The sequence below is a fragment of the Ooceraea biroi genome, chromosome 2 (genome assembly GCF_003672135.1).
Source record: "Ooceraea biroi isolate clonal line C1 chromosome 2, Obir_v5.4, whole genome shotgun sequence".
NCBI classification, from domain to species: Eukaryota; Metazoa; Arthropoda; class Insecta; order Hymenoptera; family Formicidae; genus Ooceraea; species Ooceraea biroi.
The window spans coordinates 7,262,497-7,400,880 of record NC_039507.1 but is presented as its reverse complement, the minus strand read 5'-3'; the positions used below and the strand labels follow the sequence as shown (position 1 = coordinate 7,400,880).

At 39.0% G+C, this 138,384-nt stretch overlaps 7 protein-coding genes and 1 non-coding gene across 30 annotated transcripts; 2 read left to right on the top strand and 6 right to left on the bottom strand.

Moving 5' to 3' along the window:
* Nucleotides 1-48,882: 48,882 nt before the first annotated feature.
* On the bottom strand, nt 48,883-49,713 carry LOC113563663 (proline-rich protein 4-like). The gene has a single exon (XM_026975592.1). It carries the CDS (start codon nt 49,711-49,713, stop codon nt 48,883-48,885), a length of 831 nt encoding a protein of 276 aa, XP_026831393.1.
* A 1,812-nt stretch (nt 49,714-51,525) lies between these two features.
* Nucleotides 51,526-54,842, bottom strand: LOC113561503. The gene has a single exon (XM_026968022.1). It carries the CDS (start codon nt 53,520-53,522, stop codon nt 51,864-51,866), a length of 1,659 nt encoding a protein of 552 aa, XP_026823823.1. The 5' UTR covers nt 53,523-54,842; the 3' UTR covers nt 51,526-51,863.
* Nucleotides 54,843-56,482: 1,640 nt separating this feature from the next.
* LOC105283372 (14 kDa phosphohistidine phosphatase) lies at nt 56,483-120,358 on the bottom strand. 3 transcript variants are annotated; one of them, XM_011346081.2, is made up of 5 exons: nt 120,235-120,358; nt 120,024-120,115; nt 119,625-119,795; nt 60,013-60,140; nt 56,483-56,914 (listed from the first exon to the last, which is right to left on the bottom strand). In XM_011346081.2, exons 2-5 carry the CDS (start codon nt 120,073-120,075, stop codon nt 56,822-56,824), a joined length of 444 nt encoding a protein of 147 aa, XP_011344383.1. In that variant the 5' UTR covers nt 120,076-120,115; nt 120,235-120,358; the 3' UTR covers nt 56,483-56,821. The 3 variants fall into 3 exon arrangements, with proteins under 3 accessions (XP_011344383.1, XP_019888564.1, XP_011344381.1); XM_020033005.2 differs by having other exon boundaries at nt 120,240-120,307; XM_011346079.2 differs by lacking the exons at nt 120,024-120,115; nt 120,235-120,358 and adding an exon at nt 119,868-120,017.
* On the top strand, nt 71,134-118,773 carry LOC105283371 (arrestin homolog). 9 transcript variants are annotated; one of them, XM_011346077.2, is made up of 11 exons: nt 71,134-71,617; nt 78,225-78,538; nt 78,999-79,168; nt 96,006-96,059; nt 99,154-99,289; nt 100,027-100,179; nt 110,294-110,441; nt 110,750-110,950; nt 111,563-111,726; nt 116,302-116,583; nt 116,982-118,773. In XM_011346077.2, exons 2-11 carry the CDS (start codon nt 78,449-78,451, stop codon nt 117,264-117,266), a joined length of 1,683 nt encoding a protein of 560 aa, XP_011344379.1. In that variant the 5' UTR covers nt 71,134-71,617; nt 78,225-78,448; the 3' UTR covers nt 117,267-118,773. The 9 variants fall into 9 exon arrangements, with proteins under 9 accessions (XP_011344379.1, XP_011344378.1, XP_011344377.1 ...); XM_011346076.2 differs by having other exon boundaries at nt 78,134-78,538; XM_011346075.2 differs by having other exon boundaries at nt 71,134-71,849.
* On the top strand, nt 120,065-121,838 carry LOC105283370 (DNA-directed RNA polymerase II subunit GRINL1A). 5 transcript variants are annotated; one of them, XM_011346066.3, is made up of 5 exons: nt 120,065-120,197; nt 120,499-120,673; nt 120,743-120,992; nt 121,071-121,430; nt 121,538-121,838. In XM_011346066.3, the coding sequence occupies exons 2-5, from the start codon at nt 120,531-120,533 to the stop codon at nt 121,745-121,747; spliced, it is 963 nt and encodes a 320-aa protein (XP_011344368.1). In that variant the 5' UTR covers nt 120,065-120,197; nt 120,499-120,530; the 3' UTR covers nt 121,748-121,838. The 5 variants fall into 5 exon arrangements, with proteins under 5 accessions (XP_011344368.1, XP_011344367.1, XP_011344365.1 ...); XM_011346065.3 differs by having other exon boundaries at nt 120,075-120,197; nt 120,486-120,673; XM_011346063.3 differs by lacking the exon at nt 120,065-120,197 and adding an exon at nt 120,242-120,381 and having other exon boundaries at nt 121,538-121,835.
* An 81-nt stretch (nt 121,839-121,919) lies between these two features.
* Nucleotides 121,920-124,015, bottom strand: LOC105283373 (60S ribosomal protein L13a). Its single transcript, XM_011346083.2, has 6 exons — nt 123,904-124,015; nt 123,235-123,365; nt 122,876-122,985; nt 122,514-122,659; nt 122,161-122,283; nt 121,920-122,048 (listed from the first exon to the last, which is right to left on the bottom strand). The coding sequence occupies exons 1-6, from the start codon at nt 123,922-123,924 to the stop codon at nt 121,965-121,967; spliced, it is 615 nt and encodes a 204-aa protein (XP_011344385.1). The 5' UTR covers nt 123,925-124,015; the 3' UTR covers nt 121,920-121,964.
* On the bottom strand, nt 122,739-122,810 carry LOC113561532. Its single transcript, XR_003406248.1, has one exon. It is a non-coding gene; the product is annotated as a small nucleolar RNA SNORD34 (small nucleolar RNA).
* A 2,234-nt stretch (nt 124,016-126,249) lies between the features above and the next one.
* LOC105283374 (poly(A) RNA polymerase gld-2 homolog A) lies at nt 126,250-134,081 on the bottom strand. 9 transcript variants are annotated; one of them, XM_026975436.1, is made up of 12 exons: nt 133,762-134,081; nt 132,981-133,033; nt 132,003-132,523; nt 131,195-131,577; nt 130,690-130,874; nt 130,257-130,543; nt 130,004-130,172; nt 129,691-129,834; nt 129,460-129,588; nt 129,190-129,379; nt 129,001-129,116; nt 126,250-128,919 (listed from the first exon to the last, which is right to left on the bottom strand). In XM_026975436.1, the coding sequence occupies exons 3-12, from the start codon at nt 132,186-132,188 to the stop codon at nt 128,756-128,758; spliced, it is 1,953 nt and encodes a 650-aa protein (XP_026831237.1). In that variant the 5' UTR covers nt 132,189-132,523; nt 132,981-133,033; nt 133,762-134,081; the 3' UTR covers nt 126,250-128,755. The 9 variants fall into 9 exon arrangements, with proteins under 9 accessions (XP_026831237.1, XP_011344389.1, XP_011344391.1 ...); XM_011346087.3 differs by having other exon boundaries at nt 132,003-132,149; XM_011346089.3 differs by lacking the exon at nt 133,762-134,081 and adding an exon at nt 133,578-133,755 and having other exon boundaries at nt 132,003-132,149.
* Nucleotides 134,082-138,384: the final 4,303 nt, after the last annotated feature.

Below are 138,384 nucleotides of genomic sequence, written 5' to 3'. Positions count from 1 at the left end.
TCGAACAACCGGCAATTTGCATGTTATACCATCCGATGGCGCCCGAGACCGCTTTTTAAGGCAGTTACGACCATTACTGTAATGCTCGAGGTCGTGCGAGTCAATGCCAAGGAGTCGGCATACAAATCTGCATCCCGGGGAACTCCGCGATCGATCGTAAAGTCCGATTCGGTTCTGGGATTAGAGTGTGCAAAGCGGAGGTCGATCGTGCCGAGTTAGAGAAAAAACTGGCATCACCCCGATACGAAAAAAAATAAAGAGACAAAAATACGGGATAAAAATAGCAACGGTACGAAATATTTCACTAAATTCCCGCATGTTTTTTATCAACAACATGCAGTTAATGATGCAGCCCGGAGAAAAATGCAAAACATCGATGTGTGACTAATCAACAAAAAAAGAATGCAGGTATTTTGCAATATTATTCATCCCGTCTAATTTGTTATTCTATTGACGCTCCATTTCGAGAGACATTTCATCTACGAAAACGTGAGAAGACGAAAAAGTGGAAGTATCGAACAATATTCTCGTACAATCGCATTTTTCTTTTTTTTTGCGTAGGTACGGAGCGTCTACGTCAGAACAGCTTGATCCCATACTGATCCAAAGTATACGGGCAAAGTATGAGCTTTACGGTATAACGCACCGAACATGACGAGTATTTCCCAAGAGCTTATCTTACTAGGAGTTACCTCACGTAAGCAGCGCTCCGAGTCTCGGTACGGGCTTTAGTTACCCGGCATTGCTCGTGTCTCGCTCTCGTAGGTATTAGATTACTTTATAGGCGTATCACTGCACGCGTCTATGCGGCACATATATCGGTATGCACGAGCAGCGGGCCGGAGATATGTGCAAACCAGTTACGTGCGTGCATTTCCCAAGCGCTCGTTTTGCTACTAGTTACAACGTAACGGTAAGCAGCCCCCTCCCGCTCCTCGTGTCCCTGTATTAGTTTTAGTCATTCGAAATTACCTGTGCCGCCCTTGCGCCGGCGAGTATACATGTGTGCCTTCATCCTCGATGTAGGATACAGATACTTTCTAGTCCTCATCAGACGTTCAGATGCAGCCTCTGATAGCGCAAACTGCTGGAAACTGGAAATAGCGTAATGAATGAGATTAAAGTGGGACTAAATTCAGGCGATATCACTTCATCAAGCCGTGAGGAAGAGAAACGATATAGGAACATAAGTTTTATAATATTTAGCGTTGCTGTGTATTACAGCAATTTTGTGTTATCTATTAGGGGTGTGATTTAGTTTTGAGGGTTTTTTTTGCTCAAAAACGCATGTATTTAAATATGATAATGAATGAATACCTTAATCAAAATATTTTCCTTCCTTTTCTATAACTTTTTCCCATCTTTCTGGCAAGAGATCGATTCCACCACGATAAAATCACTCTTCTTTTCAGTTGATCCATTCGTCGACGAATTTTCGCACTTCTTCCAAATTATCAAAGTGTGTATCCTCTAGAGCGTGTTGCATCCACCGGAACAAATAATAATCGCATGGAGAATACGCGGGGTGCGGTAAGACTTGCCATTCAAGCTCTAATAGTGTTTCTTTCACTGATAACGCAACGTCAGGTCGAGCGTTGTCACGAAGAAGAATCACTTTCCGTCGTTTACTCGCAATTGCTGGTCGTTTTTCGTCCAATGCTTCCTTCAACTTGTACAATTGGTGTCGATAACGATCAGCCGTGACAGTCTCATGCGGATTTAACAGCTCATAGTACACTATCCCACCAAATACGGAGCATTACTTTTGAACCGTGAATATTGCGTCTCGGAGTGGATGTTGATGGTTCGCCTGGATCCACCCATGATTTTCTGCGTTTCGGATTATCAAAATAGATGCACTTTTCATCCCAGTAACAATCCGAGACAAAAGACTCTTTTTTTTGCCTGGCGATCAACGAAATGCAAATGTTCAACCGGTTCGCAATGGCACTTTCCGATAATTCATGACGAACCCATTTCCCTTCTTTCTGAATTTTTCCCATTTCATGTAAATGTTTCGTAACTGTTGTACGATCAACATTTAATGCTCTGGCAAGTTCTGAAGTGGATTGTGTTGGATTTTCGTGCAATAATGCTTGGAAATCTGCATTTTCAAGCTTTCTTGGTTGTCCCGAGCGTTCTTTGTCCTTCACATCAGTATGACCACTTTTAAAGCGTCTAAACCAGTATTCACACGTCTTAATTGATGGGGCAGAATCACCACAAGTTTCCACAAGAATTCTATAACCGTCAGCGGCAGTTTTGTTTTGATTAAAAAACAAAAGCAACGCATGTGGAAAATGCTGTTTCGGAAGTTGCATTTTTACGATGATATAAACACGACTGTTATTGCATCTATTGCTATAATGCTACTAAATGTCATGGATAATGTCAAGACTGTAAGAAACAACATTTATCGGAAACAGCTATTGGAACAAACTGACACTACAGCCATCTGTTGCAAAACCCTCAAAACTAAATCACACTCCTAATATACAAATATCTACCACATTTACATGTATAATCGTGTTCAAGTCCAGTCCTTGGCCGCGTCGCGTGCAAATGTAGTCGTCAACGTGGCCATAAGGAATGAAGTCGAGAGGCAGAACCTAGTGGCTCTCCTCGAAAGGCAAAGAGGGTGGCCGGGGTGCGGCGAGGTGCTAAGCGTACCCACGAAATTCCGACAAACGCCAAACGTACGAGGTGCATGCACTTTCCGAGAGCTCGTTTTGCCCCCGCGTAAACAGGGGCAAGTTTCAGTTATTACGCCGAGGAAGGGCTCATTCTCCTTTCCTCCTCCAAGTCGAGGTCTTCTCGCGTCTCCCGGCGTCGCTTCTTCGTCTTTGCTGGCGTCGCTGGCTGACTCCGGACTCATTAGCATAGAAACAGCGGTAAACTCGTGGCTAGCTTACCGAGCTAACAGCGTGTAAAATAACCGCTAAGTTGTCAAGACAATGCTCCTACCACGCTGGCAAACACCCCAAGTCTAAACAGCGCCACGGGTTAAGTCCTCCGGCGAATTACTTCCTCTGGCGCGGCATTGTCCGCCGAGGAGCGAAACGTCATCGCGCTTCCGGCGCTTCGCTCTCGCTTCGGTCACCTTCTCCTCCGCTGAAGAGGATAAGTTCAGATGATTCGGACGTGCTGAAAAGAGAGAAGGAGAAAGAAAGCGGGCGAGAATTACTCGGGATTATAATGTAGATCGCGATAAAGATTGTGATACAAATGGGACCTCTGCGATATCACGACGCTCGTATCTCCAGATGACGATTTCGGGTGTATTGTCGCTACGACACCGTCCACGCAGGATCAGCTCTGCTGTCGACCAACAGAGTACTCGCTTTTCCTCTCAGGACACCCAGTATAGGTGTACGCACGCACACGTCACTTTGGTCGCCTTGATCGCCGGCGACCCTGGGACACGAGCGTAACACGCGATCTTCTTGTTAAGAGCGTTATACGCCGTTAAAACCGACATAATGCCGGCGTCGCAGGCGCACGTTGGGTGTGCCAAAAATATCAGGGGGCAAGAAAAAGGCCGTGCCGCACCACGCGGCTCGTGATTTATCGCTGGGTGGCGTTAATCGACGGCACGGGACCACGGAAGCTTGAAATTCTGACGGGCGACGCGCGAGGAGCGCTTTATTCCGGACCGAAGATTGAGGCCTCGCGATCAGGACGATCGATCGAATAAATTGCACGGCATGAACAAGCATTTCTGTGAGCGTAATTTCAGGATATGCAAGAGCGTATCCTATATTGCTGTGTTGCTGTACTTAAAGCGCTGTTTAATGTAAGACGAGTATGCAGCGTCCCCTTTTTCTAAATATTTTGACTACAGAAAATCATTAAATACGAGCCTCAATTATATATAATTTTATGATAAAGATTATAATTAATAATAAACTTGTTTTGAAAATGTATTCGCATCCATTTTTATTTTTGGTTGTAAGATTTATTTTATCCAAGTTTTCTTTTTACATCCCATCTACCTTTTTAATTCAAGCACGAAGCAATTGTTTCCCAGATTTTCCGACTATTGCGGCACACTTTTCCTCGGTCGATCGTTAATGCGGAAGCGTTATGGTAATTAATGTTAATCCGAGCCCGTTATGCGTCTTGACGAGAATTTTCACGCGAAACGAGATCGCACGAGGTTGTCAAAAGTTCCGTCGTGCCCGTAAATCGCATCGCCGACATAACGGTGGTTTATAAATACTCGAAATCGGACGATCGCGCGATTGTTGCGTTTTCGCGCTCCCGTTGCAGCGCGATTCAGGATAATACCAGATGAACGGAAACGCGGAATAAAGGATGAGCGGAATTAAATTATACGCGCCAACAAAAAGACCGGGGCGCGCTTTTCTCGTGTATTCTTCTTTGTTATCTTTTCACGCGGCATTTATACAGTATCAGTTCCACCGATTTTATCGCTCGTGGTTCTTAAAACCCACGCTGCATTGTTCGTGTTACTTACGCTAAGTAAATAATTATAACTGAATCTGACGCATACTGCGCTGCCTGAATCTTAGGCACAAGCTTATTGATCAGCTCAAACACGATTAATCAGAAAAAGAAAAAAATTCAAGAAGAAAAGTGAATTCTTGTCGGTCCTACTTTATCTCCAGGATAGAGCATAAAGCGAAAAATTAAGGAAACTTGTAAAGTAATTAAGACTGTCATTTTGATCGCGATTCGTCGACCTCCTTCCTTTTTTCGTATCACGCGATACTTTGTTACGTACCTTAACATTTTTTATTACTTTCGGTCGACGGCGAAACACACTCACGACTTCCTGCGAGATAATATCGCATCGAGTTATCATTAAGGGAGTCCTTGGTCGAAGGAATTTTCTGTGTCCTCCTGTGTTCGTGCGCGACTCGTTTAATCGTGCTAATCAAGAATCTGCGCATGAGGTTTCCATCAGAAACAGAAATGTTTCCCGGTAAAGTGATAAATGTGCAAATCTCGATTGTTCATAATAAGTACATTGCATGCTGGGAAGTACGATGTCAAGATATATTTAATTCTTGCAATTAATAAAATTAACGAATTAGTAGAATATGCTTTCCTCACTCGTGTCACAAAAAAGAAAAGAGGCAGAAACAAATTTACAGAAATTTAGATTCTATCGTTCTTGGTTCTCTGCCTATATATTATACTATAACTTTCATTATAAAGAAGTTTATTTCTGTAACATTGCAGTCTAATTTTTAAACTCGGCATTTTTACAAAATGCTTATAAGAGGACCCTCCCAACTCTTTGGATTAGATTCTTTCTCCTTCTTCTGGTGTCATGCACAATCAAGCGAATTGGGTTAACAGCGATTTTGCAATCTTGCCGGTTTCATGGCACAAGCGACAAAAGAGAGATCTTCCTCCTGTCGCTCTACCCCTCGCGAGAGTCTCCACCTTCCCGTCCCGAGTCCTTCCTCCTTTGCGAAACGCAATTAAACCAATTACCGCGACCGCCGGAGAAATGAACGCGCGGGAGTTACGTAAAGTAATTGGATGCCTCCACTATGCGCGCGCGGATTTCCTAAAACGATAATTAACGAGTTATTAAGCGCCGGCTATCCTACCGTCGACGGTACTCGTCATTACCCGCGTTTCACACGAGCGCCGAGTGAAATCTACAGCGATCAGCCGAAGATAGGAGAGCGCGTGTATGCGGTGCCACAAGCACAGGAACGGATCTGTGTGAGAAGCAACAAAGCTTGAGCTTCAGGTAGTTCAATCGCTTCAGCCAGATCCGAGCTACTTCATCCAGAAATATCCACCGATGTGTCAAGATTACATAATGCGTGCCATCAAAATTAGAAATAATAGTACTCTGCAAATCAAGATTCTTTCAGCATTCCTGCTCGATTACGTTTACATTGCGAGTCTCAGACATTGCTGATTTCGCACTGACACACAGGAATCATCATCCGTTCCTGCGTAAGACGCAGGACTTACACCCAACTGCGTCAGGTAGAGCGCATTAGTGCGTGAGATACCTGGAGGTGCGGGTGCGGAGAGAGACCACGTGTGGACGGGCCTTAAGAACAGGATGCAATTACACACGGTTTTAAGTGTTATCGTTAAAGTAAAAATGCACTTCTCGCAAGTCGTATGCAGCTCTCATTGTCAGTCCGCCGCACGGCGTGTTTTATTGCTTCAATTAAAACACTCTGCACGCGCACACTGATTCGGTCGACTGTATAATCGAAGGAAGACTGTTACTAAATTACATCATTGTTGTGACTTATCAGGATATCTCGAAGCTTAGCAGAGTGCCGTTATTAGAATGTCTTTGCGCGCAGCGGTTGGATTTTTGCTACTGGAAGTGGCACGTTTTAGGTATTAAGGGGGGAGCCTGCCTTAGAACGCTGAAAATAAGGTATATTTTACGAATTGTTTTTGGAGAAACTATACAGCGGATCATTATAAAACTTTGATGCATTTATTAGTACATGTTTAAAGATAAAAAAAATTATTTTTTTATTTGAATATATCGCTTGTAGAGGTCGTCCTGGAGAAGCTTAGTGCAGCCGCGTCGCCGGCATTGCAAATTGGTGAGCATTCTCCTGCCTCCAAATTTCGTCTAAACTGAAAAATTGAAATATCTTCTCGTTATTTATGAATTCCCATCGTCGATGAACCAAAGAGAGAAGAAAAAAGTTGAAAAGTGCCAAAATGGTGGAGCTTAGAACACAAAAGTACGATTTTTAGGCAAAGGTTTTGAACTTTTTCATGCAAAAATAATTGTTTAACTTAATGTTTTTATGAATATTAAAGGTTCATCGACGATGGGAATTCATAAATAACGAGAAAATATTTCAATTTTTCAGTTTGGATGAAATTTGGAGGCAGGAGAATGCTCACCAATTTACAATGCCGGCTGCACTAAGATGCCTCCAGGACGACCTCTACAGGCGATATATTCAAATAAAAAAATAATTTTTTTATCTTTAAACATGTACTAATAAATGCATCAAAGTTTTATAATGATCCGCTGTATAGTTTCTCCAAAAAAATTCGTAAAATTATACCTTATTTTCAACGTTCTAAAGCAGGCTCCTCCCTTAAGGAAGCAGCAATGAGATCTTGCGAGAACAAAAGAGCAATTTCTTAAGACTTAGTAACAAGGTTCGTGTTGCGTTTGGCTCTTCTTAGGTCATTAATTTTCGATTACAGCGTGGTCGATTTTTCCTTTTATTGAGAACAGAAAAATATTAAAAGATAGAACGGGTAGAAAAGGTAGAACGTATGACGTGATATTTGGATTTGGACTACAAAGGAGTAAGAAGGAGTCCCGGCAATTGGCGGGACGAACTAACTAGTTCGAGATGCGAGCTTTCTTCTCACGTTTCCGGCGATTTTACCGGGCTTACGATTACGTTTAACATAATCGCGCGCTCGCGGTGTTCCTCCGTGTAATTACGAAGATGCTGATGATGTAGTTTTGTAACGCATACATCACACCGCGATCGCTCCCTCCTCCCCCGGACCTCCTCGCGAGGCTAGAAACCTCTTAACCGCCTGGAAACGCTCAATCAACGTTGTTCCGAGGTTGAGAACCCCGAAGCTGGTAATTAGCGTTATGAAGCACGCTGCTTACCGGCGATGACTCTCGGATAAGGCGGACTTGTTACATTACGTACGGTTCGGCACGCTACTACGAGGCTACGGCACGTGAAAGCGGCCATTATCTAGTTTTACTTTTGTGCAATCGTGTTACACCTCGCCCAAAACGCCGGCGTTTCCCGTGCCCGAGCTCTCACGTGGCCGTGCCGTTGTGACACACATCTGTCACGTCACAGCGCCACTACCAACATGATCTGGTCTTGAATCTGCGCACTTCGGCGCAGTCCACGTTCTCCATCGTATATCATTGTCGGCGATAATTGATAAGCTGCATGAAATAAATGCGATTTTTGCTTCGGTTACCCCCCCCCCCCGTCCCTCTCATCCTTTAAGTGTCTCGATGAACTCTGCGTCGTAGTACTTAAATAAGTACTCGGATACGGAACGCGAGTACCAATATTCGCGGTGTGTTTCGTCGCGCGAGCGTTCTCGTTGCAATGCGGATTTGTTGTTGCTAGGGGATCATTTGCGATTAACGCCGGTTCATCAAGCACCCCGCCGAGGAGCGCGCGATCCCCAGGTATCTCGGATACCCCGTTCACCATAGACCAATTTCTACGAGCGCGCGGCTACGTGGCCAAGCGTAACTACGTGTTCGTGCGAGAGACGAAACCATAGCGTCTCCGCGAGATGAATCCGAAGAGGATGCTGAAGAGCCGCGTGATTGCACGTCTCCTCGGCGGACCATGATGGCCGCTCTGAGCACGGCTATTGGTCGATGGGTAATCACACGGTCCCCTCTCTACCCTCCCCCGTCGTACCCACGGTGGTACCCCGCAGCCCCCGTTGCGCCCCGGCGCTGTCATTACCCGATCATTTTTTGTTTCGGCAGCATTTAATTTGAGTCGCTCCCCCGATTTCCCTTCCCCGCGACCCCGAGCTGGCTACTCCTCTCTTCATGAACCCCTCGTCGTCCCTCGCCCGCGTCCCTCCCACATCTGCAGTCCTCCTCGCGGTCACTCCGGAAAGACGCGGGCGAACGTGGCTTGCTCGCGTTATAGCCGCCACCGCGGCTTAATTCGGCTGACTCATTGTAATTCGGCGTGTGATCGACGCTTTATCGCCTGGGTACGACGCGTTAAGTGTTTTTCGTGAAATAATGATACTGGGCGCTCGCGTAACGTTGCGTAATAATATCGTTTGAGCATCCTCTCCACGTCGAAAACGAGGTCGGCGAGGTTTGGAGCCTTTGAAATGAAGCTTCCTGGATTCATCGTTACGCGTATCATTCGGTCGAATACTAAAATCATCTATCGTTTATTATACAGGGTGGGGCAATAACTATTACCACCTTAAATATCTTCTAATTTATAAGGTCCAGAGGAAAATTTATGTAATCAAAATTATACGGTACGAAGGGGGCTAACATATGGCGATAATAATTTTTGTCCTGGTGGAGGCGCTTCGAAGATATCAAGGTCACCTTCATTTTTTTTAATAGGTTCGGTATGTTTTTTTCCATAATTTTATAGAGGAGCTTAAAACAAGTACGGAACTCATGACACAAAATTATTGAACAAGATTAAATGTAAATGAAAAGGATAAAAAATACATTTTTATATTAAATGAAATTTACGTTTAAAAGATGTACGAAATGACGCTTTATTAGTATGTTTTGTCGGAATGTTTTGATTTTGACATTCCTCATAAATGAGGATCAACTTGTTCTTCAAACGGATACATCGATGAAAATAAAGTGACGTAAACTTATTTCAATGAAAACAAAGACCCTTTGAAGGCCATCTTAATAAGTTCACAGGATAAGATAAACATAAAAAGTAGTATCGATAGATAAGTCAATCGTGCAAGATGTATTCATTTGAAGAACAAGTCGACATGATGGAGAATGATCTCATTTATGGAGAATGTCAAAAAAATTCAGTGAGAGCGCAAAATTTATACGCTGATCGATATCCTAATCGCACTCAGCCTTCGCGTCGAACATTTAAAATCCTATTTATTTTATTTATTTAAGCTCCTCTATAAAATTATGGAAAAAAACATACCGAACCTATTAAAAAAAATGAAGGTGACCTTGATATCTTCGAAGCGCCTCCACCAGGACAAAAATTATTATCGCCATATGTTAGCCCCCTTCGTACCGTATAATTTTGATTACATAAATTTTCCTCTGGACCTTATAAATTAGAAGATATTTAAGGTGGTAATAGTTATTGCCCCACCCTGTATATGTTTCGCACATATTACACGGGAAAAGTAAAATATTTATAGCGACAGCGAAACGCCGTTTTATGTAATAATTGGTTATGAGCAGCAATGCTTAGTGTCTGGTCGCGCGCGTATGCGAATGCAAATGTTATCGTTATACCTTGCAATTGGACACGAGGCAGAAATGCGGACAGTGTGTGTACTCCTGCGGATACTTTATTAATCATCAACACGTGAACTGGCTCCACCAACGTCGTTTTAATCTAGTTTCGCTAAAATGCATTTCATGTTTTTATTAGACCTTAAATCGAGCGTTATCGTCCATTTTTCTTATCTTAAGAGCTCGACAGGATAGGGAATGGCCGAAGATCGCACCTTGCTCGCTGTTATCTCGGGGGAAGCGTGGGCGCGGGAGACCTCGCGTTTACGTACCAGCTCTTGGGGGACCAATTTGTTAACTCGGCCCTAATTCCTACCCGCCTGGCGTCAGGTACGTGTTTCCCGAACTGCTCGACTGGAAAAGCAGAAAGAAAGAGAGAGAGAGCAGGGTTGCGGGAATTATAAAACGCACACGCGAGTAAGTGCCTCACGCGGAACGAGTTTTATCAGAAATTCATCGTTCGCCACACGTTGCATCGGAACTTCCCGACAGCTCGCTCTCTCAATACAGACTTACGCATGAATATTCATCGGGCAAACATCGAAGAGCGCAACATCCACCATCCGTGATTAAAATAACGCAAAAGAACCGCTGATCCGCTAATATGTGGCGTGTAACGTGCGCATCCATAATGTTGCACTCGTTGCCACGGGTTTATCGTGTACGTTGCAGCTAGCGGATCCGAAACGTTCGCGCGCGCAAATGCGAGCGGACGAGACTGACCGGAAGCTGGATCACGGGTCCAACGATCGTGCGAATCGTCAGCGAGCTCCTCTCGCTCTGATGTAATTGATGCAACCCGTTCCTCTGTCCTATCCTATCGATCCTCACGCTCATTTCATCCTCGCCATTCGTTTTCGTTACGTCACGCGAGCGATCCCTGAATAAAGGGATCCCATCCCAGACGGAAACCCGCTCGGCGCCGGCCGTTTGGGTCCGTCGTCCCACGCAAAGGACGCGGCCGGACACCGAAAACAGATACCACGTCGGGCTAATTTTCTCAGCTGCAGCACCGGACCCATTTCTCCTAGCTCGTCTTGTCTCCATCCAGCCGCCGGCGCACCCCGTTCCCCCGTTCTCCAACATTTGGAACCTCTCTTCAGGTCGACTGAATGAAAGGCTCCCCGCGCGCGAGCCATCGAGACGCTCCGTTCAAGTTGGGAGCAGACGGAGATAGCAGCGAGACGAGATCGTCCTCTTCTCAATGAAGATTCGAAGGGAAAAAAGAAAGGTTGCTGCCGAGAGGACCGGCCGAAATCACTGAATGAGCGTAATGTGGTGCCTCGGGCCGAGAGGAGAAGCAGATACGAGCGAGCAATAAGGACAGAGCGAGCGAGCGAGGGCGAACAGGATCAGTCTGGAAATTGTACGGCGCCTAGGACAAAATTTCAACGGTCTCCCTCCTGCTATAATTAAAAGTTATTAGATTAATATTTTGCTATTCGAAAGAGGAAAGCGAAGAAATATGAAATTTTATATTTTCAACTCTGGTAATTCTCACGCTAGACGTAATCTAGTGTAAATTAAAAAATGTTTTTGTATATATTTTCTTAATATACATATAAATAGTGTTATATATAAATCACTTTATATTAAACATTATTAAATATATCCAGGAAAATGTTAAAAATCATGCATATATTAAATGTTCATCTCTTTCTCTCTCTAATAAATCTATCTCCGTTTCTGTCCTCACTTCTACTGACAAATTTGATATCATTTCTAACCGAACGAGGTAGAAACGCGTGTGTATTTCTTTATGATTTGTAAAACGATCAGCGCAAAACGTCGCCGGCCCTGAAGAAGCAGCACTCTCGTCGACGCGCACCGGTGTACGCGGCACTACTACACGCGCGCAGGTGTGCAGGATGAAATATATGTGGCATTCCGCGGCGCGTCGAGCACGAAATTACAAGAAATGAAATGACACACCCGCCACGGATTATCTCTCGAAAACGACTTATTAAGGTCCACGGCGAGATGCACACGAATAAAACACCGATCCCGCCTTCGCACATCAACGTGCGCACGTCGATCCACACACACGCGATCACATCGCACCAGAGTCAGGATACACGTCCCCTCCGTTTGTGCCCCGTACGTTGCTTTCCAACCCCATCCTTCTCTTCCTTCCAGCCCTGGTCCTCCGCTCTGTCGTCGACTCGAGGGAGATGAGCGTTCCGCGGGAATGATATGTAATTTCAATAATCAATCGCATGAACGTCGTTTAATTTTTATAATCACGCCGCCTCTACATCTCGCATGGGAACACAGCCTCCGATCGGAGAGAGGGAGAAGGGGGACAGGGGGAGAGAGAGGATCCCTCTATAAGACGATCTTTGATGAAACAAAGGAGCTGCATCGCAGACCCGGAGCGAAGGGGACGTTATTGGACGATTGGTCTCGATTGGTCTCGATTGGTCTCGATTGATGTAATTCGCGAATCCTGTAGTGCACGTATCAGTAGATAATTCACCGCGGAGACTCTTCTTGACTGTCAAACTGGCAGGGTTCCAAGCGGAAACCTCGGTACCTTGGTAGTGAACCTAGTGAACTCGCGTACGCTTATCAGGGGTTGTATCATATTCGCCGATACGTACATGCAGCTGTCACGTCAGCGTCGCGGTACATAATTTGTCCCAGAAAATGATATTTGAAGACAACGCTGCCAGCTGGAGCAGTCGTGGGTGTACCACTCTGTCTTCTTGGCGACCATGAGGATCCCACGAGCCCGTGACGGTTATCGCCGGTTATCTGAACACGAAAATAATGACCGCGGCTTTATCGCCAAGACGCGGAAGGTACACGCCCTCATACGAACTGCAATGATCATTTGTGTCGAAAATTTATAACTAAGTTTTTCAAAAAATATATTTAGACATGTATGCTTATTACCTCGCGCAAAATTGAGTAGATTTCAGTGCGAACGTTCTGTAATGTAATAAAATTATATATATTAGGGGTGTGATTTAATTTTGAGGGTTTTTTTTGCTCAAAAACGCATGTATTTAAATATGATAATGAATGAATACCTTAATCAAAATATTTTCCTTCCTTTTCTATAACTTTTTCCCATCTTTCTGGCAAGAGATCGATTCCACCACGATAAAATCACTCTTCTTTTCAGTTGATCCATTCGTCGACGAATTTTCGCACTTCTTCCAAATTATCAAAGTGTGTATCCTCTAGAGCGTGTTGCATCCACCGGAACAAATAATAATCGCATGGAGAATACGCGGGGTGCGGTAAGACTTGCCATTCAAGCTCTAATAGTGTTTCTTTCACTGATAACGCAACGTCAGGTCGAGCGTTGTCACGAAGAAGAATCACTTTCCGTCGTTTACTCGCAATTGCTGGTCGTTTTTCGTCCAATGCTTCCTTCAACTTGTACAATTGGTGTCGATAACGATCAGCCGTGACAGTCTCATGCGGATTTAACAGCTCATAGTACACTATCCCACCAAATACGGAGCATTACTTTTGAACCGTGAATATTGCGTCTCGGAGTGGATGTTGATGGTTCGCCTGGATCCACCCATGATTTTCTGCGTTTCGGATTATCAAAATAGATGCACTTTTCATCCCCAGTAACAATCCGAGACAAAAGACTCTTTTTTTTGCCTGGCGATCAACGAAATGCAAATGTTCAACCGGTTCGCAATGGCACTTTCCGATAATTCATGTCGAACCCATTTCCCTTCTTTCTGAATTTTTCCCATTTCATGTAAATGTTTCGTAACTGTTGTACTATCAACATTTAATGCTCTGGCAAGTTCTGAAGTGGATCGTGTTGGATTTTCGTGCAATAATGCTTGCAAATCTGCATTTTCAAGCTTTCTTGGTTGTCCCGAGCGTTCTTTGTCCTTCACATCAGTATGACCACTTTTAAAGCGTCTAAACCAGTATTCACACGTCTTAATTGATGGGGCAGAATCACCACAAGTTTCCACAAGAATTCTATAACCGTCAGCGGCAGTTTTGTTTTGATTAAAAAACAAAAGCAACGCATGTGGAAAATGCTGTTTCGGAAGTTGCATTTTTACGATGATATAAACACGACTGTTATTGCATCTATTGCTATAATGCTACTAAATGTGATGGATAATGTCAAGACTGTAAGAAACAACATTTATCGGAAACAGCTATTGGAACAAACTGACACTACAGCCATCTGTTGCAAAACCCTCAAAACTAAATCACACTCCTAATATTGTGATCTCTCGCTCTTCCGTTCAGTCTTCTGTCTTTCAATATTAATTTGCATCGTTATGTAATGCGATACACTTTTTATCGTAATTATCATGCACGTCGCTCGCGTTATCGATATCTCAGATCGCGAGATCGTTGGCGCGACACAGTATGAAAGAAATGCCGTGTGTAATCTCGTCTCTTCTCAGCGTGTCCGCTCTGCGTAATGTGGGATAAAATGATTTCAACAAATTATCTTCATTAGGCATGCGTGCGTTCAGCGCACGATAGTGCCATTACACTGTGCTACAGTGTTCTTCGAGAAAAACTTATCTCGCGTTGCGTTACTTGGTTGCAGTAATAATTATACACTCCACGCTCCAAGGAGCAAGCTAATTTGGTACAGTGGCGTAGGCCTGCGGAGGATCCTTCCTCTTATCTCGTGAAATGCATTAATGCGCGTCGTATCTTTCATTGAACGTCTTCGATAATGGGCCTCTTAATTGAGTTGGTCCGGTCATCCGCTCGCTCAAAGCAAATTATCGCGAGTCGCAAACTCTCCCGACAGCCACGAAAGACGTAAAGCCGGCAATCAAAATAAAAAACGACCTAGGTACATGGAGCAATAAAATTATAATTGCTCCTTATCTTATTTGTCAAGTATTTGAATTTTAAATGTAACCCTATATTGTGCAAACAGCATTTACATTGCACGCCCGGCATGCGAATGTTGCTATTCCTGTTACTATAATCTTTATTAAACACAATTATCGCCGTCATTATCATCGCTCCGCATAGCGGTAACTCCTTTCAAGTTTTAATTAGCTTCACATTTCTGCAATGGACAAGTTCCTTCATTCAATAAGATGCGTGTGTGTGAAGTGCAATTGCATTTCGTCATTGAAATATCCATTTTATAAAGTGGGAATTGAACGTGTCTCGTGGCTGTGAAACACCGATTCACGTAACATCACACCGACCGGTCTAAATCGACGGTCTTTTTTCGCTGGAAGACCAACCAACCGTTCCAAACGTGACGCACGCAAAGGCACTCTGCGTGCGGCGAACGCACGCGTGTTGGACATTCACATACGCTTAGCGAAACAATTAGACGATTTTATCGCGGTACGCCACCGGTGCATTCTGTCCCCTTCGCAGCGAGCCCCCAAGCAAACCGGAAGCTGCGGCGGGGGAGAAGGCCGCCCCTGTCTCCCCCTGTACGCGCGGCAACACTTCCGGCGACGCTCATTAACGCCCGCCTGGCACGGATTTGTTGCTCGTAATTGTCCCCGATTAATCGGACTCTCTCTCTCACTCTCTAATAAATAAATATCTATCTATCTCTCTATCTATTTCCCTTCTTCTTTATCTGTCTGTGATTTATTGAATATTTCTTGAAAATTTTCATAAAACAAATATCGACTGGACGGAATTTCCTATTTATTATAATAAAATTTTAGTGATTCGAAAAATGTTGCGAGTCCTAAAATTAAGATTCAACTGAAGCTCAACTGACATCAGAGAGAAATTAAATGAATCGAAGGGATCGAAAACAGGAAAATCTCCGTAATCATTCTTGTCCATTTCTCGAAAATGCTTGAACCTGTCTTTAGCGTCCTGAAAATTCCTGGCAGGTGGATGGCACCTGTGTGTACGAGCGATTGATAGGCGGCGGATTTCTTTTAAGGTGGTTCGCAGGTATTTCGTCACTGTAATTACCGTTGTTTCCGGGATCTCCTCAAGAGAGGCGAGGAAAATCGCTCGACTCGCCGACTGCCCGGCGAGGCAGGATAATTCACCGCCTCCTGCATCGACCCGGAACCCTCCCAGCTTTAGTCTGATAGGCGGTCACTTAAGGGGCTTTTCATGCTGGTAATCGAGAAAATTGGTAAAGTACAGCTCGCACGGAAATCCGCGGTAATCACCAGCCGGGCCTGACAGGGGGCCGTTAATTTATCGACCGAAATCACAGACTCTCGCAGCCGCAAATCGATTTTTAAATGTACCGTTTCGCCACTGAGAGTTTTCCATTCGATACGTTCATTTAACGCGAGTACGTTTCCAGACCGCAAAATAATCAATTTTGCTTCTCGGACCGACAACATGTATTCGTTAATTTGATATCCGTACAATATTTATGTCACGCCTAATTAATAGCTACAACAAAAATCTAATATCGAAACCCCTATAACAATAAAGATTATTCATCTTTACTTAAAATGAAGTTTTTTATATTGGTACCATTATGCATACTTCTGATCAGTTGCACAGAACTATTGGGTTGGCCAAAAAGTAATTGCGTTTTTTTCCAATAGATGGACATACATATCTTGAAATGTAACTAACTTCATTCTAAACCGCAAATTCATTATGTAGGTTAACAACTCACAGTTCAAGCTTGTTTTAGAAAAAAAAAGTACACGATTTCGTTAACAATTGTTTGTTTGCCGTCGATTTCAAAATGGAAATTCAAAAAGAACATTTTCGTCATATTTTGTTTTATTACTTCCGAAAAGGGAAAAACGCTGTGCAAGCTCATAAAAAGTTATGTCATGTATATGGCGAAGATGCTTTAAAACTGCGGCAGTGTCAAAATTGGTTTACTAAATTTCGATCTGCAGATTTTAATGTGAAAGATGCACCACGCTCCGGAAGGCCAATCGAAATTGATGATGACAAAATAAAGGCACTGATTGATTCCAATCGGCGTTTAACGACACGAGAGATTGCTGAGGATCTTAACATATCGAAATCGAGTGTTGAAAACCATTTAAAACGACTTGGATACATTAGTAAGCTCGATATTTGGGTACCACATGAGCTCAAAGAAATTCATCTCACTAAGCGTATTGACATCTGCGATTCTCTTTTGAAACGTGAGGAAAATGATCGATTTTTGAAACGTATGATAACAGGCGACGAAAAATCGATCGTCTACAACAACGTCAAACGAAAAAGATGGTGGAGCAAGCGTGATGAACCTGTTGAAAGCACTTGAAAAGCAGATATTCACCAAAGAAAGATTATGCTGTCAGTCTGGTGGGACTGTGTATTTTGAGCTGCTTGCAAGGAATCAAACCATTAATTCAGACGTATACTGTCGTCAACTGGATAAATTAAATGATGCCATCAAACAGAAACGTCGAGAATTGGTGAATCGCAAAGGTGTTGTGTTTCACCATGATAACGCTAGACCACGTACAAGTTTGGTCACTCGTGAAAAATTGTTGCAGCTTGGATGGGACGTGTTACCACATCCACCATATTCGCCAGACCTGGCACTATCAGATTACCATTTGTTTCGTTCTTTGCAAAACGCCTTGAATGGTAAAACCTTTACTGCTGATGAGGATATCAAATCGTTGTTGGAATTGTTTTTTGCTGAAAAAGATAAGAACTTTTTTAAGCGCGGAATCATGAAGTTGCCTGAAAAATGGCAAAAGATAATCAAACAAAATGGACAATATATTGTTTAATAAAGTTTTTGTTTCCCATGAAAAATTCGCCTTTTATTTATATAAAAAAAAACGCAATTACTTTTTGGCCAACCCAATATGTTCACAATAGTTATAAATCGATTAATTTGATAAAGGAAAGACGACATGAAGAGTTTTATTATACGCATAAGAGTATAACGGCCAACTAATTTTATCTAATAATGAATGAAACGCAGCTACGGTTTCACTCGGAATCGTGCCGGATGTGACGTCGACTTCGAGAAAGAAACACGGAATCGAGGAACGAGACGGTGACCATTAAAAAGAGATTTCGGGACTTTATGCCCAGAGGGGAGGCCCCCGAAAAGGTATACGTGAATGGAACCCCGACGGTAATTGGATCTAAGCCCGGGCAGCTTCTATATAACCATGAGAATTTTCACTAATTTCGTCCAATTTTCGGAGACATTGTTTTTTTCCCCCGTCCCGGCGTGCCCGCGGCGTCTTTGGACTCGATAGACTCGGACTGTGAATTTCGAGATCACGCTGCGGCCACTGACGCACCTACACGCGCGCCTGAATAAAGCCACTTTTCGGTGGCCTCCACGGTAGCGGTCGTTTGTTCGCTATCCGTTTTCATTTCGAGTTGAGGATATAAAAAGGAGACGCGAAGAATGCACCCCTGCGGCGACCGAGAGCGCATAAGCGACTCCGGAATGACGTGAGTTTCAGTGCGGGAAATAACCCCGTATTGTCGACGAAGCGAGACCAACAGAAGCGGCAGATGGCTAAAATGCTCGTCCGACGCATCGATGAAATGCCAGCTTTTATCATCGGCTCGATTAATGACGCTTAGAAAATTATATTAGCCTGTCATATCACGCATGTGTCGAAATCGTACCTACCTGGACGTCTATATATACCTACATAATAATTTTCAATTTTCACGTACTGTGCATCACTAACTGGAGAGCAGAAAACTTTATATTGACAACAAAAAATAAAAGTACCTAATCGACTATTTTATTTATGGCGTTTAAAAAAATAACATAAATGTCCAGGCAATAAATTACACGTTTCCAAATGACTTCAATTTCCAAGATAAAATTCCGCCCAAACGCTCGCACATATAGATTCTTTCCACGTAATTATTTTCGTGTATTACGGGGAGTGTATTATATCAACGAAATGCCGCAAATTGTACATCCGGAACGAATTTCCTCCCGATGATATTCCACGGTTGGCTGACTCGCGCGACAAACGCGAATGATTTCGCGGCGCGATATCATACCGAGAAAGAAAATGTATTTGACCGCCGCGCATTCGGCAGTGCCATAAAGTCGGGCCATTCTCGTCCGGGGGCACGTTAATCGATGTCCAGGAAATTAGATTAACGCATGTCGTCGCCGCGGCGCGTATAGCGCGCGACGCCGAATATAATACCGGCTAACGACTTTCGCCGGTGCGTTAAGCGCTCCCATTGTTCCATCGCGGAAGTGCACCGGTGAGCCGGAAACGCTCCACTCGGCCGCAGTCATTTTCGCCGTCGTGAATGACAGAGCGTGTTCGTTAGCACCAATTACCATGCGCTCGTGCGCGCGCGCCGCTATTATATTGAATTATCGGAAAATTCCTCCCCCGGAAAGCAAATCTGCAAAATTTCATTCGCGTTACACGATTTACACCGGCAATCTACGCTTCGTACATTCGCGTAATGCGCCGCGGGGAGGACGATATTATTCTGACATTTGATGTTCCGGCAAGATAGATAGATAGATAGAAAGAGAGAGAGAGAAACGGATAGTACGAAACGCTAATAACTACCCGCATTTCGAAAAACGGGGATAAGTGTTCAAAATTTTACGTTACTCGAAGAAATAACGTTCATAACCGATTTGTATCATCGCGTAGAATTACTCCGCGCAACGATTGAATTTTTTTAATCGACCATGCATCGGTGAAGCGCCAATGAGCGGCATTAGGCCGCTCGATAGAGAAAGAGACTGAGCAGAGGAAGTTGCGGTTACGGCGTGTGGTGCCGTGTTTTCGCGGCCGAATGCTCACACACGCGAGTAACGAATAGTAATAACAACGATTGAGGAAAAAAGGAAAAAAAATAAGAAGGGAGCAAGGGATGAGGGGCGAGCAGCGGGACAGCTCGCGCAGCCGGAACCTGAGACTCGAAGTGGAACAGGAAGAAGCGGTTGCCAACGGAGTCCAGAATGAATCGTCGGTTTTTGATTAAATGGCAGCGCGTTGGGATTCTTAAACAGTAATGTTTTTACAGTACCGGCCGAAGGAACATTCGCTTGAACGTTACAGCAGTTACATGCAAGTAACGCAAACCTAATACATAATGATTATTTACATTCTTAACCATTCCCTGACGCCGCACAGTGGTCAAGATTATCAAAAACCTGGTCGAAATTCCGTACATACTCAAATTATTCTAAATCATATACAGGGTGTTTCCTAAGTAAGTAGACAAACTTAAGGAGGATATTCCTTGGCTTATTTTAAGAAGAAAAGGTCATATAAACATATGTCCTAAACTGCTTTGTTTTCCAAAAAAAGTACATCACTGTTTTCGTTCACTTTTCGGATAGCGTGCTTTAAATCCAGTAGATTTTTTTCTATGGGGACAGCTTAAATCTTTAGTTTACGCTACACCTATTCAAAATGAAGAAGATCTCAGAAATCGCATAATAGATGGATGTGAAAGAATACGTAACACTCCAGGTATTTTTGAGCGTGTACGTCAATCAATGGAAAGGAGAGTCGAGGCGTGTATCATGGCTGCAGGTGGACATTTTCAGCAGTTACTGTGATGTTATTATTTTTCTTTTTAGTTACTATTTTCTTTTTCGTTATAATTTTTCTTTTTGGTTACTATTGTTTTTCATTTGTTTCATTTGCAATAACACAAACTGTTCTATAATAAACGAAAAGTGAACGGAAACAGTGATGTACTTTGTTTTGGAAAACAAAGCAGTTTAGGACATATGTTTATATGACCTTTTCTTCTTAAAATAAGCCAAGGAATATCCTCCTTAAGTTTGTCTACTTACTTAGGAAACACCCTGTATATAACTGCAATTTAGTGATTTTCCCATAATTCTGATGCAATGTAATTAATATAATATTAATTATATATACAGGGTGTCCCATTTTAAAAGTTGCACCGAAATATGTCTTCAGGGAAGCATTTTGAGAAAACACTTCGGCGCAGTTTGGCGCAGATAAACTTTTTCTTATTTCTTTTGATATACAATTAAATTTTAAATTCTGTTTGATTTATCGCGCCGACTCACGACGGGGACTTTGAATCGCAATATTTCATTAATGTTACATCACAACAGCACTATCTTATTTTATTTCTATTAACTGTAATGAAAATTGAATAAATAACAGCGTTATCAGAAGCACAAAGAATACAATAAAACAAGGATGAAAAGATTTAATAACCCGGTACGTGATAACTTCGTGAATGAAATCACAATTGTGACACCGATTATGGCGAAAATCATATTAGAGACTTACGATAATGAACTTTATACATTTATAGCTCTCATAAATGAAATTTGTTTGGACTATAACGTTAGAGAAATTTAGTACGGACTTAGAACTAACAAACAATAATGTAATGACGATAAAAACATTTTTTTAAATGGATTTTGGCCACGTTTTCAGTCGTTTTGACCACTGTGCGCCGACTATAGTCGTCATTCATGAAACAGCTTTCCTTTTGTGTTTCTATGCCTGGAAGGTTTCATCTTTTAATATAATGAGTTAAAACAGTAGAGTGTGTAATTGTTCTACTTGCTAATACGTAACGCTAGCGGTCTATGTCGTCGTACCCTGTAATCGCTATTCGACATTACCGTAGCGAAAGGGTGAAAACCTTGTTCATTTAAATTTTTTAATCGCGTCACGGATAAAGAAAATAAATTCGTGACGAAAATGTGTCGTGTAATTTGCCCCTAACACTCGCTAAGTCTTGCCGACTGCCGTTTAATCGCGTGTTTGCCTTGCCCGCGCTCTAATTGTAAAAACGGACAAGCGATTAATGAAACGAATGTTGGAGGCGACGTTGATGAAATTGTACATTAAACGCAAGCGTTCGCGACTGTGCCCGAGCATGTGTCCATATGGCAGAGGTACAATGTGCCATGGTGCCCTTGCCCCCTCGGCCGCACTTGGCTACGTTCGCCCACCTGAGGCCTAATTGTTACTTAATTATCCGTCCGGCCGCCATGCTGCGGTTTATACGCATTGCCGAGTCAATTATTGCGAGGCGAGCAAGCGTAGCCATCCGCAGCTTTTTGATTCCGGCCGGTGCTTGTGCGCACATAAATACCTGTTAGCGGCAGTTTTTATCCGCGATTATGATTGCCCGCGACCGCAGCATTGTGGTCACCGGTCATTATTCGTAATCATTGTATATTATTCGTGCGTATGACGCGGTGCTGCTACGCGAAAGCGGTTGCGTGAATTAAGAGAGTCACGTCGACGCGTAAATGATCGCAACGACGATACCTGTGGATATAAATAAAAAAATGTTTTCGAGGTAAGTAGCTCTTACCCAGGCAACGCTAGTCCTATTTACTGGATGAATTGCTGGATAAATTGCTGGATGGATCCAGATGGAGATGCAGTAGTTTGCAAGATAATCGGGTAATTATTTAGTTTAACGGAGCAACCTCGGATGACCTTGACCTTGACATATATTATAGAGGTCACCCTCCTGAGTGACCTTCAAAAGATTTTAGCCGTCGCTCATTGTTTATTAAAAAGTTATTAACAAAAGAGGTTTAATGATTTTGCACGAATTTTCAACTGTCCACACGAAGCAAGGACTTGAGTTTGACATATATTACAAAAGTCACCTTCCCGAATAACCCTCACTAGGATTCACCCGTCGCTCGTTGTTTGTTAAAAAGTTATTAACAAAAAAGTTTAATGAATAGAGCATAATTTTACGATATCATATACGTTTACGAAAGAGTATATTTTATGGAATTTTACCTTTAAATCAGAAATAGGTTTGGGTTAGGTTATATTTTCCGAAACTGGAGCCCCGGACACATACGCTCGTTTTCAACCCGCTTCGCGGGAGGGCGGGGGGGAGGGGCTTTGCCCCTTCCCCCGCCGGAGCCGGTGTTACAGATTTTGATCACCTGGTACACGGCCCGGATTCTGGCGGGGGGGAGGGGCGAAGCCCCTTCCCCCCGCCCTCCCGCGAAGCGGGCTAAAAAACGAGCGTATATGTGTCCGGGCTCCAGTTTCGGAAAATATAACCTAGCCTAACCTAACCAGGCTAGATTAGATTAGGTTAGGTTAAATCACTTTCCTTCCTTCGTTCATATTCGTCGTTTATGTCTTTCAATATTCAAAATAACTACTACATTTTCGAAACTTCTTTTGTTAATAACTTTTTAATAAAACAATGAGCGACGGCTAAAACCTTTTGAAGGTCACTCAGGAGGGTGACCGTGACAACATATGTCAAGGTCAAGGTCATTCGAGGTTGCTCCGTTAATCTAAATAATTACCGATAATCGTAACAGTAAACAGAACTAAATGTTAATTAGAAAACGATAATGGCGAGATAATTAGCAAGACGCGACGTCTCGAAAAATCGGTAGATCTCAAGCTCCCGTGGAATCCCGCGCCCGCTGTGCAACATTTATCCACAAAGCGCGACTAAATTATGCTTAATATATTCGCATCGGATAAGATTAGCAGCCGAGCAGCGCGATATTATATTTCCGGCAGGGGCTTTATCGCCTGTTGCAATAATGATCCACCACGCGCGACACGCGAGGCAAGACAGCGCAGCAAACGTCGCCAATAACTCTGTGGCAGCGTCTTCGCTACCTTCGTGCTACCGGTTCGCGTAGGCCGTGTTCAAATTTGCATCCGCAAAAATCCGACGGCGATAATCCGTCATTCGGCGGACTCGACTCGTTCGAACTTCTTTCTCGGCCGCAGGACAGCTCTCGCAACGGAGACTCCATAAAGTTTCGTCTTTATTACCGAGCACGCGGGCGACGAGGGGACAAGCGAAAGGATGAGAAGCTAGAGGGAGAAGGGGATGATTGATGCAGCACAGTTATCGGGGACACGGGCTGTAGCAGATAGTCGATCCACGGGTCTCATTACCACGACACGAAATGCTCATATTATCGTTATTTTTATTAAACACCGCGCGTACGCGCCTCGTTTCGTACGCTGCCTCGGGGAAGGAAACGCTACCTCGCGATGCCCGATCTCCGATGAAACATTAGTCATCGTGAGTAATCGTAATAGGGATTAATCCTAGCGAAGTTCCAGCGATAAAGGTGTGCACGACGCTTCTTTTCCCAGGGACTCGAGAGGCGTGCGCTCGCGCGCGAATGCGACACGTAAGGACGCAAACTCGCGGATAATACGGACAATTAAAGCGAGATACTCGTGTCATTATTTTATTAAAGATCGCTTGCATACGCGCGCGTTTCAATTCTTTCGCGCGGATGGGACTCCTCTTGTCCTCGAGATAATTGTCGCGATCGCGATGAGCCTTCGACGACAATTGCTAAAGCGTGCGAAGGTAATCCACGGCGATTACGTTGCGTTGATACGCGCAAACGCGCCGTGATGTAATGAACGATAATGAGAGAAAGAGACGCAGGACAGTTACGTTCGATTGTTGGACCTCGGGAGGCAGGAGAACGCATTTTCTCGCGGCTCGTTTATATACTTGCGTAATGCCTCGTGCGCACACCCGGACTTGTTATAACTCCACGGAATCGCGAACAAGTCAATTCTCTGGCATGACTTTGCAGAGTTTAGGATGCGAAGCAGTTCGGCTTATTTGAAACGACGTCGGTTTTGGAAGAAAAATTGATTGACGCAACGAGGCCAATCGATCGGCGATTCTTTGATGGTTGCTATCTCGGAATTTTCGTAACGCCTGTGTAATGGAATACCATTTTTGTGAGACATGCCTGATGATGGAATTGATGATTATAACGTTAATACGATTATTATATTAAGAGTGTGATTTAGTTTTGAGGGTTTTGCAACAGATGGCTGTAGTGTCAGTTTGTTCCAATAGCTGTTTCCGATAACTGTTGTTTCTTACAGTCTTGACATTATCCATGACATTTAGTAGCATTATAGCAATAGATGCAATAACAGTCGTGTTTATATCATCGTAAAAATGCAACTTCCGAAACAGCATTTTCCACATGCGTTGCTTTTGTTTTTTAATCAAAACAAAACTGCGGCTGACGGTTATAGAATTCTTGTGGAAACTTGTGGTGATTCTGCCCCATCAATTAAGACGTGTCAATACTGGTTTAGACGCTTTAAAAGTGGTCATACTGATGTGAAGGACAAAGAACGCTCGGGACAACCAAGAAAGCTTGAAAATGCAGATTTGCAAGCATTATTGCACGAAAATCCAACAGAATCCACTTCAGAACTTGCCAGAGCATTAAATGTTGATCGTACAACAATTACCAAACATTTACATGAAATGGGAAAAATTCAGAAAGAAGGGAAATGGGTTCGACATGAATTATCGGAAAGTGCCATTGCGAACCGGTTGAACATTTGCATTTCGTTGATCGCCAGGCAAAAAAAGAAGAGTCTTTTGTCTCGGATTGTTACTGGGGATGAAAAGTGCATCTATTTTGATAATCCGAAACGCAGAAAATCATGGGTGGATCCAGGCGAACCATCAACATCCACTCCGAGACGCAATATTCACGGTTCAAAAGTAATGCTCCGTATTTGGTGGGATAGTGCACTATGAGCTGTTAAATCCGCATGAGACTGTCACGGCTGATCGTTATCGACACCAATTGTACAAGTTGAAGGAAGCATTGGACGAAAAACGACCAGCAATTGCGAGTAAACGACGGAAAGTGATTCTTCTTCGTGACAACGCTCGACCTGACGTTGCGTTATCAGTGAAAGAAACACTATTAGAGCTTGAATGGCAAGTCTTACCGCACCCCGCGTATTCTCCATGCGATTATTATTTGTTCCGGTGGATGCAACACGCTTTAGAGGATACACACTTTGATAATTTGGAAGAAGTGCGAAAATTCGTCGACGAATGGATCAACTGAAAAGAAGAGTGATTTTATCGTGGTGGAATCCATCTCTTGCCAGAAAGATGGGAAAAAGTTACAGAAAACGAAGGAAAATATTTGGATTAAGATATTCATTCATTATCATATTTAAATACATGCGTTTTTGAGCAAAAAAACCCTCAAAACTAAATCACACCCCTAATAATATTTTTTAGAATACAGTCTATTCATTTTTGTACACACTGTCACACGAGTATATAGCGGTGATCTCTAGTTGTATGAAATGCATCGGCATAAATCGCTGACAGATCTCGCGATCGAGAGCAGCTCCTAATACGAATGAGAACGATTTAGTCTAGTGCCCCACGGCCACGGATATCTTAATTTCCTGAACGTTCACCAATTCGAAGAAAGGGCGAAGTCCGTGGCGGGAAGCAGGTCGGACCGCCGCTTTATCTCGCTGCGTGGTCTTGTAGCTAATTTATAAGTCAAGCGGTTCGATACAGGGACCTGTTCACAAATTAAACGTATCCATCCGCCGATATCCGAGTGGAAGACACGAAAATTTAGGAAATCAGGGTCGATACTCTCACTCGCTGTCGCTGCGCTTGTTCCCTATTAACTCTCCTCTTTTTTTCAGACATCTTCTTAGTGTCTTTTCGCGTTTCTGCAACGTGCGAGTATCGTTTGTGACTCGATTTGTAAAACGAAATGAAATTATTACAAAATATTATTTTTCGATTAATATATTTTTTATTGCTGTTAAATGCTGCTGTCTCGTGTCGTCGCGCGAAATTGCACATCGCGAAATGTTGTTGCGACGTGCTTTCGTGATCCTTGTGCTCAGCATTTAAACCGTGTAACGGGTTCATCCATCGTGTCGTTTACTGGCATGACAAATGGTAATCATGCTTCGTACGCGCCTCCGTTGGTTTATCTCGTCCTCTTTCGCTTCGTTCGCGTACAAAAGTAATTATCGGTACGTTTTCGCGATATATTACTTTTCCATCTTCCTACATTCCTATGTATTTTTTTTATTTAACGGCGAAATTTGCGTATATTGAGATTTAGTTGCTGAGGATACATTTACTATTGTTTGTTGTGTTAAATTATACGTCTGCTATTTACCCATAAAGCTCGTTGTTACGAGCTTAAATAAACAGGTTGGTTTTACATGATAATAGAAAAATTGCATGCACTGTGTTTTTTGAATATAATGCCAACGGGTGGATGCACAATATATATCTTTTTAAACACGTCGCGCGCTGTATTTTTTCCATTCATTTTTCGTTAGCTCTCGTGATAACTGCAGTCGTGCACGCGGTAGCATTCGGGGACCAGGAAATCGCATAAGCGACGACCGACGTTCCGTTTTCACGGAACATGGCGCTATTCAGGACGTACGCCCGCAATTTGTGTCGACCAAGTCGTAAATCGGCAAATAAGAAGATAAGACGTAGTGTCTGTAAATCAGCGGATGAAACGGTGAAACACACAGAGTTACGAGTTGTATGGGTTTTACGGTGCTGCACGTAACAGCTCGTCCGTGGATCCGCTTGAGAAAGTTATTATTCGGATGGATATTGTACTCCAAAATTAACGGAACATTTGAATATTCATCATTTCAGGTTTGTTAAACAAAATGTAAATCTTGTGCTCCTCGAATATAAAAATTTCATGTTGCGATTTTAAATATATGCGTCAATAAACTTGACTTAATAATTTCAATAAAATAAATTGATACTTTCGATATCTTAATTACGAAGAATTTAAAATAATATAACAGAAAACCTACCTATCAGGTTTTATGTCTGATTTTATGTCTGATTTAATAGAATAAAAAGATTTATCTCCAAAGACACAAACGTTTATCGAATTCTCATATCGGTTTACACGTACACGCTTTTTACTATGAACGAAACCGAAAATGGAATCCCTCGATGCAATAATCGCAAAGGCGTTTCTGATTCTGTATAATCAACAACGTATTACAGCGTAGCGATCCTTAATGATCGCACATCTTAACTCGATCTTTCGGTACTTCGTAAACGCATTCCTTTTTTTACGATGAGCAAACGACCGAAGGCAGAAGGCCTAAACACGTACTCTGTCTTCCCGAAGGATGGGACGTGGTTAATACGTGGCACTCGCCTTATCTTAACAGGGTACGGGTATTCGTTCGTACGAAAGCCCCTCACCTTAATCTCGGCTAATCATGGCTCTATTTAGATCCACGCGAGACCGGGGAATTTCTTTAAGAGGATATCCGTGTTGAACTCGGTCGCGTTTGGTTTACGGCTCTTTAATCGACCGAAATTTGTAGCCGGACGGTAAAAACGTCATCCTGACACCTTTAGGCATTTCCTCCACGGCATGCTTGTAAGAGGCAGTGGTTCTCCAGGGAATAACATAATCACAGCCTGTTAGATGTATTCAAAGCCTGAAAGAATCGTCTCGTTATTTATCGCGTAATGAATCAATTTTCACACAGTCGTGCTATTAAACCCAGAAACATTTGTTATTATTGTTCTCAATAACAGAAGTGCAACTTGACGTAAAGCAGTAAAATGTTATAATAATTGTTTAGATCATTAATATTCAGAGGCATTCGCCAAATTTTATTCTACGTGTAATGCGATAGCGCTGATAATTTTGATTGATTAGCGTTCCGATCATCCTCGTTGTCGTTGATCCAACTCTGATCTCTCCATCGCGTTCCGTCCGATACGTCCACACGTAGCAGCAATTCAACGGACCCTGAGCCATTGAACAGCTGATTACGATCATTTTGTAGTTGACGCAGTTGGAAAAATGATGCTCTCGTTGACTATCAATCCCGCGGAAATTGCAACGCTGCCGCCGTCTCTCCCGGGTCTTATATAGTCCCATCATTAACGTCACCACTGATACTTCATGATCGTTACGAAGAGACCAATTACTCATACCATCCTTCGTCATTCCTCGTACATATCTCCTCGACTATCATCCACCAGGCCAGGCCGCGCACAATTCCTGATTCCCGCGCCGTAAAAATACGTGACTATTACTCCATCTATAATAAATGCCCAACTTCTCCATCCAACTAGCCGTGATGCGACATTAAATAATATCTCTGATAGCAAGAATTAATGATGCCTAGTTCCTCTCCGTCGATCTCTCTTATCGATCCGTTTTTCGTATGCACATTAATCTCTCGCCAGGAAAGGGAAAGTGGCATGATGATTTTTCGCATATTTAAACACGCGTGCTGACGAGCTGAAATATAATACATGGATAAAATGAATAGATCATTTAGACGATGAGGCACAAAGGATCAAGACATTAATGTAATACGTTTATCGTATCTATTTTTTCTTACAAGTGAACTTCGATCTCGCGCGCGTTTGGATTCATTCGCGATGATTCATCCTCTCGCGCGATCATTCTCTCCGATTTCACGGAACCTCGCAAATCAAATGACGCGCGGGAAGCTGAGAAAAATTCCGCGCGATCGATGGTCAAGTTCCATTATGCTCGCGCAACTCCGATTTGTTTGCTATAAATATTAACGGTACCCCGAGACAACGCGGCCGACATGTATCAAAAGATCGATTGCGATTCCGTCATCATTTCATCCACAGTTACGCCCGATAAGACTTAATGCCTGCTTTTCGAGGCCTGGGCTTCATCTTCATATCCATCTTCCTACATCGCCGTGCCACGGTATAAGCGAGTCCGTTCCTTAACCGCATCGGCCGATTGCCCTATCATTTCGATCGAGGCACACTCACGCCGATGAACGAGGCGAACGGGCAAGGGGCACTAGCAAGTTGCAGCCGATGAACAAAATCATGATTGCACCGATCGCGCCGATTGCACCGGCGAGTCGTCATTAGCGCAGCGATGCGTCGATCGGGAGGAAGGAAAAAGAAGGAGCGGACAAAACGACGGAGGAAGATGAAAAGACACACACGTATATATTTAAGCAGGGCAAAGAGAGCGGAGCAAGAGGAAACGGAGCGATAGCGTTAACATGGATGAAAAAAAAACAAGCGAAAGGGAGAGACCGGGGGAAGGAAGAAAGAAAGGAAGACCTGCCGAAATCTCGTCGATGACGGTTCCGCGCGGTTCTCTGGATCGATCATTCGAGCGTAACATTAAAATTAATAACATTTCGGTCGTTATCGTCATTATTACTGAGCAGGTGCCGTTGCGTGGCGCGCTTTTGTAGTCATGGCGGTCGGATTTCGCGTGACCGGTCCGATATGGGGCGGAAAACGCACGTTCATACGCGTACAAGTTGATTCCGATGGCCCGAATGTGGTTTACGCTCCTTTATTAACCCTTCCGCTTGTAACGCCGACTATAATCGTCGTCCGTGAAATGGTCTGTGAGTATTACTGCCGACTATAGTCGTCATTCGCGAAAAGACCTGTGGACTAACCATAGGTCTGAATAAACATTGCTTTCGTGCAAATTTACATTTGAACAGTTATATCTTCGATATAATAAATTGGAACGGTCGAGTGGAAGTGCTCCGTGTAAAATGACAATAACTACACAAACATCGATTGCACGCGTACAGGATGACGAAAGTTCCCCGCAGTTTCCTCCGTCTCTGCGAATCTTTCCACTTTCCGGCTCGGAGAGAATTTTCCCTGAAACTTTATTCTACTGCGTGTGCTGCTCTTCCGCGTTCTCGCGCAATCGGTTCCACGGCAAAACCGAATTATAAAAATAGTCGGAACGGGATGCGTGAGAGTCCAAGGACGTGCGATTATCGCGCCGTTGGATCCTGGAATAACTGCCTCCGTAATCGTTGTCCTCAGCCCGTAATGCGTTTCCGCGAAACGCATCTCGTCACTCTTTCTCCGTAGGATCATTTTCTGCAGTCGTTCCATCGCCGTCGCTGTAATCGAACAACTCGCCGCGTGTAATTGAACTCGAATGGAACATAAACGGCCCGACTGGTTTCTGGCCTGTGGGAGAGAGACGGTCGTTTCATTAAATTGATATGATGCAAGCCAGCCAGCTTAATTCCCGTAAGCATATTAATCGCGAATATCGTGAGTACGTATCGTAATCACGATTACGATACGGCGAAAAAAAAAGAAACGCCGAGAATTGCGGGTAAAGTCTAAAAGACAGAGACTCTGACTCGCCTTTTCCGACTTTACGCTCGCGCACGTTTTCGGGAATACATTAACCGTGGAAATCGAGAGCTACGTACACACTTGGTATCGGATTAGACGCGAGTCCGTGCCGCGGGTACCGAGTAGCCCGAAATCGCGAGCTGGAAACAATCGTCGCGAGTGCGCTTTGACGCCTTTGAGCCAGCTAAGGCAGTTGATATTGGCTCACTTTGAGAGAGCGGAGCGGAGCCATACGCCGTATGAATTTCAAATAAAGTCCACCCTTTCCTCGTTGAGTGCGCGTGCACACGGACACATACACATCGAGGTGTTCGTCTTCCTCCTGCAGTTTGGTAGACGTGCGAAGGGGATGCTGTGCGAAGGACCGACGATCGCGTCCTTCGCCCGCTAAGAAACTTTCCGACACGGAGATCTTACGACCATCAGCGGTGCTCACAGCAGCTATGGCTGCAGCAATTGACTCGAACCACGCGCAATCCTCTTAGAGGGAGGACGAAGCGATATTCGATACCTGAGAAGTGACGTTGTTCTTAAATAAATCGAAAAGGAGAGTGAGAGAGAGAGAGAGATGTTTTCCTCGGTATCATTTTTATAAAACGATATGAAACCTGAAAAAAGCAATTAATATTAACTACTTTAGAAAAAATACAAAGAAAGTGTTCTTAATAAAATTAAAAATAAAAATGATTCTGACTTTTCTTGTATTTTAAATTTACTACTAATCACTCATCATCAAATTGATTAAATCATTCACGATCTGGCAAAGATACTAGCGAAAAAGGTTTTAGCAAGCATTGTACAAGTCTTGATCATAATTACGATGAGTTGTAATTTAATAATAAACATAGAAAAATTACACCCTTTCCACGCGAGCAACTTAAATCTCTCGCTCGGGGGTCGTTAGATCCATCTATTCTGGATGGAGACGATTGCGAATGTGAATCACGGCCACGACGCGTATTCCGAAACAAGCGCGTGTCGTTTGATGTAAGCGCTTTAATATTAAAATTGGCGACACTTGTATGACGTGCAAAGGCACGGGGATGATGGAGCTGCAGCTTCTGCTCAGTGGACGGTGAATTCCATTCAAAGCAATTTGCGAGTAGCGCCACGAGGGGTTCCCGTACGATTAACCAAAGAACAAATCAAATGATAATAACGAGAAAAACTTCTCTTCTCATACTAGCAATCAATCGCAAGATACGGGGATACGATGGCAGTCCGAGGAACTACCGATGGAACAGCCGGAGAAACGGCAATTCCCGCTGGAAACACGGAATGGGGGGAGAAGCAAATCTTTCGTCGTTAAACTCCCTTGTCGTCATTGTTGTTGGGAGCACAATATATCTCTCGCGTGACGTCGATGCTTAGGGCGGCGAGTGGCATCCAGAAAACCAACTCTGCAGAAAACCAACAACAACGGCGGCGAACGCAATTATCTAACGAATTCAGTCTTTCATCGCGCCGTCAAATATCACCGTGTTCGTGACGGCGTCACCTAACGAAAGCCAGAGGGAAGAAAAGGAAAAGGAGAGATGGCCAAGCATAAAATTGTTAGTCCAGCTTGCACGTAAGGAGGCAGGCGAAGAAAGCCTAAATGGCAGTGTAAAGCACGGCACGGATGCCGTCGTCGGTATCGCGTGACATCGATCTTCCAAAAGGAAGATTGAGCAGAGCGTTGCGCTTCTATCCGTCCCCGTGCTAAAGCGTCTAAAGGCGGCTGTTGCGTTAGCGAGTTCTACGTGGAGTTTAGTCAATCTTCTAGCTGATATCTGCTAAATCCTAATTTAGTGTTTTGGACTTACAAGGGAACATCGCGAAGCCGAAAATTCTGATTTTGATGAAACTTTACACACATGTAGAGGGGGTATATACATGAATTTAGAAATTATCAGTTGATGCCCAAAAACGGTTTTAAGGGGTGAAACCACTCTTCAAATGTAAGTCGCCTTTTTACTTTTCTCGATATATCTCGAAAAGTATTCGAAATATCAAAAAATGTTTTATATAAAAGTTGCATGGTACAAATGTCTCTATTTAATGACATAAATAAAATTTTTTTAAAACAATTTTTTCAAAAATTTTCGTAAAAACTTATTTTTTTTAATTTTATAAAGTTCATTAAATAGGGGCGTTTTAACCATGAAACTTTTGTATAAAACATTTTTTGATATTTCGAATACTTTTCGAGATATATCGAGAAAAGTAAAAAGGCGGCGTACATTTGAAGAGTGGTTTCACTCTTTAAAACCGTTTTTGGGCATCAACTGAAAATTTCTAAATTCATGTATACACCCCCACTACATGTGTGTAAAGTTTCATCAAAATCAGAATTTTCGGGTTCGCGATGTTCCCTTGTTAGGCAGATAGTCTGAAAGTCCATCTATACACAAGATAAAACTTGAAAAAAATAATCAATAATCCATGCAACGGATCTAACAAAATGTTCATCTTCATTTTAGATTAGATAGCGTTGATAAGTTTTACCGTAATCGATCCTGGCCAGCAACTCGGCCAAGGTTTCGGTACGTCAGAGACGACAGCCTACGACGCTGATGGCTACGACACCACGAATCCGGTAATGATGTGACAAAGTTTTACACGCGGGCAGACGGCGCACAGACAGCAGGATCCCGTGATAGCGATCGCGTGCTAAGCGCTCAAAAAGGGGTGAACAAAACCGGCGCGAATTAGCGGCAGTTGCGACCGGAATCGATCTGCGGTTTCGCCGCCATGTGTTCCGGGAAGAAAGCCGGTGCTTCTCGTTGCCGTGGCTCCTGCCCTCGTCGCCTCCATTGTATTCCTTTTTGCGGAAAAGGTGCTCACACGTAGCCGAACATATGTCTAATCGCCGTCTTGCCCCGGCAGTCCGCGAAGAAATCTGTTACTCGGTTAGCCGAAATCGCCCCGGATCGGCTTGTCAATGGATCCGAGAGCCGGGGAACCGCGACGGGTATTATGCACCTGCCGAAACGCGTAACCGAGACCACGAAATTCTCGTCTCACCCCTCTTTCCAGTGGCAAAACAGTGTGCACGCGTGTGCAGCCACCGACGATGCAGTTGCGCCATATGGGCGTTGCGGAGCGGCGATCATCATCCTCGGAACGTGCAGATCCTCGGCTTGATTCAATCGGCCGCGTTTCGTCTGTCACGCAGCGCGGACGTATATTCGTGGTTTCACAATTTTGCATGAGATTAGCAGCCGCGCTTCGGGGCCTAGGGGAAACGCGCGACCAGAGTAATTTCAGCGTAGCGTGCGCTCGTCGGCAGATAACGTTGAGAGAGAGAGAGAGAAATGTAAAGTGAGAGATACGCGAGCGCATAAATTTGTCCCGCGTTCTTCCTCGCGAAGGGACCTCTTGGATTTGCTTGTGGGTCATGATTCCATCGAGTATCGAAAACGACGACTTGTCTCTCTTTCTCTCTCTGTTTTGCTTTCTTTTTCTTCCCTTCCGCCGATGTTGCATCCGCATTTCGCAGTGGTCCCGCGCGCGCGTTCGCACAAGCGGTCCAAACGGGAATAAAATATACATGAAGCCCTTTTTCCGAAATATTCAAATCTCTCGTCCTCAGATCAAATAACTCGCGGGGTATCGGGTCGCCGCGCCAGCCCCAAGGAGAGGTCTCAGCCCATGAATATCATGACTGACCGAACATGGCTCACGCGCAGCAGTCACGTTCTAACGATTCTCTCGTAAGGTGTGGCCGTGCCCGGGCTCGGAGATCAGAGTATCGAATTCCCCGGTTACGATCATTCCCGCCGACGAGGAAGCGTTTCTTCCGAGGTTCCGATCACGAGAACCACGCCAATCGAAATACCGGATGTCCGTAAAGTGCGTTCGTTTATTGTTAACAATATTCGTTAATTTTTCCGCGATTGCAAGAAAAGACATGTAATGCTGATTACGTTGTAACTGTATCTCGTAACTGCAGTACGCTTTCCAATGATCACAATATTTTGTGATCATGTTTTAGTACTTCCTTCAGATGACACCATTTAGATCATTGTACATTGAAAATCCTGATAACAATCTTACATTGTAGCTGTTGTGATAGGTTTGGAAGGTCTTGTTGAATGTGTCTTACTGTTTTTGACGTGACATTTGGACCTTCATTTCCGCGGACGGTTTTGCAAAAACAACGCCTTGATGCATCGTCGCAAAACAACGGGCCAGTATCTTACTGTCCGATAAAATGATTGATTTCGTTTGGCCTCGTGCACCGCAATCGGACTGACATAGATAACGCAGCTTATGCAAAATACCGCGAACGCGTGATTGCCAAGCCGGAAACTATTTATTCGAACTGTGCCATTCGACTTTTCTTTCTTTCGCGCCTCGCGGAGTTACCGGTAAAGACAAACGATTAGTCACGAGCGTAACGCGTTTATGCGCGACACGTACGTATGGAAATGCTCGACAATACGTCAAAAGAATTATAACGGCTTTTTGCATCGGCAGCTCATTTTTCACTCTGACAATTCATGGACGCTCGTCAAGGCACCGACGACAGCGAGGAAATTGGTTAAACATATGATAAAAGCAACGACTTTCAATCAATTTTTTATTTATTTATTCAATGAACGGGAAATTACCCTCTAGTGTCACAAAAGATCATAAGCAGGATAACAATGAACGTAAATAATCAAATAAGCAATACAATAATCCAAATCGCAAACTCCAGAACCGAAAAGTTCAAAATCGAGTGAAAGCAGGATAAAGAAAAAAGGCATTATGCCAACCAAATATTCTGATTAAAGTCGTTAAAAAAGACAAATAAATTCCATTGCACACAAAGAATAAAAATACAGCCTATTAAAATTAATTAAACGCATGTAACTTAAACTTAATAAACGCATATCAAGACAACTAAATTCGATTGCACACAAAGAATAAAGATACAGCCTAATAAAATTAATTAAACGCATGTAACTTAAACTTAATAAACGCATATAGCAAGTAAAAAAGTCCAAGAACGCAATACAACATTAAGGCAAGACAGATGCAAATACGAACGCAACGTATGCAAAATAAAAATAAGCTAAAGTAAATACAAACCCTTTTATGTTCGTTTCAGAAATCGATGCAATCAACTTTCAATCCGCGAGGAAATATTTACTTTTATTAATACATTAAACGACAAATAATACTTTTCCTTGCAATTAGCGAACTTTTAGTTGCTTTTCAGCCTTTCTCAAGAAAATAAATTTCTTTGCGGACGAGCCTCGATCGTTCTTTACTGCGACATCGCTTGAAATCAATTAATTACATGATCGTACCTCGTGGTCCATCGAAAACTGACTTACCTCCCAGCGAAACGCGGGAATGTCACTATCGCATCCCTGTGTTTTTTTTTTCTCTCCCTCTTCCCCCGTCCCTCTTGAGAGAGTCAGAGAGAGGAGTTTTTACGGGGTAGTCGGTGCTTTTTCATTTTCTGCCTGCGGCGATTTAACGCGGGTTCAGTGCCTTTTTAAAATTAACACCCTGAATATCCCGATTTCACACTCCCTTGACGACGTCGACGACGTCGTTGAGGACGATGACAGCAAGAGGATATATGACGCGCAGTGTCGATATCCGCGCGACGGTCGTTCTTTACAATCGTTTGTGCTCGGATAAGAGAGAGCCCGGAACCACATCGTAAGCCACTCGATAGTTAACATTCGACAATCGAATAACAGTTCGAACTATTTGAACTTTACTCTCTTTTTTCTCTGTCACCCTCTGTCTTTCCTCCATCAGCTCCGTCAACAACTACGGCGATTTACGCGCGCGTTCGTCTCTCTTGCACGAATCGCTGCATCGCGCTGCATCTGTAATTCCTCGGTAAACCCCGATGCGGTAATTCTCCGTCAGAATTTTAACAATCGCAGCGACACCAATGGTTCGTGCTGTGCGAAAATCTTTTCGCACAAATTCAAAAAACTCGAAGAAATTCTGAGCGCAGCGTCAATGTAACTCTCCATGTCGCGGCGAGTAACGAATAGCAGTATTATAAAAAAAAGCAGAAAAACGATTGTAGCAAGAAATATGATTGATTTTTTATTAATCCTTGTTATTAATGTCCGTAGATTAAACAAAATATTAAATTAAAGATTCGACGGAGACGCTAAGAACATTAAAAAACCTGCGCTAGGCTGCTTCAATACGTCTCATTTGATCGCTCGGACACGCAAGGCTTCAATCTCACCGTTCCACAGTGGGCCAGAAAGCATGCAAAAGCGGACAAAATTCAAGATTTCTTTAGACTTTTCTGAAATTCGAGGTACTTGAGGTTTTGAGGTTGCTGATAACGAATCTGACATGGAAAATTCAATATTCAAATTAGTGGATCCAATATGGCGGTCAATATCTATTAATTTTGATCGGATTTGTATGGAACTTGATATTTAATGGTTTTCAAGGTTGCTGATAACGAATCTGACATGAAAAATTCCTACTCCCTACTCGGAGCGTACAAGCGCCGCGAGAGACAGTGCCGGCACGGTAGAGCGGCCTATCAGCAGATGGGGCACCGTTGCGTAGGACAAAATATTTTCTATTTGTTACATTTAGAACAATGAGAAATAAACTAGTGAGATAAATTGTCGAACTTAAAACTTTGGTGTCTATCCGTCAAACTAACTTTATATCGTGAAAAAATGCATTCTATATATTAACATATATATATTAATATTATATATATACCTATATATTATACATATATATAATATTAATATATATATTAACATTAATAAATATATTACTATTAATAAATATTAGCTATCACGTGAATTAATGCACCTTATTGTACGTATCTAGTCGCGTAATCGTAGCAAATCTGGGCGATTTAAAACTCATGTACACGTAGCAAATTACAGTATTCGCAAAATATCGCCGAATAAGTTTAAAGTAGACATTATAATGAAGATCCTGACACCTTCAATTTTTGATTAGAAAGTGGAGTCTCGGGGAGCAGGAAAACAATAGCCTGTACAAAAGCGAAATGAATAAAATTGATTTCACAAGAAGTCATGATACTCAAATCAGGTTAACGTCCACAGATCTTTACTAGCTTTTTCAAATTCAAATACCCGTAATACCGATATTACATAAAAGAAAAACCTTTAAAAGTGATAAGCTAAATTTTTCATATGAGAAAAAGAAATTATAAATACGTTAGGAAACAAATAACATTTTTCTTGTTCATGATGCCCCTATATGAACAAATATTGAATAACCTGTAAAAACATTTCGCTACGGCCACTTCAACTACTCTATTTTAAGATATCGTGATAATTGAGTAAAAATTTGAGTGTTGGTTTTTTGCCACTTTTGTGAGTTTTCTGGCCCACTGTGCGGTCGAATGATCAATCTCGCACTGATTGGCGTACTCAGTAATCACACTTTTAACATCATAATTTATTAACGGTATCTCTCGGTGGCTCTCGCTACGTTAGCGGGCTCAACGCCGTCATTATCGCGCGACGGTCGATTCAACACGTATCCAATATTCGATAGAAACCGAGTGAGTGAGGTGTTACAGTAATACACGACCGAGGGGGGAATGCCAATCCCCCGGTTCTTGATTTATGCATTACAGAATATAGAGACACCGTGACTCGTGGGGATTCGATTTCGACCCGCGTAATACAACGTGAGTATTATTCAAAGTGTTGCTCACTTGGACACATGGACATGCCGGAGTAAATCGAGGCTTGACCGTGATCAACGACACGTGACGACACGTGCCGTCGTCCGTCGACAGGAATAGCGTCCATTGCGGCCGAACGTCGAGAAATTTGTGTACGAGCCCGTAAACCTATTAGTGCTGTCGCGAATAAAAATTTCGAAGTGCTGCTATGCGTTGAAACGCTCGATCTTGTGCGATTTTTCCCGCGCAACGATACTTCGAGGTCCATTTGATTTCATCCAATTTTTCCGATTATTTTGCTTTATTTGAATTTGTTCCAATGTACCTCGCATTTAAACGTAATTTTTCACACCATTTTACTTTATTCTATTCAGAAAGCTTCCTGCTGTAGAGCAACTAAGTTTCACAATAATTTTCGCGGAACGAGAGAAAGAATGGTTTTTCTTTTAATTTGTGCTAGATCAAGTCACCTCTTTTCTGGCGATCTTAACGCCACTTTACCTGCTTTACTTAAACATAGAATTAGAAGTCGTGAGAAAACTCCGTGGTGGAACGCGGAAGAATACACTTCGTAGACATAAGCGCGAGGTTTCTCGACCAACGGACCTCACATTGTCAGTGGGTCACAGCGATAGTTGCGGTGATAGTTGGAACGTTTTCCATAAATATTGCGTTATGCCAACGACTAATATATTACTATACACCGCTTTGTGTAAAAACAGCTCTGCTCATTCTAGCAATGTCATGCTCTCTTCATGTTTCTTCCTCGGGCCAAATCTTCTTGTGAATTCTTCAAATACATATAAAGCATTAATTAATTCGTTGGTTGCATTGCAGAGTTTAGTAAGTAATCAACGCAACACGCTGTTAACGTTGAGTCAAATGCATTTCAGACATACCGAATTTACGAGCCGGAGTTACAGCATTGTTGTTTCCACTTCGAGTTAGTCCTTTCGCCAGTCTTTTATGGTCCCGCTGCGGACCCTCGACCGAGTGAAACACTCGTGCCGACAAATCGGTCGCTACCAGTTGCCACGTTCAAGCATCGTCGAGGAAGTCGAGTGCATGCGCTCGAAATCCGCGAATAAAAGTCTCTCGATAGTATATTTAACCGACAAGTGTGCGACGGCTCAAGAGAGAGCATATTCCTCTTGTCTACTGGGTGACCATAAAAAAATTAAAGTTACTCAACAGAATGTAATGACAATAATTCAGAAAAATTTGAGGATGCGCTAAATCTATCTCGCAATAAATTCTTTTTTAATAAATTCTCGATAAATCTTGACGTGAGAATTAAGTATTAACATTCAAGATAAAGAACAAGCATTTATTCATTAAAATTCCGAATGCTGCTGCTGTGTACAGATTTTTTTCGTACAATACGATAAATCACGAGTCGCTGTAAATTGTTAATTTGACGAAACCCTATATTTTTACTTTTACTTATGCGATATCCCCAGTATCCCTGGAATAAAGTTAGAGCGGGCCACCCTATAACGCACGGTGAGACTATTGCTCCTTTTTTTTATATCACGTCAGCCATTTATAGCTTGGCGTGCCACTTGACGGGACGCACGGCGTCACGGGGTAATCAAAGTGCCATTATCCATGGGAAATTGTAACCCCCCAATCTCTCTTACTCTGCCTCCCGCTCTCGAGGAGGGGAGGATATGTATATTCGTGCAGACTATACTCTCGACATATACCTCTCCTCTCTTTGTCTCTCCCGTCGGTTCAACGTCTCGTGCGTTCGCGTCACCCCCTAGCCGAGGGTGATGCGGGGTAGTCATTATATAAACCTCCTCACCTCCTTACTGGCGTAACGCAAGTTAGGAAGGGTCGACAAGAGTGGCACGTTGTCAGAACGAAGTCAACCGCTGAAAAATGGCCGCCACTTGTCGCGGAGAATTCGACGCCCCAACGTGGCAATTCTACATTGATGCGGTCAATCCTTCAAGTATCCGAAAGTGTCCCTTCTGATGCTGATCTTGCAAGCATAGTTTGTGAAAAAATTATGTAAAATCATGGTAACAGAGTAATTTGCAATGTATATTACGCAGCTGTACATTTTATACAAATATATATAAAATGTATAAGAAACTTCTATTAGTAATGCTTTATTTTAATTGGTTCTTTCCTCCTAACTAGAATTGATTTGTTATACACTTACAGTCGCAAATACCAAACAGCATTTAAAAAAATTGTATTTAATTTAATTTAATTTAATCGTATTTTATTCCATTGTATTATGTTTTTATTGTATGTGCTAAAATATCAATTCCGCATTTAAGAATAGACTATTTGGAGGTCTACATAAAAGTAACTGTAATTATCGCTGGCAAAAACTTAAGTTTCCGAAGTTGACGTCGTGGATTTAGCTGCTCCCACTTTTCCTCGTAGTTGGTTTCGCGGCACCACCGGTGGCGTAGGAGAAGATTAGGTGGGCTTGGGGGCTGGAACGGTGGGCACGAATCCCAGCCCATGCATACCAATCGGGCGACAACCTAACAACGGTTAACCGCAACCAGTCGACCCGCTGCTAATCAAGGAATCACGGTGCGAGCTAACCCCCAGCGGAGGGGTTGCGAGCGAGCCCGCCGGGTCGGACTGGTGTCATAACGCGTATCCGCCACCTCCGATCTTTTCACATGTCGTCCGTTTTGCCAGACGATGCTAACTTTGTGGGAATTAAGAGGATGGCGTTTCACAGTAAATTATTAAATCCTAGCCCACAAAATTCAATTGAACAGATTGACTTTTTCTTCAAATATTATTATATAATAATAACAAATAATTATAATAAAGTAATTAATTATATAATAATAATAAGTATAATAATGATTTATATTATTGTTTCTTACAAAATATTTTTTATTTTAGAAATTATCTGTAGTATCTGTATTAGAATAAGTAAATCTGCGAAAATAAATGTGTCAGATGTACCTGTGTTCATGAGTCGAAGATTAATGACGATAATGTAATGATTACATAATATTGATGTAACATACGGAAAAAGGCGGTCCTTTCTCGTTCTGTTTAGTCCTGTTTTTTCACGCACGTTGAATGCACATCGCGCGATTACACATGGGATCCCTGGGAACCACCGTGAGGGAGACGCTATAGTAATTATGGGGTTAAATATCAAGGGGTTAATAGCGAACCAATGAAGCGGCGAGCGTGATCGATGCGTTATACGATCTAACGCACGTGTTAGTTGAAGCTTCAACATCATTGATAATTCCGAAAGACGGATGTGCTGGAAGAGCAAATATCACCGTTAATTTTTCTTTCTTCTAATTTATTATAATATTATTATCACATTATTATTATTATTACGACATATTTATTATCTGGAAAATTATTTAATATGATATTTTAACAATTTTGATATTAAAAATAACTTTTTAAGCGATTAATAATATTTTATTTATTTTCTTTATTTTCGATATTTACGTTACGATAATATAATCTTATAATAAGTATTCTTTTTGCTGTTTTTATCGTAAAGAATTCCACCTATTGTTACCAGCAACTATACGCACAGTTCTTTTAGGTAACCTTTCACCTCCACTCCAAGCTGAGAGTAACGCGAATTGAGTCCTTAAAATTTTCTTCGCGAGCGCACCCTTTCTTCGTCCCAGACACGTAGCAAAGTCCTCAAAAGCCCGGTCCCACGAACCAACATGAAACCGACACTCTTCTGGTTACGTTTCGAGAGTACTAAACCTTCACCATTTCTCGAGGAGCACACTTTAAAATTGCATCCATCAAAAATAGGAAAGGTACGTGTCGTTTTTATACGATATCGAAATAGTTGCAAACGTAACTATTATGTATTACTGTAAAAATTATAGATTTCTGTTAAATACGACACAATGATGCTTTGAATAATTATGACAATAATCTTAAGTGCTACCAGTAAAATTGCATTTTCTCTGATTTTATACGTAAAAACCTATTTGTTCTCTTCGTGTTAGACGTAGACAAATCATTGCATAAAGCTAGCAAAGCCTTCGAACAAACAAGTTAGCCGATTCGACTACAGGACCACGAGAAAGAAATAAGAACACGAGACTCCGTTGAGAGGCACACAGGAAAGAGGGACGTTTGCCCGCGCTTACCTCCTCTTTTAAGGTTCTTGCAGCGTTCCGGAAGTACGAAATCTAATTTAACCTCCGGTCCGATAGCGCGACTCTTTCCTCGCTTGAAATTCTCTTCCCTCGATCCTCCCGTGTAAATCGGACCGATGCGAGAACTTTGACAACTTGAACAACTCGAATTTTCAGACACATTTGGGACACGAACTAAAGTGATCGATCATTATTAGAAAAACGGGAAATTTCACGTACAACAAATTTCAAAAATTGTATACATGTGCGATCATACGCAGAACAGAGTTTGTTCTACATATTTCTTTCAAGAAATGAGAGAGAGAGAGAAAATATTACAAAAATATTAAATAAATCGTATTTTACAATAATAGAGATATATTTTGATACTAATAAGAAGTTATTATCGGTTTATGTACAGGAATGAAAAGCGTCGTGTTCTTACTGATTAAAGAAAAAAGGAGAAAAGGCGCCAGGCGAATACCGACAAAAGTTTTCGCTATTCCGGATACGGGGAAGTTCCACCGTATTTGCGCATCCGGTGTCATAAATCTTCGACTCTTCCCGCCTTCTAGTACCCGGTGGCCAAGTCACCAGACCCTTCGTCCATCCGACGAATAAATTTATAAGACTACAGTTTTTAGCCTGATCCTTCTCTCACCGCATTAATTTTCCTTCGACAAAACATGTTCCCTAAATGATTTTCTAAATGTCCAATATATTTAGAGATATCAAAACACTCGTTATTTATTAATCATAAATAATAAATGTGTACAATCAAATAGATTGAGTTTCCTGCGCGCGATAAGACTTGTACATTATACATAGCATCGTTTTTCCATCTCTTTTCCAAGGTCGCCTTCTCTCTCTTATGGCGAAGATTTATTGGGTTGGCCAAAAAGTAATTGCGTTTTTTTTTATATAAATAAAAGGCGAATTTTTCATGGGAAACAAAAACTTTATTAAACAATATATTGTCCATTTTGTTTGATTATCTTTTGCCATTTTTCAGGCAACTTCAAGATTCCGCGCTCAAAACAGTTCTTATCTTTTTCAGCAAAAAACAATTCCAACAACGATTTGATATCCTCATCAGCAGTAAAGGTTTTACGATTCAAGGCGTTTTGCAAAGAACGAAACAAATGGTAATCTGATGGTGCCAGGTCTGGCGAATATGGTGGATGTGGTAACACATCTCATCCAAGCTGCAACAATTTTTCACGAGTGACCAAACTTGTACGTGGTCTAGCGTTATCATGGTGAAACACAACACCTTTGCGATTCACCAATTCTCGACGTTTCTGTTTGATGGCATCATTTAATTTATCCAGTTGACGACAGTATACGTCTGAATTAATGGTTTGATTCCTTGCAAGCAGCTCAAAATACACAGTCCCACCAGACTGACAGCATAATCTTTCTTTGGTGAATATCTGCTTTTCAAGTGCTTTCAGCAGGTTCATCACGCTTGCTCCACCATCTTTTTCGTTTGACGTTGTTGTAGACGATCCATTTTTCGTCGCCTGTTATCATACGTTTCAAAAATCGATCATTTTCCTCACGTTTCGAAAGAGAATCGCAGATGTCAATACGCTTAGTGAGATGAATTTCTTTCAGCTCATGTGGTACCCAAATATCGAGCTTACTAATGTATCCAAGTCGTTTTAAATGGTTTTCAACACTCGATTTCGATATGTTAAGATCCTCAGCAATCTCTCGTGTCGTTAAACGCCGATTCGAATCAATCAGTGCCTTTATTTTGTCATCATCAATTTCGATTGGCCTTCCTGAGCGTGGTGCATCTTTCACATTAAAATCTGCAGATCGAAATTTAGTAAACCAATTTTGACACTGCCGCAGTTTTAAAGCATCTTCGCCATATACATCACGTAACTTTTTATGAGCTTGCACAGCGTTTTTCCCTTTTCGGAAGTAATAAAACAAATTATGACGAAAATGTTCTTTTTGAATTTCCATTTTGAAATCGACGGCAAACAAACAATTGTTAACGAAATCGTGTACTTTCTTTTTGTAAAACAAGCTTGAACTGTGAGTTGTTAACCTACATAATGAATTTGCGGTTTAGAATGAAGTTAGTTACATTTCAAGATATGTATGTCGATCTATTGGAAAAAAACGCAATTACTTTTTGGCCAACCCAATAATTTTCTCTAAAAATAGTCCACAATTTATGCTGTTCTGCGCCTAACGATTCGATTATCACCATCGAAAAACTCGCGCTATGATATCTTGCTCATTAATCTAAGCTATATTAGCAAATCATAATTCTCTCATAATCTCCGTGAATCCTCCCTCAATTCGCCAATTCACCGCTATCAACGCCAGGTTTTTATAGATTATTGATGATGGAGGCGTTTCGACACACAAAAGAGCGGCATAATAACGCAATTAGCGGCGCGTTGACAAATTGAATCGATCCCGAATGTATTCTTTTCATCGCCTCGGCCTCGCACGCGGTCTTTCCCCTTATAAATATTTCATATCGTCCGTTGTCCCCTTTCGTATCCGTGGAAAATCGTCGAATGCCGGATCTTCCGTTATACGACTTGCTTGGTTACTACCCTCGAACATTCCTATGGCACAAAACCATGAAAAACCGATAATCTTTCATCAATCAATATCAGAGTCGCGTCGTCGCGGTTTTCAAATTGCAGGATATTCCCTAGGCTTATGAAAATCTAAGAAGAAATCGCATTTTATCCGATCTGTGCGCTGCGATTAAAATCTTTTACGGCAGACATCGAATCATCGTTCAAATCCGCCATAAATAATATTTATCAATGATTTCTCATGAAAGGACAGATTATATTGAACACTGATTTTTCATCAAAGCAATTTTGATATTTCAAAATGGACACCGCAAAAAATCTATGTTCAGCTTCAAAAAAAGCAGCTGTCAGAAAAATCGCAAAAATACAGATTCCAAGGAAGAATCTGTATCACTTGACACAAATTTCTCGTGCGCGACGTCGTTTGACATTCGAGTATCGAGATGAAGAAGTTACACATGCACGTCCGATTGACCAGAATGAAAACGGCTGTAGCGTTTCCAGACGTTTGCAGATTATCTCGTTGCGTTTCACCGCTCGTTACGCTCGGCGCGCGAACGACGCCGCGCGACGATTGCGCGACGATTGCACGAAGCTGCCGGTCGTAATTTGTCCGGGCAGTGTCACAGAACTCTTAACTCCGTCTATATCGGAAACGGCGTGAAAACGGTGCACGCTATTAGAGAGGCGATCGTGTGTACACCCGCGGATTGGTCGCGATGCAATTACGCACGGAAGGGTGGCGGCTGTCGGTCGGTCGGTCGGTCGGGCGGGCGAGAAGGTGCTAAATTCACTGGATGTGTACGTCGGGGTGAGAGCGAGCCCCATTCTGGGCGGTAGCCGACACAAATCCGATCGTATTTTCATCGACGCCAAATTGGCAATATCCTCGCCAGTGACGATTCCTGAATTATGCATCAGCCTCGGGGACAGTCGCTCCGAAGTTTATCCATCCCGCTTGTTTCCACCGAGAAGCCCGACCCGCTCGGCTCTCTTCCACGCGGAGAGTTTTCTCCCCTTTCCACCACGTCCTCCTCCTCTTCCTCTCCCTCCTCCACCTTCTCCTACCCCTCTAGCTTCTCCCTCGCCCGCCTCCCTCCTCCGCAAACCCCTCGGAACATTGCACGTCTCGTCTCTCTCGCCGAATTGCCACCCCCTTTCGGCCTCCCACCGTCCGCACCCTTTCTCGGCTGGAAACGTCACTTATTGGTCGAACGAGAGGGTGGAAAAAGAGACGATACCCTCGAATCCGACCAATCACGGTGAACGCCCGCGATAATGCTCGCGATATCTTGCACCGGTGAAACCTGCCGCGAGAAGAACACCGTGTTGGGAGAGCTATCCGTGAGTCTGCGAGCTAACTCTCTCTCTCTCTCTCTCTTTCTCGAAAGCGATTTCGCTCGAGATCGTCTGGATTATCACCGATTGATACTGTATAACGTTGTATTCAAATTTATACAGAATGTTTCCATTAAAAACTTTAACGCACACACGTACTCGGAAACTGTTTTATCGAAATGTGTCACGAAATTTTTTCTTCATCTGCAATAGCACGCTATCATTTTTCTGAATAGAATTTTAATAAGGAACAGAAAAAATGTTTGATTTTTTTACATCGACGTATGTAATATTAAAATGATGGAATCAAGTGTACACGTGACACATGGAAGCGAACGATGGGGTCGCACATTTTATAGTAATAATCAAGAAGCGCGGTGAAAAGAAGCCAAGTCCTATTGGGTGCTCGGAAACGGCGCTTAAGCCTTTAAAAGGGCGTCGAGGCCGATTCGAGGGACAGACAATGAGGAGGTAAGAGTAAAGCGTCGTTCCAAGAACGAGGGTTGCTCACCCCCAATAATAAAATGATAAGGGCCTCCGTCTTTTCCTGGGCAAACTTCCTTCAGGCCGGACCCCCGTCGTATATAAATGTCGATATTATTGTAACGAAGCGCTTTTGATGCCGATTTCGTGGCGTGCACTTACCCATACACGCACACGCGGCCGCTTACACGTCGAAACGTTTACGACGTTGGCGATGTGGCGCGTACAACCACGATTATTATCGCGCACGCAGACGGTGGACGCGAGATCGAATCAATCGATGGAGCCGATCTCCCGCGGTGGAAATCGATTTCCTATTTTCGACCGTCCGCCACCCACCTCTTTCCGCCCCCAGTACTTTTTATCTCGCGTCGCAGCGATGGATACGACCCATCGTTGAACAGAAGCGATCGCGAGGTAAGAGGAATCCGTTAAAACTTGTATTACGTCTCTTCTCAAGCGAATCCTTAAGAGATACGAGCAAAATATTCCATTTTTGCGCTTGAAGAAGACCAAAGCGAGTGACAGAGACGAGATTTTATTTATGCAGTGCTAAAGGGAATACATGGTCAGTTAACAAACATGAAATTTTTATTCTACTTGATGTGTGACGCATCGGCGAAAAAGCGGTACAAATTTCTCTGGATTTTATTGACAGATATCTCTTATTCTATCATAATATGATATTATAATAGAGTTACAATTTATATTAAAGAATATAGATACGTCTCCCGAGCTAGCGTTTCATAAATGTATTAGTTAAGAATTCATTTGTATCGCTCGTTTGATTATATGCATTCATTGCAAAAACGTTAGGATGCTTAACTCAGAAGAATGCGCGTAAGAAGAACAGAATATATTTTTTTCTATTTTAGTTGCGAGATCTATCAAAAAATTTAGACTTGCACTTTTCTTAAAAAAAAATAAAATGCACATCGGATGCCGCATGACCAACAAAGTTTTATTCTAGATCTCGAAAGAAATACCTTTCTTCGTTTCTCCGGACTCTTAATCGATAAACTAACAATTATTTATATCGATATCACGCGATATAATTTTAATGTACGCTACAATAGCTCACACGTGTATTGTTCGTAGCAGGTTTATTTTACAATTTTACGTTTTAGTTGCAACATGCGTGACGCGCATTTGTATGACTTGAAATTAACGCGTTTGAAACATTTTATACATCCAATTAAGTTTAATGAATATTTATAGGAACCTTTACGCGTTATGTTGACGTACACGTTTTAATATTATCAGTATATAACTTCAGAATAAATAACCCGTTAGTCATGCGACAAGCAATATGCATCGACAACCGGTTTGTTCACCTTGCATTACTAAACTCTCACGATCAACATCCTTAAAAAAATGCAGATGAAAATCAACGAACAAAAAATGATTATCTTGTTAATCGCGGAGCTGACGGAAGATGAACCAGTCGGTCCTAAATTATTAACATTATCGATCCAGGAGACCGAATCTCTAATTTTATAGATCTCGCAAAAACTGCTGCTCTTTCGCGCAATTAATATCATTTTCTCAAGTACAGTTTTCTTTCTTCTGAAGTCTATATCTTACAATTATTTTGCATAATCCATAAGAATGCGCTTGCATATCGTAGTTGCATTATCAAACAATACCGGTCATTACTTTATGAATACTTGGAAATGTTAAAATATTTCACGAGGATCATATTAAAGCTCCAAACATATCTTATATATAATAAATTATATATAATAAATATATTATATATATATATATATATATATATATAATTTTATTTATTTCCAATCCAATAACCTAATGCTTAATTTTGATTAAGATAAAAAATTATCTAGCATTACTTGATCAATATAAATCTTTTTCTCGTTCAGAATTTCCTCAACTTTTCCACAATGTGTTCAGAAAATAATGACCAACATTTTAATACACTGCTTGCCCAGTGCTTCAAGATGCCGGTGTCTCCCTTCGCTTCCTATGCTCGCACGTGCTGCTGCGTTTCAGGTTGCATGGCTTCTTCTCCATTGGACAAATGTGCACCGCGTCGGGACACGGATATTTCTTCTTCAATGGACACGGCTGCACCGGACGTGTCTTGACAACTTCTTTGTGCTCGTAACACGGACACGGGCCAGGGCGTACTTTGCGCGGCGGTGGACAGGGGCAAAGCAGGATGGGGCCACAGGGTGGCTTTGGCAATGGTGGCGGGGTGCAAATCGCTTTCTTCGGGGTGACTTGTCTAACTTCTATATGATGTCCATCTTGCTCACGATGCTCCAACGTCGGTGGACACGGATCAGGCTTCACGTATTTGGGTGGAGGACACGTCACCTTCGCGTACTCCATCTTTGGCGGTGGAACAGTCCGTGGCAGTTCACACTTGCCCCTCGCGAAGCAAGTCTTCGCGCACATCGGATCCGCGATCTTCTCGATCTTTGGTTTCGCCTTCTGTTTCTTGTTTAATTGCTCGCTCCTGCATTCGACCTTTTCTTGACGGCAAAGATCAGGCTTCTTGCAGGACTCGCTCACCTTCTTCTCGACTTTGTCGCAAATCTCATCTACTCTTCGATAGGTGGGAGGCTTGTTGGACTTGGACTCGGCCAGGAGAATCAAGGAACTGTGAAAGCCCCGTTGAAGAACCAGAGAAATCGAGCAACGAAAATCGCGCTGAGCAAAAGTCTTGCGCGCATCGTGTCTTCGCGATCCTAGGGAGCTTTTGCGAATGTCTTGCCAGCACTGTGGAGAGATGAACGCGGGCAAGATGGGCAAAATGGACATGTCTATGCTTTTTACAGGAGACAGAATATTTTACAGTCTCTTTTTTAGAAATGACAACAGCGCTAGCGGTTTCGGCTTTGCGATAGCATTTGCGACAGCCGCCGATGCCTCCACATACCCTCTGTCTCTTACTGACACGACTCAGCATTTTTCCTCCTTGCACGGTTTCTTCGGTGGACATTTCACGCAGAACGGCTTTCGTTTTGGCCGCGGTTTCGAAGGGTAGCCCGGTGGCGGGTTGGGCTGACAGGGGCCCTCAGGTGGATCGCACGGATTCCTTTTCGGTCGATTCGGTGGGCCCTCGTCACAGTCTGGCTTACCAAGCTGCAGTCCCTTGCTTGTACCGACTGCCTGCTGGTTTTTACGAATTAAATCGTGAAGGATCGTTTTGCGCTGCCTCGCCAGTTCTCGCGATGATCTCGATCAGCCCTCGGTCCACCTCCCTCCTTCCTTTTGCAAGAGAATTTGAACGAAATGAAAGTAGAAGCGATTGCATTCTCCTATACACGAGCGAACGTGAAAATAACGACAGCAAAATGATTCAATGGATAAAATTCATGCATAATGTCGGACGAAACTGTGATCCAGCTTAATGCACCGATGTGAGCATCTCCTGGCTTCGGAAAGTGGGTCGATTCGTCCTTTCGGTACTGCTACTTTCGTCCTTGGTGATCTCTTTTTCCCTCGTTTCGTCTATCCGAGCATCTGACTTTGCCGTATCAGTTTTAGAACGAAAAACTCGGCGCTTGAATTCCGTCGCCTTCTCGATCAGAATCTGCAGTTTTTCAACGGCATCTTTTTCGGAAACTCTCTTCGGAGACGTCAGCATTGTTTCCTCACCTGGTCCAATCGGTGAATGTACGTGCGTGATGAATCTCGCTAACGGACTTCTGCTAGCGTATTTCTGATTTTCAAACATCAACATCGTTGGTTGGAAGTTGTATTCTTCATTCAAATGTGTTGTCGATTGCGTGCTGGAATCCTTTTTATAGCCCAGTTGATGTTCGTCCATACCGATCTCGTCTTCGTACTCTTCACCTTGAGGGAAGTAGTCGTCATTGCGCGGTCTATCGCCATACGATAACTTCGATTCCTCCGAAGAGTAGTCAGAGTGATCCTTGCGACAAATTTTTGAGTTGAGATTTCTGACGAAATCGGTTCCCACAGACCGTTGATGTGACGAGACGATGGATAAGGGATTTCTGTTGACGTGTATTCTACCAAATTCATTCGACTTCTCGCTTTCGGATAATTCTACCACGGATTTCGCCGACGGACTTGATCCCTCTCTTTTCTGCAGAGAGACCCGGAGTGATGAAAAATCGAATTTATGACAATCTACATTGACTAAAATATCCATTTTGACATCTGCGCTGGGCTTATAGAATGTCAAGCAGATTGAAGGTAGTCGGTTCGACGAGAAAAGAGGCAGAAGGGAGGTGGAGCCACAGCACTCAATTTCTTTTTAAAACATTTCTGCGATTTTTCGATACTACTTTTCTCATTTCTCTAAATCAATTGTGCTTAATTTCGTCAAACGCGTTATTAATTAATATGTAATTCGAATTTAAAAGGATATTTTTAATTTGATCTTTTTTCACGGAACATAGTGCGAGAAATATAATTACATCCCATCAAAAAATAAAAAGTAATAATCAGTATCCTGGAAAACTTACTTCGCCAATTGTTCCAGATTTTCGAAGTCTGCCAGCCAAAGTTTCTTTTTTTGGATGTAACTGTAATGAGGAATAACATAATATGACACACAGGCATTTAATTAAACTATTTGCATGGAATTATCTTCATAGTATACTCTCAAAATGCTACACTCACGAAATACGCATTATTGTAGTAAAATAACGTTTACTCTTAATTCGCAGGATTTACAACAGAACTGTTTACGAGACTGCCTACAAAGAAAGATCTGTAATATTCTATACAGATATAATATTATAAAAACAATATTTTCCTTAAATTTCTCTCGTCATAAAACATTTTCTTAATACATCGATATTATACAGATACGACGAATCGCAATTTTGCTAAATAAATTTCTTCGTGTCGAGCGTTTACGAGATCAGCACTTGTCGAGAAATGTTTTAAATCTGCAGCGTTTAATAATCTTTGCAAAAAGGAGTTGTTGACACATTTCATGACACGTAAGTGGAATATTTTCTCGAGCCTCTTTTCTTTTCGTCGTCTTCCGGACAACCTGGCGCCTTTACTACTGTTGGACATTGCTTTTTGCACGGTGCAACTTTCTTGATTTCCGTGCGATCGTGTTTCTCGCTATCTTTTTTCTTCTTCTCCTTACAAACTGTTTTCTTTGTTTCCTGACACTCCTTTCGCACCTCCCGCTTACATGATATATCCTCATCTTTATCCTGCCAGCATTTCTTGTCTTTCACACATTTATCGCTTTTGTATTTTTTGTACACCGATTTTCGACATTTGTTTTCTCCGGACTCTATGCAGAAATTCTTTTCCTTTTCCTTGTAACACGTTTCGCAAGAATCCAATATCGATTTGCAATCCTTTGGCTTCGTACACGGTTGATCTTCGCAAGAATCTATGATCGATTTACAAGTTTCATCCTTGGGTTTTGTACACGGTTTGCAAGTGTCAACTTTATACGGTTTCGACGGTTCTTGACAATCTAATGTAGGTTTGCAAACATCTTTAAGCTGTGTGCACGGTTGCGCTTTGCAAGAATCTAATGTCTTTTTACAGGTATCGTCATCCTTGCGACGTATACACGGTTTTTCTTGGGGCTCCACCTTTCGAGTTGTACGACAATCGCAGACTTTATCTTTATCACTCTTCTTCTGCTCGCAGACAACTCTCTTCTGTTTAGTAAGCACCCACTTTTTCCTCTTGGAGCAATCTGGTTTCTTTCTCTCTTGACATGGTTTTTCTTTCTCTTGACATGGTTTTTCTTTCTTTTGACATAGTTTTTCTTTCTTTTGACATTTCTCCCTCTTCTGGCATATATCCTTTTTCGCAGCTTTGCAAGATCTCTTTCTTTTATTACAAATATCATCTCTACTCGGTTTCTTCCTGTTTTTACGCTGCGTGCAAAACTCTTCTATCTTTTTCCGAATTTTCGATTTTGAATCCTTCCGTGCAAAGAAGACTGTGTTGTAGGACATTGCATCGGCAGCCGGAATCGATTCGTTCAACGCGAAAATATTTCCCAGGCTGTACGAATCCAACGTTGTTGCCGACCAAGACTGGATTGTAACGTGCAAATCTCGAAATGTGGATTTGATATTCGAGTATACTCGTTGAATCCAATCCTTTCTTTCAACGATGTTTAAAATATCGTCTCTAGTAGTTTTGTTGTTGCAATTCTGCGCATCTGCCTCGCATCCGTGATCCGCGACGTTTAATGTAGACGATTGTCTGAAAATATTATTCGTAATTTTCTTCGTTTGCAGATTTTCGTCTTCGAGATTCGCGCAAATGGGCGTAAAGAATCTTGATTCATCTTCTTTCGACAATAGAAAGTTGGTTGAAATATTATCATTTAAATTATCGTTGCCTACCGTTGCTTTTATATTTCCTAATTCGGTTCTTGAATTTTTTTTACATATTATGTCGCTCTGCTTTTTGAGATGCTCGTTCATCGTGTTTGTCGAATCATTTCTTGGGACAAGGAGCGGCTTAGCGGAAAACCAGCTGATATGTCTTCTGCCATGAACACAAATTTCGTGCCACAATTTCGACTTGTTACTTGACAGCGCTGCAGGTATCACCCAACTAGCAGATTTCCCGATTGCTTTGCAACGTGCCTCTGCATTTGCAATCATTCCGGTACTTCTAGATCTTTTCACCAAGCCTCTCGCCAGCGTTTCGTCATCATTTAACAAAGACGTCGGCAATGATTGACGATTATTTTCTTTTGCAACGGGAACTTTCCAAGATGAACTCTTGATTCTCCTCTTTGCCTTAATCAAACGATGCTTCAGTTGTGTTTTTTATGTTTAAACCACAGTTAGAACTAACTAATGTTTAGCGATAATCCTAAGCGCTTCCACTGATCAATTTTTTTCTTAAGTTGAACATTTCGATTAGCAAAGCACAATTCAACAAACGGACGAGACAATATATCGATTTTATTTTTATAGCGAATTTAATGCGTGATTTCTATGTATGCGAGTTAATGTAATATTAGTCGCAATTATTTTAAGCGTATCATTATATTGTTATATATTAAATATTACAGAGCGCAGAAACGGTGTCGAAACTTTTCATGCATTTTTAAAACTATATCAATATATATATATATATATATTTCTTACCTTGGATATTGTTTCATTAGCCATCAACAAGCTGTCTAACGTTGGAGCTTCTTCTGCCACTGGTAAACGATAAAGAGCTTCCACAAGTCTTTGTGTTTGATTCTGTATTAAAACATTCACTGCATTGTAAAACTAAATCTTTACATTTGATATATTATTATAATTTTAAATACGCAACTTTGCTTAGTATCTGATACATTAATTAAAAAGATATTATAAAAGTTGTTCGAAACAGAATATTGTTTAAGACTGTAAGATATTGAATATGCTCCGATATGTGACGACTGTATGGATACTAAAATACCAAATAATGTTATATTCTTACTTTTCCATTGTTTTCTTGATGTTTGGAAAGATTAAGAGTGATAATATTGTCTAGCTTCTTTGCATTATTAATAGCCGTGTTTGGACGATTAACGTCGATCGAACAGAATTTCTTTGTCATCAGCATTCCTGACGGCTATTTAAATGGATATTTATGTTTTTATTGTTAAGCGACATCTTTGTCCAACTAATATTATTTCCATTACTACTAATTACTACTAACTGTATCGATTTACAAATTATGTCGAACATTTTCCAGCAAAGCGTAAATAGCAAGCTTACTTACCAGAAACTTAAATCGTTGATCATCGGAAAAATTATATGTATCAAACGTATTATAACCTGGCGAAAATCTATTAATAGTCACTACATTGTACAATGCAAAGATATTGAGTTGGTTATTAGTTTTTAACAGCTGCGATATAGTTTGACCGATTTCTTCAGCACCGCCAGCAATCAGAGCAATCTACATAGAAATTTTTAATTATACATGTATTCTAAGTGCATTGATAAAAAAATATAAACTTATTAATAATTAATAAAGTTAAAAAAGGAACTGTTTATCTTAAATAAAAAAAGATGTGTCTTTTAGAATTCTTTAAAATAAAATCTGTATTATAAGCAGAAAGTGTCATCTATAAAAATATATAGGATTGGATCAATCGAATTACGGTAAGTAAACCTGTAAATACAAGTCATTCGAAGTATACCGTAAGTTATTTTAAAAGAAATAAGTACCTTGAAGTTCTTTTCGCCAATGTGGATTTGGCGTGACCCGAAGGAATTTACGATCGATTTTGCTGCTCGGGAAAACATCATTAAGTATAGCAGTAACTTAAAATTTTTTAAACGCCTTCATCGGGCGTCCAACATGTCCAAATTGATCGATCACACGGCGTTTGTTACGAAACAAGCATCGATTTGTTTAACTTCAACTGTTCGGATATGTCACGGTGGAAGCTAACGGGCCATGCGATATTGTACTCGAAGCTTTGCATAATATTGCACGAAAACGTACAAATACACGCAATATAAATTATACACACACATACATAATACTATGTATATAATTGACAAGTGTAATTAGACAAAATGAAAGAAATAATATTAAATAAAAGCTATAAAGGCTGTGAACCTATCATATAAAAAAGTTAACATTTAATAATTAAAAACTTGTTGCACAAGCTAGAAATATCCAATATAATTTATGTACTTCTTACACAAGCAAATAGATATTAAAATATATTCTATACATAAATAAAAATGTGTCTGAATTTCTATTTACAGCAACATAATTTACAAATAAAAATGACTTCCAGTACATGGAAATAAAAATATAAGACTTTAGAATAAATGCTTTAAAATAAAATAAAAATATGTCTAATCCGTTATTGAGTTATACTATTTTACATTTTACTCAAAAACCGTAGCGGCTCATAGCAGATTTTCTGGGAACTGAAAAAGAAAACTTACTAGCTACAGTTGTAAAAGCATAGAACGCCTGTAGAATGATAATCCGTCAGGTATAGAAGATTTGGACACGTTGGTTGCTATTCTGTAGGCATTAATGTTTGATAGAAGGATTACCATTCTACAGGCGTCTTATATTAATCTTAGTTTAAAATATAAAAAAACATTTTTTTTTACATTAATATAATTTATCGTTTGATAAATGCTTTTCTCTATCGACTGCAGCTAATGCTACTTAGTCATATAAAATATCATCTGATAAAATCATTTAGTCGCAGGTATCAGCTACTAGTCTACTAGTTTACTGAATTACCGGCAACGGTATATACTGACATTCGATATCACAAAATCGATACTCGAGTATTACATATATGTTGCATCTTTACTACCGACTAGATGCAATTTATCTTTTTATCGACATCTAATTAATAATAAATTCGAATCAATGATAAATAATTAAAATTGTTGAGCACATTTACATTTACATACATAATAGCGCATTTTACTTTTAAAAGTAAGAAAGCCTTATAATCTATCTCGGTATGCAATAAGTAAATAAATTATTCCATGTATAAATCAATATACATATATACAATTTAGCAAAACTTGTGTCATAACAACAAAGATCCATGTTGAAGAGTACTATAGGAAAGGATATGAATAATTTGCATTAATTTTGAAATTTCCTAATTTATTTACATTTTTACATAATGTACTCACTCTTTAAAGAAATACATAAAAGCGGGCTTAATTTTATTGCCTTACACAGCGCGCGTATATTGTAGTTTAGTTCTATTAAATGCATAAATAATTAAAGCACATTTAATATCATTCTAAAATACAAATTTTATATTTATATTTCAGACACACATGTTTTAGACATATATATTTTATTAATATAATATACAAAGCAAGATTTCGTTATTTCCATTTATATTTTTAAAATAAAAATATATTTATTATAAATTAATAAAAAACTTTCCGTAAAACGCACGTCATTACTTATATTTTAATTAGTATCCATCATCTGACCACGTGATGTTGTAGCCAGGATATTTCTTCTTCAGTAATTCGACCGACACTTGATGATCAGCTTTGCCGAATCCCTGTAAATCAAATAATTAACACCATTACATCCTTTCAAAATTGATGCAAAACTCATTGTCATATTATCTGACTTCTATACAATAAAGTTTAGCATATAATAGAAACAATTGTGTATAGCTAAAATATTCGCTAATATAAACTATTTAGAATTAAGACTGAGTTTTGCTTTTAAAGGAAAAAAGAGATAAATCTGGATTTTTGAAGTCTGCGAAAAAGAGATATTGCAATTAGCGGTGTTAACCCTTCGTCGTCCAACTGTACACTTGAGTGACACGCCTGAAACTACGATGGTAAATTTCACCGACAAATTTCAATTTTTCATAAAAAAAAGACCTATTGATCATTCCGGTTTGGCGACTGTCAAAACATGTTTAGGAATGTTCAAAGAGTCACCCGGAATTTTGCCAAATTTTTTAAAGCAGTTATGTGTTAGCGATACATGTATAATACTCAAGTGTACAGTGGGACGATGGCGTTGTTAAAAAAATGATGGACGACGGAGGGTTAAATGTACTGATAAAATAATAGCACGCGGTAATACCTTCTACTAAATTTTTCCTTAAACATTTAATTTACGTACGATACTTGCTCTTTTCATTTTATGTTACTAAGAGTTGTCGTGTTCCCAGGAGACCGGTAATAACCTTTAGGAAGCCAAAAGACAAATAAAATATACGCACGTTGCTCATATAGTTCTGACTAACGATATAGCAAGAACAGAGGACGGGATGTTAAAATTGCTTTCCTCTCCAGCAAGATCCCTCTTTAAATCTGTAATATTCTTCCATTCATTTTCATTCGATCGGCTGTTAGTTTTTAATTTCGAAAAATTATCTTTTTGAAATAAGGTAAAAATAAGACACACATGTACACGCGTTGGAAAATATAGTTGAGGGTATTTTTTCTATAAAAATATCAAAAACTCACACTAACTGAAAATAGAAGCCATTATATGTACTACTAAATTGAAATTTTTTCATTACTGCGCTTTGATACGGAAGATATTATACTTAAAAGGTGCAGTATAATTATTCATTTCACTTATGCATATATAATATAATTGAAAAGGAATAAAACATGTTAGAAAACCTAAAACGCTTTAAAATACATCAAATCATTCATTCTTTATAACGCTACCCACGTAGCTAAAATATCTCCTCCGAAATCGCATGAATATTCAAACGCACATTTCCTCCTCGCTATTTCATCAAATGCGTGACTTATATATTCAGTTTCTAGAGCTTAACTACAAAATATTTAGAGTCTCAGGATATTCTCATAAAAATTATTTAACAAGATATCCATTTAATAAAAATAAGAAAAATTTACTTTTATCTTTATTCGCTCACAAAGCATGTCTTAATCCGGTTCAAACTATTAAGATCTTTTACAATAGATTAAGTAAAAGTAAGAAACTTATGGATCTTCCGCCCGAGTTTTTGCAGCACGCCGGCAATAATTGGCTTATACTACTTACGCGAGATACTCTTGTAAATCTGGCAATACGATCCAATAAATTCTAGCTGCAGTACAGAAGTTACCAACGAACATTTCCGAGTTTACGTAAATGCGATTTTACACGTGGAGGTCAATCGATGAGTCTCAAGGTTTATTGCAGTTATATATCTCGAAAAATTTGGCGCCGGATAATACAAATTAACGAAATTCTTCCGATGCATTTTCTGTATTGCTGAATACAACAGACATATATGAATATTAATTCGAAAGTTATTTAAACAAAATCATATTAAAAACAATTTAAATTGAAATTTAGAAACAAATATAATTACATACACAGACGTGAAAAGCTTCGCGTTTATTACATGTTGCTAGGTCAATTTTTCGTCAAATTATAGTATTTCATAAATCTAATCTAATGCGCGCATATTCACGGAGTAGGCGTGGCAAACATGTTATATATGTAGCCTATTACGTCACTATTACGTAATTAGTACGCAATGTTTAGCTGATCAATTGATTAAAGATAATTTTTCTTCGCAACCATGTGCTCGCGAGCACGTGCTTGTAACGGTATTGATTGAGCAATAGTTGCATAATCTCTTCATTATCCAGGCCTGCCATTAATATTCTATCATAGATCTCGATATAATTATCAATATCTTCTCAAAGAAAAATCATAATAAGGTGAAACAACTTTTACCCAAAAACAATTTTTTTGATAAAAATTCAAAGTTTGATGCTTTGAATAAGCTCACGATCACTTACTTCCGATAATTAGTTTGCAAAATATTATTCATTGATTTAGAAAACGAATTAGTATATGCTCAAATCTGTAAAAATAGAAATTATTCTATTATATATTTAAAACATGATATATCGGTTTTGAGAGACCATAAAATAAACTAAAATCTACCATATAGTATACACTCTTTCGTTTATAAAACTACTAGAATTAATCACATTTTATTTTTCGCTGAATTATAAAACAACATATATTTTTTTAATTTTTCATATGTTTTCACGTTTTATAACGCTTCTATTTCGCACGTAAAACTCGTTGCTAGAGCATACGCAGCTTGCCATTCGATTATGGCACGTTGCGCGAGAATTCTCGGACAGATAAATTTAATCCGCTCGAGAGTTTGACATATGATGCTATGTTGGCGTAAAGCTTGTGGCTAGTAACGCCATGAAAATATTTATGTGCCGTTGATCACACGTATTACGATGCATATTCATCTTGCATGTTTAAAGCAGCATCTGACATTAGATAGTACGATGCACATTGACGTTTATGCCAGCTGAGTATCAATCTTATTTATTTGAGGATGCGAACTCGTAAATTTAATGAACAAAAATATCTCTTAACAATGAAGATAAATACTCACACAATAAAATAATATCCCGTCGCGAAAATGTTAACGAAAAGATAATTGAGAAACATAAAAAAATATGTAATACTGAAAATACTTCTTGAGGAGATAAATACACAAATTTGCAAACGAGATATCGATATTTCTTATCTACGTAAATTTTATGTTAATCAAATTAAAATCGATACGTTTAATTAATTAAATACGTTTAAAAATTATCACATGATAGATTAGCTATTCCTAACTAATTCTCCGAGACTTACTTGAGAGTATCCATAAACTTTTATAGTTTTCTCGTCAGGATCGTGCTGGATTCTTCCACCGCCTACGCAATTTGCTTGCAAACCGCCGTGTTTCTTGACATGCTCGTTCACCTCGTCGAATATATCAGCTGAAACATAAATAATATATTACTTAACATTAACAAGTCACACATATGTTAGACTGGAGCGATCAAGATTCCATTTAATCTTAAGACGTGTATACTGCTTAATTAATTAGTCTGGACTGAAGTACGTGAAGGATCTAAATTATTAACATATAATTAAACCGGAGCTCTTCCAAGTCAAACACGGTTAACGAAAGTATCACGTTACAGGGTAGATTTTATGGAGGTAAGTTTCCCGTACCGAAAGACAAACAAGATTATGGCTAGATCATCATCACACCATCAGTATGTCATAAGGCCGTCCTATCGAAGAGACGCAGCCTTAATTTCCGTTTTTCTATCGTTTTTCCCCTTCAAAGCTAACGGACTCGTAATTGCATATAAACAGCCATGAGGTACACGTATCTCGAACGCTAATCACACAAGCCACCGCCCAAAGATCTTTACCCGATCGATATTAATTGCGAACGGTGCACGGCACGTTCCTCGCTCTTGCATTGAACGTGACGCGGATCCACGGTGAAGATTCGCACGCCCGAGTAAGTATTGGGAACCAATCAAGCACTATTGTTTATCCATCCCGGCAGTAGATCACTCGGAGCGTGAAAAAATGAAAGGGGTTAATATTAATTCATTCGGTACCATTCGCGGAAGATTGCGATACGCGTGTATGTGCGTATCGATGCGTGCTAGGCGTGTAAATCGTCCTTTGAAATGAACGCTATAATACTTTATACAGTGCGTTAATGCGTTAAGCACTCTCGACGCATGCGACGGGTGAAACAGGCAGCAAAGGGAGAATTTTCCGATGAAAACCCGAAACAGAGCGCGAAATACATTGCGGAAAATACGTGAAAAGCTCCCGTAGCGGCATGACGGCCAGCAGAAAATTTCAATTAAAACCATCGATACACGTTAACTAACACCTCGTTGCAACGCGCCGAACTACGCACTGTGCGCAGAATAATCTCGTGTATCTCGGTAAGACAACAATAGTTTTGCACATGTCGTTTGTCATTGCGATGTCAAGTACATTTGCTCAAAAAACGTAATAGTACATTGAGAAAAAATCAGTAATGGAGCTAACGAACAAGAAACTCTTGAGAAAAACACGCAAAATAAAATATACGAGCTGAGAAAAATGAGAATTTAAAGTTCAAAGTTCAAAGTTAAGCGAGTTAACAGCTGAAACTTTTCAAGAACGATTTCAGAGTTCCATTTTCTGAGACTAACGTGTGAGAGAATATCGCGCTCTATCACACAAAACTGATTCGGAGACAATATTATACGATTACATTGTCAGACGCGAAATTGTCTAACGAAGCTATAAGGTACGTAACTTCTGATTTTCCTTCACACTGAATGTTCCTGTCTTATTTGTCTACTTTGGTAACTTGAATCTTCGTGTTTCCTCGTTATTCGAATGAACATGTTTTGCAACAACAACCTATTGAATTGATCGTGTTTCTTCCGGGAACAAGCATTTCATAGATGTTCTATGCAAAATCATCTGCGAGATCTTCTATTTCCGCGAGGAAAGTTCTCGTTAAAAACAAATTTTCGAGTAAGCAAAATAAGATATGTAGTGAGCAAATGAGGACAAAAATGACAGGGTCTACACGATTTTTCCATCGTGAATATTCTTTCGCGACGAAGTGACCGATAAAATAAAATTTTAATAAGCAATCTTCTTTCTGTACATTCTGATGATATACATATAAAAATATTTTAATCATTACCTATCACCTCGATTAATCAATTCAACATTCCTATAATTTTCACAATTATTGATGAAATATCACATACACATGCGCAAATAATTACACTACGATTTTATTATCTAAAACACACATTTATATAATATTTATTTCTTTAATAGATAAATTTTTCTGCGAGGCTACATTTTCGTTAAATTAAAATGTAATCATCTATTTTAAAGTATTCGTAAAGCTGTCGCGAGTGTCAGTGGGGAATTTTTATGACCTTTCCACAGATAAAAGCGCTAAAGATCACGTCCTTCCCGAAGGAACGAGGAAAGAGAAAAGAGTGATGAGGGAACGATCGAAGCAGGCAGTTCTGATGTGTTCATGATGCCTTCAACCTCCCTGGAAAAGCGCATATATATATCTTGCCCATCTGGACCTATATGTGGCCCATTAAGGGTCCTGGCCCTATCTCTCCCTTCGTAGTTCGGGAAACAAGGAGTAAGAGGGGAAGATGAAGGGACGCACGAAGTTTGCTCGAAGGCACGCATAAAAGCAACGAGAGATAATGGTGAGAATGGTCGGAGGGCAACACGCGAAAATCAGCACAAATGAAGAAACATCTTTGTACGTGGACGGGATAGCAACTCCGTGCTATGACACAAACGTACCAAACTGTTGTTTTGCGACACTAAGGAGAACGCATTACTAATCGTTTCGCACATTTGAAAAAATTCCCGTGCGGAGAGAAAGTTTGCGCTTGCTTCGATGAAATGCACGAAATTTGCATGGATAGTTAAACAGATTATAACAGATTAACGCGGAAATTTCCCATCGACGTTCAATGCGCGATTTGCATTCCCTATTAGTTTATTGGCATTATCGAGGAGTTTACTGACTGCCGTGCAAATCATGCCGTACGTGACCTGCCAAAAGAGATGCAACTGCAGATTGACGAAAACGATCCTGTGATATAACCGTCGTCGATATAACTGCATATCTCAATAGAAGGCCAACGAGAAATCGATAGAGGCGCATTTTAACTAGAACGATATTTTAAACGCATTCAATCGTTTTTTTTCTGACTTGATAGAAAAAGATAAATTTTCGGTTCGATGAAACTTTTGCAACTTTACTTATATGAAGAAAAAAAGACACATATGAAGAAATAAATATTTATATGACGATTTTTAATTTTAACGACCAGTTTCTTAGAACTGGCGATATACACAAGATAAGAAAAACGTATTATTATAATACGAGATATACTTCTATTAATAATCAATTTTCTTTAATGTTGCACAAGTTATAAAGCAAATAGCGCGCGTGCGAGTATCGTCTTTAAACTTTATTAAAAAAATATATTAGCAAATTGTTTAGAAAATATTAAATAAATCTCATTCAAAGAATAGTGGTAGTGAGCGATGCCAGGTGTTGGTGCAAATAATTGTTTATTCCTCTCCAATATCCATATATTATTTACTGAATGCGTCATCGATATTTGAGTTGCCTTTGGTATGTATTAAACAGGATTTTAACATTATTGTAATCGATTATTTTGTTTTCAATCTTTATATTTGTGTTAAGGTTACACTGAAGAAGGTCAAATGTGTTGACCGAAACGTTTGTACATGGATATTGGAGAGGAATAAACAATTATTTGCACCAACACCTGGCATCGCTCACTACCACTATTCTTTGAATGAGATATAATTTTTGAGCTTTTGTATCTTGGTTATTTGGATTAAATAAATCGTCTAAGTCGCCAGAAGGTAAATTCAAAAATCCTTTATTACTTATGACTATGACCCAGGCTGGCAATGTAACCATAAAATACGTGTTTAGAAAATATTTTAGAATTTTTCAATTAAGAGATATTTTCCTCCATCTTTTTCGTACTCTCGTAAATCTTAAACATTTTTCACGGACCTACGTACTTAACTCTATTGCGTATCGACAATAGCGGAACAGGTTGGGAATTAATAGAAATCGATAACGAGGCATATACCCCTCAGTGGGCACTAAAAGCACGAGCCGGTAATGCGCTAAGTGCGAAACATGGTAAAATATCATGTTGGATAAATACTATAGAATGTAGTCGGTATAACGCATAAAAGAGAGAGAAAGAGGGAAAGAGGAAAGACGTACGAACTTCCGGTACAAGAAAATACAGAGTTAATCAGCTTGTGCGGTGTTTTCTGTCGGTTGAAAGTTCTCAGACGACACAGTGAGAGCAAGAGAAAGAGAGAGATAGCAAGCTTACATAGATTGTTACATAGCCAGAAACATCTTCGACACGTTATACATAAAATATGTCAGCGTGAATATTTAAAGGTACTTATTCATTCTAGAAAAATACACTGAGGAAGCGGAAAACGAATGGATTTAAAACTTTGAATTATTTTTGTCCCTGTCTCTTTTGTAATGCGCTCCAACCCCCGACAATCGCATAATGTACTTTGTACAAACGAGAATTAAAGCTGATATGATATGCGCATAACTCGAGAATATTTGAATGGCCATTAATGCATATGATGATGCGTTTATTGAAATAATCGTGCTGGTAGCTACATTATTGTAACATTTGCGATTAATTCTGACAAGCATAATAGTCCGATATAAATGACGATTGAAAAATACCACGCGGAAATATCGAAATATCTGAGATAATAAAAATAAAAAAGATAATACGACAAGAGAAGAAGAGGGGAAAATATTTTTATAACATTCTAATTTTCAACATTTCTTCAATTAAACTACTTAATTAATTTGCACTGTGACATAGAATAATCATATTCAATTACTCAGCTATTTTAAAAAATTATAACAGAAAAAGAGAAGAGCCAGTGAGAAAGAAAACAGTCTGAGATATGAGTCAGGTTCGGAAAATAATAATCAGAAATAAAAAGACACACACTCTCTCTCTCTCTCTCTCTCTCTCTCTCTTTCTCTTTCTCGCAGAAATTAGGATGATATTACGGACGACATGTGTGATTTGCAGCAACAGGGTGAGGCAATTTTATTGTTGCGAATTTAGCGCCTCGCCTTTGTAGATTTATGACACCGATTTTCGCTCGTTACTACAACGAGAGTTCCGAGACACGCGACTTCATATTACAACTATAGTGACTTGCAATAAGAACAAATGAAAGGGTGCACGCGATTACTGATACAGCGTGACGTAAGTGTGAAAAGGGAATGTTTATCATTAGCGCAAGTTACTCAAAACTAGCAATTTTGCGATCAATTTACATAGATATTCATACAATGCACGTATAATAGTCAAAAATCGTGAATTATGAGTAAAGCATCGAACATTTGGTGGCTGCAAAAATTCATATTATAGAATGAAATTTTGAGTTTGGAAAACGGAAAAAACAAATTATAGAACTAATAACGTAAAATAAGTATAAGCGAAAACTAACATTCGAAAATTAAGGATAGTTTACACACGAGCTTACATTCCAAATTATCGTGTTTGAAGTGATGTAGAAAGATATTCTACCGTGTACGTTACTTTGCGAGAACGAAGTAAAATCTTTCTCTCTCTTTCTTCCTCTCTACAGTGCTCCAAGTTTTTAAGCATTCTTATAATATTCCGCTAACATTTACCTCGAGAGAATTAACTTTCGCGGGAGAAGCGCTTTGTTGGATCAATGCGGACTATTTGAAGTAATAACAGGCATTCAAGGTGCTCGATGTAAACTGAACAAATATTCGATGTCAGATCTTCCCTGCCATCGCCGAGAAATTTAGATTCACCGTTGCTAACGATGCACATGTTCACCGTAAAGTGTGAAGCGTGATCATAAATCATATCGCCCAGCACTTCGCAATTAATGCCTTCCATTACGTTTCAAAAATGAAATAAAAACAGCAATCAAGGAAATGCTTGGAATAAAAATCGCCGGTGCACAAACTTGGTGCGATGGAATTTTCATCGATGTAATCTGTAGCATATTTAGAATTCCGACTTTTAATTACAGCTTAAGGCTATTAATTTTGATGGCTACAAAAGAAAAATAAAAACTTTCGCGTTTGCTATTTTACGCGATTTATAAAGATTGCAAATTTATATAATTTAAATTTAAATTACACTTTTTATGTAATTTTGATATACCTTAAAGATATTTAAAGATAAAACAAACGTTTTAAATTCCTTACGTATTATACATATAATATATCCACTCTTAAAAAAGCCGTGTTAAATCAAATCGAAATCATTGTTGCCTCTTTTCCGCGACACTGATTGGTTATCTCGATTCGCGTTGTGCGTTATGTTCAGTTTAGATTACCATCGCGCGGCTGTCTTCGCGTAGAGGATAACAATTTGATAGAGTGTGATAATTGTGCATATAATAAATAATAGATATAAGATATTATTAACCAAATTCCTTTATTCTTGACCAAAACTGGCTTGTTAAATAGCACAGAACTCCTTGGAAAGAGAAAAAAATTTTAATGGCTAGAACTTTTTCATTTATTGTTTTAACGAATTTTAAATCATCGAGAACTCTAGGCAATATGCCAAATAACAATATAAATAGCACAGAACTCCTCGGAAAAGAAAAAAATTTTAATAGCTAGAACTTTTTCATTTATTCATTTAACGAATTTTAAATCATCGAGAACTCTAGGCAATATGCCAAATAACAATATAAATAGCACAGAACTCCTCGGAAAAGAAAAAAATTTTAATAGCTAGAACTTTTTCATTTCTAAATCTAAAGGATTTTCAATCGTTGAGACCTCTTCGCAATATGCCAAATAACAGTATAAATAGCACAGAACTCCTCGGAAAAGAAAAAAATTTTAATAGCTAGAACTTTTTCATTTCTAAATCTAAAGGATTTTCAATCGTTGAGACCTCTTCGCAATATGCCAAATAACAGTATAAATAGCACAGAACTCCTTGGAAAAGAAAAAAATTTTAATGGCTAGAACTTTTTCATTTATTCTGGCGATCTAAAGGATTATTTAAGATATTATTCGAAAACATTATTAATATTGAAAAATAAAATAGCGCGCGCCTGTGTTCTACTAGTCCACTCTTAAAAAAGCCGTGTTAAATCAAATCGAAATCATTGTTGCCTCTTTTCCGCGACGCTGATTGGATATCTCGATTCGCATTGTGCTTTATGTTCAGTTTAGATTACCATCGCGTGGCTGTCTTCGCGTGGAGGTTAACAATTTAGTAGAGTGTGATAATTGTGCATATAATAAATAATAGATGAATATTATTAGTCGAAAACATTATTAATATTTAAAAATAAAATGGTACGCGCATAGCGCGCGCCTGTGTTGTACTAGTTATTATAAAAAAGATATGTTTCTTTTCATTATTAGTTTTATTTCATTCTGATTAATTCGATCATTTTGATTTAGGTCCGTAAAAGACAAAGATTGATAATGCCACATCTGAAGGTCTATGGCGCGGTAATTTTATCGAATTGTCTCTATTCACCCCGTCAGGACTGCACATCATAAATGATAAAGAACTATTTTACACACTGTTACTTCTCGACAAGAAGCACAACACGCTTCATCATCGAAAAAGCAATTTCGAGACGTTGATTGTGCTGATGAAACTCAATCAATCTTGCGAATAAATCCCCGATATTCCACCGAATTTGCTCATATCTACGCTGTTGTTCGTTACTTCCTGTGGAGGTATGGAAACAGGAAACGCAAACGATTAAGATCGTAAGGGCGATTTGTGACGTGTCGCACACATGTGACAAAGAATTTAATTACTTCTGCCCAGCAGAAAATTCCATCGTGCAGGATGCGATTTATAACAACCACGATCACGCTTATCTATATTTATCAAGAAGACGTTTTAGATTTACTGCGCCAAACATTTTGCGAACTTTTAAACTTTAACGATCAGTCTACTAATGTAGCAGTCAGAAAATTACATGAAATTTTATAACTTCCTCAATATTTTTCGTTTAATTGATGTTACACAAATGCAGAGCTATTATAAATTTCGAATGGAAGAAGCACTTAACACGGCGAGGCAAGGTTCCAAGACGGATTCTCGCATTAAATCCGTGTGAAAAGATACAACGCGGTCCATAATTAGTTGAAAGCCCCTTGGTCGTGATCCGTTGGCGTTGCACGTCCGACAGCAACACTAAGCTTCGGAAATTGCAAGGAAAATGTCGCGACTAACTTTACCGCAATCAATTCTAAAGAATACAGGTTGTTCAATGGTAAATATCGATTTCAATTTCCTAATGCATTGTGAAAACGAAGTAGGAAGAGGCTTATGGGAAGTGAATATTCAATACTAATCCACGAAAGAAACATCACGGAAAAGCTTCGAGCTTCCGTTATGCTATTTCGAGTATGTGGAATATTTAGTTAAAGCTTCGTGGAATATTAACGTAATTAAGCTAAGAAGAAATTAATTAATCGATCATAACTGGCAAGCATTAGACAGATGGTCGGTCAAGATATCTAGACTAGATGGTCAGTCTTTTTAATAAATAGAAGAATCATTTTTCTCTCTAACACTCGTGTTGAGTATTAACGTAATTGTTCGCATCGCGACATCAGGGACAAAACTTTATCAGGGGATTAATTCTACTACTAATTAATATTCGTTAACTTATGTGAAACCTTTTTAACTTTTCTCTATGGACAGTTGCATTTGCAAAGAGAGGATTGTTTCTAACAAATATATATATAATATTGAAGTTAGCAAGGTTTTGTTTGCAGAAAAAAATCCTTTTGAGTTTGTGAAAAACAAAGGATTGGGAAAACATCGAAAAAGCGGTCGACAGACCAAAATTGTAACAGCCCTCTTCGATTCGATCCAGTTTCATGGTTTCATGCGCAAAGATGCCCGCAGCGAAATGTTTATCTCGAAGGTCGAAAGATATGAAACGAATCCTAAATTGGAAGAAGGCAAGCACGAACTCGAGCCATGAGAAACTCGACCGAGATTGACGTTCTATCGATACTCGTCACCTTTGTCCTTCCGCAAGTTACTTGTACAATTGTGGTGGCCCACTTTCCTAACATGAAATATCGCGCTCATCTATAGAATTAGGTACAAAAATAGTGCCGGAAAAGCATTGAAAATTCCGGCGATTTCGCGAAATTCTTAATAGTTAAAATCTCAATAATTATATTCAGTTATTTTTCATCATTCATGGCTTTCTCTTGCAACAGGTTTTATGTGACTAATGAAATAATCGAATTCAAAGAAAGGATGAACGTTATAGACCCCGCTATAATATATAGAGAGGTAGTTTCAAAGGACTGTCCGCCGAGTTTCTGAGAAGTTTCACTAAACTGGCTTATCTACTTCGAAACTGAATCCCGATTCAAGGTGAAATGGGAAACAGCTCAATTAAAGAGTTTCACACAGACATCTGCAGCTTCGACGAGCAGGGAATGCGAATGTTCCAAGGCTCTCCGAAAGCGATAATTGCAGAAAATTAAAACAATGTCGACAGATTTGAGAGAATTTCATCGTACATAAGATGTAATAAAGTGTTATTTGAAGTGTTATTAATTGAAGCCTAATTCCAGAATTCCAGAGCCACATTTAATCAATCAGGTAATATGTGTCAGATATTAACAGATTAACATTCTGCCGAAAGTTATCTGCAGAGATAATTTTGTATAATAATACTATAATAAAAAACAGAGATAATTTTGTATAATAATACTATAATAAAAAACTTGCTTTGTGTGTGCTATAATAAAGAAAAAGAAATTCTAAATTACTCTCAGCAAGTAATTCCCAAACCTCGGTTGCGGCTTTGTCCGAAAGCTCATATTAGTGTTTAGATAGATCTATAATAATCTTTTAATACCACCGTATATATTATATATATAATCACATGCTATCAGTACAAGATAATCTAATTTCGCGACATAAATTTCATCGCCTGGTTGATTAATTACACAGTTTTTAGTCCAGAGGAAGCAGATGATTTATGATACGCGCGCAAGAGAGCACTTGTACTTGTTTCATACAATGTATGAAATGTATGTTCGCTAGTTTGTAGATTTCACAAATCAGGTTCTACGTTCTCACGGTTCAATAAATACGTAGGTACCCAGGAGCAACTTTGTTCTCCGAATGATACGAAAGGGAGTTTAGAAAAGTCCAAAAAGCCGATTTACCGGCAACATGTGATATTCTCCAACCGTAACGATGATATTATCGTACGACACGCGATGCGCCGAGCGTGACCTCGAACTTTAGACGTGCTCGCACAACTTTGTGGATCAAAAATCTCGAAAGTTCCCTTATCACTTACGATATCTTCAACCCCGCAACATATGCGAGTACAAGTATAGAAGTTACGATTAACGCTGCGATATCAAATCAAATCAGATCAAAAAGTTTTCGTTATCACATAGAAACCACTGGTTACATAGAAACTAATTATGGAAAGAAACACAATCATGAACAGTTCGATTGAAGTTTCACATTCAAATGCACATTTTCGAATTATATCATGAATCAAAGTAATATCCTTGCTTCAAGCTTAAACTTTCCTGGAACAAGTAAAACAAATTGATGCATATTACCTCAACAAACATGCGGATTACGTAACATGTTTATTAATATAACAGAATAAATATTAGTTTGGCAGTTGTAATTTATAATCAGCCTATGCATCATTTATCACGCTATTCGTGCATAAATAAAATTTTAATAGCCTCAGACATAAAGGGCTCATGATGTGCATTATAACAAAAATGATTTATCCTCTCGCGTCGCATATTAAACAAGCAAACAGAAATACCCAAAAATGGATGATATGGGAATGATAAAATATGGACATCCGCTGATCAGACATTTAAATATTTATAAGAACGCAACGATGTAACATTAAATTAATCGTGAATCTGTTGAAACTAAAGAGCAATCGAGTTTGATCGATCGTACGCGCAGAAGCAGGAAAACGACGTACAATAAGAAAACAAGAAAAATCCCACATAAGTCAGGAATATGCATCGAGGTACGTATTGATAGCAGCGTACAATAAATCACCCTCATCATGACACGTTTATCTCGTTAACGCGATCGAGCTCCCAGCTCGGCAGGAATCATTTGTCCAGCGGACGCGTCCGCGCTTCTTCGCTGTCGCAATCGCGCTAATTTATAGGGTACGCGCGCCAATGCGCGCGAGAAAGAGATGTAAATCCGTAAATAAATTTTTACGGGGTCGCTGTCAATCGTGGAAAGTGGAGAGTCGCGCCGAGCCCGACGAGGAGGTGCGCCCTACGCGCGTCGCGACGCCCGGCGAGGCGTCGAGCGCGCACGCCAGTAGATGCCGAACCGTGTTGGATGACGGACGTCGGGTGCAACGCTGAGTCTTACCATTTTCCTATTTTTTTTACGGCCTAAGCGACTGTAAAACAGCATCGAGGACACTCGTCGAGACGCTGGGGTGTCCCTCGAACGAAACGGGACACAGTACCGCGCGCGCGGGGACACCGTCGTGTGCCGAAACGACTCTCGCAACGTTGCATTGAGAAAACTAGAGAGACGCGAAGAGCCTGAAACTCGAACGCGGGAACGGACATCCCAGTGAGCTGAATCTCGAGTGTCGGAAATACACGGGGAGAAACTCGTGTTGTTTCTTTTTCTACGTTCCCGTCGTCGTTCCATACAAATGCCGCGCGTTTGCGGCATCGAAACCTGAACTCGCTTGGAAGCTACACCGGGTATCCTTGCTTGGAACGGCACGGAAGTGCGTCCGACGTCCCGATCGACAGGATGTCAAAGAAGATTTTACGTCGATGAAGGTGCGATACGGACTTTTGCTTTCGGGAGTCTTAAAGTACGCGAGCATCTCGAGGACAATTTGTTGAATCGCGAAACGCCTCTGTTAAAGAAGCGAACTGTCGTCCTTCCGGTTGCGCTCTTCTTGCGCGCGGCAAGATCGATGCGATCGTAAACGGCACTTTTACCGTTTATGGCCCGATCATATCGCTCAGCATCCGTATACCACGTTGATCCGCTGAGTTGACAATTGTAGTAAGTAGTAGTAGTAGGCGGATGTACCTTGGCATCGCTCGTGCCGCGTCGCCGTAAGTAATACAATCGCGCACAAAGCGGGGTGATCGAATGCCGCGCCGGCAATCGCCAATCGCGTTCGCTCGCACATCGCGCATATTGTTTCATTAATCTGCCTTTTTTTGCGACCGTGACTGTATTTTCAGAGGAGTGGGTTTTATTCGCTTGAGACGGCTGTTAAACGCTCGTGCTGTCCACGCGCGCTCGATATAATTATACCATTAATCTTTAATCACAAATTTTGCGTTTCGCATGCATGGTTGATATCGATTGATCTAATATTAAAAATTGAAATTGGAGATTCGCTTAACACCGGACATAGCAAGAATTTTCAGGCGCGCTCTGTTTAGCATGCGGGCCGAAACTTTCATACGTCAAAATCAGCATTGAATGATTCGTTCGTTCTTTGTGTATCAAGAATTTCGCAAACCATTTAGCTGAAGCAAATTATACATATTATCATAGAAATGATAAATATTTATAATATCTGCTATTTATTAAAAACTAAAACAACAGATTTATAAACGACTTGACGCTTTCAAAAACATCTTGATCTTTTCATTCTTGCATTGTATAATTCAAGAATAGAATCGACTCCGATATCGGTAAAATCAAATGAAAAAAGTCAGACTCGTCCGACTCCTCATGTTCGGAATTCTAAGGAAAGAGTACGTCGGAGAAAGACATTTCGCATTTTATGGTCGTTTAGAAAAAAGCAAACTCGGATCAGTAATAAATGGATGCACAATGGTTCCATAATTTACGATCCTCGTTGGAACGAGTGCACTTTGACGCTCGATTGGACAATTTACGCACTCGGTATCTCGTCTATGCAATCCCATGTGTTTATTTAGCGAATCCTATACATAGTCAAAGCTAGTTTCACGCTGCTTCGTGCCCTTGTTCCCCCGTCGTTCATTCCCTGACAGACCTGGGGTTCACCCGATTCTACCCTAATTTAATTCGCCCTACGAGCTCATCCCCCGTTTTACAACGTGCCACGACAGAGATCATTGAAAATTCGTATGCTCGCTGTCACTCGCTCTTCTCGTCGAGTTTGTCGAGGCCAAGAGCTATGCATTTATTGAATCGATAGTAACGAAATAACGGATCAATACCCACATTGCCTTTATCAAATCCGAGCTGCGATTCTGGTCGACATCAAACGTACCATATGTACGATAACGTCTGACATAACGTACGCATATGTGCACAGTGATAAATAAAATAAAAATACTTTTATGAGTACATTACCGATAGCGAATTCGCGTTCACGCTACTAGCATTACAATTCTACAAAAAAAAACTCATATACTAATGCTGATTGATCATGCAATGCCTCACGATTTTCTTGCAACTTTTTTCAGTTACTACTCCATTGCTTTATTATTTACATTTAATGCACGTCTTCGTGGATGGTAAGAGAGATATAAATTGTTTCTGAATTATAAAAAATCAAAAGAAATCCTCTGTGTAGATTAAATTCTTGATTTTTAATTTATCTATCGAAATGTCCAATTTTGTGCGAGTTATGTAATGTTTATTACGCTTATGAATGGCGTTCAAGCATATCCATTCTTCCGCTATTTCACTATATAATCGCTATTCGACAGTTTCTATAATTACGCGATAACGAGATCATAAAATCAGATCCAGCTGCGCTATATACAGTTTACAATGTAGAGCATTGTAATCTGACTAAGCTACGTCGTATAAACAAACCTTTAAAGCTCGTAGTACTCTGAGATAAAACGCTTACTACTCCAAATACAAGAGAAGATTGGGAAACGCACTCTCATGTAAAGTTCCTTCTGTTTAAGATAGATCCAAAGTATTTACACGATTTAGCATATTCAATGTATATTATGTATGTATTATGTATATATAAATATACATAATATATTAAAAAACATAAAAATTACCAAATTTTTCACATTTATTAGTAATTATTAAACGTTTGGAAATCATTGTATTCCATATCAAAATTACAAATATTTTAATAAAAAAGTTCAAAGATGTTCAAAGAATGTTCCCTTTAGGACGAAAGTAAGTAATTCTTAGATCAAGTTTTAATTAAAATCCATCTAAAATAGTTGAAGTTGAGATACTAAATTTATTGTAACACATAATCTTTGAGAGTCTTAATTAATTAAATCACTGAATTGTCATTGTTATGTACTTGGAAATTAGATTTCTTGTTACACTTCCATCAACAATCGTTAGTGAAGAAATCCAATACTTTACGAGAACGTGCAATTTAGGAGATAAGGACACTTTAACTTGAGATCTGCATGTAGAACGTGACATTATTCTGAAGCAGCCGATAACTCTTGATCCCCTTGGCATTACGTCGCATTTACGTTCAAACCTGCATGATGCCAATATTACATGTTCGTGACACCTCGGAATTTAGTAATTAACGACATAATTGCGTAAGTGATCTTAAGCAATTAATTGCGTCACACTTCACATCACGCTATATTAAGGAAACGTGATTAGACATGACTCCCGTCATACCTAAAACTGCATCAACTGCCGAAGATTCCTGAAGATGTAACTGCCAATTCGCACGAAAGCACGGGAAAAAGCGGGAAAAAGTGGGAAAAAATATCAATAAATCTGTCGCGGAGAAAAATTGCGAAACAATTGTCGCGCAACACGTTCGAAGACCGTCACCTTAAAGTCGATAGTCCACGAAGGAATAATGCGATCGCGCAAAGAAGATTACCTAGAACGAATTGCGGTGTACGTGCGAAGTGCCTTAAAAGACGAAAAAGAGGAAGAAGACGAAAAAGACGAACGGGAAGATGCTTTCGTCGTCCCTGTCTAATTTTCGCAGCTCGACTTGCCGTTCTCCGCGTTGCAGCAACCCTCGTCGACCCCGATAACGTTATTTACGTGTTATTTACGCTGCGCTTTTCAACGAACTAACGATCTTTGTTTCGTGTACATTAGCCGGACTTTCTTTGTCACAGTTTATTTCAAGAACAAGAACTGACTTATCGAATGCCCGGGGAACTCTGATAGACGCCCATTTCCCTGCGATACGATCGCGGAAACAAAATGCGTCTTCTGTAGTCGTTAAGCGAGATTAAACGACGTCCCTCGGCTAGCTGGAACAGCAATTAATCGATCGATGAAGTCAGACGTCTTTGCTGGAATTAGGATTAGGTATTCACTATCTTGCAATGGGACGTTACCAATAGCGCTCAATATTTTAGCAGTTCTAGAAGCTATTATCACAAATTATTGTTCCCCATTTAAAGACCTTTCGTACTACTGCACGTATCGTAGAAAGAACACGTTGCTAATATACATAATATACTATACCTTGCCGAAATGATAAAAGTGCAAAGCGAATTCCATGTACTGCGTTACGGCAGTCCGTGTGTCCGTTGTAACCGCTGGAACGATTGCCGTTACATCATTAACGAGAAGATATCGATCGGCTGTGCTACGCTTCCAGTTGCATCCAGTTTTACCACATGGTGTGTACCGGCGTTCTTATATAAAACATAATATAACGAAGCTTTGCTAATGTCAGCTCCAAAATTGATCGTCCTTACGTAAGAAGACCGATGAGTAATCGCTGAATAATTTCCGAGCCATCGTTTTGCGATCCGCTATTGCTCGATGGAATTGTGCTCGCACCTGCGATTTGGGAAAAAGTCTTTCTTCGTAAATGATCTTGCTAGTTCTCTTTGAAATCCTCTCTCAATTTTTCTTCAAACTCCAAGCAGTGTGCTCTCGTTACCGCGAGTCGATTCATTCTCTGTCTCGCGCCCGCGCGAGGTACAACAATACGCATGTTCGTAGTGCGCGGCTCTCAAGAAATAACGGCGCCGTTATTTTTACCGCTCTGGCATTTCGAAGTCAATGGCGCTCCGTAACGTGCCCAACGCAGCCGGTGCGACAGAGATGGATTTCGTGAAATTTCGCGAACTTGATTGCGTAACCGCAACAGCACGAGTTCACCGAGGCAAACGGGTAGCGAAAGTTTTTTTTCCTCTCTCTTTTATGAGATTCTGAATTCCAAGACAAGTGCCACATCCGTCATCAAGATTTAATTGGACTGCGAATTCAAGCGTGCCTCCAAAGTTTGATCTGCCGCGCGATTTCTCGTTTTATTCATTCCGATGATGACTGGCTTGATTCAATTTGACACGATCCGCAAAATTCTGGAATCGACCGGCAGACGTTACCGTCAACCTTCTTTTGCAATTCTCTTATCAGGAATATTGTCTTTTTCCTCTTTCGATTCAACGTTTTGCCGGCTTAACTGTAAAAGCACCGACGATGCTTTTAGAATAATTTCTGAAAGCAGTTGCTGCGTGAAAAATGACGCATCCGCGCGAAATATCATCGACCAGTAACCATAAAAATATCCCTGCACTGTTGCGTTGCCGCTGCAACACGGATGACAATGGAAAAGTTTTCTCAGAACGAGTTCGAAACTCCGTTGAATATTACAGTGCGGTTGCAATGTTGTTTACAACGATGCAAAATCTAGATGTAACTACGATATCACCGGAAACTCAATAGCTGTCACTAATGAATAAACTGGTAATTAAGATCGGTACTGCGCGTTCCGCGGGAAATGGATGACGCGAAATTATAGAGTTGTAGCAGGCTCTTTCGTAAAATCCCTTCATCATCTCTCGTATTTCGCGATCCGGACGAATCGATTACATGATACAGTTTACATGAGCTACTTCAATCGCTTCAACCGCGACCTCATTCTTCGAGCAATTTCAACTTGCACCTCGAGAGAATATGGTTTTTATGCAGTCTCCGTTACGTTCTCTGAACATCATTCTATTTTCAAGAGCGCGGTGACATGAGATGAAAACGCGTTACCGAAACATTCATCATGGGGATAAGATGCTATTTCTTTCTTGGAATTATATAGAAAACTTATTTCTTGGCCGTGAGAAAATATGACTGCAAAAAAGAAATACAGAAAATGCAAAAGATGACTGCAAAAAGAAATAGAAAATAGAAAGCACAAATATAAAATTCGATCCTACTCGAGATTTTTATAAATAAGGCTTGAAAATCGTAATACATATCCGATTATAATAACGTAACCCATATCTATGATATTATACATATAAAATAATCCATTATTTTGTTATGTAATATTCTGACAGATATATCGAGATCAAATATTAAATTCTTTACGTGACAAAATGCACTAAAGCTGAAAGAAATGAGAACTAATATTTCCAAAGTAGTTTGCAAGAAATCTAATCGTGTTCGCTTTGTTATAAAAGTTGTAACATTGTTGTCTTATCTATTCAAGTGTGCAATGCTGTGCACGATTTTAATAGAGTAAATGCTGTCTAACGTAACTTAATAACTCTCATAAACTCTAATCAACGTAATTGCGTTTATATATCTTTATAAAAGATGTATTTAAGAGACCTTTTCTTATTTCTCCGCGAATCTGTGTATAAACAAAATCTCTCTTTTATCGAAAATATAATATTACAAATTGAATTTGTGCGGCCGAACAGATTAAATACGACCACATATAATTTATCAGAAGAAATACGAGATATTAGAATTACCAGGAAAATTCTTTCATAAAAACATGCCAGTGAAATGGCATAAATATCATATTTCTCTCATCGGTACATAATTTGAAAAAGAAAATTATCGGATGAACAACTGCAAAGGAGCCTCATTATTCGCAGTTCGAACGAGAGAAAGAAGTTCCCATTAACTTTCATTCTAAAAGTCAAGAAATTTCTTCATTCAACTTCCTTAAACTAAATTTCAAGTATTATTGCCTCGTTTCGCAGTGCTTATGGAGCGCATTGCTCGCATATTAATTTCAAACTTTTATTAAATACTTATTAAAACATAGAAACCGGAATACAAAATTCAACTGAACATAAATATGCAACAACAAATACATAGAAAATAAGAAACATTAAAAATACGACTTATGCGAAATATAAATTATGTAATATACATATAATAATACATATAATCTTAATAAATTAATCGTTTATGTACTTTTATATTTTCCTACTTTCTTTCAAACTTATTATTGTTCTAAATATCATACTTTAAATAAATTCGTAACGTCTAAACAGAAGAAATAATGTTGATTTTTCAAGAGAGCTTTCGCATTTTACCTTATTGCTTATGTAACCGACACCGGCTTCCCTCTTTAGTAGTAAAACGCGATCGTAGCTATCAATTCTGGCGAGACCTTGACACGTGGCTTTTCATACTAGAGTGTCCAGGACGTTCCTATTTCCTGCCACGCGAAGATCACTGACGTTTCCCCATATTTTGCTGATCCAACAAATTCTTTCGTGCACGAAGGACACTGAAAAACCAGCGAAACAAGCCATTGTCGAGCCATGCCCCGTGGAAACAGCGGAGGACGATTCTCGTGAAAATGCGGTATCGCGCCGTCTGAAAGACTTCGATCAAAAGCCGCGTCACGTGTGGGGTGGTGCATGTGAACGAAATTGAGAGTAGTGTGCGTGATCGTGTATCGCCTATTGGGCCTCTGTGGCCACGCTGAAACGAGAAGGGACGAAGAGATGGCGGAAAAGGGCAGCCATGTCGCACCGGAAGCTACCGTGACTCGGTCCGAGGACGAGGAGCAACGGGGACTGCTGCATCCCAGCACGGTAAATATTGTGATTAATTCTGCTCGATGGCACGAATAGGTAAAGAGGAAATTACAAATATCCTCACTTCCGGCAGCGTACCATTAACGTGAGCAATACCGCCGGATTGATTAAAAGATGTATAAGAAGACACGAGATAAAAACGATAAATTTTCTGAGTTTCTCCGAGTTGAACGGATACTTGAAGATAAATACGCTGAAATATCATGAAAAGAGAAATAACAAATGGAAAATAATTTGTTGCGTGTACAGCGAATGAACGAGCGAGAGAGAGAGAAAACACGTGCGAAATTTATTATTATACATCACAATGCCAAGATCTCATTTCGTGAATCTAGAGTTAAAGTTCATTAAAATTCATTCTATTCTCTTGGCACCTCGCGCTCGCGTATTGGAAAATTCAATCAACGCATGTGAATTTTCGTGTAATATTCCGCGTTTCTCGGGTTTTCTTGCGCAGATGGAACACAGGAACGTCACTGCGGAGAATTGCGACACGAAAGACGAGAAAACAACGAACGGAGAGCAGGAGGCGGAGGATTATTGCGAGGAGACTAAAATGGACCAAGCACAAAGATTGCAAGCACAAACGCAGCCGCAGGCACAGCAGGCCGACACGCAAACCGACAGGTGAGCACGTGCACATGATCCTTCCCTTTTACCTCTAATCGAATACACCAACAACGATAGGCAATGCCCGGAAATGCCACGGCGGTGCCTGAAGGATATTAATCGCACCTTTAGTGATGTAATCATCTGGCTGTAACGAGAACAGGCATCTGAATTTTTCCTTCTCCAAAAGTTGGAGCATCAACAGCTCCCAACATTAAAATGTCATGATAATCATTGGCAGTCATTTCATAGGGATAATTTAATTCAATAATAAAATAATTTAATAATGAAAAAATATAAAGTAATTAATTTAACGGCAATACGTGTTGCCACTTGATGATGGAGAACGCGAAATTAGAATGATTAAAATCATAACGCGCAGAATAGAAGCAAACAGCGAGCGAAGCTTTCGAGAAAACATGAACGTAATCGCAAACTTCTCCCACAGCGACCTGTTTACGACAAAACTTGGTGATTACAGTCGTCTTTACTTGGAAGCTTTCGCGGCACTTTTAGTATTTAGCAGTTTCAATATTTATTGGAATTGGAATTTAATACCCGCTCCTCGCGAGTAGACATTAAGCGTTTCGTATCGAAATAAGATTATTGTCGAGCACGAAACAGCGTCACGCCTTGCGAGGGCGAGTTTTATCGCGCGACTTTACAGGCAATTTCCCGGGCTTTCTTCACAGTGATACGTTTACGACGAAACTACTCGGGGAACTACGGCAGTCGAACTTGCCAAGATGTAAACGCCACGTATTACACGACCATACGAATATGAGACTGACATAAATCAACCGTCGAGACGTACGACGGTGTCGAAATGTCGATCAATAGGCAGAATCAAGCTGCGCGCAAATGCGAAACATTGACTGACTGAATTAACTGTTACGAAGACACTGATTATCATAATCGACATCATCATCATCAGATATCATTATTAGTATCTCAATGATGTGATAATAGACGAAACATTATATAGAAAATGAGTATCGTACAGAAACGATTTCTGAAATAAGCTTCCTGTAGCGTAAATATAACGACATTACGCTTCTTCAGACAATCTTCATCACCAGGCTTTATGAGCAAATTTTCTGCAGCCTTACATCACGATGACCGCCTAGGGAAATTCGAGAGGTACGGTAGTCCTCTCGCAAAGCGCGAGGTCCACAGGGCCTGAAAATCCTAAATGCACTCGGATCTATGCGATAACATACGTTTATATACCTTGTGCACACCTAGTTAATTAATTCTCATCGTTCAATTAGTCGCGGTATTCGCGAAACAGATGTGGTTTAATGACTAGAACAGATAAATTAGGGGAGGCGGATTTTCCTGATACGAGGGAGATACATTGCATCTATATTTAGACAGATTGAGACAGGCCAATTAAAATAGGCAGACATAATCAAATTAAGTGGACACAATATCCTCTACACAGCCGGTCAAAAATGATTTCGCGATACGTCAGCCAAATTGAATCAAATTGAATTAATAAATAATATAATACGAAATGAATGTTACATCGCGATCGTACGGGAAAGAACGATAAACGAGAAAGTTATTATATGAATTAGGGACGCAGGATATAATATACAGGAGAAAAATCTGGTGGCTTCGGAATGCCTTCGTTCCTCCGCAACGGAGATATTTGCAGAAGAATTAAATTATTAATGCTCTGCTGTGGGGACAGTCTTTGGCGAGCTCTCTAATGCGTTTTCACAGAGATGCAAAACAAGCTCTCGGTTAATTAATAATTAATTCGTGCGCGGTTATGAAGCCCCGTGACATTCGAGTAAATTGCACTTGCGAATCGTGTATACGAGAGGGCGTGCAATTCTGCGCGCGCGACATCATCGAAAATCACCCGCGTTACATCGAAAAAACGAGCGACGCTTTTGTGGCGACGCGACCCCCGCGGCGCGACTATAATAAATACAGTGCGTATGCGAACCGGGTACACATCGGAACAATTTCGATGTACACAACTCTGGGCTTTCGATTCGTCGACACACGGAGATGTAGTTTACGGAATCGATAGGGCAAAATTCAATTCGGAATCCAACGCGGCGCTGCGACGTTATGTCAAATGAGATTCGCGTCCCGTGGCATCCAATATTAATAAATCTGCAATTTACGGATGAAAATTTCAAGATTTTCATTAAGCTATGCGCCTCGCAGGGTATCAGAAGATTAAACAGTCAATGAAACGTAATTATTATTATTAAAAGCGACGCAGAGAGGAAAGGCAATAGCAGAGCGTAAAAGAGCATGCAAAGCGGTTTCCGTTGATTCGATTGTTTCCCAAATATATAATATGTTGTTTTACTCGTTGCCGGATGCAGGTGGATAATTTGAGCTTTAATAAAATTTGACCGGATATTCCGTCATCCGGTTGTTGTCTATGAAATTTGAACAATACGCGAACGAAACGCAGCTATTATATATAAACAAACAAGTAACTCATGTCCAATTGTAACGTAAACGTTTCGATAAGCACAAAATATTTATCGACAAAATTGTTAATTGTACGATCTCTTCCCGAATATTATCGTTGTTGTCAATACTACAAAAGCTGTTCATTATCGCCTCGTTAATTTCGATACATGTTTACTGGTGAAACCACACTGTTACATTAGTTCTGTATGTAGCAGGTTAAACGCTGCCTGCAATGGGGTGGCGGGAACGAACCCTCAAATATATGCAGATTTATACAGTATACGTAATTCAACCCCGATACCGAGAAGTATCGTCGCTAATAGAGAGAAAACGTGGATTTCAATCGAAAGAGGATTCTCGTCACGGCGAATGAAAACAAACGTCTAATTTTTACCCATCTCAGAGATGAAAAAAATAGCACTTTTTCTCGAAATACGAGTTCATCTAAATGTTAATAACTGAAACTTCGATTTTCGATAGAGTATGGCAATCATCATCCATCAGTATGGTGAAATTAACAATCATTTATTTGATTTCAAATAAATACTGTAATACCCGCACGCACACGCACGCACGCACGCACATCTTCTGTATTTGGTTTCGAAAATGAATGCATGTAAAATCCTTGCAAATAATTCAAGCATGCCTAGATCAATCGGATTGAAAAGCTATAGCTTCCATGAAACCTCAAGTATTGCTGCCGGAAAATCCGATTGCGAAAGAAGCAATAGAGTAAAAGGGAAGATTTTTTAAAATACGACATACTCCGCGAGATTATTAGAAAAAAATAATATAATAGTCGTATATTGCAATGCATATATGTAATTGAATTGTGTTTTGTTTACTTCTATTTTAGATTCTTGTTATGTATAGCATTTTCTCATTTCACTATTACAAGCAAAGCCACTTTTATTGATTGAGCAGAGTAACGAGGATTTGATGCCGCGTTTGCAAGTAAAAGACAAAACTCACGAAACTTGATGTAATACGTTTTTGATGAAAAGTTTTAGTTTCTTTCTTCTCGCGCATTCATATGCTGAAAATATGAGTATGCAAAAGCACATACTTTCAGGAAAGTTATACAAGACATAAAATGACGAAATGCCCGGCTTATTTATAAAAAAACACGCTCATATCTTTCTTCATAAAACTTCAATTATTAATTATTATGGCCTATATTAATGGCTCATATTAATAATAAAAGATAATAAAAACTATATTATAATAAAAAATAATATGACTTTATTAATTAATAATATACCAAGAATCTCTGTTGTACATGATCAATTATCATCTTTGAAAAATATGATATTTATATACGTAGGACACAGTGCGAAACTGCAAATTCAACATTGTCCCGCTCAGTGAAAAGGAAGCATCGTAAGAACGTTCAATGCGAATTTCTCGTCGCGCCTGTGAAATATGGATAGTGGGATTCCCTAGGGATGTTCTCCTATCCATTGAGCTACTTTCCCTCCTCTTCTTCCTGCTCTTTCACGCATTTATGTATGCCCAACTCCACGTTCATATTTACGATATCGCACGGCGTAAACGCAATATGCGCACCAGCGAAATGTTCAGGGACATTCGCGTGATACGTTCAGTTTCGCACACTCGTGTGAAAATAGCACCGGAACAAGGCAATCCCGCGGGATCTGATCCATCTATTTATCTTTTCAATAGATAGTAAGTAACTTCGAAGACTCTGTTATCCCTCGAATCCTTCCCATCTCTCGTGTTGACTGTCTGTCTCGTGTCCGAAATCGTCGACTGTCCACGATCTAAATCAAATAATAAGTTCGGATTGAAGTCAGAAAAAAGTGAGATAAGTTAAACGTCCGTTTCGCGTAGTTGTCACGTATCGAAAAAGAAACTCAATTATTCACAAATTATCCAGTTTTCAGCAATTACTTAAAATGCAATTACAAGCATTCGCTTCGAAGAATAAAACATTCCTGCATTCTCATGGAAACCATGGAAATCTTTCGATTTCCGAAGAGTTCGCGCTTCAGTCGACGAATTTCTGCATTTGTTGGCTGGTTAATTAAATGTTGTTCCCCTTAATGGCAATAAAACCGATCTAGAAGATTTCTCAACAGTTTGCAGACTGAATAGAAGAGACCGACAACAACAGAAGAGCCGTAAAGGACGGAAAGTATTGGACACAGATAGGGGGCTGGGGCGGAATAGCGCACGTCGTAAAAGAAATAGCGCGTATCGCATGGTCAAGGATAAGACCGCACTGCTATTTTCGCAAAAAAATCTCATCGGCTCTGAAACAAGATACCATTGTACTATCCGCAGTTTCACTGGAACGTGACACTTCAGTATCTGCGAATTTAACGTTACGATATTTGCCTTGTACTTGTACAAGTGGGCAAAAGCTTTTTCCAAACGAACTACATCGCGCATCGTGGAGTATAGAATAGTATAATTTTCAATTACTGTCTTTTCAAATAAACAATGCTGCGTATTATCGAGGGAAGTTGATATATCAGATAATCGCGAAAGATTTAAACACGCCCTTTTAAATAACGGAAACACTGAAGCACTTTCAGCGTACGCACTTTATCATCAAGTACGTTTGCCACGAAAAGTGCATCGCGTCCGATGTAGGATAATGTCTGGAAAAGTATACAACATAAACTTCCACTTCGTAAGCTGACACGGCTATATCGATCATTTGTATTGCAATCTTTCCTCCGCCAACTCCTCCTCGGTAGTCTTCTTTTTGTCACGGCGATTATATTACACGTAGATGGAGATAACTCGATACCGGCTCTTACGATTCCGCAAAGACGCCATGTCGTAAGAAACAAAACTTATAAAAAACACGAAGCTAAGTTAAGAAGACAAGCCGCTACACTCGTCTGTTGATGCAGAGCACATCAAGAAACGTGGTAATTTATTTTTCCTGAAGAATTTTCAAGTTTTCTTCTATTGAAAGAAAAGTTCTTCAAAGTGTCTCCTTCTACAAATAATTCCTTATGTTCTGTATATTTAGACGAGAGTATAGATTTATTTTATTAATACACCATAGCTATATGTTATAAATCAAGGATGAATAATTTTAAAAAGTCGATAGTGATATGTATAACGTCGTCACATTCAAGCGCATTGTTACGGCACCCTTTTGCTATTTAAAGCTATATTATTTACTGCAAACGCAACAGACAATAATATGTGCAATATTGGAAATTCAATAAAGTATGAGCAATTAGTTGCGTTCGTGTAATCGCAGATATTGTTTTATATATATCTGCGTTTTAACGTATATTATTGCTTTTCACGATTTCGCTCATCGACAGTTGCAGGAAAGTAAAGGCGCAGCGAACAGATTCGATAAAGTACGTCACAACGCAATTTCTCGGGGAAATAACATGGGCTTGTAAAAGAACTGTGAATTACATTTTCTGTTCTCTTTGCAAAAGACGTCACTCAACTTCTGTATTAACTACGAGCAACGTTGATCGATGCAGTCGACCTTCGTTATCAATACAATTGACGAGACGCAATGTAAGAAACGAAAAATCGAAGAAATCCGTTCGATACGTTTTTCGTCAAAATGGAATAATTACTCGCGCGACAATCGCACGTTTTCATGTATCGAATCTTTTCTTCTGCATGTAATTTACAATAGTAGCTTGAACAAGCATCTGAAATCATGAATTCATTAACGCATTCATCACCAAACGCGATTTAGTTGACTTTCCGTTTATGCTACCTAGATTATTAAGATTCACCATAATAATGTCTAAATAATTGCTTCCACAATTTTAATACACAACAATATTAAGTTGCTTATAAATGTACCTTGTCCGTTGTAGTCCTCGATTATTATATCTTCATCTTGAAAACGCAAGCAATCACGTGTTGAAATTGCTTCAACCATATGTGTTAAACGCATAAAGAGACGCGTGTTCTCTTCATCGCTCTTGGTTGTATTAGGTTGTTCATTAAGTTCTGCGGTTTTTTTGCCCTAAATTAAAACATAAATCTATTGTACTTACACATTTATTCAATCTAGAATGTATTGTCCATCTTGATCGACCACCTTCTGCCAACGTTCTAGAAGGGACATAATGCCGCGTTTGTAGAAGTTGCGCGACTTCTGCGCGAAAAAGTCCTTCAAGTACGTTTGAATATCGTCCACTGAATTAAAGCGCTGCCCGTCGAGATTGTTTTAGAGTGACCGGAACAGATGGTAATCCGACGGCGCAAGGTCTGAGGAGTACGGTGGGTGCTGCATGACTTCCCAGCCAAAGCACTTCAACTTCTTCTTGGTCACCAAAGCAGTGTGTGGTTTGGCGTTGTCGTGGTGGAAGACAACGCCCTTCCTGGTCGCCAATTCCGGCCGCTTCTCCGCCACTGCCTGCTTCAATTTTTCTAACTGAGCGCAATGCTTCTCGGCGTCGATGGTCCGACCGCGCGGAAGCAGCTCGAAGTACAGGACGCCTCGCCAATCCCACCACACACTCAGCATCACTTTCTTCGGATGCAAATCCGCTTTGGCAACCGATTGTGACGACTCACCCGGACCGCACCATGACCGCTTGCGTCGAATGTTGTTATATACCACCCATTTTTCATCTCCCGTGACCACCCGTTTGAGAAAGGCCTCCAGCGAGTTCCATTTCAGCAGGGATTCACAGATCATGACGCGGTCCAAAATGTTCTTTTCGGTGAGCTCGTGAGGGACCCAAACATCTGCTTTTTTCGACATCCCAAGCCGTTTTAATCGCTGCGCAACCGTTGTATGGGCGATGTCGAAGCGCTCCGCGATCTCTCGCGTCGTCAGGTGTCGGTCTGCTTTGATTGCGGCCACGATTTGGTCGTCGTCAGTGGTGGATGGACGACCGGAGCGAGCAGCATCGGAGACGTTCACATCTCCGGAACGAAAGCGCGCAAACCAACGCTGACAAGTGTCAGCGCTTATGGCCGAGTCCCCGTACACGCCACGTATCTCACGTTGTGCGTCCGTCGCTTTTACTCCTTTGCGGAAGAAAAATAGCAAAATGTGCCGAAAATGCACCTTTTGATCCTCCATTTTCAATGAATAGCGCGTACACACAACACGTCAAAACACAACAAAGACTCTGGCGAAATGTCAAGCATTGTCTAACCTGTCACGGAGTATGCGGCAATCCGCGGTTCAGGCGATGCATGCTATCTTTTTCAATGGACAAACGCTATCTATCAAGAAAACCGCAGAACTTAATGAACAACCTAATATAATATCACCCGTACGCGATGTATTTAGCAAGAAAACTTAATATCGGTCACATTCAAGGCTCGAAGTAGGTATGAGAACTTGAACCGAAAGTTTCATACATCGCGCGCGCAAGTTTTCAGAGAAAGCCCAAAAGTGAGACGCATACGGGAAACTGTGCATTTGACAATTTATAACAGCGTCCTTTCCGCCACAGTGTTATATAAATTTGTGTGTATGACAGGATATATTGGACAAACAAATGGTCCGTTGCGGAAAATCTAGACTACACTTCATGCGGTCACGAATGGACACACACAATGAACGTCGAACGCCAGGTTTACGCGTCGCCGATATCGCAATATCGCATTTTACCCTGGTGTATATGTCGATAAACTAATCAGAGTTTAGGTGCAGTTTAATACTTTCTCGATGGCTGACGGTAGTGCCACATCCCTTAGCTTCCAAATAAGAGATAAGGGGAAAAGTTGGGGGACTGGTGGCGCGCGATAGTTCAACAGTTCACGAGAAGTAAAATCGATGAATGAAGGACAGCGACCGGCGTTCCTCATCATGTACATGGCTAGTGAAATAAAGTGTTAATGCATATTTTCGTCACGCTGACAGGAAGTAGAGGAAAATATAGCTAGGAGGTTGCGATAGACTTCTACGTATGCAGATGCAACACATGAGACAGAACTATTTTTCTGTAACAAAGATACCGGATACGGGTTAATATGATGCATCTCGCGTTTCACGAGATCGCGGGATTAATATGAAATACCAGCGGCATCCGGCAAAAATGCAACGAAGAACGGTATTTTTTAATGTAACTCAAGCGCAAAGTTGTACGCGCAACACAGTATTATAAATACACGAAAAATGTTTTATAAAAATCAGGTAGACACGGATGATTATGGCAAATGAAATACTGCTTCATTAATATTATTATTATAAAATATTTGTGTTATGTAAGGAAACGTAGAAAGAGGAAGAGGAATAAAGAATAAAAATAAAGGAAAGAGGTATCTTTTTTATTAAAAGAGTACTTTAAGCATCGTAAAAAATGAGTATCATATATAATCACAAATTTTGTCTTAATTGCGTCATCGACGAAAAAGAATACGTCGTAATTCGAGTCTTGGCTCAAAAAATAATTGTTATTTTTTAACACAAGCGTTTTCTGCGTCTCTGTTGCAACGAAGAAAGGATGGCTTCGCCATTGCATTTACAAAAGAAAATTGCTTCAGTAGTGCCGTCGTTTTTATCTACCACAATGAATTTTGCCAGACATTCTTTTGTGCACGGTCGGTTTATTCGCTGTTTTCTTTGATATCTCCACTCATAAGCGTATGTCAATATTCTCTATTCTTTTGCTATAAATTAGAAACAAGTAATAGTTATTGTACAACAAGCGACATTTTATGAATAGGGGAGCTGAAAGGGAAAGAGAGAGAGAGAGAGAGAGAGAGAGAGAGAGAGATGGAAAAAGAGCGTAACGTGTATTGTACATCAAATCAATACATCAAATGCCTTCCACAACGATATTAGTTCAAAATGAATTTTTATTTAGTTTAACTGCAATTCAAAATATCATTGAAAAATTTAAAAACAAATAGCGAGAATCGCATAAAGTAAAAACAGTATTATGAGGAATTCTTGAAACGAGAGAGAAATAACAGATTAAATTAGAGATAACGTTCAATAACTATTAAAACAGATATTGCCTGTATTAATTTCATGTTACAAGACTTCATTATTTATTTGTGCAAGATATTACGCGTGCAATTTTAATGGCTTCGAATTAATATTTGACTCTCTTATCAAACATAGAAAATGATGATAAATTTAAGAATTCGATAGGTTGTCGAAACTTGCAGTTCTCGACGTTAAAAGCTCCTACCGAACTAATGAATTTTCAACCACTTGCCTGTTCATTAACCTAAATAACGCAAGAGAGATTATGCCGCTATCTTTTCAAGAACGGGAAAAGCGATGACTGGCACATTTGCGATATTCTAAAAAACGTTTTGTCAGCTTTAAAATTGCTTTCTTCTACCATGTTTTATTAATCAATATCTCACCAAAGTTTCAAAGGACCTACCTACCTACGCGCTTGAAAATTCAGTTTGCGTTTAAAAGTTATTTTCGAAAATGATTTCTCACAAAGCAGAAATCTGCAGAGATCTGCCAAAGTATCCCAAAAAAATCGGTGAATTTTACAAGAAAAATTGATGTCACGCGTTATCATTAATCTTACATCTCTTTTTCCAAATCATTCCATACCGTCGACTTTTCTCGTCTTAAGCTACTGCGAACGTGATAAAGAGGATCTAATGATGCATTGTAGGGTCAAATATATTTGATAAATATTTATATTTATATTTTATTTTATTTATATTTATCCTATAGGATAAAGACTGACGAGTTGCTATCTTCCACTTTTTCCATAAAGAGTCCTGTTGTTAAGAAGTAAAAAGCTTTAATAGGATTGCGAGGATTTAACTTGGCAGGACGAAATTCGATTGAGAATACTATCAAGTGATTTATAATCAGAATCATATTCGAGCGTTATGCCTCAAACATTTATATTGCGACTACATATTAATTGGTTCAAGGCGACCTACGCGGTACACACGCGTTTTATGGCGGATCCATTGAGAAACATTGGACTCACGGGAGCTTTGCATTCGCACACTACGCTCGTATAACTCTTATCGATAACATAATATCAAATAAATATATTACACCGGACGCTATTAACGTGATACACTGTACAACACATATTTCTTGCTCGCCATTTGCAGAACATGCAGTGTGTGCTGTGCTAAAATTCGTCGAGCGTTCTTAATCGTAAATCTTCATTGCCCAGAGTTTACGTAAATCTTTCTTTAAATCAGGTTTACTACGATCGGACGAATGCGCCAGAACGCGTATCAAGTCGCTGAGAAAAATTCAAGGTAAATATGCATAAAATGTCAACCCTCACCGATGACCTTGACCTTGACATATGTTATAGAGGTCATCCTCCTGAGTGACCTTCACAAGGTTATAGGTGGCGGTCATTGTTTATTAAAAAGTTATTAACCAAAGAGATTTGAATAATTATTCGCATAAGGGGACAGTGCCGATACCTTGATCATGACATATGTTATAGAGATCACTTCCCTCAGTAACGTTCTACAAGTTTCAGCTATCGCTCGTTGTTTATTAAACAGTTAAAGAGTATATTTGATGGAATTTCAGCTTTAGATCAGAAATAGGTTAGGTTATATTTTCCGAAACTGGAGCCCCGGACACATACGCTCGTTTTCAGCCCGCTTCGCGGGAGGGCGGGGAGGAGGGGCTTTGCCCCTCCCCCCGCCGGAGCCAGTGTAACAAATTCCACCGTACAGATTTTGATCACCTGGTACACGGCACGGATCCCGACTGGGGGGAGGGGCGAAATCCCCTTTACAAATGTTATCAAGGTCATTACCATCACTGAAAATGTTATTAACAAAAACATTTTTGCTTCATCTTGTAAAATACATGCGTGGATACAGTGGGTTCCGCCCCCCTCTGCGGAGGGGCTCCACTTTCGAAAAAAATAACCTAACTCAAACCTATTTCTGCTTTAAAATGTTTTAGCTGTCGCTCACATTTTCGTTTTAAAGCAGAAATAGGTTTGGGTTAGGTTAGGTTATTTTTTTCCGGAAGTGGAGCCCCCCCGCAGAGGGGGGCGGAACACACTGTATTCACGCACTTGTACTGTATTTTATAATATATGTCACAGTGAAGTCCTCACTTCGCATACAAAGCTCAAAATTCATGCAAAATAATTAAACTTCTTTTGTTAATAACTTTTTAATAAACAACGACCGCCGGCTAAAACCTTTTGAAGGTCGCTCAGAGTAATGACCTTGACAACATATGTCAAGGTCAAGGTCAAGGTCATCGGTGAGGTTTGACCTTTTATGCATATTTACCAAATTCAATATGGGATTATAGTCGAAGCGAAACGTGTGTGCAAACATGACGCGATGGCCATACCGGCTAAACAAATAATATAGTATATAATAGAAAATCACATGTATCAAGATATCGATGCGAACCCCTCGATGACATTAAAACGTAACATACATTGCTGCCGATTCAGAAAGGGAGTCCCGTGTGTTTCGCTGCGACGTTTATTGATTCGTGTCATACGATTGTACGTCATTTGGACGTGAAACACTGAATTCCGGGCAACAGTGCGTGAACATCATACCGCCAACTTATATGCTAATGCTTTAAATACATTTAACGTCCTTATGTTAATTTCCATTCCTGGCAAACGTGGAAGAGAGAGAAAGAGAGAGAAAAAGTGAGTGAGAGCAGCACGATCGCACTTGGACAATTATGTAAATCCGCAGATACAATACAGACGTATTTAATTAAATCTCGAATTACACGCACTCAACTTCACTCAACTAACGTGTAAAACGAAATATAAATGAAGTTAATATAATATTATTTTTTTATTCATTCAAATTTCAAGATAACCGCGCTTAAAATATTTAGCGTATTTTCGGCCGTTCGAATTCGAAATTCCATTTTATCCTGCAGATAGTTGCGGTCGACCACGGTAAGGAAGGTATCATGCAATTTGTGGAATTTCATAGCGCGTTTAATCACGAGGTTGCGAGATGGAAATTTGCGATGAAGCGTGCGACAGAATTATTTTCCCGATGCGATAACCAGAAAGCTCGGTTTCATTACGGCAACAAAACAGACGACCGTCTAGGCCTCTAGGGCCTCGCATCCGCAAGCATCTTGCTAGACCAAGCAGGCAACGCTTTAACCGAGAAGCTCCTTGGCGCCAGATGTAGATGCGACGGTAACTTGGCTGGTTCATCGTGTTACGTCGTCGCTTGAATAAACCATGATCTACCGAGGCCAATCGGGCGTCAACAAAATATCAAAACTGCCACGTTAACGTGATAAGAGGATTGAGATATCGGACATTTCATCATGGTTTGCAAGAATGAGGGAGGCCCACAGAGGAAGAGAGAGAGAGAGAGAGAGAGGCGTGGTGGCATTTGGCTTATGGGATTTATTTCCCATTTCCGATATAACCGCGGCTCAATTCGTAGCTACGTTGCAAAAACATTCAACCTTGGCCTCCCAAAGCCACCATTCCGCGTTTGATGTGCTTGCACGTCCATGACGGCTGCGCTACTTTCTCGAGATTTGAATTTAATAGTTCTTGAGAAACCGCACACGGTAAGAATATAATCAAGTAAAATCGACACGGGAGACCTCGTGGAAACGATTTAGGTACTATTGTCTTTGATGCCGAATGCAGTAAAGGGCACCACGCGACGTGTCTTCCATCGCAACGTAAAGGACGATAAAAATAACAGATGTAATATATTTAGCTATATACAGGGTGGCCCATTTTAATTTATACAGTCGATTTTTTAAAAAACTAAAAGAGATACGAAAAAATGTTTCAGACAGACATGTCACGATTTCGAGGGGGACATAAGATGATACCATTGGTTTGACCTTGAATAGTCGTTTGAAGGTCACGCGAAGATCACCTTGAATTTCTTAAATTGAAACCCCAACTTTTTATTGCAGATTCTTATTCTCCATCGAAAAGTAAGTAACTTTTGTCTGAAACATTTTTCCGAAAAATGTCATCTTATGTCCTTAAAATGTCCTCAAAACTCATCTTGAAGATCATTTAAGGACATAAGATGACATTTTTCGGAAAAATGTTTCAGACAAAAGTTACTTACTTTTCGATGGAGAATAAGAATCTGCAATAAAAAGTTGGGGTTTCAATTTAAGAAATTCAAGGTGATCTTCGCGTGACCTTCAAACGACTATTCAAGGTCAAACCAATGGTATCATCTTATGTCCCCCTCGAAATCGTGACATGTCTGTCTGAAACATTTTTTCGTATCTCTTTTAGTTTTTTAAAAAATCGACTGTATAAATTAAAATGGGCCACCCTGTATATATTTTTTGACTATGACATTCAAAAATAGAGCTTATCCGTTATCGATCCAGAAAGAAATCCCTCGATAGAATCGGAGACCAGATTCGATTTAATTTTCACACGGACCGTCCACGATGCTCGTGCATACAGAATTCGCTCGCCAAGCGCGCGTCACTGGCGATGCCTATATCTGGCTGCTCTTATGGCACGGCTGCGTCGAGGCGTCACGCGTCGTTTTCATCGACGAGAAAAATTTTATTCCATCCGCTTCGCTTTGATTTCGGCCTTCGGTATACGCGGCACGACGTTCCGTTTCCGTGCCGCACCTGGCCGTGAGATCTGCATCATGCGCTCCGTCGCCATGCCGTGCGACGCTCGTAAAGCGACGCCCGATAATGGTCGGCGGTGCGAAACGGCTGACGTTAATGTCTCGATGCACCCTGAAATTCGAACGCACAGAGAAAGACCGAGTGGCTGCGCTCCCGCGATTGTTCCACTTGCATTCAGTTCGAAAACCGCGATTGATAAAGTTGAAATCGCGGGAACTCGATTGCGCGACACGTAGCATGTTTCCTGGCACGTTCGTGCCACATGTTTCGCCGTGAATTCGCGAAGTAATTTGCTAATTCGGTCGCGGGAATATCATTTACACGTTCGTGGTAGGAAGCTCGATGGTAGCGCGTGACATAATGTATTTATGTGACGCGGAATAAAATAATGTGTCGCGATTTCCAATGACGTCAAGTATTGTATTTTTGTTATTTATTACCTTGCGGCAGATTTTATAAATACAATAAAACATAATGACATTCTCTCGTCGACGCGTTTCGTAACGTTTCGGTAGTGAGAACTGTCAGGATCAACTGGCTACGCTCAAGATTATTCGAGCCGGCTACCATTTTAATTTTAATTATCCGTGGCACATTCGTTATTTCACGTAAAATAAAAGGTTGGACATTTGAATACAATATATGCGCGCGATTAATCTGCAACGTCCACCGTAAAATATAATAATACACCGGACATACATTTTTACGCGTTCGCCACATGCAACCGCTTGAAATAATGTCACGAATAATGCGATTTCGTGTGCTAATGAATTATCCGATCTTAATGCCAACCTGCAAACTTTTGTCATTTACCGTGCGTAATGCATGTTCTAATCGGTGCCCCCAATCGCATTGCGCTTTACACGCTGTTACGATCCGTTCCAATTATTTGCGCAACACCAACAAAATATCGGATATATTAAAATCAAATTACAATTTTATGAAGCGTCCCGGTTTCAACATTTTGCAGCGAACCGCTCTGTTTTACGTACAGAATAGTTAACAACGCGACAGCAAATATTAGCGATGCTAGTCTGAAAGGTTTCACATTGAATCGTGCGCATAAAAGATATTTAATTGAATTAACAAAAGTATAGGGATCATACCCTGGTAGAAATCTGTGCAGTTTTTCTAGAAAATCTAGACACCCAAGCAGTTACTGTCTAGTATTACTGTATTCTCATAAATTGTATCAATACTGTGTAGGAAATGGACACAAACTAGATAGAGTTTTGTTATGGCAGAACTGACAACTAAGGTTAACCCTTTAACTACGGGTAAAAAGACTAAGTCGCTTATTAACGACTGCCGGAGTTAAAGGGTTAAAGAAAGTAAGCAAACAACAAATGAGTTGCATATTAATAATACAGAATTGTATTGCGACGAGAATACATCAGATTCTGATATTAATAATGAAGAATTGTATCGTGAAGAGAACACATCAGATTCTGATATTAATAATGAAGAATTGTATTGTGAAGAGAACACATCAGATTCTGATAATAATGAAAACTGTCATAATAATTTGGACATTGAACAGGATGAAATCGTACAATTAAAAGAGTGGATTATTTCATGCAGAATACCTCATTCGCATAGTGATAAATTATTAAAAATATTAAGACGTAGAGTATTACCGACACTTCCAACATGTACAAAAACATTTCTGCAAAGCACTTTGTCTAGTTTTTGTTCAGTTTTTGTTCAGTAAATGAGTTCAGATTTTGCGCATCTTTTGTGGCCAGTAACTGTAGGAAAAACGTTACATCTTGATCGGGATCCCAACAGTTTTACTCGTCAATTACTGGGCAGAATGTAACAAAACTGTTCAATAACTGCTAAAAAAATGCACGAAATTTCTACCAGGGTATTGTTAAAATATTTCGAGGTAATATTTAGCCGATAGGACATCGCATTTTCTCTTTATCTCTCTTAGAAAATATTTTTCATTAGTATACATCAGTCTCAGCAAATTAAGCTACAAATATATAAAGAACTTTGGTCGCAAGCAGTTCCGCACATAATTGTGTATAGCGCACGAACCGACGCATAATTATTCATTTTCATTTTCTGTACAGCAGAAAAGACTATTTTGCACCGTAAAGTAACCATGATAATCCACGATTAAAGCAACGGCAATTCGTTAACTAGCATTATTCGCTTACGGTGTGTTAGCGTCCTAACTTGTTAATTAAAATCACACTCCTGCGTGGCGTCGCTTCGTTGTATTAATATCGCCTCAGCGATCACACGGGCTGTCTTTACGGAAATATCTTGAGAATTCTATACGAAATTATAAACTCGTATAAATTGTTAGGTAGATACAAAAAGTTATAAATGTACATACGCATAAAAATGATACAAGTACCGAATTAAAAAGACTTTGGAAACAGATAAAAATTGCTGAGATGCGGAAGAAGTTTTCCTCCCACGTGATTTGAGAGAAAGACTTGTTAAAGATGAATACTTCCTTCGATAAATCCGGGGTAACAAATTTAATAAATCGTTTCCTCCGCGTTGTCAAATATTAACAGGTTTAGATACAGATATAAGTAACTTGTTATAAAAGCGTGGAGCTGGAATTGCCATGGCACGTGTCGCACTTTTGCAGTTCGAACAATCGATGAATGTGGGAGGAATAAACAAGCATGATACTTCTGTCGACAAGTGAAATGTCAACAACCGAGATTATTTTTCCATAATCCTAGCAATGTAAATGGTTTTGCAATGAACTCTAGAAAGCACTCTGCGTCTTCCAAATATTTATGACTTGGCGTCGCGACGCTACCGCGTCGCTTGATTACATTTTGTTCGCGGTTTTCAAAAATTTCATTTAATTCATTCATCTCTAGACGCGCTTAAGCTAAATGTAATCTTTCAATACGCCGCGTTTCTTCTGTGTTTCAGAAAAATCGATACGAGTCCGGACCACATATCGGATTCTGCGTTCAGCAGTCAAAGGTAACGTTATTGTAACGCGGATTACGAGCTCCGTTCACCACGATAATGTCGAAATATAAATTGCAATTGCGCACAAAAACATGTTTTGCAATTATATTTTAGATTATATTTCATTTTTACATGAATAAAGAAAACTTATAAAATCAACAAATCATAACGAGAATATTATATGTTATATATTACGCGTGATGTCTTTTTTTAAGTATAACGTAACTAAATCTATCAAACATAATTAAAGTCATGAGAAACTCTTGACCTGGTTATTCTAACCGTATTCACAACCGGTCGATGGAAAAAGGAAAAGTATTATTAGATCTTCACGGTCGAGGGAATTCGCTTAATCAAGAAAGTCGGGGAGCAAAGACAGGATGATGCCCTAACTTTATATAGTGACACAGCGAGCAAATTTTCTTAAAGTAACATAAAACTATATAAAGCAAATGCAATTTTGTTCTAAACACAAAAGTGATTTGTTTCATGATAGAAAGCAAATCCGTTTTTACCTATTCAAATCAAACTATGTCACGTTTTCAATAGCGAAAAATTTTTCCCTTGAAGTTTTCAACGCCTTTATTCTCCCTACTAAACATTGCATTTGAGAATACGTTTTTTTTATTAAACGTACTTCGCATTGTGTTTTATATCGCGCTTTAAAGGGCTTCTACTTTTTGACTCTGCGTACTCGATCGTATTTTATTTGCTTTACAGCCCTTCTGTTTTTTGTTACCCATTGTGAGTCGTTGTACTATTGAAGTACAGACAAAAAGGCAATCTGAATGCAATGAAACAAAAATGTTTCTTTATATTTTGTTTTTCATTCGAATCTGCTCCATTAATACCTTACACGCGCTTGCGCCTTACCGTTGAATAAAGTCACAACACCGACTAATTTCATTAATGATTTATAAATTGAGGAGAACGCTCGAAAAAGATATTGAGATATCTATCTATCATTTACTAAATAACGTTAGCAGAACGTAATTCCACGTTTTCGCGTGAAGATAACGCCAAAAGACTAAAGGGATCCGATAGGATTTCCACAAAATGCGGTTAGCTCATCGTAAATCCTACTTTAGCTTGTAACACAGCGAATACCTCGCAAATACTCTCTTGTTCGATGAGTACGTATACGTACAGCTGTACTGGGTAAAGTTTGATTAATGCACACAGAGCACTTCAGCGCGAGTTTAATTTAAAAATGCGGCTTCTGTGTCAAAGTAAAGTAACTGACCGTTCGTTGTGAAGTTTAATTAAAGCCTTGCTGATACTATGAGAGACGCATCCTAGGCGCATTTGACTTAATGACTTGACGTCTTACAACGTTCAAAAAGAATCGATAAGGTGCGACGATGTGCGAGTGTCATAAAACATTCTAACGACACATTCGACCGTGAATATTAACGCATCGATTGCCGACGCTAATTCCGCAATTCGCTGGTACTTCTCTTCCGATAATCACGAATAACATAGTTACGATAAAAATAGAGTTTTTATTCGTTTCTCGATATTTTTATTACACAAATAAAAACATATCAAGAACGGTCTGCAACAAATTGCAGAGATTTGAATCGAGTTTGTTTTTGTTATATCTCGATAGTTGTGTGATTCGATGGGGAAGAGTAAATTAAAACCAAACATTTTGTAAACTTAACGATGAAAAGATGAAAATAAACTTAGAAAAGATTCTTTAGAATTCGAGATCATTAAGCCGATTCCGGCCTTAGTTGTCACTCGCGAATGATGCGTATTGATGCAAACGTTAGATCGTAATAGAATTTGAAGCGTTTTATCCGACCATTATCAAACTAATTTGAGAGAGTGTTAAATAATCATCAAATTCATCATCACCGGTTATCGCGCAAGTTGTAACGCCAAATGTAGCAAATTGCTTCGTCTAATTGCGTTTGAAACAAATTCGCGCAATTATGACCGAACAATTCCGAGCGCAAATTATTTATCTTACCATTTACAAACGATTATTTGATTGGCAATTTGGTCGACGATCAGCAAGCCGTTAATTATCATTCTGAATTAAATAATAGAGATAGCAATAATGCTATCGTTTATTATTAAAAACAGTCAAAATCAAATGCGAACGTACCTTGGTGTAATAATATAGTCGACCGCATTCACAAATAAGCATATTTGTACGCGCATTGTGCATTTGACAATGTATCATTATACCAAATGAATGTAGTTTGTCCGTCGAGCGGGTGGAATGTTCGGGTGAAGGCTGATAGCCTGATGAACGATAAATAGAATAAAGCAGATAGAATCTGCGCCACTTTGGATCGTAATGCGTTGCTAATTACCATGAACCAGAGGTCATTCATGTCTTAAGACGAATTTGGCCGATAGTTCATTTTAACCGTTATGTGAGTGACGGAATACCCGGGTAACTTGTCTGTTCTCTAGTCGCATTAGAACTCTTAAACTGACGGATTATTTTAGCGTTATCTTTGGACAGATCGACTCAATGGGGAACGTAATTTGCAGGAAATCAATTTTCTTACAAAATGTCCGAAGGTATCCGGGTACCTTCATCACCAATTAAGATTTTTTTCGTCACTCACATAAGGGTTAAACGACTGCTAAAAGTCAATGCCTTAATAATAAATAATTAAGTATGTCTTTATAAAAACATCACTGAATTGTAACACGAGAATATTCCCGTAAAAATATAATCTATCTATAGTAGATTAATAATCATAATATATTTCGTGTAATTTATGCATATGATGTATTTATATAATCATCTTTATTTTTCAGGATATTATGTTTCATATAAAATATATATAGTGTAGTTGTTTTAGTGTAACTCAATCCTCGTGTAAATTGTTTAATTGTCACATAACATGCATAACATGAATATAGCAGAATTCATAAATATTTTTATCGTTAAATATTCAAACCGCAAATCTGATGAGAATAAATTTGCCACGTGCTAGCATAGCATTAGCAAGCTTTTTCACAGAGTAAAGCGAAATAAAAAAATATATTTCTGTACGGAGAATTGCGCAGAAATACGTATATTTGAATTTAACGTATGTGTCTTTCACTTTTATCTTTTTCACAATTATTTCTTAATTTGCAGGGTGTACAAGAAATCCTCACCGAATAATAAACTGACGCTCTATCTAGCCAGCAGGGATCTTATTGTCAGCGAAGCCAAGATTGATAAACTCCAGGGTGTCCTCTTAGTGGAGCCAGAATATTTACAGGAAAAAAGGGTAAGAAAAGGACGAAAAGATACAAATAATCATTTTTAAGATATTCTCCGATTACGGATTATTACGGGTAAATATTACAGATTATTAATGAAAATGCTTATAAAAAAGGTATAATTAGATATTTAGATTTTTTGTTGTAAATTATTTTTATAATTGCGCAATTGGTAAAACTTTGATATGTTTCTACAAAGACTGCTCAGAAACATAGCAAATCCTGGAGTATTAAGTTCAGTTGATAGAAGTAAGCTCTTCAAACTCGTAAAGGATCTTGCTCAGTTCATGTGGGTATTAGTATCAAACTTACTCATGGGATTTTCTCATATCATTCGATTGGAGATGATTAAGGTTCGACAGCGAGCTACACGTTCCAATTCTTGAAATGTAAGGAAGGAAAAAAACAAAATATCGACCATGTGCTGCTCTGCAATATTACTTGTAAAATCTTGGTAAATTTATACTTGTACATTTTCAACAAATCACGATAAATTTTTAAATATTCCGGATAAATTCTTAAAATGTAAAAAATTTTATAATTAAAAAAATTTTTTAATTTTAAAAACTGTACCGCTTTAATATTAATTTAATAATTTAATAAAATCTGATGATAATCTGAAATGTTTATAATATTTGTAATTCACATTGTTCGCTGCACATTTCGTAGTAGATTCGTAGTAGATAATTTCTCAAACACATAACATAACAGTAGTAAAAATCGAATTCAATCATAATTCTTTCAGGTATACGGTCAAGTGACATTGACTTTCCGCTACGGAAGGGAGGACGAAGAGGTAATGGGCCTAAAATTTTGCAATGAAGCGGTTATGTGTTTGGCCCAGTTGTACCCGCCCTACGCAGGATCTGATCATCAGGAAATCACGACTCCGCTGCAGGTCGGTACGGAAAATGAAATTTAATAAACCGCAGATGATATTATACAGATAGGTGATATTAAAGATGCCTTATATGCGACACTTTCCAAAAAATTAATTTCCGTTAAATAATATTTCTACTAAATAACGGCTTGTTAAATTTACCATTCTTCGATGCGGTCTGTAGAAAAAAGAAAAAATTTGCGTTTCACGCTACGTAACACATTTGACGAAGATCTCGTGATAATTGGAAAAACAAATTCACAATTCGCAGTTACGCAGGTTACGATAATCCCCCTGCAATTTAGAGCGGGCTATTCACACGCACGTGCGCGTTGGAACTCGCATCATCGTTACGCGCAGATATATCCGTAGAGTATCTCAATTGCACGGCGTGAAATATAGCCGATGTACCTCAAAGATTTGGGTTGCAATATAAATAGAATTTATGCTTTTCCTCAATCAAACTGCACTGCCGTATTTACAAATCATAATTTATAACGTAACAGCTAATCCAACAGTTCCTAGTTAGTGGTGCAACAATTATTGTCGCATATAGAGAAATAAACATGAACTCACTGCAGATTGAAACCGCAGAATTTCAAGCATTCAAGCACTACACTTTGTGCGAACAATATTGTGGAACGTGTTAGATGTTATACAATCAAAACCCTCGCCGGGACTGGAGGATATCGATAATTCCCAAGTAATTTACAAGAAGAACAATGGCGTCGAAATGATAAATGGATATTCGACCACAAATCAGATTACATCTTCGTTATACCGTCGTGTGGATACTTCAGCTGATTAATAATTATCTTCTTTACGGATCCTTAAAATAACAACCCCCGAGACACAGGGATATTGATCTAATCTCGAGAAGTTCAGACATCTCGACATCACAGATAGATGCACGTTTATTCACGACAAACGCGATAATTGACGTAAAATATGCATCGTCGCGGCCATGAAGTGAAAAGTTAAATTATACCGGCTTCAATTGATGCCGAAAGGACGTCGATCATCATAAGCGATTTTGATCACTCGAACGGCATTGCGATAAATTAGAGATGCTGCGCGAGTAGCATCTTTGCTTTCGGACTCGTAAAAACTATTTTCGCGACTCGCGCTGATTAAACCTTACAACTTGCAACTTCAAACACTGTTTCAGCTGTTTCTTCACAGCATTCTGGTTTTTATAGGCACACAAATCGCGCGTGCAATCGTGTGGCTTTGCGAGTGAGACTCGGTGATCGCAATCGTAAAACGTGGAATTCGGGTACAAAGACGGCGTCACCGATTGCGCCATATCATCATGCAATGTATTTTGGTATCAAGGTGTATGCGGGAAACGCGCAAAGATAATTTTACACTCGGACCAACTCACTCGGACAAGCAAATGTAACGAGATGCGCAAGTGAAAGAAGAATATAAAACGATAAGATAAAGTATAAAATGAGATATATTCATCAAACTCCATTTTACATAACATAACTTTAACATTATATTCAAAGTTTGTTAATAAAAAAAGTAAATAATTTAACGATTAACATTAACAATCTATTGATAACGCAAAATTAAAATTAGATGGAACTAACACAGTTAATAAACAACATTATGATAAAACTCTTGCAATTTTTGATGATATAATCCACGATAATTCATCGATGATCATATATCCAAAATGTTCTCAACGGACTCGATGATATAATGGATCATGATTGAATAGCTTTGCGCATTGCATCTGAATTTCATTTTCGAACGGAACCATTAATGACCCGTCCCAATTAAGCGACTCACCGCATTCAGGAGGTGGTTGAAATTGATACCGCATGCGAGGGATGGACAAGGCCTTAAATTTTCATCTCAACAATAACGCATTGAATTTATTATACAGGGTGTTTCCTAAGTAAGTAGACAAACTTAAGGAGGATATTCCTTGGCTTATTTTAAGAAGAAAAGGTCATATAAACATATGTCCTAAACTGCTTTGTTTTCCAAAAAAAGTACATCACTGTTTTCGTTCACTTTTCGTTTATTATAGAACAGTTTGTGTTATTGCAAATGAAACAAATGAAAAACAATAGTAACCAAAAAGAAAAATTATAACGAAAAAGAAAATAGTAACTAAAAAGAAAAATAATAACACCACAGTAACTGCTGAAAATGTCCACCTGCAGCCATGATACACGCCTCGACTCTCCTTTCCATTGATTGACGTACACGCTCAAAAATACTTGGAGTGTTACGTATTCTTTCACATCCATCTATTATGCGATTTCTGAGATCTTCATTTTGAATAGGTGTAGCGTAAACTAAAGATTTAAGCTGTCCCCATAGAAAAAAATCTACTGGATTTAAAGCACGCTATCCGAAAAGTGAACGAAAACAGTGATGTACTTTTTTTGGAAAACAAAGCAGTTTAGGACATATGTTTATATGACCTTTTCTTCTTAAAATAAGCCAAGGAATATCCTCCTTAAGTTTGTCTACTTACTTAGGAAACACCCTGTATACGCAATAACACCACAATGAAATGGAGGCTTTTGATTATCCGTCATGAATAAGGAAGTATCGCACGTTTGTGGTGTCTGAATACATGAATACCATCCGGCGATTTTGACGAAGGTAAATGTTAAAAACAGCTAAAATTCTTTGCGAAAATGAGCGCCCGTGCGGCGCCCCCCATAACATAATTGACGTTAGAAAGTAAAAAATTCTCTTTACGAACAAGGCCAAGAAAAATTGCAGCGATAAATTCACTAATAAGGATCAGCCGGCAAAGATACCTTTTTCCAGATTTTTCGTCATAAGGAAGCATCCCCTCGTACATAAGATCAAGGAGAACGATATTTCAATGGGACTTCAGTTCCTCGCTGAGTGTATTCCAAATGGAATCCAAACAGAAAAAATCTATACGCGCAATCAATGAAATTAGTACACGTTGCACATAAACCGCAATCGGAATGATGTTATTTCTTAATAGTTGAGCTTAATAGCGCAATGCCGCAAATGTGCAAAAGTGAACTCGATGCTGAAATAAAATTCAGCGGCTATTTTAAGTAACTTTAATAGAGATAAAACGATATTCCACCGTCGATATATTAATAGCACGCCAACGTAATTAAAGCTCCCCTTTAAAAGATCTAATCCGATCTTGCTTTACAGTAACGCAATTACTAGCATGCTTCTTTATCACACATAATTAACAAGCTAAGAGCAGAATTTCTACGCGGAGTAATCTTCGCGCGATGTAGAAATGCAGAAATACTCTGCGCGAAAGATAAGTTCGCGAGTATATGTTCGGAAACTCTCGCAGTTGACGATTTCTCAAGTACTCAGAGATAAACGTATGTCTGTTTTCCATACGCACATATGCATTTATGCATATAATTTTTTATACTCCGATTGAAAGAAGGAAATACAATCAAAAGTCTGCTTCAATTAATCGTAGCAAGCATCACAAAATTAACCATTACATTTATTATCATATTGTGCATTTACACAATATATTCGTCGCAATGTAAATATGAATGTGCGCGAAATAAATTGAATTAAAAGCGGCCATTTCCTCGACACAAGTATCCTCGATGGAATTATTCGATCGCTGAAAAATGAGGAAACGCAACGTGAAAAGCTCCAATATAGAATATGTGTACCGCGTGGATTCTTTGCGATATATTTAAAGAACTACGTTTTGCGGGCAGCAAAACGTGAAGAAATTTCCAGGATATTTAATGGAGGAAAATATAACATTACCAAGATTACACCGAGCGTACAGCACCGCACAATGTGTTTCACAAAGAAGGATGCTTCGCTTTAACGAGTAAGACATAATGCAAACGTGATTCTCTCGTTAGCGTCGCACACGTCTGACTTGATGTTATTACACGTGGTGTCAACATCCTATTTTTATACAGAAGATATGAAAATCCATGACGGCTTAACATCTAACTGTGATCGCTTGCTAATGAACATAACGCAATGAAAATAAGCTGTATTACCATTTTATTAAAAGCGTTCTTCCTATTTTTTTACTTTTTACTGAATTATTATATTACACGTAACAAAATTCGGTAATTATGTACTTTAACGGACCCAGCCCCGATGACCTTGACCTTGACATATGTTGTCAAGGTCACCCTCCTGAGTGACCTTGAAGAGGTTTTAGCCGTTGCTAGTTGTTTATTAAAAAGTTATTAACAAAAGAAGTTTAATAATTTTGCACGAATTTTCAGCTGTCCACGCGAAGCAAGGACTTGAGTTTGACATATATTACAAAGGTCACCTTCCTGAATAACCTGCACTAGGTTTCACCCTTCGCTCGTTGTTTGTTAAAAAGTTATTAACAAAAATGTTTAATGAATAAAGCATAATTTTACGATCCCATATATGTTTACGAAAGAGTATATTTGATGGAATTTTAGCTTAGGCTTAGGTTAGGTTAGGTTAAGTTAAAGCAGAGAATACTTTGTATTTAACTGTTTGTGCTTTTGGTTAAAGTGAAGAATACTTTGTACTTATATTAAAAGAAACTATTCTATATATTAACAATTCACTGCTTTAAATGACTTTCCTTTCTTCGTTCATATACATATTCGTCGTTTATATTTTTCAATATTCAATATTCTTTCAAAATAACTACTATATTTTCGAAATTTCTTTTGTTAATAACTTTTTCATAAACAACGATCGACGACTAAAACCTAGTGCGGGTTATTCGGGAAGGTAACCTTTGTAATATATGTCAGTATCATGTTCTTGCTTCACGTGGACAGCTAAAAATTCGTGCGAAATCATTAAACTTTCTTTGTTTATAACTTTTTAACAAACAACGAGCGACGGCTAAAACCTCTTCAAGGTCACTCAGGAGGGTGACCTTGACAACATATGTCAAGGTCAAGGTCATCGGGGCTGGGTCCGTTAAAGTACATAATTACCCAAAATTCTTTTATAATTATTTTAACAATATATTTTCTTATGTGGCGATTGCATCGCCGCAGACCCAGAAATTAGAAAGACGCGACCCAACGTATCATGATACACATATACACACACATATACATACGCGTACATACGGGTACAGAGACAACAACTGAAGAAGGTAGACAACACGCGAGACGGAAAGCGAGAAAACAATAATAGAGGAAGCCGTTACAGACAACCGTCGTAATTTATTAAAATCAAGTAAAAGTTGAATTTTGCTATACGGATTGCGCCGATGCACATGCACGCCATATTTAAAACCGCGAGTCAAAGTTTAGAGACAGTTAAGCGTAGCCCGCGGAATGGATAGGAGAGCGAAAGGTTTTCTCTCGGGAAGATTTTGAAGTCTTCGAGAGATTTCCAGGAGGACACAGAAGTCGAGACTGGCGAGCAAACAAGTGGAAATTCATTCGACCGGTATATCTCAGCGAGAGCGGGCGCGTTCAACGGGTGTATTCGGAATTGAGATAACCAAACTTAGATAGTGACAGTATACGTTTATATGTATACATCATTGTACCTTCAAAAAGATTTACGGTCGATGATGGCAACCCGATAGTGAAATTGCATATTACTGGTGGCGATCAATATTGTCGAAACAATGTAATAGTTGAATTTTCATTGAAAGACCTTTCCTTACTCTCTCGGAAGAGAAAAGGTGTAAAACAGCGGTGGCCAAGGGAAATCTCGAGTGCGCGGTAAAATTGTTCTCGCGAGAGCACGGCCTTGACCCCGGAGCTAACGACAGAAGGTCTCAGGAAATTGCCGTGGAAATTGTTTATTACGGTCGTTCTCCTTCCCACGAGCAAGTTTGACAGTGAGTGTCATTTTAACAAACAATATATCGATGGAGAATCATGCAAAACGACGACACTTTTCGGGATTGAACCAAAGAGAGAGACGCGACGCACGTGAGAAATCCTAGCTTCGTTGAGATGCAGAGCGACCGAGAACGCGCTTGAAATAAATATCAGAGGTACATGCAATAATGCACGATTGTCTCTAATGGAAAGCGCTGTTTTTTACGATGCATCGAGACAATTAATGTGACGTGTCTTTAAAAAGTCGATTATATTGGGATTACCGCGACACGATGCGATGCGATGTCATGCACGCATGACGAAAATGCATTAAATGATACCGGCGCGTGTAAATAACAAACTCAGCTCGGAAAAATTCAGCTTATAAAATTGTCGCGAAAAACATTTCGGCTCAGGCTGCACATCAAAGAGCTAGTGATTTTCTCGTGTACACCGTTGCATTTCCACGCGAGAAGCTGTCCAAAGAAGTAAATTGCAATTAGCCGTATTGTCTGCGGCATAAAAAAATATCCCGAAAACACGGTCAGTATATCTGAACGTTTTCCCACCATTTTTCATATCTCTAATACTTTTTTTTCTTTCATCTGGCCCGCAATCGGAAAAAGATACAGATTGGCTACGGTGACAATAACGTGGCAACGGTGGCAATTAAATGTAATCGCCAAGTTATAGAGTAATAAGAACATCGCACGTGTCAAAGCTCGTCGATAATTATCAATACCTTCATTAACACTTTAAAAGAGCTTTAACTGCGTATCGCAGCAATCATCGGAATTTATCGAGAGCGCTTTGTGAGGCAACTTCTCGTCGGAGAGAAGGAATACGTCGAATCAATACGCAACGTCTACTTGTTGTACGCACGAGTACTATACGCGGAGGAGAAGCTTGTTGAAATAGGTCATGATGTATAAGAGGCTAAATTTCGAATTTCGAGTGCTGCTGGAAAATGTGTATGCCTACGATCGCGAGTGCGATGCTCGTTGCGATGATGCTCATTAAGACGTGACTGGAATGTTTTCGCAGCAGCGTTTACGAGAGATATGACATATCGCGGCGCATCAATGCGCGTCGCGCTACGCTAATTTGCCCGAGCCCGACGTAATTACGCTAATACGGAACGTAATCGTCGCTCGCCGAGACGAATAGCAATGAACCGCCTTAAAACGACGGAAGCTTCGTGGGAGATCGATTTGCATTAAAATTCTGTTCTAAACTCTGTTCGCTGCAAAATCGGTCGAATCGCTTGAGTGACGTAACTCGGTCCGACCTCGCCGGAAGCTGACCCTGGCCCCTTTCAACCCCCTGCAGAGCCGGGGGATCCTGCGTCTCATTTTCACGCACGTTTGCGCATACGTCGGTCCACTATCTCGGATCCTTGAGCCCAGCGAACGGGCGAAGATAACGCCGATGTGCAACGACCACCCCCTATTTTCGCCGACCGCTCGAAATCATCCCCATGCGCGCAGGTGTTTCACAGCACGTAGCGCATTGCGAAGGGCGCACAAGAAGCGAGAGAACAGGAAGGGTTTATGTTGGCAACGTGGGCGATACATATTTTCGCGTAGAATTCCTGTGGAACTAGAGAATACAAGGCTTATTATTAATGAGCGTTTATAAACTATTCCGCGACAAACTTGAAGTCAATGTTGCCTCGCTCGAAATGATCAAAAGAAATCATCGCGCGTCACGAACATCTCTTTCATCGATCCTGAACTGTAACTGCTGCGATGAGAAAATGAAACTACTATCACGTGACGTTTGAAAACATTACACTGTTTTCATATCGTTTAAATTTCGAAAAGCACGTTCTTTCATTGCATTCACATATTCCGAGGTACGAGTCTCGAATTTCGAAATTTACGAGAATTCACAGTTGGAAATATCATAGCGAATGTGAGCCGTTTTCGATATTAATGATCGCGTATGATACCTCAACCGAACGTTATAGGGTAGGGTGACCAAATTCGGATCAGATACCAAATGCGGATCAAAAATTTGACAGGTCTCTGATTTAGTGAATTTTACAATTATTTACTTAAACGTTGCTCTCTCGTACGTTAACAACCTTATTCTATATTATCGCTATTATAAAAGGCATCGACGATGTCTTGTTTCCGCTAAACTAGGAGAGAAAATAAAGCATGTAAATGACAGTAAACATGGCAACTCAATTGAATCGTCTTTTGAAGACACGTAAATAATTTCACTCTTACTTTCGATTCACTACAAATATTTTTATGAAAATTTTCAGAAAGTTACAAAAAGGTATAAACTTTCGAATTTTCAAGTCTTCTGATTCTGTTTAATATGAAGAAAACAATGCGGGTGGTACTGAAATCTCACATTTGCCGGTGCCATAACCTTTCACTATGTGCTGCAAATAGTTAAAAATCGACGTTTTATCCATAATATTGTTTTTCAAATGCACCAGTTGTACCTCTTTGAATGCCAAGAACTTCTGAATGTTTTGTTACTTTTTAGTTTATAAGTTTTAAAAAAGTTTACTTTCTTTTTTCTCTGTGTTTTTGAGATAGATATTACTATGTTATAATTTAATGTTGAAATTTCAGCGTCTCATTTTGTGTTATCAATTAATGTTGTCAATTATATAAAGTTGCAAATAAAATTTCATCAATTTAAAGAGATTTGAAATTTTGATCCGCTTTTGGACCCGTGCCCAAATGCGAATCAGTTGTTATATTTCTGTTTTGAAAATAGTGCACTGAATATCCAGCTACACATTTTCTCTATAGATTTTTATCTATCAAATACTTGAAGACCAAGACATTCCGTTGCTGATCCAAATTTGGTCCCCGGGTCTTAATGCGGATCAAATTCAGGGATACAATTAAACTTGTCTCGTGCACAGAAAAAAAGTGAGTGTCACATCAAAACTTATATACTTGTATATACGTAACAATTTATAATCTTCGTAAAAGAATTTAATAATCTTGAATTTCAACTAAAATGAAATAATGAAATTATATCACGTTAAACGAAGAAAAGAATTTTTAAATAAAGCAATTTTGTATAGTTCAATCAAGAAAAATATATTTTTAAGATTATTAAATTCTTTTACGAAGATTATAAATTGTTGCGTATATACAAGTATATAAGTTTTGATGTGACACTTACTTTTTTTCTGTGTGCTTTTCAGAAGAAACTGATTAAATTACCTCTTTGGAATTTCATAGAGGATATTATAAGCAACATTTCCATGTTGAACAAATTTCACTGAGAGCAACTGTTTTCAACGGAGAGAAGGATTTTTAAAATCTGATCCGAATTTGGTCACCCTACCCTAAGCAGCAATTCATTTATTGATTTATGGTATACTCAATTTGTCGGCTTATCTGATTTCGTAATATGCACAATGTTCATAAAATATTTTAATTGTTCAGAATCTCGTTAAATTATGATGGAGCATAAATTTTGTAATTTAAACATAAATTATAAAAATTAATTCAAGATATAAATGCTGAACGTGTGTCTAATTTTACCTTTGTATACATGCATCAGCATTTTTCACGCGTAAGAACTACGCTAATATTCCACATTAATTACGTTAATGTTGCTAATCATACGTCTAGTTCGAAAATTAAATACATGTCTAAAAACTTAGTTGGAAATAAAAAGATAAAATGTTTTAAAACATTATTTCATATTATTTTTATTGCTTCCAATGTTAATATGATATTAAACGCAGACGTAAAATTCCCTTGTTTCATCTTGTAATTTGATAATATAGCTAGTGGAATACAGTTTTCCATCGCACCTACATATGTTTATGCCAGAAATACAAATATAAATTCGCAAAGTTTCAATTTTCAATAGCGTTATTATTCACGTTTCTGCGCGCAGACACGTGATTATTCTGTAAGTAATATAATTAATAACGTTTGGTTTCGACAACAATTCCGTGAAATAAATCATTAAACGCTTCGCGATGTTTATTCGTGCGTTTACGCAGATTTAAAATCACCTTCCGGCAAGCGAACGCACATCAAACATCGACGAGAGCGACAAGTATCGTGGATAAAAACCGTGCGCGTGATATTTCATTTAATAAAATTCATATTGTTAAATACCGATGACAAAATACTAATATTTCTCTTCGCATATTACCGCGAACGTACGCGCTTTTCTCTTTCATCTTGCATAGAGAGTAATTATGTCCAGCGCATCTCCCTCTTGAGGGATTTTCCAGGATTTTTTCGCAGAAGCCACAGAATTATAGCATATCGTAGAGCAATGTGCCACATAATTTCACATAACTGGCTTCCTAACAGAAAGAACGAGCAGAAACAACATTGAATCGCTTTTTGCAGGAGGCACTTGTCAAGAGATTAGGACCCAACGCGCATGCATTCACAATGGAAATTACTCCACTGGCCCCGCCGTCCGTGCAGCTGGTACCAGCTAAAGAATATAATGGTGCACCCATAGGTACTAGCTACGATGTCAGAGCTTACGTTGGTGAGTGGAAAAAACCGCAGCTTTCTCTTCCGGTTTAATTTCTTTCTCGTTTCCGAGGAACGCGCCTCGATCGAACAGGGAGCGTAACAGCGAATCGGCACATGGCGTAATTAGAAATTCTTTGCCAACAAAATAACGAGTATATCGTCAGCGAGGTCTTCTTCCCGAGAGAGCCGTTTGATTATCTACAAAGATGAGCTCGTTTTACTTGAGTGATTTAACTCGTATATTATTAAGCTCGTTTAACACAAGCTTTCCATCTTTGTTGCATCCTATACCTCGTTAACGTTTCATGTAACGGATTCTAGCGGAACGGGCAGATGAAAGACTGCACCGTAAAACCACCGTCAGAATGGGCATTCGGGTGATCCAGCGAACCACGAAGCCGCCTTTACCCTCAGCAACGATGTACAGCGTGCCTCCCTCTCAAGTGCCATCGATTGCTTCCAGAATTCAAGCATGCAGAGCAAGAGTGGAGTTTGCCGAAAATGAGATTATTGAAAATGACGGTTAGTCACGATATCAGTGTAATATGACTCAACGATTCCAATTTGCTCAACGTTGTAGATTTCACGGTTTAGTTGCTGCCTTTATCTATTCTGTTAGTAGTAATTGGAGGCCGATCATTAAAAATAATAATTTCAATCAATTAGAAGAGCGTTTTGAACGAAATCAAGAATAGTAATTCCTCCTGGAAAAATATCAATCATTTAACTATTAAATACAAGTTTGGAATCAATGAAATAAGATGGACTGCATTCAAATAGTAAAGACAAAATTTGATTTAAAGATATTATTATTAATTCTTATCTTCATTAAACTCTTAATTCTCTTTCGTCTTAGTCTTTGTTATAAGTTTTTAATTTTTATTCCGATATAACACTGTATCAGTATTACGATAACATCGTAACACTGTAGTCACATCCCAATGGAAATCTTCACGCGACAACTTGTGGCTTGAAAGTTCTCCAATTAAACTTGAGATATGTATCATTGTATACTTATCTCGTAAGTTTGATGCGAGTACACGAGAATATCGTATAAATTGTGTAGTCTTATTTATCGTAAATACGGAATGCAAGTCAAAAAAATAATGCAGCGTTTCGGTTTTATTTTCGCAGAGAATACGGGACCACACGCAGCAGTAGAAAAGCCATTTTTATTAAGTGACGGTCGTGTTGGACTGGACGCAGGGCTAGATCGCGCGATCTACGCCCACGGGGATTCGATCAATGTCCACGTCAATGTTAATAATAATAGCAGCAAGTCCGTAAGAAGAATAAAGGTACAATTCACATTTTAGCACATTCATTTTCATTAAACATCAGACTGTTTATTTAATCAAAGGTAAATGAAGAATTAATATTGATCTACAAATTGTATGCTATACAAATTATTGATGAAACAATACACGAACGAAATAGAATTTTGATTTAATTATCACATGAATGTTTGTTTTCGTGTTTGTTGCTTCTTGTTTGCTGGATAGAGAATTAAATCATGCGAATCTTTATCAAACTCAATTTCTTCGCAAATAATCATAGATTATTAATAAACAATATTGCGTACCAATCTCTAATTAAGTCTTGGTCAGAGCTAACTAAAAAGCGTTTACCACTTGACAATGTAAAAGGCAATCGATCGACATCGCTTTCCAACGACCATCAATCAATTTGCCTCCTTCTTTTTTCTTTCTCTCGCCCAAAGAGTGATCAATCGCGAGTGTACTCGCGTAGTGTACGTGGGATACGGAATTGTAGTTTCCGCTTCGTGCGGAACGGACTCGTAATTCGGTGGTCACTGCGCGATATTCGATATTTCAAAAAGCACCTCTCTGAACATAGATCTCCCATCAAGCGCTCCTTTTCCGACATTCCTCCGGGGATCCGGGCGCTTGGGTATTCATGACTCGGGGCATCTGCCAGTCTCTCCCCTATCAAACGCGCTTCTGTTTCCCCCGCTTTGTTCTTTCGATTTGCGTTTTTTCCGACTTCTCCCCATGCCACAACGCTTAGTGGCAAGATATAAAAAAAAAAATAGAACCGCTCGTAAAATTGATGGCAGTCCTTCGTGACGGAACCGCGAAGGAAGCACGAATTAAACCGCCCGTGGAGGAGCGGAAAGATGGATTAATCGATGCGGTTTTCTACGGGATGTGTTGCGTCTGCCGGCGAGTTTTTCTGACGCGAGCAAAACCTCGAACGAACCACGTAGTTATCCTGGCACATTTCCAAGCAAATTTTGCACAAAATTCAAACCGCAAAATTCAAATCATACGACCCTGAGAAAATGTCAAAATTATTTCCAATCAATCAATTCAGATATAATTCGAATCAATTCGAGATAGCGCAAATACGACTACCTGTAGACTAAAATACTATTTCTACTAAAAATTGTAACTATATTTATAATTTTATGTTTAATATATGAGACTTTCGCGGAATAAATCATTAATATCTGTTGTTATTTTCTGTAAAATCCATATCTGTTGTTTTCTATTTTCTACCTCAATAAACACTGCAAAACTCATTTCATTTCGAGCTTTTCAGAATTGCATCACTTGTTCGTAAACATGATTTTAATTAATTAAATTGCTTTTAAAAGGCTAATAAAGACAATACTTCCGGATTTTATTATACTTTCGTTAAATAATATCTCATCCGTTAATTATTTGGGAAACGATGCCACTCCCGGCTTTCATGTTAACTATCCTCTCGTCCGACCTCGGTAAATTTAATAAGCTCATTAAAACGATCACATCCCGCGGGCACGGTTGATCTCAATGAGACTGCTTTGGCCTCTTAATAAGAATACCATCATCTTATGCATGAGCGTTCAAATTTGATGAATAGAAAGAAGACTTCTTGTTACTATCTTATCGAGCATATGATGAGTATTTTCAAGTATAAGTAATTTGAAAATATTATAATATCAAATATACATATAATTATTTTTTCCGCAGTACAGATATAACACCAGGTAAGCCAAAGTGCACTGGATATAAAACCAAATATATGATAGCCCCGTATAAAACGGGATATAAAACTGGATATATGATAGCTCTGTATATTCAGTATAATACTACTCAAACATCCGCGCAGGGTTTTTTCTTTTTTTTGTTGCCAGGTCATATTCCCTGTATTTCTCTTACCACCCAGTGGCTAGTACAATAGCGCGAATAATCGCCTCCAGAGAGTTAAACGTCAAAAATGAAATGCGATGCGTTAATGTAGTGCAGTTTTATTTTCCGCGCACAGCGGAGGATTTAAACCTACAGTCATGTGTAATTTTAACCATACGTGAACTTTCTCTGTTAATGTTTCGAAGTTTCGAAAAATAAAATCCTATTATTTATAATTTATAATAAAAATCTGTTCCGAACATTTGCAATGGCATGCCAATGGCCCAATCTGAATTTTTCAGCAAAACCTATAAAATCGAAGTTAAAAAAACATTCGAAAACTCTCACAAATGTCCTCAATGTAAAAAATTATCTATCGTAAAATTCTCTCGTAAATTATTTCACTGTATCCACTCCAATCTTGAGATTTCACTTTTACGACCCCCTTGCGAGTGAAACTTAAGTATAAATGTCTGCGAAATTTCACACCTTGAAGCGAAATTAACGAAACCTAATCCAGCTCTCTTAGGACATATACACAACTATGGAAATGTAACTTGTGTAATGGGATTATGTAAGATATTGGAGGGAAAACTGAAGGGAAGATTCGTTCCCACCTTATGCTCCATTACATCTTAGTCCCTTAAACTTATCGATGTGCAAAAGGATAATGTAGAATCCACAAAAACTTGAAAAACTTTTAAAAACCTTGATTACTTAAAAAACGATTTGTGTAATCTTAGCGTTATTGTCAATCTCCTCTGAGCATTCAAACAGATTCATTCAAACAGATTTCTCGTTTTTAATAGTATTCGCGAGGAAATTCATTTAAACAATTTTGTGACATAATTTTAAAATTAATGCACATTTATACTATATAAAACTGTGTATTTTAAAAGTCAATTACTACGGATCAATATTTTGCTCCCCCGGATTCTGTTGCCCGCTTTTATAATTAATAGCTAATAAAGAATATGCAGTCAAAGAGACCCACGTGCGATGAATTAATTGAATGTATCATGTTATTTACAAACCGATTGACAAACCGCCTACAAATCAAGGCTTAAGAGTAATCCCTGCCAGGGAGAAATAGAAACTCGAGCACGTTCACGGAGATCATTGGCCTCCGCGAAATATTGATTGACTCAAACCGCCAATTTTGAAGGCAAAGTTCAAGGAGAACTACCGTTGTCGTTCTCTACGTGTCTCGGCTTGCATTCATAATTGTATATTTAATCAAAATTGTATAATTGACAATTTGAGAAGGCAAACAAGCGAATAACATAACTTTAATTACACATTTTATGGCATCGTAATTACACAAAGCTTGTACTTGTACAACACGTGGACGCTAAATGTAATTTCACAAAATTAATTACATAATTTTACAAGCGTTGTTTTGCGACCATAAAAGGCCGAGAACCACCGCACGACGAAACATGGTCATGTCATCTCACTCAAGAATTTATGGCCTTACTCGCGCCTCTAGTGAAATATTCTATACATGCGTGAGTAACTCAATAAACGTCGTCGTAATTCATCTAAATAGAGAAAATAAGAATTAAGAAGAAAATTCTAAAGAAGAATTTTCCTTTAGCGGTCGGTCCTTACTCTATATAAAATGTAAAGAGCTACTAACAAAAGACAAGGAATACGGCTTTTCATGCCTCAGAATTGTGAACATTGGACGCTCAAGCACGTCGGTTAAGTGTATATTACTGAATAATCTCTTAAAACATTGTGCCCCTCAAAAGAAAAAATGAGAGAACAACGAAATAAGCATTTGTTAGATCGCAACGTCCAGCAGATAATCATTGTATTAATCAATAATAAATACCAATATTCCCGTCAAGCGCACCTCGTGAGCTTTCTCGTGAAGGAGAGACAATAACGCATTATCGATATTGGCGATTTTCCCCGACGACAGACAGGAATCGACAGGAGCCATTTCCCTCCTGAAAGCTATCTGCAGACTGCGGGAAGGAACGTCATGTTGTCGGAGTTATAATTCAATTTGTTTTGTACAAAAGGAATAAGACACAAAGTCAGCGAGGACATTGAATTAAATTTGCCTGCGATAATCCGCGTTGATTTGTCTGGCATTTCCTTCTTACGTACGGGTTTGGGAACGGCCGCAAGTTTGTACACGTAGGATCTTCTTGGAGGAGAAGCGAGCCTGAGAATGCTAGGGTTACATCGTAACAGGAAATTGCGTTTGCATCAGAGACGCTTTCGAGCTGTACTTCATTAGCGCAGAACACTGTTTGAAAATAGGAACACGTTATCCTGGTGGTATCCTGTCTATTGGTCAGAGAGGGGCGCGTTCGCAACCCCGTGTTAACTTTGTTCCGGCAGTTTGGCAAACAAACCGACACCCCTTGACCGCCCATAAGTTGGACGGGTTACATTCCGTAATCAAATTTAAGCGGCGACCACCAAACGGAAACAGTAGGTTTCGCCGAATAACAATCAGCTTTAATGAGTGTTACCTAGACATGCGTATCGATTCAGCGGACAAGACTTCCTGGAAAAATTCGGTAGAACAGAAGTGATTCTATGTAGCAAATGTAATACAATCTTTGAGTAATTTTTTAAGTCTAGATTCTACAAATCACTTCATATAATTTATCTTACTTAATAAAAATGGACCACTGATGACTCATGCATTTGAGATATTAAAACAATTATACATGTTAATTTAGGATCATCTCATTCCATCTAACAAATTGCTTTTTTTAGGTATTTGTGGTGCAACACGTGGACGTTTGCATGTTCAGCAACGGCAAATTCAAAAATGTCGTAGCCCTTGTATCCTCGCAAGAAGGCTGCCCCTTGGGACCAGGCGGTACTTTGAAGAAGATATATACGCTCAGGCCTATTAAGGGCTCGACCAAGAATTGGATCGCCTTAGAGGACAGTTATATGAAAGCCGGAGCAACTCTGGCATCAACGGTCGTTTGCCCTGGGAATGGACCTGATGATAGAAATGTCTTTGCGATTTATGTGTCTTATTACGTAAAGGTAATTTATATACGAAACAATAGGTAATTCTGAAGACAAATGCGCTTAGAGATTAAATATTTTCAATGCCCAGAAAATTGAACTAATCATTGCAGAAAAGACATATCTGACGAGAAGATTATATAAAAATACCTGAAAATTTTTAAATGTCATTAAATATTTTATTTCATAAAAAGATAAAAAATGAAGCACTTCTATCTGCATATTTTTAACACACATATCGCATTTTCAAACTTTTTGTAGAATACTCTTCCAGAAAAAGAGAACTCAATTTCTCTGACTTCTTTGACATCAGACAGGTTGCTTCTGTGATGATCAGTTCAATTACAATACCAAAACTAAGTAGGATGAAATATAAAACTTCACGCATACATGAAAGCTACGCAATTTACGTTAAGGTCAAGCTGTTGATCTCGGCGATGGGCGGCGAAGTGTCTTTGAAGCTGCCGTTTGCGCTGATGCACAGTAATACAGATCCGGATCTCGTAGGATTTCCATCTCCTATCCGAGAACCACCAAAGCAATTTGGGAAGAGCACGGATGAGTGCACAGAGAAATCAGGTAAATCGGATACCAATAGTCACAGGAATAAGGAAAACAAATTAGAGGCCATCAAAGAGCAGGAGTCGAGAGTAACCGACGTAGACCTGATAGAGCACTGTGAAGAACCTGACAGTACCTGAGAGCAGGTGCAACAAGGCGACGAGACGTCGCAGACATCTGTCAAGAAAAATAACGATACGAAGAACATTAAGAATTCGAATCACAAAGCGTGTCGACTCAGTGTTAGCATTCAAAGAGCATGGTGCTGCTTCAGAAGAGCTTCTTAGTAAACAAAACGAGTGGAGATCTCTCGCTGTCAAAGTACTACCGATTACGCTCCCTTATAAATTATATTGCAAATAAATATGGATATCTTGCAAAAAGTGCACGGATATCGATGGAATTAAAAAAATGAACAACGCATAGTGAATCTTGTCAATTCTTAGCTGAACTGGTGGTAAAACGCTGCAAACATGGAGATTTCATACGCTTTGCGGAGGAAGGAAAATACAAAATTCAGAAATGATCAATTATTTAATTTTCCAGAACAACTTATTGTCTCTCGTTAAAAGAATTAATAGAAACGGCAATGTCGTGATCGTACGATTACGTAGTTAAAAATAAACATATTTCGTGAAATATCAAACATCGAACAAGTTACGCGCCGTTTATTTCGTATTGTCGCGCAAATTGTAACAGGGTTCGATTGCTCTTGATAAAAGAAGGACACTTATATGGATGTCGTCGTTGTAATTAAGTGTATGAAGCTGCACGCTATTAACGTATCATATGGAAGTTATATCAGCGTGAGAAAAGGTGCAATTAAAGAGATATAATTTATTAAAAATCAAGTTCAAAAACTTTTCGATTTAATTTTATTTTAAGCAAAAACAGGAAATATCCCAGGAAGTATATATTCCTGTAATATTCTTTTCACAGGTGGTTGTTATAAAGATGATGTATGTAAGATATTCTTATAATCTACGAAAAACATAGTCGCTGATGATCTAAAGCTTCATGAATGTAAATTGCTTGGAATTTTTTGCGTCGTATCTTCCTATTCAATTAATACATGAAAAATCTTCTACTGCCACTTTAATCATCCATAATCAGATTTTGCATACATTAATTTCGGGAACATATAGAATACCGCGAAAACATACGTGTTCACTTTTATTTACGAACTATCTATCAAAAATTTATTAAAAACTGTCTATATAAAATAATATATACGATATTAAAAATATCAGATATATTTTTCCAAAAGGGTGTCGATACCTATTTTTTATTATAACAACAACAACAAATAACAATCAAATGTACAGGTTACCTCTTCTACCTCTCTATTGTTAGAAATATGTCAAATATATCACTAACATTTTATTTAACGTTACTGTGCAACACTTTATATTGTTATATTTTTTACTTACAAATAAATAGTTTATATCTATTGATTTAATAAAACGTGACGAAGCAGCACAACAAATAGAAATAATAATTTTCAAATATGAGATGTGTTAACACCCATATCATATAATACTTCTATCGCTTCTCCATGCACAATAAAAATATGTAAAGATGTACAGATTGTGTCTTTAGTATTGTAAATAATAAATGCGTAAATACAAAAATTCATGTAGCAAAGTATCATAATGTATATAAATTTTATCACAATATCTTTATACTCCAAGAGTGATATCCTATCTTTCACATAACATCTTATAACTTTGATAAATAAATCCTTCATCCTTTGCAAATTCACAATCCTTGCATATAAATCAATTTTAGGGGAGAGTGGGCACAACCCCGATCCCGATCCCCGGGGATAATGGGGAGTTGCATAATTTTCTGTTTTTTCTCGAAAAAAAAGTGTTTTGACTAGGTCCAATTTCTTTTATGTATGAAAGACAAATGATTATATTTTATATTACAAAACCAATTGTTTCTTTATCTTTCTTTGTTTGTTTTTTATATAGCATTTATAGCATTTAGAAAAACGACATCCCCTATATATTGTAACTTGTGGAACTAAATGCATCAAAATAATGTTCTGAGAAATAATAATGCTTTAAACATATAACAATTGAATTGTCACAAACAAGAGATCATGTTTCATGATTCATATATTATAAACAATACTTTTATCTTGATACAAGTTTTGAATCCTTTGAGCTGACAAATTATATGCATTTTACGCATTAAAATAAACCATTAACATGATCATTACCACTCAGCAAACAAAAACCTTTACTATAAACCACTTGAAAAGATAGACTTTGTTTGTCTTTGTGAAAATAAAATAAAAAGTAGCCACTATTACATATATTTGACACTGGTCCTTCATGAGGGATCAACGCATCACGCATATGTGACGCACAGTAGCGAAGCGTAATATGTCAAATGCTCCAGAATAATAATGCTCAGATATAGCAGTTATAAATAAAACTGCAGACATACAATATAATAAATGAAAAAGCATAAATAAATTACAAACTTACCGTGCCACTGTGCTCTCGCATATCCTCTGACGATTTGCTTGCTAGCTTTGTTGGTCTCATCTTCCACAGTGATCAAGATGTACTTGAACTTTCCGTGGCCATCGATATCCACGTCCGGTATTTTATCCAGTAACTGAGACATTGTAACGAATCGGTGTATATTTATCGCGCCTGTAAAAAACCACGAAAACAACATTAATCATTGACATTACATTACAGCAAGCAGAGACAGTACGACATAACCTGACACAAAGGAGTTGTTTCTATTTATATCTGTATATCCTATCGTGTCAATAATATATTTTCCACATTGCTGGATAAAGTAACGAGGTTTAGTGTGTCTCGAACACTCTCTCCATGTGTCGGGTAACATTATACGTGCAAATTGCGATTAATTACTTCTGGGAGTAACTTGCCGGCTCCTCGTCACAAGCTTCAAAATTGTGCCCATTGCAGCCCATAGGTGTACAGCCAATTGAATCCAGTCGTACCTAGTTACGTTGCCAACTTTACTAAAGTACAACACTGACACTGAGAAACTAAAGTTGACAACGAAAATACGATTTTATTGATGTAAGAATATGTCTTATTTTCATGCCAATGAGTTTACCTTACATGTACTGAGTAGTCTGAAGCCAAGAGAGTATTTTTATTTACAGCTGATATAATAATTAAATAGTATTGTTTAAACCGCTTTCCATTACGTCGATATTTACTGTCATTGTTTGCAAGACTCGTTAAAAGGTTTATTAATTTTGTGAGTGATTTAAAGTGTGCGATTTGTAGTTAACAAAACTTGTATAACCATGCATGTTTGATATATTTTACATAACCTATTTGTTATATGAGACAATTTTTCAGTGTTTATTTTCAGGAATTTAACTAGACTAGACGAAAAGATTAGGAATGTTTCCGAACAAGAAGGTACCTGGTAATGTACTACCACCAGCGAGGAAGCAGAGCCAAGGCTACATTGATGATTTAGCAAATAAGCAGAAATTTGAACTGGAGGAACTTTTAGAGAGGCAGAATAAACTTCTCGCCTGCAAGTAAGTAGGTAGGTAGGACACGGTCGACTGTACTCTAAATGAAGTGTCTTGAACTTATCCATTTTTTAGAAATTTTGTCTCCAAGCTTCCTGATAAAGGAAAAAGGATTAAAGACTTTCGTGACAGAATATTAAAAGAACTTCAGCACAAAGATGAAATTGAGAAAGCGGCCAATCTGCTGTCGCGACTTAATATAGCGTGCGAGGGCAAAGCAGCTATGACTAAACTGGAATGGACGGGGAAGTATGACAATGATGTAACCAAAGTTGTTGAATTGGACAGTGATGACGAAGAGGATCCATTGAAGATATTAGCTCAAGTTAGTTAGCATCTTGTGTAAAACGTTCAGATTCTTGGCAAATACCTACAGTATTAAATATCATTTGTGCCACAACAGCCTACGGGAGCTGGCGTTCACAAGAAGAAAATTATACACGTCGTGTCCGAGGAGAGTCTCATCAAGCCTGAGGATCTAGACGAAATAAAGTCGTTTGAAACAGATCCTTTGAATGTACAGCACGTGAGATACATCGTCGACAAAGTGGAAAAGGCGCGAGAGACGAAGAGGGAGCCATTCCGACCGTACAAAACGACTAAGAGTAACGTGCATGATCCGATGAAGGAGAAACAGAGGAAATTACCAGAAAATTGGGAAGCCACAGCAGCTACACCACCTCTTATAGTCCACGGAGCAGCAAAGGTTTTGAGTCTTGATGAATCGTTCAGATTGCAGCAAGAACAAACTGAGAAGCGAAAGGTAGTCAGCATTTTCAAAATCGCGTCTTTCAAAATTTATCAGTTAAAGTATGTGCATGTAGCACACAAGACTGTTTTTTTTTGTAACAATATCTTGATATTTTACAGATAGTTCAAGCGAAGTATGCAATAGAACGTTTAACTGGTCACATAGGAACGCACACGATCGGTCCCGCGCCAAAAAATGTTGGAAATTATCGTATGAATGATTCGTCCCCTTCATCTTCCTCCGAAGACGAAGCTGACGAAGTGCACGACGAGGAAGATAACGATAAAGGCGGTACAGTAGTGTTCACTGTCGATTCCATTGAGAGTTGAACAAAATTTTCGTACATATGCACATAGACCAATTTTTAATTGTAAAATATTATATATTTTGTTAATAAAATTATAATAAGACAGAAAGAAAGAAAGTGTACATCTCATTTCTAAGCTACTTGATTACATTCTCGATCAGTCCAGGAATAAAGGAATAAAAGACTTTCAATTATGATGTCCAGATTTTATTGTTTTTGTATTATGTATAACAAGTATGTCAATTGTACCCAAAGCTATTGATGATCGCTGTATACGGTGTTGTAGCTTTGGTGACTGATTCTCCAGCTTGCTTGGTAAGTTTCTGCAAAAAATATGCAATATAAGATTGCGCGTAAAATTGAGCATCTGACAAACTAGAGAAATTCTTTGAATAAAAATATAAAAATATGATCATTGAGTATGTTTTTAATTACCTTAAGCTTATTCCTTCTTTGAACTTCAAGGATGGATCGAACGCGTCTCTTGTTCTCCAACGTACGAACCACAGCATTGTACTTCCATCCAACCTCGTGGGACAGTCTGCCCACGTGACAATACTTAAAAAAAATAAAAAATTTGCATCAGCATCATGTTCATCATTCGATGTTGTTACAAGAATATTTATTCATTGGAAGATTTTAACTCAGCTCAAAGTGACATCACAATGGTCGACAGACCAGTAATCAGTCGCAAATTACCATACCATCATTGTAATTGCATTAAGAATAAAATTCAAGCTTACGGAAGAATTAAGATCAAATTGAATATAATGTACAATCGGTCTAACCTTTCTGCCTGGTTTCAAGCACATCACTCTCATGGCGCCAGGAACGACAAGGCGCTTCCTGCGGTCATACGGTGGCGGAACTCCCTCATAAACCTTCAATCGGCTGAGAGCGTCCTTTCCTCTCTGCGTCTTATGTGGGATCATACCTGCAAAAACAAGTTTTTCCTGTTTATTATGTCTTTGCTTGCTAAGTTACAGAACAGTGTGCACAGCTCACTAAACATCGTACGCCTCATACAAAGTTGTTTTTTCATGAGCGTGTCAAATAATGTAGGTAATACGTAATCATAGGCATACACGTAACAGTTTTACTTTGTGCAGCACTGATCCAATCCCGACTACACACAGCGAACTATACATACCACGCACTGTCTTCCAAAAGATCTTGCTGGGCGCACGGAAATGGAACGGACCACGCGCGGGATTCACGTTACACCTCTTACGCAGGAAGGACATGTATTTCAACTTGTTCCTGCAAATGAAGTTTATAATTGTACAACATTTCTCATGCATTATTTCCTTGCGTGAAGACAGAAAATATGCAGTTCGACAAACAATGATCGATTATTCTCATTGTTTCAAATAAATAAAAATAAAACATAGCAAATATTATACTCAATCAATCTCGACCAGAAATTTTCAGTTATTTAGACTATCATCTCATTTTTGTTGACTGGACATTACTGTACGGACAACCGTGCCGAACACAAGATTTACAAACCTGAAGATGTTGCCACTTATGTTTAACTGCTCAGCGCGTACAACAGTGACATTGTTGCCCTGCAGGATGGTCTTGGCAACGATAGCGGCCAACCGGCCAAGCAAATGCCCGCGGGCATCTATTAAAATTGGCTGAAACAATCATAACCTCAATTAAGTAAAAAATTAACCATCAATCGGTACTTGGTTCTAGCTCGCTGTTGTCATACAAAGAGTTTTCTTCATGATACTATCATATAATGTAGGTAAATGTGTAATCATGTGCGTATGCGTAACAGTCTTCTCTTGTGCTGCAGTAGCAGCAGCTACTTGTCGAGTCCGATGCGTGCAAATCCACGTGTTTGGAGTCCGTAAACGCGATATCAAATTCGCGATTCGAATTTAACCAAAATCTCGTGTCTCAGTTAGAAATAATTAACTAATTACGGGATCCACATGTTCACGATACGTATCACATGCTCGAATGTATTCGTATAGCGCGAGCAACGCGGCGAACAGGGCACGTGCATGACGTTATGGGTCGTCCGTCAGTTTCCGCGTTTTTCGATACGGATGGTCCTCCCGAGAAATATCAGAAAACTTACGCATTAGTCTTCGTACTAGATAATCGTAAGCACTATCCGCGGAAAACATCTCGATCGTGTAAAGTAGCGTAATTTTCGATACGAACCTTCTCACTAAACCCCGTCATCGTCCGAGTCTAACCGGAAAAGAGCCCGGACAAGTGAAAGACACGCGAGCCTCTAACGGAAACTGCGATGCAAGATGACTGATTCGTGATTGCTATCGGCGCGACCTCTTCCCTAGGACTAGGGAAGTGCGATGTGCCCCAAATACTTCAAAACGCTTTCTTTCCTTCTTTTTATTTAAAAAAAGGAAAAGGACCTCCGGGAAGTTAGCCGGGAGCCATTAACGGAAGAAGAAGAAGACGCTCGCAACGGCCGCGAACGTCATTCTTGGCCGGTATTCATAGTCGAATCTTATATTTAAGGGGATGCTGGAGTTGCTAGTGAACTATTTTTTCACTATAGCGATGGTAATTGCAGTTTCGAAAATTCTCTTTATTGCTTGTGCAGAATAAAAAATCCTTTTCCACAAATGAAGTATAGATAGAAAGAAAGCCCGCTCTACGGGACTTTATATTCAAAATGGAAAAAAGTTAAAAACTTGCATTTGTCTTTTCTAACTTTTTTCCATTTTGAATATAAAGTCCCGTAGAGCGGGCTTTCTTTCTATCTATACTTCATTTGTGGAAAAGGATTTTTTATTCTGCACAAGTAATAAAGAGAATTTTCGAAACTGCAATTACCATCGCTATAGTGAAAAAATAGTTCACTAGCAACTCCAGCATGCCCTTAAGACCGTCTTAAGGTGATCCTGGAGTGACTAGGGAATTTTTTCGCGATGGTGCTGCCATTTGCACAATAAAATGCTTTTTATAAAAATTTCGCAATTTGTACGCACAAAATCGCAGTTTCGCAGGGTGGGGACACAATTAAGGAATATGAGGGATGCTTGTCGAAATGACTTTAGAAGCGTAATAAAAGAGAATTCTGTACAATCCTGTCAGAATCCTGTATTCTGTAAAGGATTGTACAGATTTCTCTTTTATTACGCTTCTAAAGTCACTTCGACAAGCATCCTCATATTTCTTAATTGTGTCCCCACCCTGCGAAACTGCGATTTTGTGCGTACAAATTGCTAAATTTTTATATTAAGCATTTGAATTGTCATTTTCGAGCAAATGGCAACACTGTTTCACTAGTCACTCCAGGATCACCTTAAGTTTATCTGCAGATGCTGTATGGATCATTTCATTGGCTATGGAGTATTTGAAGATACACTTAAGACGGTCTTAAATATAAGATTCGACTATGAATACCGGCCTGAGCGAGATCTCGAATATGATAAATCTTTTTTTTATTGCAATCGTTTGGGAATCGTTTGGGAAAGTTTAGGAAACAACTTTTAGAGTTTGGGAAATAATAGTTTTTTAATAATTAATGAAAATTAGTTGAGTGTATAGTTAGCAGACATCATTCCAAATAATTTTCTTTTTCGCTTCTTTCAACGCCAAATCATTTGGGAAATACGCCTATAATGTTTTCAGAGTTTGGGAAATAATGATTTCCCCTCAAAATCGAGTTTAAAGTCATCATCCAGACGTGCAGTTTAATCTAAGGAATAATCTAGGGACTTTTTGACTATAGGCTATATAATGGAAAAACGTTTATAATCTTTGATATTTTTCATTGTTTTCCATTTCAATAATTTGGGAATCGTTTGGGAAAATTTAGGAAACCAATTTTAGAGTTTGGGAAATAATAGTTTTTTAATAATTAATGAAAATTAGTTAAGCGTATAGTTATCATTCCAAATAATATTCTTTTTCGCTTCGGCAAAACTGAAGGAGACGGGCTTCCTCACCGATTTCCTTCTAACTTTGCAATATCGTTTATTTTGATGAGAAAATACGATTGCGAGAAGGAAAATCGTCGCTCTCAACTAGAAAGAAAGTTATCACCTACTGAAAAATGAGTTTCGGGGTTAGGAAATCTGTCATACCGGCAGTCTACGGGCGTAGAGCACACCGAGCATGCGCGGTGACGTCAAAGTGCGCGAAATTAAACGCGTGTGTACTTGCAATGCAAATTAGTACGATTCCAAATAGGTTTTCAATTCATGTGAAGCGAGGTTCCACGCAAAGCAAGGTTCTATATTGTAACTTCCACGCAGTACTTTCAAATGCATTTTCAAATGCATGTGTGGGAGATATTTATATATCATGATTGTTGATTAAAAGATATATTTCTATTAAATTTATATATGTTTCTATTTATTTATATGTTTAATATAGTTTAATTATGCCTTTTAATTCTAATATATTTTATTTTACCTGCATAATTGCAAAACGTAAATTGTTTAAAGTATTAAACATTCAGATAAAATTTAGTAATATTAATGCTTGGTACTTTCTAAAACCAAAATGTAGAATAAAGCAGAACAGAGAGGTATGTACACATGTATAAACATTTCACTTTTATTTAACAAGAAAATTGGAATTACAAAAGGTTGTGTTTGTTCTATAAATTTTGGAGATCATATTCTTATATTAACAGCGGCGACAATACGCTATTGCGAATTTATTTAAACGATGTAATTTTTGCAACGTAATTTGCACAATTTTCGCCGCTTTTTTGGTTTGTTTGTATATAAAAACGCATTGAAAAATTAAATTTAGCACGTAGAGAGTAGCATCGTATACAGGTAATCATATAGCATATCACAAAAAGGTATAAGCCTAATCGAATATCACATTGAGATTACATCAGTTATATTAATCAAAAAATATTGCAAACCGTACACATACGATACAAAAGATATATATGCTACTGAAGATTTCCTATTACGTTATAAATTAGATGTTACTTGATATTTTATTCATATAGACCTTGAGCTTTCTTTTTTAATTCATAATAATAATCTATTTGTTATACTGCAAGAATCTCGTTTTTTTTTCATTTTAGCTATAAGAATATTATTATACAAGAATAAACCGTATATTTTTTTTGTTTTCGTTTTTCTTTGAAGAAAAGAAGACTAGTCAATAGAAGACTAGACTATATTAAAAGAATAAGAATAATAATATATCGATTTCTCTTTTAACAAATAAAGAAAAGTATTAAGCGTAAAGTGTTTCTTTTGGAAAGGATTATTAAGGACACAAACAAATATGTCAATGAAAAATTATCGTCTCTTGATGATTACACTTGCTACTTATTTCCAATATTAATAAATGAAGCTAACTTTATCTTTAGACAATTTTTGCACGAATGTCTTTCTACAAAGTTAGTGATTTGCTAAACAGTGATAGAAAATTATTTAACTTATAGAATAACTATATATTTTTATTAATTTTCTGAAGACAAATACAGTGATTTATTAATATTGAATGGAAAAATATTCCCTTCTTTCTTTTCTACTCCTGAGAGAAGATCATAATAAAGAAATTTATTGAAATCTGTTTACTTTTACGATTTTTGATTAACTGATATATAGATTAAAGATTATTATCGTAGCTCGTATGTAATACAATATCAATTTATATTCTGTCTCAGGATCGAGTTTTAAATCATCCCGTTAATGCAAAGACTTATATATTATCAACTTATGCAAGTTTTTTTTTATGACAGTCATTAGAATTGTACAAAGTTCTTAAATCCTTTTAAGAGAAACACAGTCTTGCTAATTTCACTATCCACCGTTCTTTGCCTATACACACATCTGAACAAAATACTATAAACATAAATAATAAATTCGTTCGAATCAGTAACATTTTTTATTATTTATTTTATTTCTTGTTTTCGATTTTTTTTGGTTTTTCATATTTTGCAAAAGATAATACTAAAAGTTTATATATTTTTCATGATGCTACGCTCATGTGGAACACTTCTTTCACAAGGAATAGCAACTATACAAAATAATAAGTACTATTTCCTTTTTTTTGTATGCATATAATATTGTATAGGATGTTGTCTCAATTAGACGCACACTTTTACAGCATATAGATTGAAACATTTTTAATTAAGAGTATATTGTTAATCATATTTATGTAGCGTCTAATAATCAGCCTTTAATGATGCTATAAAGGAAATTTCGTTACCTTTAATTTCTCAGTTATTTCATATACTTAATAAACGGTTGTTGGCAACGTGATACGACACATGATCGCGTTAACAACGATCGGTAGTCGCAAGGCACTCTATATCCGTAAGGCAATAATCTTATCCGTTGATATCACATGAAAGACATTATGCTTTATGAGGTAACGATAATGATAATAATACTAGAAAAATTACGTTGAAAAATTTTGGTGCAAGGATATTACGCCGATTGCTGCGTTATCATTTAAATTAATTACCCGCGTAGGAATTGACTTTTTGGATGCTTTTGATACTTTACGATTAAATTCGTTAAAGATTTAGAGAGATCCCAGCAAGCCTAACTGATTGTAATTATAAAGTCGCAGACTTTATTGCACGTGACGCAATTTTAGCGTTTTTACGTAGGAACGATATCCGTGCGTTCGAATATTTCACGCACTTCATATCAAAATAATAAAATTAGTTCGCACACAGCAAACGTAGAGACAGTTAAGCTGTCTCTTTTTTTCAGGATGTTACACAATCAATAATGATTTTGAAATCCTCCAAAGAAGAAAGCAGAGGATTAAACGAAGGACAAGTTATCACACTGCTGCGTATCTTGCGAATATTATGAATCGTTCGAAAATAAAGTTTAATGTCGCAAGGTAACAAGCACATCGTAACAAACGATCTTGGCAGTCTCATTTAATGCCATTTCATCCTTCAGTACCTTTTTAGATCATCAGATCATTAAGCTGCTAGCATTTAACGCTTTCAGTTCACTTGGAACGACTCGTTCGAAGTGGAATGTTTTTAAGCATTATTTATCCTAGCTAACGTGATTATGCGTTTCTGCGCTAGTTTACGATGACACAGTTACGTCCACGAAGAAGAGTAATCTTGGTTTATCTTGGCAAATATAAGACTTAAATCGCGCGACTCCGCCAGTCTTTGGTACGTGATATGAAATATCTGCTTAATTCTCGTGAACACGTTTGGATCGTAAACCGATCTGGCTGTGTTAGTCAGGTCGAATGGCTCTACAATGTTGCAACAGTTTCCGTATAAATATCATGAAAAAAAAACATTACTGACTCACCTGTACGTAAAACAAAAAGTACCTTCGATACATAGATATTTCCATTGGTGAGGATCGTTTTTCGGCGACTGTGCCATGCGACACTCCTCTATCGGTATTTTGCTCGCCAGACGTACGGATATCGCGTAGCGACTGAAACTGATTTGACAGCACAGAGTAAATATCATCATCGAAATACGTGGCGTTGCTTCTATGACGAGAGGTCACTCACTCGAACGTGATGTAGTACTTGAAGAACTCTACAAGCAACTCCCCGAGCGGCTGACGATTCTCGGGCAGACGGACGGAGGACGGGATGCGCAAATCTTCGTGAATGTCGATACTGTAGATATCCGTGTGCGGGCCAAACTTGCCGGCGAACATCGAGTGCAAGCACGGCAAGACCGGGGTATTCACGCCACCTGCGAAACAGTGCGATACAGTTTACGATGCATCGGAGCAGAAGTCCGGAGAAAGGAATAAGTCTTTGCGGCGCACGTACATTGCAAGAAATGTATGACCATGAGGACCAAGGAGTAACTAGATATTGTCATGTCTTTTGCATTATTGATATCGTGACATTGAGCCCAGAGTTTCACGAGGAGTACCAGCGGTCTCACTCTCCAATCAACTATGAAAGAAGCATATAATTGTGACATTTGATAACGTAAACATTCTTTTGGAAACTTATCACTGCTCGACGTATATTTGATAAAATATTGATTACACTTACGCTTCGAGTAACAATACAACAATTGCGTGTTCCTGATGCCAACGGCATTGTTGCAATTTAAATCGACTTTTAAATTTTGCAGCCCATCGCAGAATCTTATAATGGGCACCTTTGCTTGTATAAGTTGAAGCTGTTCGATGAAATCTAGATGTAGAACGACACGGAGCAAAATAATTTGTCAGTAAACTGCTGCACTTATCATATAAGTGTATTAAAATAATTTTTTAATAATGATAATATATTCATGAATGGACGTGTGTCTTATATACAAGTTTTATAATTATGTGTAAAAATACCTATAAGTTTTACGTACCACATTTTTTGAGATATCTGAATATTTGCCCTAGATGCTCCATGGCTTCGTATTTCTGATCCATTTCCGTGTGTCTCACCAAGAGACACATGTCGACGTCGCTATCTTCTGAACCAAATCCATTCATTGTTGAACCGACCAAAAACAGACCATATTTTGGATACGAGGTCTAAAAGTACGATTATTTTATTAATCAATTACTTCATTTTTTAAATATATTTCATTCGCTGTTAATTCCAATCTTGCTTTCTACCTTGATGTAAATGTAAAGGTGCTTCCATAGCATCATTTTTTTCCTGTAAGTAGCTTCTGTTTGCTGATTCGAAATAAATTTTGACCAAATTTCTCGCGATAGATTATCCCATATTGAGCCGCAAACGAGGTTGCTCGGTGTAGAGGTCATCGTCACCAAGTGAGATCTAGCAAGAAATCTGTCAGGGGCGATAAAATATCTGGGATACATATTATAATTTGGTAACGGAACCTCGGTAAATTTACGATTTCGTGGAGGCCTCTGGGAAGGTACGCTTTCAGTCCTGCCTACAAATACATCCTATATAATTAAAGATGAAATAAAACTATTTCCTACTATGCACTTTGTAATTCTTTAAAATATTATTACTATCTTCCCCTTTGTGCAAGTGTCAGATGCTAACAAATTTATTATTGCAAATGAAAGAATTTACCTGATAAATATCTTCTCTTGTTTTGACAATTTTGCACATGTGACCTGGGAGTAGGAACAGTAGTATTATGGTAATAATTAAAAGATCGCTGACTTTGATAAAATTGATGGGCAGAGGCACTTGAGATTAAGCCATTTGACGTAGATTTAATTGTTCTATTATCTAAATGTATTCTATGATTCTTCCTGAAATCAATTTATATAGAATTGAATAATATATAGATATATGTGTGTATATATATTTTATAATTTATAAGTCTTTGATTATCAATAAATCGAGATCACAAGGATTTCTTCTTTACGTCTTTCCTCCCACTTTTCTGCTTTTAATTACGTTATCATTTGCTCTTTTCTATTAAACCCCTTTTAATAACCTATTAAATCTATCTTCTCTATTTTTCATTAATACATTAATATTATATATTTAACATAGAAGTTGTAAGGAAAAATGATTATGTTTTCCTAGAAGATAATGAATAAGTAATTTTAAAAGAATGTGTATTTACTTTATCCCTTGTCCTCCCAGTGAACTCGTGGAGTCTCGTTCATCTGAACTTTCTGTTAAACTACTGTCGATGTGGTGTTTATTTGGTGTTGGCGAACGAGAACTGAAGCCGCTGTCACTATTGTAGGTTTCGTACTTTGCGAAGGAATTTCTATACGTATTTCTTCTACCATTCCTGTTATTCCATCCCGGTTTCCTCGTTGAATTATTACCATTCGTAGGTTTGTAGTTTGAGGATGGTATAACTGAATTATTAGATGTACCCATTCGCCTTTCCCAATTTGCAGAAGACGCGTTATTGTTCGACTGCATATATTCTACGTGTCGTAATGATGGTACATCAACTTTTATCAGTTGCAACAAATCTAATGGATAGGACCTTGTCTGCAAAACACATTATTTATACCTTCCATATAGCAAAAGAATATATAAAGACAACGCTTGGTACGAAAACATAACTAAAACGTGTTAAACTTTATAAAAAAAAAGTAAAGAATAAGTACACTTACTAGTATTTGTTACACATGTATGTAAAAAAATATTATAGGATTCATTTATCTAATCATTAATAATAAACTATATATTTGGCAATGAAGCTAATTATTTGAATTTAAATTAATTAAAAATTAACAGTTTAAAAATACATGCTAACAACATGCAAGTTTTTATAACTTTGCAAAATGCTTATATTACACTGTTCTTGCTATTTCTCTATTACTAATACGCATGCATTTTAAAAGTATGCTTAATACGGGAAGAATACAGAGTGTATGCTGATTAAATTAGATCTAAAAGATTTTAACATATACCTGCATTGCGCGATGTCTACCATGTCCAGGCATATCCTGACCATATTGCGTGAAATCAGTCTGATGTAACGCATTTACGCCATTAATATGCAACGTGTGAGCTTGTGCTGGTGAACACTGTCCACCAGTTTGTTGTCCACTCATTATCTGCACCATCATTTGTGATTGATACATAGTATGGTACATAGTCAAGATGAGAATGTGAGATACCGCGAGACGTGATCTTCGAACGTGCGATTTACTTGCTAATGTAGCAACATATATTGCACTTAGCGATCTTCATAAATGCTTATAACGACCGAGTAATATATATGTAAGGCACAAAATATTGCTACTGAACGTATCTTACGATAGTCCAAGTTTTCATGTAATTCACCATGTGCATATGAAGACTTTAAGCTTTTTTTGCTTTGTCCTGCTTCTCTTTTTTTTGCTCTTTTATATTTTATGTATGTTTTTTTTTGCTTTTATAGAGGTTTGCAAGATATATGTTTTTATCTTTTGAGTTCTATTACGTTAATCTAGAATTTAATAATATACGTGGCAATATATGTATATATATACTCTACGATAATACAAGAAGCTGTATATAGGATAAGGAAATTAGGAATTTAGAAGCAATGAGACACTACTTTTGCAGTGTGTGTCTACCTTTTGTCATAAATTTTACAACTATATGCATTACATAAGCGTGCACAAGCTCTGCAAAAACAAATTGTAGCGTGAATGAATTATACTTAATAAGCGATATATTTATGCATACATGATAGCAGATTTGCTAACAAAGAATTGATATGGCAAAGAAAAAGAATTCATATGGCAAGAAATAATCCATGTGTTATCAATTTCACTGTTATCAAATGATCTAATCTAAATTGAACTACTTATATTAATTTGATACATGTAGCTTTGCCTGCAAGACATATGCCCTTAAAGTTTCGAGCACTTTTATTCGAAATTTCACACGTGTATCTTTACCCTCAGGCTGGTCATGTGTAAGATACGATTTGTACTCATTCTATCACAACTTCCTAGAAGAAAACGAGATAACGGGTTTAAAAATCATCCCATATAAAAGGAAAAAATACATTAAACTTTTAATATAATAGAGATAGTAACTTATGTAATGCACAATTATCATCATATTATCTTCTGCGCAAAGTATCTATGTATACAATAAAATACCAGATTACTCTCACAGTAATTATAAATATCTGTATATTATTATCATATAATATTACAGGCAAAACCGAAATATACGTAAATAAAAGTGAGAGAATAATAACAACTATCAAAATATTTTATTCCATTTATCTTTGTGCTTCAAGTTACTCAAGAAACTTTACATGTACGATAGATATATCGTTCAACAACTATACTCTAATGACTCCTACATAATACTTGAAAACAACTGCAACGTAAACTGAAATTTCATGATTTTTTTAACGGTTCTACTTAATACACATGCAAGACAAAAATTATGCGCAATTAATAGTCAAGGATGGCGCCGCAGTTGCAAAATTTGTGCAAATACATTCGTCAAGTCGGACGTATACAAAGTAACACGCCACATACACGCCACACATGGACGCTGCTCGCTCAAGTAAACAGTGCGTTGTATACAGATACACGAAAAGTACGTGGAATATTTTCTCGTTTTGACAGAGCGTGCAAACATCGTGCACGCGACTGGAGGTCGAACGAGCACAGGACACGCATCGCGTACACGGGGCACAAGAGGAGTACACGGGAATAATACCTGTTCTCAGTCGCCATGTTGCACGAATTTGTCCTCAGACGAACGACAAATTTGCAGAAAAAACGATCTTTCATTCCCGGGCTGCGTCTCGTGCGATCACACAGCTGCGGCGTTCCGAGGAGGCGAGGAGGGACGGATATCGCAGAGAGACTGCCGGCGCGATCTCTCGACCGGCAGCGATCTTTTGATAGCGCGCGTCACGGGTCGGTGGCGAACAGCTTCGCTTAATTGATGCCGCACGCTCGCCACTATTACCGCAATTCGCCACATCAACAAACCTACCGAACGTTCAAATTTTCAAATCTTTGACGTAATGGCCGGCGTCCGTATCTCACTTCGCGTTGAACGGATCGACCATGAGATGGCAACACGATAGATCGAGCATAGAATTGCGCGTATGTAGATTGCGTGCTCTTATGGAAATTTGGAACTTTTGAATTTTGCCTGATTAGCTATTTTTTTATCAGATTTATCTACGAAATGATCGCAAATTAGTAGCATCAGAGAGAAACCTGAGAGCGGCCACCAGCCTCCTGGCGTTTGGCGCCGCCTGACAAAGTGGACGTGAACTATTGGGTTGGCCAAAAAGTAATTGCGTTTTTTTTTAATTTATATAAATAAAAGGCGAATTTTTCATGGGAAACAAAAACTTTATTAAACAATATATTGTCCATTTTGTTTGATTATCTTTTGCCATTTTTCAGGCAACTTCATGATTCCGCGCTCAAAAAAGTTCTTATCTTTTTCAGCAAAAAACAATTACAAGAACGATTTGATATCCTCATCAGCAGTAAAGGTTTTACCATTCAAGGCGTTTTGCAAAGAACGAAACAAATGGTAATCTGATGGTGCCAGGTCTGGCGAATATGGTGGATGTGGTAACATCATGGTAACACATCCCATCCAAGCTGCAACAATTTTTCACGAGTGACCAAACTTGTACGTGGTCTAGCGTTATCATGGTGAAACACAACACCTTTGCGATTCACCAATTCTCGACGTTTCTGTTTGATGGCATCATTTAATTTATCCAGTTGACGACAGTATACGTCTGAATTAATGGTTTGATTCCTTGCAAGCAGCTCAAAATACACAGTCCCACCAGACTGACAGCATAATCTTTCTTTGGTGAATATCTGCTTTTCAAGTGCTTTCAGCAGGTTCATCACGCTTGCTCCACGATCTTTTTCGTTTGACGTTGTTGTAGACGATCCATTTTTCGTCGCCTGTATCATACGTTTCAAAAATCGATCATTTTCCTCACGTTTCAAAAGAGAATCGCAGATGTCAATACGCTTAGTAAGATGAATTTCTTTGAGCTCATGTGGTACCCAAATATCGAGCTTACTAATGTATCCAAGTCGTTTTAAATGGTTTTCAACACTCGATTTCGATATGTTAAGATCCTCAGCAATCTCTCGTGTCGTTAAACGCCGATTGGAATCGATCAGTGCCTTTATTTTGTCATCATCAATTTCGATTGGCCTTCCTGAGCGTGGTGCATCTTTCACATTAAAATCTGCAGATCGAAATTTAGTAAACCAATTTTGATACTGCCGCAGTTTTAAAACATCTTCGCCATATACATCACATAACTTTTTATGAGCTTGCACAGCGTTTTTCCCTTTTCGGAAGTAATAAAACAAAATATGACGAAAACGTTCTTTTTGATTTTCCATTTTGAAATCGACGGCAAACAAACAATTGTTAACGAAATCGCGTACTTTCTTTTTCTAAAACAAGCTTGAACTGTGAGTTGTTAACCTACATAATGAATTTGCGGTTTAGAATGAAGTTAGTTACATTTGAAGACATGTATGTCCATCTATTGGAAAAAAACGCAATTACTTTTTGGCCAACCCAATAGTTCGTTACGCTCGGTAATGATACAAGTGAGCATTTTCCAGCGGTACGGAAAGTACATACCATGAATAGCTACACTTCGGCGCGAAGCGCGGTAGTCCGGTGGCTAAGCGCGAGACTCGTATTTTGCCATCCGCGCAAGTTGGGTTCGAGACCGAGTTGTGATAATTTTTTTTCGGATTTTTGTTTTTGTGTTTGTATTATATTTTTTTATTATGTAAATAATGATTTATTATGTTTTATTATATTTTGGAGGTATACGTATATGATAATGAGACATAAACATATACATTTAACATTTGTAAACTTTTTATTTATTTATATAGTTTGTATACTGTCGAGTGTTTATTTATTATAAAATTCTGACATAACTGTACAGTGTTGCGGATGGAAAATTTATATAAAAGCATAAAAAACATAAATGCTTTTATATAAATTTTCATCCGCAACACTGTACAGTCATAGGCACAGAGGTTGTGACACTTTTTTTTAATGAGTCAAAATTTTATAATATACGTATACCTCCAAAATATAATAAAACATAATAAATCATTATTTACATAATAAAAAAATATAATGCAAACACAAAGAAACAAAAATCCGAAGAAAAAAAATTATCACAACTCGGTCTCGAACCCAACTTGCGCGGATGGCAAAACACGAGTCTCGCGCTGAGCCACTAGACTACCGCGCTTCACGCCAAATTGTAGCTATTCATGGTACTTTTCATACCGCTGGAAAATGCTCACTTTTAGATGTAAATTTCTCCGAAACCAAGGCTCATACACCCAACCCTCGAACACGACATTAATATTTTTACCTTCCCTTTCGAACGCACTATGACTCGTTCGAAAGTAGAGTTTACATGGGAAAGCTTCCTTGTGAATAGTTTGGACACGAATCATGTATCATTACCGAGCGTAACTAGTTAGTTCACGTCCACTTTGTCAGGCGGCGCGTCAAACGTCAGGAAATGTGCCCGTGGAGGCTGGTGGCCGCTCTCAGGTTTCTCTCTGGTAGCGTTAGCTTGATGAAAGTATTTTAAAATGTAGCTATTCGCATATTAACAATAGCGTCAGTTATTAATTTTATTATTAGTAGCTTTGACGATAAATTTATAATTACGATTTTATTTAATAAAAATAAATTTTACGATTATAATTACGAATTTATAATACGATAATTTTATAAAACGACATATCCGTTTTTGCAAATGCAACGTTCTTCTGATAGAATAATAATGTTCAGCTTCCACGTTTACGCTTCTCAACATCTTCTTGTGTCTTTTGCAAATAAATTCTTTAGGAAAGGATTAACGCAAAACTGTAGGCGGGTATTGTTTCCAACTCAAATTTATTGGTTCACAGGATTTCACAATAAATTTCAATGTATTACAATCTGCTATTATATTAGCGGTGCGCTCAGTTGGTCGGACAAAAAAAAGAAACAAAATTTAGTATTGTATAACGCAAGTTACATGTTAATTATACATACCACTTAATCTATTGCAATATAACGAATTTAATTACCGCCGAAAGCCAGTACAGAGCATAGAGAATTAGGAGCAGGGGTGCGGAAAGAACAGAGGTGCGATCACATCCGCATGAAAGTCCATGGAACAATAACTTCCGTAATCATCTTCGTAGTCGGTACGTAAAACATTTCGCGTGTTAAGTTAGTTATGCCGTCATAATCAATGGCAATGTCCGATCTATGAGTCCGAAACATCAATTTACGCAATGTGATATAACTTTTTTTACGCTTTGGCAAAAAGTTGCCATTTTCAAACGACATGAATAAAAAAAAGGTTAATTTTCATCGTTATTGTCCACGTATTAACCCTCTCGCTACGAAGAGTCGCTACACGCAGCTGCTCGGAAGTGCTCTAGTCAAGTCCTTGAGGGGATGCTGGAGTTGCTAGTGAACTATTTTTTCACTATAGCGATGGTAATTGCAGTTTCGAAAATTCTCTTTATTGCTCGTGCAGAATAAAAAATCCTTTTCCACGGATGAAGTATAGATAGAAAGAAGCCCGCTCCACGGGACTTTATATTCAAAATGGAAAAAAGTGAAAAACTTGCATTTGTCTTTTCTAACTTTTTTCCATTTTGAATATAAAGTCCCGTAGAGCGGGCTTTCTTTCTATCTATACTTCATCCGTGGAAAAGGATTTTTTATTCTGCACGAGCAATAAAGAGAATTTTCGAAACTGCAATTACCATCGCTATAGTGAAAAAATAGTTCACTAGCAACTCCAGCAGCATCCCCTTAAATAAATCTTGGTAATTTCTCGCTCGTCAATTCGCAATTATCTCCGCGCAGCAGTGCTCCCGAAATACTCGAAAACGCGCGCTCGAGTACCATCGTGCATCGCTTTCGCCGTTGCGAAGAGGTTAGGTAGCGCGCGGTACGTACGCGACGCGAAGCCCAAAAGAAAAAGCGAATGCACTCTGGCAAGCTGTGCTCTCGGTCTTACACTAATCGCTGTGCACGATACGATCTGCCAAAAAAGGGGGAAAAAAGAAAAACCGAGAAATCGAGCCGTCCCGCGCCTTCGATCGCGCGCTCTGTCGATCCCCCCTGCGGTAAAAAAAGCAATAGATAGATAGACATAACATAAAGAAACTAATCGATATTCATCGAAAACGACCGGCAAAGATGACGGTCCTCCGAGAAAGAACGTCCCACCTCCTCCTCCTCCTCCTCCGTGGTGATGTCGAAAGCAGTTTGCCTCGTGCTGCCTGATAACGACGATTCGAT

Excerpts from the sequence above, each read along its gene's own strand:
- LOC113563663 (XM_026975592.1), bottom strand. The coding sequence starts at position 49,713 with ATGTCCATTTTGCCCATCTTGCCCGCGTTCATCTCTCCACAGTGCTGG.
- LOC113561503 (XM_026968022.1), bottom strand. The coding sequence starts at position 53,522 with ATGATTGCAAATGCAGAGGCACGTTGCAAAGCAATCGGGAAATCTGCT.
- LOC105283371 (XM_011346077.2), top strand. The coding sequence starts at position 78,449 with ATGGCGGAAAAGGGCAGCCATGTCGCACCGGAAGCTACCGTGACTCGG. Across the intron at positions 110,442-110,749 it reads CGATGTCAGAGCTTACGTTG|CGGAACGGGCAGATGAAAGA; the intron begins GTGAGTGGAAAA and ends AACGGATTCTAG. Across the intron at positions 111,727-116,301 it reads AGTCCGTAAGAAGAATAAAG|GTATTTGTGGTGCAACACGT; the intron begins GTACAATTCACA and ends TGCTTTTTTTAG.
- LOC105283372 (XM_011346079.2), bottom strand. The coding sequence starts at position 119,997 with ATGTTACCCGACACATGGAGAGAGTGTTCGAGACACACTAAACCTCGT. Across the intron at positions 119,796-119,867 it reads AAACAACTCCTTTGTGTCAG|GCGCGATAAATATACACCGA; the intron begins GTTATGTCGTAC and ends GGTTTTTTACAG. Across the intron at positions 56,915-60,012 it reads AAGTTTATGGATACTCTCAA|GGATTCGGCAAAGCTGATCA; the intron begins GTAAGTCTCGGA and ends TTTGATTTACAG.
- LOC105283370 (XM_011346066.3), top strand. The coding sequence starts at position 120,531 with ATGTTTCCGAACAAGAAGGTACCTGGTAATGTACTACCACCAGCGAGG. Across the intron at positions 120,674-120,742 it reads AATAAACTTCTCGCCTGCAA|AAATTTTGTCTCCAAGCTTC; the intron begins GTAAGTAGGTAG and ends TCCATTTTTTAG. Across the intron at positions 120,993-121,070 it reads CATTGAAGATATTAGCTCAA|CCTACGGGAGCTGGCGTTCA; the intron begins GTTAGTTAGCAT and ends GTGCCACAACAG.
- LOC105283373 (XM_011346083.2), bottom strand. The coding sequence starts at position 123,924 with ATGACGGGGTTTAGTGAGAAG. Across the intron at positions 123,366-123,903 it reads TGACGGGGTTTAGTGAGAAG|CCAATTTTAATAGATGCCCG; the intron begins GTTCGTATCGAA and ends TGATTGTTTCAG. Across the intron at positions 122,986-123,234 it reads ATAAGTGGCAACATCTTCAG|GAACAAGTTGAAATACATGT; the intron begins GTTTGTAAATCT and ends CTTCATTTGCAG.
- LOC105283374 (XM_026975436.1), bottom strand. The coding sequence starts at position 132,188 with ATGTACCATACTATGTATCAATCACAAATGATGGTGCAGATAATGAGT. Across the intron at positions 129,589-129,690 it reads GTTGTATTGTTACTCGAAGC|TTGATTGGAGAGTGAGACCG; the intron begins GTAAGTGTAATC and ends CTTCTTTCATAG. Across the intron at positions 129,117-129,189 it reads AAGTACTACATCACGTTCGA|TTTCAGTCGCTACGCGATAT; the intron begins GTGAGTGACCTC and ends CTGTCAAATCAG.